General features: G+C 39.8%; 5 protein-coding genes across 5 annotated transcripts; 1 reads left to right on the top strand and 4 right to left on the bottom strand.

Annotated features, from left to right (window-relative positions):
- Positions 1–6,337: 6,337 nt before the first annotated feature.
- Positions 6,338–27,966, bottom strand: tagapb (T cell activation RhoGTPase activating protein b). Its single transcript, XM_019346275.2, has 14 exons — positions 27,837–27,966; positions 22,944–23,029; positions 16,439–16,609; positions 13,543–13,707; positions 11,422–11,463; positions 10,984–11,068; positions 10,831–10,884; positions 10,381–10,450; positions 9,978–10,117; positions 9,515–9,676; positions 9,059–9,168; positions 8,556–8,742; positions 8,234–8,315; positions 6,338–8,118 (listed from the first exon to the last, which is right to left on the bottom strand). Exons 1-14 carry the CDS (start codon positions 27,909–27,911, stop codon positions 6,989–6,991), a joined length of 2,559 nt encoding a protein of 852 aa, XP_019201820.2. The 5' UTR covers positions 27,912–27,966; the 3' UTR covers positions 6,338–6,988.
- A 5,886-nt stretch (positions 27,967–33,852) lies between these two features.
- Positions 33,853–41,821, bottom strand: opn8c (opsin 8, group member c). Its single transcript, XM_025898960.1, has 5 exons — positions 41,065–41,821; positions 39,815–39,961; positions 37,950–38,243; positions 37,488–37,819; positions 33,853–35,108 (listed from the first exon to the last, which is right to left on the bottom strand). Exons 2-5 carry the CDS (start codon positions 39,915–39,917, stop codon positions 34,605–34,607), a joined length of 1,233 nt encoding a protein of 410 aa, XP_025754745.1. The 5' UTR covers positions 39,918–39,961; positions 41,065–41,821; the 3' UTR covers positions 33,853–34,604.
- An 89-nt stretch (positions 41,822–41,910) lies between these two features.
- Positions 41,911–100,224, bottom strand: ppp2r5a (protein phosphatase 2, regulatory subunit B', alpha isoform). The gene is made up of 14 exons (XM_019346094.2): positions 100,109–100,224; positions 99,175–99,511; positions 74,959–75,155; positions 62,069–62,170; positions 61,860–61,952; positions 54,064–54,194; positions 49,212–49,271; positions 48,237–48,345; positions 47,872–47,925; positions 47,658–47,708; positions 47,449–47,568; positions 46,082–46,209; positions 45,134–45,235; positions 41,911–43,997 (listed from the first exon to the last, which is right to left on the bottom strand). The coding sequence occupies exons 2-14, from the start codon at positions 99,320–99,322 to the stop codon at positions 43,751–43,753; spliced, it is 1,542 nt and encodes a 513-aa protein (XP_019201639.1). The 5' UTR covers positions 99,323–99,511; positions 100,109–100,224; the 3' UTR covers positions 41,911–43,750.
- A 2,578-nt stretch (positions 100,225–102,802) lies between these two features.
- dtl (denticleless E3 ubiquitin protein ligase homolog (Drosophila)) lies at positions 102,803–110,845 on the bottom strand. Its single transcript, XM_005474980.4, has 15 exons — positions 110,577–110,845; positions 108,631–108,768; positions 108,446–108,538; positions 108,304–108,365; positions 107,991–108,111; positions 107,833–107,898; positions 106,895–107,010; positions 106,728–106,801; positions 106,522–106,628; positions 106,326–106,430; positions 105,742–105,854; positions 105,531–105,620; positions 105,242–105,365; positions 104,403–105,061; positions 102,803–103,570 (listed from the first exon to the last, which is right to left on the bottom strand). The coding sequence occupies exons 1-15, from the start codon at positions 110,626–110,628 to the stop codon at positions 103,505–103,507; spliced, it is 1,986 nt and encodes a 661-aa protein (XP_005475037.1). The 5' UTR covers positions 110,629–110,845; the 3' UTR covers positions 102,803–103,504.
- A 540-nt stretch (positions 110,846–111,385) lies between these two features.
- ints7 (integrator complex subunit 7) lies at positions 111,386–122,939 on the top strand. Its single transcript, XM_003446297.4, has 20 exons — positions 111,386–111,636; positions 111,774–111,903; positions 112,800–112,946; positions 113,438–113,575; positions 113,680–113,726; positions 113,988–114,187; positions 114,277–114,399; positions 114,487–114,604; positions 114,692–114,826; positions 114,922–115,019; positions 116,351–116,590; positions 116,691–116,828; positions 116,921–117,127; positions 117,366–117,560; positions 118,530–118,633; positions 118,743–118,811; positions 119,742–119,874; positions 120,728–120,826; positions 121,379–121,564; positions 122,559–122,939. The coding sequence occupies exons 1-20, from the start codon at positions 111,543–111,545 to the stop codon at positions 122,838–122,840; spliced, it is 2,883 nt and encodes a 960-aa protein (XP_003446345.1). The 5' UTR covers positions 111,386–111,542; the 3' UTR covers positions 122,841–122,939.
- The last annotated feature ends 1,394 nt before the right edge of the window (positions 122,940–124,333 follow it).

Genomic DNA, 124,333 nt, shown 5'->3' with positions numbered 1-124,333 from the left:
GATTCTGGAATAACTGCACCAGTGTAGGGTCTGATAATGGGTCAGTGGACTTCATCCTGATACCTAATGGGAGTCAGGGTGCCGTTGCCTGCTTGTAGACGTCTGTGCATCCCTCTATGGATGTGTCTCCCCAGACCTGCACTGACCCACCACCAAACCTGTCATGCTAAAAGATGTTTCTGGCAGCACAGCATTCTCCAGGGCGAGTCTGTTCTCATCCGTGAAAAGCACAGACCTGCCATTTCTAGTATTCTATAGCTACTCCCAGTCAGGCACCACGGTGCAGGGCAGTGAGCACAGGGGTCACTACATGACATCAGTCCCTCAAGTCACAATCGTGAAATCTGTTTCTGATTGTGTTATCAGAGACATTCAGGCCACCAGTTGCCTGCTAGAGGTCACTTTGTAGCTCTGGCAGTACTCATCCTGTTCCTCCATGCACAAAGGAGCAAATACCAGTCCTGATGGGTTAAGGACTTTCTACAGCCCTGTCCAGCTCTCCTAGAGTAGCTGCCTGTCTCCTGGAATCTCTTCCATGCTCTTGAGACTGTGCTGAGAGACACAACAAGCCTTCTGGCAATGGCACGTATTGATGAGTTGAACTACCTGTGCACTATCTGTAGGGTCCAGATATCGCCTGATGCCCTGATATGACATATCACTGACCCTGATATGTTGTGATTAAAAAGCGATTTATTATTTTTTTAACAGGATATTTAAGTAACTGTACATCTTCAGGTCTTTGTTCAACTGCTTTTATTCCTATGATGATTGTACTTTGTCCCAAACCTGAGCTAAATTAAATCATGACTGAACTAAGTGGATTCATCCCTTAACTTTCTGTCTGTGTATGTGCTTATCTTGAATGTTGCCTTGTTATCTTTTTGCCATTAAAAATGCTTCTATGGAGTTTTCTACTCTAACGACTTTTCTTTAAGCTTTCAATTCGTGCTGTGATCAAAACCACCATCTCAAAGTCAAGACTGAGCTGCCAGTTTCAGACAGACATGCAGAAAAAGCTTTTCAGCCCATAAACAGTCTATTAATGTCAAAAACAAACCCAGTATTGTAAGCACCTGCTAGACTCTTACAACACATCAGAAATTCTGAGAATAACCTTTTGATGCAAGAACGACTTCCTGCACAGAAAAAAAAGCCAAAAGGTGACGGTGTCATCCTGCATCTTTTTTTTATTTTTTTGCATATAGAGAAATCTCTTAGCACTATACGAGATAAGACTTTCTCTAAAAGCTAGTATTGACAGTAAACATACACAGAGTTTCAGTGTCTGACTTCAGATGTGAGCAGTGGTGCAAATGTGGTGCTTCTTCACACTGTTGCAGCCTAAAAAGAAACAAAACAAGCAAACAAAAAAAAAGCAGTACACTTGAAAACAGATTTGTTTTTACCCACAGCTAACACTTAACCTTGGCCCACATGAGTGTCTTAGTAAAAAGCAGAAACTCAGCTCAAGATGATGCTCAACCACAGAGAGTGCTTTGAGTTTTGAGAGCTTTACAAATAGAAAAAGTCTGAACGTGTCAGAGAAAAATAGGGCACAGGAACTGACACCAGAGTCTGTGTGGAGGGAGGACAAAGGTGAGAGTTCTGTGGTGAGAAGTGGCACTGTTCTTCGTTTCCGTATCGATGATTTAATTATGCCTTTGTTTGTCGATATCGTTACATAACAGGCAAAATGTTTAAATATCCAAACAAAGGTTCGTTGTCTAATTCGTCTAATTGCTGCAAGTGCAACCCCCCGCTGGAACTGCATCATGTGTTTTGGGTCTAAAAAAAAGGAATAATGAACCTTGATGTCTATTCAGGTGGGGAGTTGAGGGTGGGGGGGTCTGCGTTGTTAACATCTTCCTACCACAGTGTATTGTTTATGCCTCAGCTGCCACAAATCATTAAAATCATTACACATTATTAAAGGGCAAACTTTGCAGATTGCCACTCTGTTAGTTTCTTCTCATTAGTCTTGACTGACAGCCATGGTATTATGTAATCAGCAGGGCATGCTTCCACACATTCATTCTTTTTTTCAGTACAGTAATGGACTCACAACATAATCTTTTGTACTTTTGATTCAAGACTTCAACCCCACTGCGAGCCTGGATGTGGATGAGCAGAACAAAAGGACAAGCCTAAATGTGTTGTGCCGAACTTCGGTGACGACACACACAGAAAGCGGTTGTGGGTGAGGGTTGGGGGGAGGGCGTCTAGGTCTGTCAACATGCCCCCAAGCCTACACAGAAAGTGGTAAACCAGTGTCAAGGAAAGTAGTAAAACCTGCGGCAGGTAATTACTGTAAATGAAAAACAAATCTCCAGCATGCTTATTGATGAGTGCCGGATGGAAAACCATTACAAGTAAAATCAATCCAATGTAAGACTGGTTTGAGACTGTCTATTGAAACCTGCAGTCAAACAGTGTCAGAATAATAAAAAATAAAGTTTTATTTGTACAGAATTTTTCAAAACATGATTGTAAAGTGCTTTACAGACCACAAGCCATGTCAGTTTGTGTTGCTGATCCAAATCAGGGCTGCTAACCTATCCCTGCTATCACTGGGAGAGAGGCGGGGTATACTCTGGACAGGTCGCAGGGCTAAGACAGACAAGCATTCACACGCATACTTACACTTAAGTTAATCTGACATGCTTGTCTTTGCTCTGTGAGAAGAAGCTGGTGATTCCAGAGAGGACCCACACATACATGGGAAACAAAGAGTCTCCAGCAGGCCAATAATTTAAACCTTCTTGATAGATGCATATATGAAAGCTGTGGTCCATCATCCTGCCCAAGGATATTTTGAGATGCAGACTGGAGGAGCCAGCGACTGAAACACCAGCCGTGCAATAAGTAGATTACCTCTCGAGCCACAACCACCCCTTAGGTCACTTCTTCTTCTTTGGTGACTAGCAGATTGGCACAGTCACCTGTGCTTTGCATGGAAGGCATTTACTGGTCGTGAAGTGAAACCAGTAGTGAAAAAGTGATCATGTGCTTCCAGCTCATCCCTGATCCGATATCTCATTCTTGATAATCAGCATGTTTGATTTAGTGAAGATTTTAGCCTTGCTGACGCAGCCGGTGCCATATATCCAGGCTTGGGACCAGCAGTGAGAGTACACTGACTTGCTGAATAGAATAATAAATAAATAAATTAGAAATAAAATTAAATAAATAGGGCTATAAAGAGAAAGAGTGGGAATAAGAAATGTTTTTATAGAAAAGCTTTTTTGTAAAAATTGCCTTTAATGGCAAATTTTGGGGAAAAGATAACAAAAAGTCTTGTAACATGTAATGCTTCAGTTACTGGTGGGTACTCAAGTGAGGACCCTGTAAAGGGTTAAAAGTAGATACTGAGTTTGCTAACCTCAGTCTTCTTGTAAAGCGCGCTCCAGCTGCAAGGCTCTAACAGAAAACGTCTTTAAGGTGGCTTCTGTAAAGAGGTGGGCTGTGGGAACAGTTAGGGGGGCTCTGACGTTGGTTCATGAGGTCTGAGTACATCTATAGTGTAGGCTGGAGTGAGGCCATGTCATTTAGAGCCAGGTGAAGTAGGAGATTTACTTTTGGCAGAGACCAGAATATTGGGAATAGCCTAAATGTGATAAGATGAGGGCATTTACAATGTCTGCTTCAGATAGAAAATATTTCTTTGAACCTTTTTATGACAAGTGATCATTTGTGTGTCAAAAACAGAGCTGAGAGTCAAAGATTACAACCAAGATACAAGCAGAGGACAGATATAACCTGCTCATTAGTGTATAGTCTATTTTTCCAGAGTAAGAGTATCCCACATACAGAATAGATCAAGAACATATGCACTATTTTTTTTAACCTGTGGATAAGATATTCATGAAACTGTATTTTCAGTCACAGATATATCAGATTAGGTGTAGTAAGTCTAATCATGGTGGAGTGGGGCAGTGGTTAGCACTGTTGCCTCACACCAAGAAGGTCAACTGGCCAGGGGCTTTCTGTGTGGAGTTTGCATGTTCTCCCCATGTTTTCTTTTTACGTGGATTCTTGCTGTGTACTCCGGCTTCTGTCCACAGTCCAAAGACATGCACGTAGTGGGTGAGGTTAAATGGTGATTCTAAGTTGTCCATAGGTGTGAATATGAGGTGTGAAAATGTTTGTTTGTCTCTCTCTGTGTTAGCCCTGCGTTATATTGGTGACCCCTCCACAGTATACCCTGCCTCTCACCCTATGGCTCCAGCCCCCCCCCCCGCGACGCTGAACTGGATAAGAGAAAGATTATCCAATGTTAAATCAACCAGTTGAAGGATTATTTAAGAACAGGATGACAGGCTTTCATAAGACCAACGCTACTAACTGATTCAGATTTTTTCAGATTTTTCCCAAAACAAGACCAAAAGCCTGCAAAAACTACAAACACTCCCATGAGCCTCTGCTGTATTCATGTTAAGCGCTGACTAGAAACGCTTCTTGCAACACTGTAAACTGTGGCGATTGCATGCTGATGTTAGCATTTACCTCAAAGCGGTGCAGCCTCGCGTGCTATATTTTCTGACCTTTTAAAGACAAAAAAACCCCCAAGTGACCAACTGCTGAACAAATGTATCCAGAACGCCGTGCTAGTGACTGTCAGCTTCCTCCACAGTAGAGTTTAAAAACTGACTTTTAAAATGAAGATAAAATATTTCTTTCATTGCAACTCAAAAGATTTCTTTTGCATATTGTTTGTTATCAAACCTTTTGATGTTACTATCAGCATCTTAGTTTGGGGGTTTGGAAATAACCTGCAACAGAGCCACCTTGTTTTTATGTGGAGATCCTTCGACAGATACCCCAGTAAAGAAAAAACGAAAGCTATAAACTGAGGTCTACATTTTTGGAAGAATTTTGAAACATGCAAAGAATGTGCAGAGTTGGACTGTCAGAGAGGTACTAATAGAGCTCTGGTTGTTTTTGAGGCTTGTGGCTGTGTTGTATTACACAAGTTCTTCCTGTTTTTGTTCTCCATTTGCTAAAAGATTATAGATTAAACAATTCTCTCTTACATATGACACAGGAGTCAATGTGAATGCCTACAGCATATGTTTGCTGTTGATTTTTGTTTTTCTGTGCCTTTCCTATGGAAATGGGTATCAATAAGTACTTACAGGACACTAATCTCTCTGTCTTTGCTTTGCTACTTATCTTACCTTTCTTCCTCTATCACTGAGTTTGTCCTGGACATAGAACCCTGCCTACCCCGCTCTCGCCCCCACAAACCTGCAGATATCAGAGAGCACTTACCTGAGCTCAAACCTGTGAAGAAACTGAGAATCCTCACCTGGGTCAGTGCCAGTTAAAGTCACAAAGAGTTACCTGTATTAACATCGGCCTGAACTTTGTGGTACCTGGAATACCTGTGAAGAAAACAAGAGACTCGCAATCCTTTGCATGAATAATAATCTCCTGAACTGTGGCACATGCTTAGCTTTTGTTAACCTGAAAGCATTCATTACAATTATTAAATGTTTTCCATTGCAGTTGAGTCTGCAAAAACTCTAATGTTGGTGGGGAACGGTTGTAGCTGAACCCTCCAAAGTGAACATGCACTTTTTGAGTTCTTAACCTGTGGAAGGAGGCTTCTGTCCATCAGCTTCCTCCGATATCTGTGTCTTATTTTCTGGGCTGTTTTCTTCATGCATGCATATTTTTCATGCACAGTTTACATTTTGCACATCCTCACATTTTTACTGAACAGTTCTATGGTCACATATGTATTTTTAACTTTTTTATTTGCACAAGTTGCCTTTATCTGATTTCTATAGTTTGTATATTTGACACTGAATGTCAAAATACCGACACCACTTCTGTGCATGCATGCACTTCCTTGTCAGTAAAGCAGATTAGGATGTTTTTTGTGTTTTTGTGTGTCTGTCTTGGTGTTCAGTATACAGCTGAATAAATCAGGCTCACTTTCAGTTTAACTTGGCAAAATTACACAAAAAAAATCAGCTTGTCAAGGAAGGAAAGAGTGTGTTAACACCGCGTAGAAAGGAGGAAGGAGAGGTGGCATCAGCTCATCTGCTGTCACAGACAAGAGGAACAGCAATTCGCAGAAAAACCAAATCCGCCCATGTGACAGAATCTGGTTTCCTTCAGCTTTAGCATATGTGCCAGAACACGCCGTTCTCTCAATGAAGCCTGTTAGCACGTTACGCAACATGTCTAGAAAAGAGAACTCAGGCCAAAGTAGCCACTCTCCTCCTCTCGGTCATTAATTTAGACACTAATGATTGCACTGCAGGGTGATTTAGCAGCAAACGAATGTACAGGCATTTGTGAAGCTCACAGATACACAGACAAGAACTTCTTTAGTTTGGAATTGTTTTTATTGCATTCTTATATTCTTTTCACTTTGTTACTTAAAACTGTTTAACCACACGCTTTACGGCACCAAAACACTCATTGATAAAGATTACATACATTGCTAGCTTACTTTATGTACAATTCAGCATACAAATACAAAAAAAAATGATCAGAAAAGTGCTTTAATGTAGTGGAAGAATAAGAAATGAATTATACAATGAATTAGATTCACATAAAGCAAACAAACAAACACACAAAAACCATAGTGAACATATATTATACTATACTGTACATATCACCATAACAAACAACACTTGAGACGAAACATAGAAATTCGTAGCATATTTTCTCCACAGCAAACTGTGTTCATAGCTTCATTGTGATAGACTAAATATCTATCATCGTAACTACACAGAAGTTAATACTTGTACTCTTAACAGTACTACTGAGAATGTGCAGCCATAAAGGCGTCACATAGCTGACATTTATCCAAAGTGAAACAGTGAACGATAAAAACACTGGACTTTGTGCACCAAGCTTGGGTTGCTGCTGGCTTTCAGCTTTGCTCCCAGTAATTCATGCCTGTGAATTATTTCTGTCTACAATATTTGCAGATTGTGACAAAATCCAATCTGCAAGGCAGATATTAAGTCAATCAAACGTAAGACTCCTTTGCATAGGAAAGTTCCTCAAACACAGGCTGGCTGCATCTCCGTGACACGACATCGTGTTGACGCGTCGACACAGACTCAGACATGGCTCTCTGGCGGAAAGGCTGCCGTAGATTGACAATGTCTGATTCCTGGGGAATGCATTCCTGAATTTGGATGCACTGAGGCTTAGAGTCATAATTTACAGAGGATGGACGAGACCTGCTCCTCATCTCCTTTACAGTCAGTGAGCGATACTGTGGGGGGGGACCCACATTCTGCACCGCCTGTTCGTATGATGGAGGGCTGCAGGGCTGCCTGCTGTCCACATGCTTGAAAACTTCAATCGCAGACAGAGGGCGTGGTCTGTCCACAGGCTCGGCTGGTGGGTCAGCTTCACTCTGTAAGTCCTCCTGGAGGGTTTCACAGGGGAAGGCGTTTTCCTTCTGTGAGTCTCTTTTCTGGCTGCTTCTGCTAAAGGCTCCTAAGCTCCTGGTCCTCATTAGGACTTTAGTGGCAACTCTCATGGACTGAGAGCGCTTCCTTTCTTCTGGTTTGGAAATCTCCTGCTGTCCCTTAACAGCCACTGAAGGCTGGCTGCTGGCCTTTGCCTTCCTCGAGCATCCTGGTGACACCATTGGGGAACTAGTGAAAACAGAGCTCTCTGAATGGTTAGAGGTAGTGCTTTCGAGGGAAGAGCAAGAACAGTCTTTGCCCATGAAGGGCTGCAGATCTCCATTGGAGGTGTTCAATTTTAAGAAAGGCATAGTTGGCCTGGCAACGCTACGGCCTCTGAGCAAGAAGGAGTCATCGGAGATCTGCTTTTTCAGAGGCTGCTCGCCAAAATCTGCCTTTTCTGTGGAGCAGTCCTCGTGGCTCCTGGCGTGGCTGCACAGGCCCTTGAGATCGTCCGAGAGGAGGATGATGGGCTCGGAGCACCGGCGGTTGAATTCTGGCTTTGTGTTGAAGACAGCATCGGACCAAGAAGAGGTTGTCGTGCTGGGGCTCGGCGATGAGGATGAAGAAGTAGAGCCATATTCTGTAGACGTGGACATGATATTCTCTCCCACCTCTGCATCTCCATCTGGGTCGGTGCTATCATACGCAGAGTCCTGATGCTGGCAGGAGACGGAGTCTGTTGAGGAAAGGGCAGACATGATTAGAATCCATTTAATCTCATTTACCTCTGTAAAACAGGCCAATAAAGGTGTCTCAGCATTATTGGGGGCTTTATTTGCTAATTAATTTACCTTCATCGGTGTCCAGCAAGACTTTGGTATTCTCTCCAAGAATGTCACAGTTCTCAATCAGGAACTGAGTAAGATCTGTCACCTGCAGAGAATCACACAAAGACAAGCAAACATTAGTAAAATGAATAACAACAACAACGTCAAGGGATTCTGTAGACAGATTCAGTGCTTCACTTGGTCCAAATACTCGGTTTGTTATTAGCACCTAAGTATGTGCTAGTGCACGCCCACTTATGAAACCGCTTGAGGTTTTTTGCACTGTGAGCCGCGAGGCTTCAAAGCACTCAAAGCGAGAAAGTAAATTCATATCACATCTTTTCACCTTTTGCATCTTCTCCTTCTGCTCCTCCAGCGAGGTGTCATCCAGCTGCAGCAGCGTGGGGCCGATGCACACCGCCAGATTGTAGGCATCCATCTTGTTGATGTCTGCACTCTCCAGGATGTGATGGAAGACGCAGATCAGATGCTGCAGGAGGAGTCTGTTCAGCCCGGGGAGATCATCTACCACCCTAGTTTGCGGGTAGCAAAAAAAAGGGGAAGCAGGAAGGAAAAAAAACAAAACAAGAAGGTTAGCTTGCCGCTCTTTTTTTAAAAGTCTCTTCCTTTTTTAAAACAGCAGACAGACTTAAAAAAGAGAAGTGGGCTATGTTCGGGTCTGATTGTATAGCGAACGTATGGAATGATTAAAAACTTCCCTCAAAACCACAAAACCAGTCATGAAAAAAGAACGTAACTATTTTTTTAAAACATATAAATTATTTTTTTGTGTTTTTTGTTTTTTAAACGGGCAGTGCAGAGGCTCATTAGCAGACATCGACTGCTTACTTTGTGATTTCCAGAGTTCTCTGCTGGGTGTCTTCAATGTCCAGAGCCGCCATCCACTTGTCATAATACTCTGACCTCAGCAGGCTGCCAGGAAGCTCCTTCAGAAAACTCTATAAATAGGAGAAAGGCATTGATTAGACACATGTATATTAGAGGCTGTGCACTAGCATATTAAATATGATTAAGACCACCTATTTGACAGCTTCCTTGTCAAGCGCTCTAACATATTCAAGGAAGTACTGCTGCTTTCTTAGAAACTATAGCAGAAGGTAAAGCAGTAGTAGTGTGGCCGTTGTGGTAGCAGTGGTTAAAATAACCTACAGTCAAAATGCTTCTTTATCAGTGATGTAGAAAGTACTTTAGCGCTAATATTAATCGTGGATTTGCATATGTGGTCATGCTAATAGTATGCGAAGAACACGTGAAGTGTGAGCGCCTCTTAGTATGCAAACGTACTTTGAGCAGTCCGACGAGCAGAACGACGGGCAGATCGCCCATGTCCACGCTGCCGCCGCTGTTCAGCTGCTCTCTGATGTCTTTCATGCTCTTGCTGTTGCATGGCTTCCGAAACACTCCCTCTGTGGAGGGGCCTTTCTTCCTCAGCAGCACCAGCAGCTCCTGATGAAGCAGGACGGGAGAGAAGGAAGATGAGATTATCATATATGAAATTTTTTTTTTAAACACACAAACACAGCAGCTCTGTATGTGTGTGGGGGTGTGTGTTTTTGTCTTGACTTATTAATGTGCACCGTTTGTGCATGAATGCACGCTATCATATCATATTCAATCTTCAAAGCATTAAGAAATCATTTTAAAACACAGGTTGCTAATATCTTGAAACCAATGCACAGAAAGTTCTCAAAGTGAGCTAAGCTACTGATATGACATCAACTCTGACATTTATCAAAGGGCAACTTACTGTGACTGGTTTGGGAAGTGAGCAATCGTCTGGGCATATCTTGTGGAGGGGCTCTCCAAACAGCTGAATCTTGTTTTCTATTTCTGGTCGCTTTTTGCGGCCCTTTGACAGCCTCCTCCTCACCACGTTCCACTTGGTGTCTGTTAGGAGCAGAAATGTTTTATCCATTTAACATTTTATACTCATAAGACACGGCAACAAAGGCAGACGTGCAAAGAGTCAAAGCCCCGAGTGCCAAAAAAACAAGCTTTCTGTACTAGTTCTCTCTTATCAGCGGCTAGATTTCCTTTCGTCTGTGGTTGTTCTCTTTGGTCTCTTCTCTGCACATGGCACATTTAGTGAGGCCCTCCCTCCCACCAGAAAAAAAAAAAAAAAACCACCGTAAAGAGATTTTCAAACTCACCAGTGGGCTGTCTCTGCCTGTCCTCTTGATTATTCAACTGCTTCGACACAGCGCAGATCTTCGCGTTGCCCTGGTGACAAAATAAAGAAAAAGTGGCGTGGTGAGCAGCGTGGAAGAGGAACACGAGCATGCAACAGTAGCCCAGGGAGGGGTTGTGGCTTTTTTTGTGTCAAATTGCACGCCTTCTAACACGTGAATGAACAAATGTTAGATAAGTCTTTTAGATGTACAAAAGACAGATTTCTAATTATTTTCGGAATTCTAATATAATTATTGCTTTAATTTTGCAACTTATCAGTCTGTTTGCACTTTCTGCATTTAACATACTATGTTTATTATGTAATAACTGCCCAGTCAGCGTTAGCGCAGAGGCACAGCTGTTTTTTACCAGCAGGTGTCTATTTTGAACATTTTCTACCATAAGAAGCCAGAAAAACTGGGATTACTTACATCGAGTGGAAACTCAATCAATTCTTCCATGCCACCTCCTGTTAGAGTTTTGGTCTGTAGGAGACGGAAAAGAGTAGTTTTTCTTCAGTAACAGCTCTTAAAAATGTTTATGTTTTTAAAAAAAAATGTGGCGGCGCAGATAGCGAGACTTACTGTGATATTGCCACTCAACACCTTCATCAGGACGTCTGGCGGAAAAGAAGAAGAACCGGTCCTCGTTTTTGCTTCTTTAACTTTTCTGCAATGACGATAAAACACATTTACTTAGAGGAGTGGCACTCACTGACTGTTTATCAAGTCTGAATTTTGAGTTTATAAAGCAGCAAAACAAAAAATAAAATGATGAAGTTATTGGGAGTAAAGGGTGGTTCAATGGAGCCTCAAGAGATTATTAAAGAAATAAAGTTTTACATTGTTACAAATGCTGCCTTGATGTTTGCATAACTTAAGAAGCCGATATGAATATGTGCAGAACAATTACAATAAGTGGCAGAAGTGATCGAAAAACTTGCACAATGCTTTTTATGAATGGCAATAACTGGGAGAGCGCCTGCGAGAGTTTGCTGATATAAACAATGATCTTGTTCTTACCTGTGAAGAGTATCTAACCAGCGTTCTTTCACCTCAGGCGAGCTGTGGGCAAAATAACGGCATGGTATGAGTTACTAATCCACACAGAGCGATTGAAACAAGCCGGCTGATTACAGTGGGAGGAATGACACGAAGTGCGGCCCTCGCTCTCTTTTAACAGCTCTGTCGGAAAGTGTAACTCAGTCATGGGAACAGGAAGCAACGTCACGGCGGGCCCCAACCAGAGACATCTTCCACTTCCTCATATGCTTGCTGTGGCTTCGTGTCCATCAATGGAAACACGCCGACGAAACAGACGAGCCTACGTATATACACCTGTGCGCTTTCACCTTTAATGACCTGATTTGATGCCAGGCGCTTTAATTATAAACTGTCTGCGCACAGGCCACAGGAAAATGTCAACAAACGAGGCCGCGGCCTCTCACGGGATCCACGGTCGACTCGGTGTGAGTGAGCAGGAGTGAAAGTTTCACACACTGAATCATCACCAGAGTCCGAGCATCCGATCAGAGAACCAAATCGTCTCATTTTCAAACAAAACAACTCAAAACCCACTAGTGCATTCATCACTTTCTTGGAATACAGCACCAGCTGTGAAACGGCTCTTGGTTTGATTCTAATAAGTTTGCGAGAAACGTGGGAGTGACTGCCCCAAATGAAGCATTTCTAGACTTTAGTGCCGTTTGGTGCTCTTCATCATAAATTCACTGGAGAGAGAAAAATCTACTTTGACTCCTTTAACAATGGAAATGTCTAGACATACAGCATCTGATGTGTTTTATCTTTATTGTAAAGGCCAGCATTTCCAGATAAAGATCATCTGATGTTAATTCCCTCCCAGCTCCACACTTCCTATTTTACAACCTTTTTGTCTTGTGATGCTACTCTGCGGACTTTCTACTTGCCACTTCCCTATTTCATGAAGGCCACAGATCATCTGACCTTTTACTACATATGCACGAGTGTGCATATGTGGAAGATTTCATAAAATGAATGACCGGCAAAAAAAGCAGTCTGCCGAATAAGAAACAGAAAGCTTATAGTTGCAAGAGTGTTTTTATATTGCAAAATACTCGTATTCTCTCCTCCGTCAGTGCTTTAACAGATTGTTTGCCTTGACGTCTCTCTGTAATCTTTTCTTGAAGAGCTCATGTGGCCTTTTGGAAATTTTATTCTGGCCTATTTATTACTTTTGGTTTTCATCAAAATTCACTCCATCTACTCACAGCTGTGGTTTACGACATATGCAAATACTGAATTAAGCAAAAAACAGGATAAGCTCCACTGCGCCTGAAAGCTTGCACAGCATGGCAGCACAAAGGTTAAGCTCTGAGAGGTTTGTGTATCCGTTTGCCAAGAGGCAATTTATTTTCAAATGAACTTCCCACACTACCACTGAGCCCTGACTTTAGACCGTAAATGTTTTGTTTGATTAAATTCTCCATATTGCCGACAGCTGTCCTCTTTAGCTTGTGAAATAGGTTGTTGTGCGTTGGCTAATAGTAACCAGAAGCCTATACAGTCAATTAAATTAAGTCTGGTCTCTAATCTGATTCTCAGTTCCCACTGTGGCCGTTCGTCAACTCAACTTTGACGCCTCTTTATTGAGATTATCCATCTATTTACTTCTGCTTATCCAATTCAGGATCACAGGGCGCTGTAGCCTTCCCCAGCTGCCACATGACGAGAGCAGACAACAACACAGACAACAATTCACATTCACATTCACACCTCCAACTCATTAATCTAACCCCACTAACTGCATGTCTTTGGGCTGTAGGAAGATGTCAGAGTACCCAGAGACAGACACGGTGAAAACATGCAAAGCCCACACAAAAAGACCAGATGGAGGATTTGAACCCAGGACCTCCTTGTGGTGTGCCATTGTGCTGCCTTATTTAGATGACATGTTTCAATATTAAAGGTTTACCATAAAGAAGGAAGAGCAACAATCAAATCAAGATCCACATGTGAGCTGTGATGTTTAGACACGTGTATCCAGGTATTTAAGCGTACAGTGAATCAGTGACTCAACACTAAATATGCTTGGCCACTTCCATGTGAGTCATTCACTGTGTGTATGAGTTTGTGTGTGCGGGGAGGGGTAGGGGAGCTTCTCACCGAAAACACACCAGACAAAACGTGAGATCCCAGGCCAGGATGAGGGTCAGCCTGAGGTCAATGTCACCAATCAGTCCATCCTCTTCCTCCGGTTCATCCTCGAAACTGTAAAGCCAGACGTCCTCAAGACTGACTCTGTGCTTCAGTCGGTAGCTGGCAGGCGACCTGTTGAAACAGGAATGAAAATAAAACCAACACGCCTCTAAATAATTTTCATTAATTTGTTTCTAAACGTGTTGTTTTCTTAAGATTACAAAGCAGGTTTCAGTTCCATAATTTTTGGATGAGTGATTGATTTTCTTCCTTCCTGTGAAACCGTTGAAAAAATATCTTTTATATGAAATAGCGCATTTCCTCTCTGTGAAAACCTTGGCACTGAACACAGAAATAAAAACACGGAGAGAAAAAAAAGCCGTAATTTCTCCTGTGACAGCTTGTTTTGAAAGTTGGTCCTTCATGGGAATAATCGTTGGTTATTTCTGCGAAATAATCAATGATCTACTCTTGCACCTGAATTGTTGACTGATTGCTGCACTTGAAAATATGGCGAGCAACAATGGTCACATGCTAAGTGTCAAAAAAAGGGTCAAGATTTCGATCATCCCCCAGTTTATTAAAAAAGATACAAGTTTATGACAAATAAGAGTCTAAAAAAGAAAAGGTGACTCATAAGAGATTAGAAAGGAATTATTATTTGAAAAAATAAAAAAAAACACCACAAAAAAGCCACACAGAGGATTTCTATGTATGACCTCGCGGACCTCCATGTGCTTGCACAGGGGAGCTGACTGGATCCTGAAGCGCCGATAGATTGAAGGAGCTGGGAGGTGTTTTGGTACTAAAATAGAAGGAGAGAAGCGATGCGCTGATAGAAATAAACATGCTGTTTATGTGCACAGCTGTTGTTTTCAGGACAGATTATGAACAGCTTTGGCAGAATTTGGCAGATTTCAGCCAGTACTGTTTGCCCAAAGTCGGTTTCTTACTATAAATACACAAAGTGTTTGTCGTAATTTCATCACAATAACATATATTGAAAATAGCCAGCATGTATAGGCAAACTATAAGCATGTAAGGTTATGAAATCCTCTAGACTACAGACAGCTACTTAAATGAGAGATTCATGAAGTTAATAAGTTTTCTATGTGGGAGTGTGACGTGTTCTTAATTTGGAGTCTGGAGCTTGAGTTTACATTTCTGTTTAAACACAGGCGGCCCATCTGTGCACCCTCTGCATTAGATTGGTATAGATCTAACAAACAAAAACAACTTTAAAGGTGTTATTACATGAGTTGCTGTTCTGAGACAGTCCTCCCCATGAAAAGGTTGTTTTTGTGTAAGCTGTTACGATGACCTTTAATTTCCCTGATAGCAATGAACATTTGGCCCAAATGTGGTCTGCAGTTCTTTTGCGACCCATATGTGGCCTCCACTGATTCTGAGTGAATCTGGACTCTCTCAGCCACAGGCACACCTTATACAGGTCAGTTATCGGGCGGTTTTTCACATTAGGGCCACATCTGGGCCTCTAAAGTCTTAATCATGCTACAGCTGAATCAGAAGTTCCCCAAGCGTGCCTGGTATCTGGGTTCACATCTTAAAGATAAACAAAAGCTGTGTGAACTGGGTAGAGTTACCACCACTGGAATCTATCACAACATAGCTGTGTAGCGTGTGTTTAACGGTGTGAAAGGTTGCATTTGACATCAAAATACGATCTCCTCCTGACTCTTAAGTGAACAGGTTTTGTGCTGAACCTTAGCCAAAGTGGTTCTGAATATGAACCTAACAAGAGCACGAGTGAGAAAGTGAAAGTAAACAGCAAAGCGGAGCTAAACTTTAGCCCAAACTCGAAGCCCGGATCAAAAATCAGGTGTGCTCGTGACACCTCCACCTCACCATCCACCTACACGCTGCTAAAACGCTGAGATGGGCTATTTCACATCGTAGCAGAAATGAGAAAAAGTGCCCTCCGACACCTGCTGCGTGCCTGTTTCTTCACAGCAAACTTTAAAAAACACACACACGCAAACAGATAATGAATAATAGTAGCACACAATCATCTCTGGATGTAATGATCTCATAGATTTATAGGCTCAAACAGGCTGTTATGCTGTATGACAGTGGTGTGCCAGCTGTGTTGTCTACAGGAACAGTAGGCAGGTTGTGGTACAGAGATGAGTGTGATGTCCTCCCACTCATTAGGTATAAAACTTCCACCGTGTTTGACAAACAGATCTGATCTGACTAAGCTATGCAAACAGTGTTCACCTGAAGGTGTATTTAAATGCTGTTTACATTAAAAAAGAAAAGAAACAGAGGTTTACTTATACGTAAAAACAATAAATAGGATGTTTGATGGTGAAGAAAAGGCGTGGGCAAATGTTCAGAACATCTCAGGGTTTTCAAATTTGAAGAATTTTAAGAGTGATTTGAGCCACACAAGCACTTGTGAGAGTATTGAACCAGCAGCTCTGTTTTTTGCTTCAAAGCTGAAGCGAAGGTTAAAATAACTGTTGAGTTTCCCCTAATGTGACTCCACTCCAAGGGAACCACCCGACTATCTTCTTCTACTAATTTAAAATAAGAGAACCACTCATAAACAATGTCTGTTGCTGGGAGATTCCCCAACTCTCCGAGTAGAGTCCAAAAATACACATTTTGTTTTCACTTCCTCTTTCGCTCTCCCATTCCTACTGTACAAACACATGATTAATTTCAACAGAAAGTTGCTAAAACAACACAGTGGCAGTACGACTGAATTTCCTTAGTTGTGATTTACTTTAAAATCTTCAGTTTTACAAGCAGAAACTGTCTGGGTTTCATACACACACTCCTGAAAATATCTGATCATCACAAGCTAAAATGCTGGGGTTTTAGATTAATAATATCTTACTTGAGTTTGGCGAAGACAATCACGTCGCTGAAGAGGAACAGGTGTCTCTCCCTGGTTTTTGAGCCCTCGCTGACCTGAACGCACTCGTCCAGCAGCAGCTCTCCGTTCTCGCTGGTGAGGCCGAGGACAAATGGACTCTGCTCCACAGACACCCAGCAGGGACCCTCCTCCCTGAGCCAGAGGATACACAAAAAACAAAAAAAAAAGGAGTGGGTGACGGGGAGAACCCACAGCCAGACGAGTCTAAATTTGGTGATTTCCACATGGAAATGATACACAGCTGATTTTGCATCTGAGAGAGATCAGGTTCATGGCATAGTTTAACAGCTGGAGCCTGATGTATGAACAATAATATGACTTTTTCATAGAAGAATAGGCGTACACATGTAAGTCAATCCTGATAAGGTGAAGCACAGGTGAAAAATAAAGTTAGATGTAGGTCGGGATAAATATCAAAAACTCATATATACACTCACCGGCCACTTCATTAGGTACACCGTTCAACTTTCTAATCAGCCAATCACAGCATGGATGTAGACATGGTCAAGATGACCCTGCTGAAGTTGAAGCCAGGGATCAGAACGGGGAAGAAAGATGATTTAAGTGACTTTGAATGTGGCTCTTGTGGTTTTGGCGCCTGATGGGCTGGTCTGAGTATTTAAGAAACGGTTAATCTACTGGGATTTCCCCCCACACAACCATCTCATCAGTGTTTACAGAGAATGGCCCATCAAGTGAATGGCAGTTTTCTGGAAGAAAATCCCTTGTTAATGCCAGACAGAGGTCAGAGAAGAATAGCCAGAGTGCTTCGAGCTAATAGGAAGGCAACCGTAACCCAAATAAATACTCGGTGCAACCAATATATGCAGAAGAGCGCCTTGACGCAGAGGGGCTACAGCTGCATGAGACCACACTGGGTGCCACTCCAGTCAGCTAAGAACAGGAAACTGAGGCTAAATATAAGAAAAACTTTGTTTGATGACTCCCGATCTCTGTTGTGAGATTCAAATGGACGGATCAGAATTTGGCATAAACAACGTGAAATTATGTATTAACAGTTCAGGTTGCTGGTGGAAGTATAATGGTGCATTTAGCCACCACAGTGACCAGATCTTAAGGCAATAGAACATTTTTGGGATGTGGTTGAAAAGGAAATTCACATCTGGATGTGCAGCTGACAACTCTGCAGTAACTATGTGATGCTGTCATCACAGAGGAGTGTTTCCAGCACCTTGCTGAATCTGTGCTACGAAGGGTTAAAGCAGTTCTCGAGGCAAAATTAAGCCCAACTTGGTACTAGAAAGGTGTACATAATAAAGTGGCCACTGACTGTATATGTATATATTCTTTTTAACTCTTCCAGGCTTCTTGATGAATTTATTTTTTAAAAAAGGAACCATGCATATGCACAACATCGTAAATGTGGCTAAAAAAGATTCGCTTCTACTAAAACAGGATCAGCCTTAAATTTTATGCATCTGTCTCCGGGTGTTTCTGCTAAAAATGAATATTAATCACTTTAGGAGAACAAATTTCCGTAGAAATGTATAATTCATATGTAACACGCTCGTTAAGTTTTTCACCGGAAACGTATGAAAGCCGATGGTTAAGATGTGAATTGGTATGCATGAAACTGCCTTGTCATAAGAGGACATACCAGAAAATGAAGAATGAGTTAGTGAATCCATCACTACCGCTATTTATGTTTAAATTTACTCTTAAGCTACTTATGATAATAAGTAATTTGAATTCTAGGCAAATACAGCGTAAGTGCAGAAAAAATGGACGATTAGAGCCTGCTGAGCCACCCACCCCTCGTTTTTGAAATTTTTCTGTAGGCACACTGTCTTGTAAATAAAGGGCCACATTACTAATACTCAGTGGAATATGGCATGTTTTTCAAGTGGCATACTTAGAAGCTGATGCTTTAAGTGAACAAACACGTTACATAGTAATATCCTAACAACTCAAATTTGTCACTGCCATTGTGTTTTCTGGTTATTTTCCAATATGTGTAACACAATAAACCACTATTTGTCTGATCAATTTCCTCCAAAGCGCTGATCCTCCTCCAAATATCACAGAGAGCAGAAATGATGCTCTAATTCAAAGAATAAATGTCAGATGTGTGCATGACGCCATCGCCAATCCTGCTCAACTGATCTTGGATCAATAAGGTCATCTTATTCTTTACAGACAAGTGGTCTGATATCAACTTACTGACTAAAGTTTGCTTATTTGTTCAGAAATGACATTTACCAACATGTCTTAAAACCTGACTCACATATCTATGCGTAGATGCTTTTGTTTTCTTTTACTCTTCATAAATGCCACCAACCTGGATGGAGGAGTTTGTCACATTTACTTCACTGGACTGACTGCTGGTGTTAATTAATGTATAAATAACACAAATATTTGCTGTCAGATAACAAAAAATGAATGTAAAAAGCCAGCGTGCTCATGTTGTTGCCTCCCTGTTGTGTCTAGAGTGAGCCTGTGAAGATGACGAGAGAGTAAGAGCAAGTAAGAGTTGTTTGTTCTAAATGCATATGAAACCACATTTAGTGGTTGATCTTCCCACTTGGTCTGGGGGAAGAAATTCAAATTGTTATAGTAGAGGTACTTCCCCTGACTGCTGGAGATGACACATTAACTACGGGCATATAAACTGTGGGAGAAGCTTTGTGTTTGTACTTACTCACAACAGGATGAACCATAGAAGTTCAATAGTAAAAGTGTGTTAACACGAGCATGCCACTGCTTTGTTTGTTTTGTTTTTTTTAAATTTCAAAGATTAGTTTCACAGACTGGGACCACTTTTATTTTCTTAGTAAATATTGATGTAAAAACAGAAGATAAATGCACTTTACCTTCTCTTGCTTTGCTAATTAGCCAAGCTACACAGCCAAAAGATAGCTTTGCTTTGTAGCTAGCTGTGCTTGGTTAAAATGAATTTGTGTTTTGTGGACTAAAATTCAAGGCATAAGGCTAGATTAGATATTTGTCTACTTGGCACACAGTCTAAACATCAAAACTTTGAACAAGCTAAGCCAGCTGCTCCGCTAAAGCTAACACAAACCTGGCCTGCTAACCAAGCTAGGTGGGCAACACTGGTCTTTTACTGTTCTACTGCTTTTTTTTGTATTTTACATATTCTTTATGTACTAATATTTTAATTCATTACAAAGAAGTCCAAATTTAGCAGCATTGACGTAAACCACAGAGACCCTGTGAGGTAGATGGACTAAATCCATCCAGGTATAAGAGGTGTAATCACGCCTGTTCAACTGCGCCTTACCACAAATATCTAATCAAGCCAGTCACATGGTAGCAACTCTAGCTAGGCATGCAGTCATGGTCAAGACAACCTGCTGAAGTTCAAAACTGAGCATCAGAATGGGGAGAAAAGACCAAAATGTTTTGTTGATGTCACAGGTCACAGGGGCCAGACTGCTTCCACCTGATAAGAATGCAACAGTAACAACTCATAGGTTCTTGAAGAAGATGGGCTACAGCAGTAGAAGATCACACCCACACCAGGTGTTACTGATATTATCTAAGCTAGAAAACTGAGGCTAGAATTCACACAGGCTCACCAAAACAGGACAACAGAATAGAAAAACTCTGCCTAGTCTGATGAGTCTCGGTCTCTCCTGCAACATTCATATTGTAAGGTCAGAATTCGGCATGAACAACATTGAAGCATGGATCCACCTACCTACCTTGGATCAACAGGTCAGGCTTCTGCTGCTGGTGTAATGCTGTGGGGGATATTTTCTTGGCACATTTTGACAACTTAGAGCAACTGAGTGATGTTTAAGCACCACAACCTACCTGAGTATTGTTGCTGACTATGTCTGTACCTGTATGACCACAGTATACCCATATTCTGATAGCTGCTTCACTAGATTACACATTGTGTTACTGAGCATAAGAAGGGTGTCCAACCCACTACTAGCAAAGTGTACATAATAAAGTGGCCTATGAGTGTATATAGTGTCAGAAAGGCGTGAAAACTGGTCGAAAATGGGAAGCTGGTACAGTGAATTGAAGGTACTTTTTCTTAGTTAAGCAATAAACTAGAGTGTTATTTTGAAACAGTCACGTGGGGTTTTTTGTTTTGTTTTGTTTTTTTGCTTTCTTTGCACAGCATTTTTTATTAGCTAACTCAGGAGCCTAGTGTTTAAACATGTCCAGCTTTAACCATCTTTATATTTAATAAGTATAAAACTACTGATTCAGTGTCATTAGAACTATGATTCACAGCTTTATTTAACACTGTGTTTTCACCCCACTACATCATTAACACATATATATGTAGAATCCAATAATAACATAGTGCTTAGCTCTGTGAAATAATATAGCTATATATGTCTAATTCTGCCTCTTTATGCTGAGGTATACTCTACGTCAGTGGCAGTCCCACCAGAGTGAAACTGACACCCACGAAGTCCAGCCCCCTCATGGAAATGCCTGATGTGTGTGTGTTTGCGTTTGCGCGCTGATTAGCTGAATGTGTGAGAGTGGGATGTGTCTGACATTTCTCTTTTTGCTTTGAAGGGATCGCCCACTGCGTGCTTTGGTGGTCTTAACATGACAACGTCTGACGAGTGTGATCGTTATAAGGTTAAATTTTATAGCCAAATCAAAGCCCACGTGTGTGAAATGCCCAAAGACAAAACAAACTGTCAAACTGAGGGTTTGTTGAGAGGAGTAAAAAAAAAAAAAGCTTCAGCATTGACAACATATTTTAATTATTCAGTTTTCTATGTTTGAGTCTCATCTAAGGCCACGTTTCCATCTATTTAAAGACGTTTTCAGAAAACATTTCAGGTTATTTGTTGGCCTAAGCTTACAATTATAAGATAAGCTACGTTATTATTCCAAAGAAATGTCCGCAGGTTGCTAAAACCCTTCAGGATATGAGATCAACGTGTTTAAAATAGCAACTGAGGCCGTAAATTAATTTCTGTTTTAAAATACTGAGAAATTGTTTGGCTTCTTGTACACTCAGTGAGCAGTTATCGCACAGCTTCAAAAATCAGTCATTCAGTGTTATTACTGAAAGAACCTGCTTTACGGGAAACATAGAAAGGATCTTTTGTGGTTCATGAAATTAAACTCAGGGACAGGAGTTAAGATGTTGCTGTAGTAATATCTGGAAGCACGCTGTTTAGTTTCATATTGAACTGATTGCTTGTGCTGTCAAAACATGGAGGTGCTGGTAATGACCTCCTGTTGATTTATTCAAAAAGGTCAACTTCTCATGGGCGAGAATAACCGGTTAATTAGGTTTCCTTGACAGATCGATATCGTCCGCGCTGCTCGCCCCTCACAGCCCGGTCATGGCCGAGGTGAGGAGCCACAGTGCATGTGCACGTTGTTGTTTCAAAACCCTGCTGTGTAATTCCCCGTGGGGACATCTGTGTTTGTGGCCTGAACAGAGTAGGCAGCGTGGCCTGCAGGGTGACAAAGCGTGACACGTGGCGGGATGGAGGGGAAGTTAGGTTTTTGCTTGTCTATATAATGTGTGTGAGGCTATTCTCTAATGAAGAGTGTGCTGCCATCTATAGGGTGGAGGCGACACTGAGGCTACTTCTTCTTCCTGTGATTGCTGTTATGATTTTTGAATTCTGGACTTGACTAAACATCGGAGCCTGACTCTCTAATTAGATCAAACTCAATCAGACAGTTAAGTGAAAAAGAAAACTTCACGATGACTCTGTATGTTTCTGTGTGACTTTACCAGTCTCTTGTTGCTTCAGGTCATTGAGGTTTGCGGGGATTTGTTTTATCTTTTGTTATAGATTTGCTGCTGTGCTTGGGAACATTCTTCTGCTGAATGACCCAATCTCACCTAAGATTTAGCTTTCTGACACCTAAATCTCACATGTGACTCTAGAATACTTTGGTATACGGAAGAGTTAATGGCTGGCTCGATGATTCATAGCTACTCAGGTCCTGTGGCTGCAAGACAAGCCCAAATCCTCACACTTCCACCACCGTGCTTGACGGCTGGTATGAGGTGTTTGTGTTGATATGTACAATATAAGACAATACAATACATTTCTCCAAACATGGTGCTCTGCACTCCAGGTTGACTTCTGGGAAGGTTGTGGTGAATGCTCCAGCACACTTGCCATTAGTTAATCAGATAATCAGTTAATCACACGCATTTGATTGCACCTTTAATGCTACTTACCCTCTTAATCGCTATGGAAACAGTGCATTTTTTTCAATGTTTTGAAATTTTAAAGCTAATTGTTCCATTTCTATCATAAAAACAAATAACTGTACGTCAGATAATTACACAGCCTTACTTAGCGCACACTTCCTTCCCCACGAGTTATGCTGAGCTGTGCAGAGATTGTCGCAGCAGAAAACTGTAAGGCACTGTTGAGCGTGCAGCACTATGATCAGAGTGTGTTAAAATGACTCCAGGCCGTACAAGAAAATAACGGTTGCACATGTGTAAATGCATCTAATAAGAGAGTCTTTTGCACACCTGATAGGGGACCATGGCATCCCCAAAGCCTTCCCAAAGACCAGCGATGGAGCTGAGCGCCGTCTCTGAGCCAAGTGTCTGAGGTGCTGTAAGAAAGCAGAAGTGATAGATAAACAAAACTTTTTGTGTCTGCCAAGAAAATAAAAACCATTAATTCATATCTGTCAACATTTTGCTGACAAGACACAAGAGACACAGAAGCATTTCAGTCAGGGAAGAAAACCGCAACAGAAGGTTTGCTGATTTGCACAATTTAATAATGGATACACTTTATATTAGGCCGCAATCAGAGATGGCAGAGCTGTGACCGCAGTGAAGCTTATATTTAGACTGAGGAAATAACTTATTCTCTGGTGACCTTCCACCTGCAGACAAACGAGTGCAGGAACAGCTTCAAGAAAGGCAGCATAATCGCTTAAAATAGCTGTTCAGTCAGAGGTTCCATTAAAGTAAATACATTTACCAAGAAAAGAAACGAAAGCAAGCAACACAAAGTACTTTAATTTACCAATTTCCGCCCTTCAGAGGCCGAATTTTACATTTCACTGCTTAAAGTATTGAGTACTGAACTTAATAATGCTCTGGATTCCAATCAGAAGGTCGGGGACTGAAAGCCTCGTCCCTCTCTGCTCTAACAAGTGAATACATGTGGACGAATAAATGTTTGTAGGGGGACAGATAAAGGCTTCTTCTGAAGACTGAAGGATTCAATTGCCTTAGCACAGAATATACCATTTTCAAATATTAAGGAATTGTACGAGATAGCCAAAGGTAGGAATGAGTTCCTGTGTGATTCAGTGGTCCTCCATATTGAAGGCCAAACATCTGTGTGCAATAATAAGATTTTTTTTTTCTTGTGACAAAGGACAACCGAGAGAGGATTTGAAATTCAAGAGTACACTTCCATGAAATTAATCAGCACCGTGTGCACTGAATATCTCTCACGTGTTTGCATAAAGGAGGGGCCAATGAGAATCTGTGTGGAAAGCGAAGGTAAACTGAAGCCGTAACCACACATATGAGCTCTGAAATCTGGGTCAGACACTTCCTCCATCACATATCAGCTTCAATCTTGGTAGTTTAGGACGCTGATTGCCTGATTGTATTTTCTCACTGCAGTTAGTGTCGAGCTTTTTTGCATCGGGCCGTGTAACGATCTGCAAATAAAAACAAATCTCACGTGAACTTTGAAAGCGCTGAAAGAGTCGCTTCAGGTGATAAAGTCGTCGACACAAATCGTTGGACACAAATACGAAACACTGATTTGAGTATTAAAAAGGTAAAAAGGGTTATTTTATTGCTCTCAAGGCATCGGCGTAACTTTGTGCTGAACATTGGGGGGGGGGTCAAGATCTCTGTCTAAATAAATAAATAAATCTCGGTAAATTCCCAGATGATTAAACATGCAACTATTTTGCTGGTAATAACTGAAATGAGTAAAGAAAATCAACAGCCTATTTATGCAAGGTAATTCATCATTTCATTGAGGGGTTATATTGGTTGGGTCTGATTATTGAGGGGGGGGGGGGGTCATAACCCCCCTAACCCCCCTGGAAATTACGCCCCTGTCTCAAGGGTTGATTTTATTTTGTAGATTTAAGGCACATTTATTTTACAAAGTTCAGATACAAAAAAATATTTATTTTCCTGAGTTATCAAAAACACTTTTGATCATTTTAAATCTATTAATATGACTAGAAAAGTTTTTTGGTTCATATTGAGCTGAGTTTTATGACACGTGTGTAATGATGGTGGAAGCAGCCATCAGAAGGTGATTACACTGTAGTCATAAAAGGATGAACATAATCAGCGGCCACACTCAGACAGGCTGTATTGGTTAAATAATGCCCAGTTAGCATTAAGGAGTTTAAAGTTTCCCAAGAAACTGAAACGTTGACACAAGCCAGGAGGGATCCGTGCTTTCATGCTGTTCACAGCAAGTTACATTACAAAATACAAGAAATCAGGCCTCATCATACCAGATGGCATTTTTTCTAATCTTCCATTGTCCAGTTTAGTGAGCTCATGTGAACTGTAGGCTCAGTTTTTTCTTCTGCTGTTTTAGCGCATCTGCCTCACAATTTGATGTGCTGTGTGTTCGGAGATGCTCTTCTGCATACCTTGTGAGTTGGTTTGAGTCACTGTTGCCTTCCTATCAGCTCAAAGCACTCTGCCCATTCTTCTCTGACCTCTGACATCAACCAGAGATTTTCACCTAGTGAACTTTCACTCACCCGAGATTTTCTCTTTTTCAGATCATTCTCAGTAAACCCTAGAGATGGTTGTGTGGGAAAATCGAAGCTGATCAGCTGTTTCTGAAATATTCAGTGCAGCCCATCTGATTCTGTGTTTGAGGATTTCTCTTTTATTTGCTTGTTTCTTCATACATGTACAGTATATCTTCCTTAACCTCCTAGGACCTGGCGTCCACATATGTGGACATCACATTTTGGGTTATTTAGACCAAAATACTCAATTTTGCTCTACAAGGGTCTGATATCCACTTACGAGGACATTATACTGCTACTGTTCTATCGAAATTTTAAACAAATATCCTCATATGTGGCTCTCATTTTTCTTAGAAACAAAAATTAGGTAAAAAAAAAAAAAATCTGGTAATTCTTTGTATTTACATTCATCAGGTCCCAATATGCCCAAATATCAAAGAGAAATTAAAAATGCATGCCGTGGAAGAGTTCGGGTCTTAGGAGGTTAACTTACTTTTCTTTTACTCAGTTGCACTGATGGATGAATAGTCTATTTCTACTATTTCTACCTTTTTCTTGTAAATGGCTTTTCTTTGGGGAGTTTTGAATGCATTTGAAGAGTTTAGAGGAACTTCTGAAGTTGCCTAATAATTGTTGGGTAACACTCCGACGCACTTGGACATTTGTTCATTTGCGTGAAGGAAAACAAACAGTCTCTCTCCGTCCTTGTTATGGCTCCTGCTGCTGCTGATGTTGCGCTCTAATTGTCAGACAAACTGAGAAATTGGATGAAGCAGAGTTGGAGATGAAGGAGAACAACAAAACAAAACAAACAAGAGCTGGAACTCTTAACAAAGTGTCTCTCTCTGGCCTCTGTCCCAGCAGCTCGGAGCCAGGCTGGCGCACAAAGTCCGCCGACTGATGACGGACGCAATGGAGGACACAAAGGCTCATTGTTACCTGAATCCTGGAACCACAAATGCCACTAAGGGAGCGTGGCCAAAAGTGTCACCATTAACAAGCTGTAGGTCCCATCTGCTGGAGATTTGCTTTGTTTTTAGAGTCTCTGTACTAGTCTAATAAACACTTTTTTTTAATTCTTTTTGGAGAAAGCTGATAATATTTCTCTCTCACAGTCAACAAATAGACCAATAGCACCCATTCCTCTGAAGTATCTCACGCTCGGCTGTTTTCTTAAACAGACTTGTTGGGAAAATCTTCCGTTACCGAACGTTTGATATTTACAGATGGTCCATGTAGGGCTAATTTCTTTTGATTACGAGAACAAGAATAAGAATATTAATGCACTCAATATTCATTCAATGAAGAAATAATAAAGCACCTTGTTACCAGGGAAACTATAAATTAATGCTTTTTATTAATATGGCTGTAACTTGGCTAGGTTTAGGTGTAGAACCAAATAGTCTTGAGTGGCTAAGCCTATCCAGGAGAGATCATAGGTGTCGGTTCCGGAAATATTATTATCACAGTTCAAAGAAACAAGTGTGCATTGCTTAGTAGAGACAGGAAACAAAGCAGTTGCCACAAAAAATGCTATTTCCTCTGTTAACAGCATTTTGTGTGGTGATGCCTTGTGTATACTCTTGCCACGGCAAGAGTTGAAGTGTAGGTTGGGTTATGGTTAGCCATTTCACAGTAAAGTGGATTCATCTGCTTGAGTTCAGGATAAAGTGAGGGTAAAAATACTCATCAATGGGGGCTGCAGTGAGCAGACAGCCAGCCTGTTGTGATTTGGTGCTGTATAAACAAAACTGAATTCAGTTGAATTGTATAAATCAAAACCTCCAACTCCAATCATGTCCTCTATGTTATGGAATTGATTAAAAGGCACTTTTAAAGTGCTTCTGTGTGTTGCCCTGATCTACATAGCACACATGCTGATCTCATATAAGCCAGTTTGCAGGTTTAGACCCTGTGACTGGCTTTTTCAAGGTGAAGCCTTAAAAGGGAGTTAACATATTTCTGCTGTGAGGATCTCTCATCTTTGGAAAGACCTGCCTAAATTCATCTTTTGGCCAAATTAGAGACCTCACTGGAGCAAGTTTGCAGGTTTAGACGCTAAGATTGGCCCCTTCTGACTGCTCCAATTTTGAGATTGTTACCAAACTTTCTTTCATGAGGGTCCATCATCTTTTGACGGACCTGGTTAAGCTGAGCGAGCTGTTAATCCCTTTCTAAACCGAAGAGTTTGAAGTTTAAGGTTTTCATTAGAGATCAAATGTAACTGTTCCTGTATTTTAAGGTTATTTGGTTTATCTAATTTTGACTTAGATGAAGATCCGGCCAAATTAGTGAATAATCTGTTAACAAACCGTGGTAAACCTGAAGGGCTCATAGACGTTTTCTTGCAGCTTTTCCTGCTTCTGTTGCATCTGCACTCCGTGAAAGCTCCGAGAGCCTACATCTCTACACCTCTCACTTGCCACACGCCTTTGAACCTCACTGGAACGACCAATTTTATCTGAACCCTCCCACTCACCCATTTTCTGTCATGTAATCACATTTCGGCAGTCAGTCAGTGTTGTGATGTTGTATTTCCTCTCTGCGTCTTTGATCATAAACCCCTCACAGACGCATAGAAACTGATCAAAATAACTCTTCTTTTTGATATCACAAAACTGTCACTATTATGACCTTTGTGAGTAAATAATGGGCGCATACTTACGGGATGCAGTGAAGCTGCACCATCATCATAGCTTCCTCTCCTCATTGCTCCAATTCCATAATCTGAACCGTCCATCCTGGTGTCTCAGGTCCCAGAGGAAGCCCTCGACCCCTCTGCTGTCCTGTGCTGTAGTCTGTGTTGTCAGTTTACAGTTTCCACTTGGCAAAGCAGAGGAGAAGCAGTTTGCGTCCCAGATTGAGGGCTCTGCTGTGAATGTGGTGGGGGAAGCGCATCCACAACAGCTTCTTCTCTAACTGGTGCTAATGAGGGTTTGAACAATGGAAGCCAGGCTGGCACACAGAAGGGGGGGGCTGACCTGGGCCTGCAGTGCCACTCCAACCCCCCCCCCCCCTGCCCCCTGAAAAACTTTTTCCAAGCCACCACTTCCTCCATCTGATCTCATCCCAGCCTGTCCCGTTACGCTTCAGCGAGGCAGCTTCCTCCCATAATGAGATCGGCCTGCATCCTGTCATGGCCTGCTCGTCCTCATTTCCAGACTAACGAGGGTGAGATTCCGTGACAACAGGTTCCTCAGAAAAACAAGGTCTCACAGAACGGTCCCACGTCCCTGTTAAACATATAGAGATGTACTCCTGAATGTTTATAATGAAAATCAAACCAATTTTTAGCCAAGTATGTATTTAGGTTTAAAATAATTCCATTCCCAGAGTGAGTGGGCAAACCTAAAGGGCCACAGTTTCTCCAAAAAATCAGAGTGGTGCAATAAAAAGTAGCCAATCAGAGTCAAGCGGTAGACACACCTCCTGTTCTGCTTCTCACACAAACCACAAGTAAATGTTAAAAAATAGATAACTTATCATGTGATGATGTCATAGTGCAGTAGTAAAGGCTTTATTTGGGTTAAAGAACATTTGCCATTTGTGTGTGTGTGTGTGTGTGTGTGTGTGTGTGTGTCATTGCTTTGAAACAGGAAATAAACAGCAAGTTCCTGTGGAAAGAGCTATTGTTTTATAGCTTCACATATCCATCCTGACCTCCTCCATTACTCTGTATTATAAACTGTATGTGAAAGATGGAAGTAGCCATATTCCTGACTCTCACTTTTCAGGGGGTCTTATGCTTTATAGTATTGTGGCTGTCCCTATAATGATGTTTTTGAAACAGAACTGAATTTGGCTCCGTTTTGGAGCCAACCATGGAACGCATGCAGCAGGCAAAGCTTTCTATCCGGCATGGAGATATAGTTGGACACATCAGCGGTGAAGTGTATTACTTGGCTTAATCTCTGATGCATCCATTGGAGTATGACTGCCAGATAGAAAGCACGGGCGAATAAGGCATGTTGTATGAAATACTGAAGAGTGCTCCAGGGTAGAAAAGCTCTATATAAGAATCAGTCCATTTAAAATCTTTTATTTACACATGGGATCCTGGCTGCTGTCTGGAGGTGTCCCAGTGAAGCAGTTACCCATCTCCCACTAAAGACATTAGGGATTAAGCAGTGCTGATAACTCAAGAGGTTATACTATCAAATCCTATAAGCTCTAATGAGTCTGTATGTATACGTTTTACCCTGTGTGGATAAGAGGAAATCCAAAATAATTTCAAACTTGTGCATCATATTAAGCCCAAAATCGCCGCGACATTCATGCCCATGATAAGTGTATGTAAACCTCTGACCACAACTCTTTATTTCAACACAATAAATACTCACAAAGCTAATTACCATTTCTCACTATGCCCCTTTTCAAGATCATAATCAGACAAAGAAATTAGAACAGTTTTGTTCTCCTACAAATAAATAATTAAAGACTATATTCTTGCCTTTAATGGTTTCTATAGATGAACAATGAAAAAAACAACTTTTCCCAGAAAACTTTTTTTTTGCTAGACGAAGAACATGAAGGTTTTGTGAATCAGAAAAGTGTTTTTCTTGCTCTCCTTTCACAGCTTTGGCTGTTAACCTGTGGTTTTTGTGGTTGATTGCTGGGCCAATCCCTTTAACCTGAAATCATGCTTGCCAGTGTACTGTGGAGGAGAAACTGTTTTTCAGCGCATAATAAATGTCATTTCTCTGGCAGAGAGCCTAACTCACTGTAAAAAGTCCCCCAGCTCAGGTGCTATTTTGATAGAGCTGATGGTATTTCGCAGCAGACAGAATAAACATCAGGACATCACGAATGCCTGAAAGTGTCTCGAGATAATTTGAAGATATCGTTTCTAATCTGGTCACATAACCTTACACACTTACTTCCTTCTTTATTTTTGAAAAAAAACCCAACAACAAACCTTGCTCTTTTTTTGTTGATCGTTTAACACATTTTACCAAATGACCACAAGCTTCAATGTATTTTATTGGTATTTTACATGATAGACAAACACAAACTAGTCCATAATTTTGAAGTGGAAGAAAAACGATGCATGCTGTTCAAAATGTTTTATGAATAAAATCCCCCTAATTCCTGGGGATGTAACACTAACTGAATTCTGTTGGGCGGTCTCTACCACCTTCGCACATCTACAGACTGCAGACTTTTTTGCAAAATAGCTCCAGTGCAGTCAAATTGGATGGAGGGTGTCTGTGAACAGCAATTTTCAAGTCTTGCAACAGATGCTCAACAGGATTTAAGTCTGGCTGTATGTTTAAGGTCAAACCTCCGCCCCATTCTCAAGTCTTTTGCAGCCTTTAATAGGTTTTCTTCCAGGTTTGACCCGTGTTTACGTCAATCAATCTTCCCATCAGCTCTGAGCAGCTTCCCTTTCCCTGCAGGAGAAAAGTGTGCACACAGCATGATGCTGCCACCACCATGTTTCACAGCTTTGTTTTCAAATCGATGTACAATTTTGCATGTAGGCCCAAAGATTCAGTTTTGGTCTCATCTGACCAGGGCACCTTTGCTGTGTCCCCTTCATGGCTTGTAGCAGACTTCTTATGGCTTTCTTTCAACAACAGCCTCTGTCTTGACGCTCTTCCATAACAGCCAGGTTTGTGGAGTCGAGATTTTCCCACCTGTGGATCTCTGCAGCTCCTCTAGAGTTAACGTGGGTCTCTTGGTTGCTTCTCTGATTAGTGCTCTTTGATTGGCCTGCCAGTTTACTGTAGGTGGACGGCCATATCTTAGTGTTAGTGTTAAAAGCTTGAGATATGCGTTTGAACTTTTTGGACTTTTTTCCTACGTGCTGTGTGCCAACAGCCCCATTCACTTTAGTTTGCTTTCTTTTTCCATTTTGCCCTCACTCAGCACTGAAATCTCAAACCTCTCTACTGTGGGTCACAGATAGAAATCTCTTTATTACACCTGTCCTGCAAGAAAACACAGACTCCAGAAACTCCAGAATTAATTTATCAGCAGGGAAACGTTCACACAAACAAACAAACAGGACCTTTGGCTTTCTGTAAAAATTTTTGAGCTGGCTACGATCCTGGAGGACTCTGTTTAGTCTTGTTTGGAAAAGTTTCCATGCAGTTATCAAAAGCTCAGCATGAGGCCAATTCAGAGGAGGCCTCTGTTTTCATGACTGGTTTGATCTTTCCTGTCTGCTGGCAGTGATGGGCTTGTTCTAGGAATGTACTGCAATTTAGTCCATTTAAAAAGTTTTACAGTTTATTGTTATTTTTTTTAATGGTATAAATTTTGAATACATGTGTAAGAGTACAATCAAAGTAAAAGTAATGCATGATTGATGAGTGTTTAAATATAATAGTGTGCAAAAATGATAAAACACAGAAACAGATTGTACGAAAAAGAAACAAAAACAGTAGATTAGAGCAAAGATGGGGCTATATATGAGCACAGGTGGGCTGGATTCGTGCACCCTGGACAGGTCGTCAGTCGTCAGAGATGATAACATTCATACTTAAGGCCACTTTAGAATCACCAGTTAACCTAACAAGCCTGCATTTGGAGCACCTGGAGAGAACCGGGCAGTGGATTCGAACCCACGACCTTGTTGGTGTGAGTCAACAGTGCTAACCACTGCATCAAAGAGCAAATGATTAACACTGAGGCGTGACGACATTTAACCGAAGGCAGAGAGAGAAACACATGAAAGCCAACAAATATAAGCAAGTGCATTACACAAAGTTCTGACAGCTAAGCATTCAAAGCATTTTCTGGTGAGTGTTTAGCGTCGTTGTGATATTCCAGATGAAGACCAGCGAGATGCAATTAAGCTCTCCTGCTGATTTGGATGATGAGGGAAACACTGAGCTGCTTTGTGGCTCATCAGTGCGCCCTATTGTCAAGAGAGGTTACATCATCGCCAGCACATAAACAAAGACCGGCTACACATCTCACTGCTCATCTTCAAAGACCTTTGATAGAAACACAGAGTCCAGGATATTGGTGCTTTGCTACACTAAGACAGAAATGTCACCCTGTTGGTCACGTTCAGTCCGTTTGTTTTTCCTGTGCATGTGTGTTTGTGTGTGCATGTGACTTCACACACACACACACACACACACACACACACACACAATCTGTGGGAAACTGTTTGGCGGTCTGCACAAGCATAGAGCGTCGAAGCCCCTGCACAAAGCTTGATTAGCATACCTGCAAACTGATCGTGCATGACTTTGATAATTATAATTTTTTTTTATAGCAGCAGTAACTGTTTTTAGACCATTCTGTGAGACCGGAACAAACTGTAAACAGCAAACAGTTGCTCATTTACACTGGAAGGTCAATGTGTATCCTCTCATAGCTCAGCTTTTGGGCTACATCAACTCCTGAGAGGAAATACCTCTGCTGTGCTTCACTATGCTGTGAACTTTCAGTTGTTTAGAGACACATTTACACAAAAATCAAGGCACCACAAGTCATTTGAGGAAGTGCCACTATAAGGTTTCTAAACCCCAGGAGCTCTAGACAAATCATTTAGCCACTGATCACCATTTCAGAAGCTATTAAGTGATTAGACAAGCATTAAGACACGAGATGAAGCCTCGCATTTCTGCTCTGTGAGGCAACTTTATTGCTTTCAGTTCATGCAGCTGTTGAACCCTCAGACAGCTGCATGGTCTGAATAAAAATGCGAGAATCCTGAGAGATTTTGAAAATAATTACAATGAGAATAGACTGGTTTGGAGCCTTTTTCTCAGTTAAGATGGATCTGGTCTTGTATTAATGTTTCTCATTAATTTCAGACACTTCAGCCACACTTAAATGTGAATGAATAAGCATGATAATGAGATAATAAAATGTCAAGGAAGGGTGCGTTTTTTTAAAATATGCGACACGGATGGCGTCACTGAAGATCAGAGTTCCCATGTTTAGTATTTAGTTTGCGCTCTTTGGGCTTTAGGTACGGCTTCTGTGAGGATCAGACTCGGACTTTGAACCAGTAAATAATCATGTCTGGTTGGAGTTTTTCCATCTCATAACTTCCTAATATTTCTTTGTTGAACTGTTCCTTTGCTAAAGTCATCCCAGCAGTCTTATTCTTTGAGGTTATGGATTTTTCGCTCCTTCACACCAGTACTTTTTAAAATAGTTAAGGTCAAGGATTTTTGTTGTTCATCTTTAAAGTAACCTTCTCACATGTTCTATTCACAGTTTTGTGGTCCAGTCTGCTTTTCCAACCCCTGCTCTGTGTCAACCGATTTGAAGAGCAATTTTGATTTTTGTACTTCCGATCAATTATTCTGTTGTACTGCAGACACACAAAGTAAGTTCCTTTTAAATTACTGATGGCACCCAATGATAACTACTTTTTACAATCAAGGCTTTGTTGTTGTTGTCATTCAGATGTAATATTACATTTCCACACTGATGAAGTGATTTATTTATTTCAGAAGAAAATATTTAACTAAATAAAAAATAATTTAACTGGGTTTTCCCCAGTTGTGATGAAATTTGGTGGCACAGTCTGGGCTGACAAATCATCACCGCTTTCCCCAGAAGTTAGCCGTTAGGTGTGGCAACATAAGGGTTAAAACACTGATGATGAATCGTTTATATTAAGACGTGCCTAAAAACCCCCACAACAATGGTTACAATGCCGAGAAACAATATTTCATAATGAAAAAGGAAAAAAACAAAAAAGGTTTTGAGTTGTTTTATAAGTTTATTAAAAATGAAACACTGAAATGTCCAAATTACATAAATGTTCAAAGACTGCAAGTCTCGTTTTAAAAAATGTAATTCAAGCTGAACTCCAGTTCGTCTGACGCCTGTGAACAGTCCTCACATGCTTTCTCTCTGAGTCGAAGTATTTGGACACACACTGGTCGAAATACGTTCTCACAGTCTCACGCATAACTTACAAAATCAGCAAATGCAGTACGGAGCCCACAAACGCATCACATGCAGGCAAGTTATTGTTTGAAAAAGAGGACAGCGACAAAGATACATTCACTAATTGTGTGTGTGTGTTCAAAACGTAGTCGTGCAGAACGGGGAGACTGGTCACAGCTTTTCTCAACAGCTGCTCATCCAAATAACACGAATCAAGAAACGAGACAAAAGAGCAAAAAATATATATCTATACAGTTTTGATGTGGTTTTAACCTCTTCAGCTTTCTTTACAATAAGTTAAGACCACATAGATGATGACATCTGGTAAAAGTTTCTTACTGTAAAACTTCCCCAACACACACAGAGTGGTGCAGGCTGCGGCGACTGCAGGGGAAACACTGGCAACACAGAATTAGCCCAAATATGTGAACTGCTCGTCTCGGTGAACTCAAATGCAACACTACGCGCTACCCTGGCCCACGTGGGTTAGACTAATGGTTGTTGGGATGCATGATGAAGTCAGCAATTTCTCAAAGATTAGTGCAATGACCCCTAATTAATTTGTTAGAGTTTATATAGAGATAGGCATGGAGGCCCTGGCAGGTTTATTATTGGAGATGGTGGAGGCTTTCTTCGACGTGGAGCCCCAGCAGGTGTACACCAGCCTGTTGTGGTTGTTGCTGCTCTGCAGTACTTTGCGTTTATGTTTGCGTTTGCTTTGAGTTCCATCCTGAGTCGAGCCCAATTTATTCTTTTGGCAGGATCCTTGTTCCTGGAGCTGAATATGGATGGGGTTTGGGGCCTGATGGGCCATGGTAACGTGGACTCCGACTCTGTTTCCTCCCAGCTTGTGGTAGGTTGAAAGAAGCAGCCGGTGGAGCTCCCGCTGGAAAGTCTTGTTGAAGTAGAAGTAGATGAATGGGTTGTAGATGTGGGAGCTTTTGGCGAAGAGGGCGGGCAACACGAAACCCTCCGGAGCCATGTACCGGTGCTCCTTGTGGAAAATGAAAAGGAAGGACACGACAGCGTAGGGGGCCCAGGCAATTACAAAACCCAAACTGATGCAGAAAAACATCTGGAAGGGGAAGCAACAGAGTAGAGAGGGTAAGTTAGTACACTGGAAACTAATCAGAGACCTGATGAATCATCTCTGACACACAGATAACGTGTTTCCTATGAAACGATCCATTTTCAAACAAAGCAACGATCATGTGGTGCAGCAGACTGAATATTTCATGTCTACACTTTCCTAGTAACAGATCTCGTAAGGTCATGTGAATATTGACAAGCGTGTTCAGGAAAAAATGACGGCATTGATTCTATTTTTAAAGCCACACGAGTTTCTTTTAAATATAACGATATTTTTGTTATTTTTACCTTCACTTTATGTTTTCCGTCTCATGACACTGGAATGTTCCCTTAAATATTAATAGAAAAAACATAACAGAGGCAACCCCTCCCTACAACGTCTTGGTCATCTGCGGCCTTACACTGTGTTCTGGGCCTCGTGGGCTCTCTCCTGGTACTCTGGATTTCTTGAATTTTTTTTCAAGGTCAGCTTTGACCTCGGGTGCTGATAGTGAAGGTCAAGGTCAAATGCTTAACCAACCTAAGTACTCGTATCCCCCAAGGTCTAGATTGTTGTAAAATATGAAGACAATCGATAAAAAATTGTGAGTAATATAAAGTTGGTTTGTTGTGACCTCGAGGGGATTTTCACCAAATTTAAATCAGCTTGAGCTGTTATTGGTATCTACCATCACAAAGAAATGTGAAATCCTGTGGACAGTAGAGTGCTAACAAACAGACAAATAGACAAACGGAACTGATTACATCCTCGCTTCCATTCAGAGGAAGAATACATTGATTGATGTGGCTGAAATGTATCTGTGATAAACTGCAGGAGAGTCAAACATTTAAAATCAAAGGTTCTACAGACAAAAGACAAGTCAAGTATAAAGTGTGACTCAACTTGGAGAGACACGAGGCTCAATTGTTTAGTTCTGAGATAACACTGGAGGCTCTTCTTCCAGCTTCAAAGTCTCTAACAGATACATGTCATTATCAGCTTTGTTCAAAACCCTGTTGCATACCAAGATAGGCCATTGCCTTGAAAACTCCAAGAAGAACTTTGTTTAGATGCACAATAAAAATGCACAGGGGGGTAAATGAAAGCAATGAGTAAAAGATGTGAATCGCCTGTACGACCTTCACAATGGATTAGTACTGTAATACCTCTATAACTGATAAAGTCTGATCTAATGCCACAAGGTCAAAGTGAGAATTTTACAGAGAAAGGTTCGAAATTATAAAAGCTCCAAATCCTAAAGAAAGATGATTCAGTGCTTCAAGTCTTCAAGCAACTTAAAGAAGTCCAGACGCTTTTCTTTGCAAATTCCTTTGATTCAGTGCTTTCTTTTTTAGATACACTGGACCATCCCATATGAAAGGAAAGGAGATATAACTGGCAACTAGCATGTAAACTCTAATTATTAGCCTGTTTTTCATTTAATGCCACACCCTGCTGTTGTAATATTCATGGTTCACACTCAGCTTGGTTTTGCTGCAGGCCTCTTCCTGTCAGGAGGGACTTCTTCCTTCCCACTGTCACCAGCTGCTCTTATATTGCAGGGTTTTTACTTTGCAAGATAAAGGATCTTGAGATAACTCTATAAAGACAGTTTATTTAACTTGAATTGAATTCTTATAGAGTTTTTGTCTTGTGTGCAGAACATAGTTTTACATGTAAATGAAAAAAAATCTCTCTAATCTCTCTGGATCATCTGCCTCCATCCTGTCTCTAGCATCCTCCTCTGTTACACCTCTGCACGTCCTCCATCACTACATTCTTGAATCTTCTCTGTGGTGTTTCTCTTTTCCTCCTGCGTGCCACCTCCTTATTCAATATCCTTTGCTGCATGGTCACTTAATCATTTCCCCAGTGGGAACAGACAACATGAGCTGAACTCAATATGAAAAGCATCTGGTTTCACTTTATAGGCTAGTATATATAATTTTTTCTTTAAAATTACAGCTGTGGTATTTGAGTGATGTTTTTCACGGGATATTCGGGTTGTTCTCTTTTATATGACCTGACTAGTCTGGTGTAGTTACCTGATGATGAGGTCAAGGATCAGTTATCAGGAAGAGACACGGGTGGTCATTTTTGGGACTATTCGACCACTGATGGAGCATTTCCTGTTGGTGTGCACTGAGCAGCAAATTCAAGCGCTGCCTTCACTGGATTTTCTCAACATTCTCAGTTCATGTGTGTTTTTCTTAAGTTTACGGTTAAGTCAACTCTCAGCTTTGTCACGTTGGTGTGACTGAGGTCTCCAGCCTAAGCTCCTGTTGCTGGGGACCCTGTCAGCCTAAAGCACCTAGAGCAAGTGTGAAAAATTAAATTGTCATGCTAAATCAAGTCTGCAGAGATAATGTAAAGACTGAAGCTCACCATGGAGAGCCGCTTCTCAGCGTGGCGCAGGTTGTTGCGGATGCCTCTAGCAGACAGCGAGTAGGAGAAGCGGGACACCTTGTAGAGGATCCTGCACTGCGACACCACAATGAGGAGGACGGGAACCAGCGTGAAGCAGGCGAAGGAGCAGATGACATAGAAGGCATCCTTGGCGGAGGTGTGATAACCCCGCCAGGCGATTGTGCAGGACAGTCCGTAAGGCTCGGGGACGTACTCGCCCCAGCCGAACAGAGGGAAGCTGGACCACACTGTAGCAACCAGCCAGATAGCACAGCACAAGAGGCGGATGTTGGCTCCTTTCAGCCACACAGCTACAGCAAGAAGGCAAAAAAAAGGATAGAGACTGCAAGTGATTGGGGGCATTTGGGACATGACTTACATGAAACTACTACTACTACTCTTAGCATCAAATTCTTATTAATTAAAGACAACAGTCCTCACCGTAAGCCAAGCGGCAGCAGGTCTTTAGGTAGCGGATGACGCTGATGGCAGTGATGGTGAACATGCCGCACAAGCCGAAGATGTAGCAGCCGAAGCCGTAGTAAACGCAAGTGACGTTTTCTCCCAGCCAGGCGTGGTGGAAGGAGGACAGGATGGCGAGCGGGTAGAAGCAGATGCAGCAGAGGAAGTCGACAACAGCCAGGTTGACGCACAGCAGCTCCGAGCCCACCATCTTCTTCCTCCTGAGGTAACAGATCACCAGCACCAGCCCATTCCCCAGGACAGAGAGCAGAGCTGCACCGGGAAGAAGGTCAGAAGGAGACTGCTGCATTAGTTTAGTATTTGGCCTCTTTGGAAGCAACACTACTTTTATAATTGCTATGACCAAAATCTTAGCAAACATTTAGAAAGTTTTTGAGACAAAACAAAAACCGTTTACATATTTTATACCTTCAAAAGGGCATTATTATTACTTTAAAGTGAGTGTATCCCATGGAAAATGTTCCCATGAGATATGCCAATGTCAGTTTTACTTAAATAGCACATTTAATTATAGATAATGTCAATGTTGTTTAATATAAAGATAAAAACATAGGCTCACAATGATGCCTCAAGGCAATTTAAAAAAGCAATATAAAAGTATATATAAAAATAAAATACAACACACTTAAACCCTTAATGCCGAGGGTATCATATTTGATAACTGAGGTTTTCTGACTACATCAGTGTGATTTGCTTCCCCCTGAAAAAACTAAATAAATTCCACAAAACTCACATAAGCAAATACATTTAGATTTTTTTTATTCTTATTTTTATAATTTGTAAGAAGGTTCAATAGAAAATTAGCTATTATTTAATGGTTCAGGGTTTAAAGGTTTTAGTGTAAGCTTGTGAAAAAAGCACTCTCAGCACACTCAGATCTAATTCTGTTAAAAGATCTGCACCTGATGACCTGACAGGTCGAATACTGAGCATGTCAGAGATGTACTGCGGGGCCAAACCACTGAAGGCTTAATGAACTAATAGAAGTGGCTTTTATGTGTAAGGACTCTGGCTGCTGGATGAGCAGAAGTCCAGCTGTTGATTTGGATAATCCTGCATGAAGAGCGTTACGGTAGTCTAAGCTGCTCGATATGAATGCTCTGACTGAGTTAAGTTTGAAATAAAAATTGAAGTGATAGAAAGCAGTTCTGGATCAAAACCCTGAGATCACTGGCCAAAAACTCTGCCAAGATTCCTGTTTTGCTCCTGTGTTTCAAGGACACGGGTAATAAATAGGAACAATTTTTTTTGTTCTTCACTTTTGGACCAGCAACAAATATTTCCCTCTTTTTTTGACATATCAAGCTGTTAATATGAGTGTTGCTCATTAGTTTGAGAATCACCTGATGTCGATAGATGTGGTATACTTGTGTGGAAAATCTAAGAAAACCCTCTTTAGCAGAATAACCTTCTTATAGGCACTTTGCACTATTTGCCCAGCAGTCTGACATCCTAGGAGTTCATTTTTAGGTCGTACATATCAAAGTGAGCGCCACCATGCAGAATAACTGGATTATTGACGTCTTAGAGGCAAACTGAGCACACATTTATATGAGTGACAATACAGGTTAAATCCCTACTTGTAGTTACTACTATTGCAATGCACACCTTCAGCACTCCTAGTCAAGTGTAACTAGTTTAATGAGCGACTGAGCCCTGCAGACAACTAAAAGTCAAAGATCTGAGAAGTTCTCTGAAAATGAACCAAAAGAAAGTAAAAAAGGGAAATTAAACAATTGAAGTTTAAATAATTTATATTTAGTGGAAATTCCAGGTATTTTTTGGGTTTTCTAGGTAAAGCAGAAACAGATAAATGAGCATACCGATGGAGAAGATGGCCAGTCCCACGCATATGTCAGCAGCTGGGGTAAGTTTGGAGGTGAAGGCGGAGGTGGTCCGGTTTCCATCAGAGGAGTTCAGAGGCATCGGTCGCTGCTGCTGCTGCTGCTGCGGCTGAAATCCAGTCCTGTCTGTCAAAGGGAGATGAAGCTGACTTTCTTTTATGCATGGGATCCGGTCGCCATGGTAACTCTAGTGTGTGATGTCCGTTAAATACACGGAGGATGGGGATCCAGGAGGTCTGTAGACAAGGACGTTATAAGGACTTTGGCTTAACTTGCAAATGCCACCACAATATCTCCTACAGCCTGAGCTTTAACAGTCTAACCAGCTATGTTTACATTTATGCTAAGGTATTATAGTTTACTTTATTTTTAATCCTGCAATATTATGGTTCCTCTATATTTTGTTGACTTCAACTTCCAGGGGAAAACCACATCAGAGAGCCAGAAACTGCAGTTCCTCCAGCGGCCAGTTGAGGCTGGGTCCATAAGCGAGTCAGACTTCGACGTTAAAATCAAAAACTTGAGACATTAGATGAACTTTTCAAAGCGTGGTACAAAGATGGGTTTTCATTCTCTGTGGCCAATTTCTGCCCTCATAATAACCATAGAGGAGGTGGTGTTTTATAACTAAAAGGTGGCATGGCTGCTTTGATTTACAGGTGTGCTGGCACACACCTGTAGGTGGATCATCGCAAGCTGTGTTTATGCTGTGGTTCCTTTTGAAGCATTTTTAATGGGATTTTTTTTTAATAATATAGACCATCTGGGAGATTTATGATTCTTTTTTGGTGAGTGAATATCTAGTGTTTTAGTAGTCTGGTACATTAGTCACCCTCTCATCCAAATATGGCACTTCTGGCCTCAAAAGACCAACATCTCCCATGCAGAGGTCAGAAACTGATAGGTGACGTCTAGAGATGTCAAAAACCTACATGGCTCACAGTGTGAGACCAATGCACAAAATTTTATTTGCTAAACTTTTCGGAAGATTAAGTGGATTAAATGCAAGTGTACACTCCTCAAAGCTGTGTTGCAAAACCTGTTAAAACTACGACTGTTTCAGTGGCTAAACGGAGATTCACTTGTAGTTCATCTTTTTGAGCCACACATTTCTTGGAAGACGTGTCCGTCAACTCATTTTGCACATTTTGCTATGTGGACATGGTGAAGATGGCATGCTGAAGTTCAAACTGAACATCAGAACTGGGAACAAAAGAGATATAAGTGACCTGTATGGTTGTTGTCAAACAGCCTGCCTCAGACAACCATCTTTATGCGTCACAGAGGGTGGCCTAAAAAAATGAAAACATCCAGTGAGCAGCAGTTCTCTGGGTGAAGATACCTTGTTGACGTCAGAGGAAAATGGCCAGACTGCTTTGAAGTGAGGAAAACTGAGTAACCTAACCACTCACTACATCCAAGATGTGCAGAAGATGTGCAGAAGATGTGCAGAAGAGCATCTCTGAATGCACAATACGTCAAGTCTTGATGCAGATGGTGATAGCAGCAGGAGTGACACCCGGTGTGGGTTTCCTGTTTCAAGAAAAGGAAACTGAACTACAGTTCACATGGGCAACACATAATTGGATAAATGCAAGCATGGATCCATCAAGCCTTGTATCAACTGTTGATGGCGTAATAGTGGGGGGTTCATTTATATGTTGGAGGCTACCTGGTTATTGTTGTTGACCCCGTCCATCCCTTTATGACCTCGGTGCAATCATGTTCTGATGGCTGCTTCACAAAGGTTAGAACAAACTTCTGCTGAGCTGATTTCATGAGCCCTTGAAACCAAAAGCCAAGTATTTAAAACTTAATCATTCAGATAATTGATCTACATTGAAAATACTTAATTTTATGCTAAGTTCCCATGTATTTTCATTCCTGTGCAGCAATGCTGGTATAATAGCACCACATCAGGGCTGGTTCTGGTCCCCGAGCTGCACAATAGGAAGCATAATAATCATCACTGTAGCTTATGGCAGGTCGAGGCACCATCTGCTGACCTCTATGAAGAACTGCAAGAAAGCAAAAAAGTCAAAGGAGGAAAAAAAAAGACAGCTGGAGGCTTTGAGTAGAAAGATAAAGTAGACTTTATTTAATGGTGAAACCTAAATAAGATCTGTGATTACAAAACAGGCTCCCCATGTAGTTTCTTTCAATGTCACAGAGGCTGGAATGCTGTACTGACAGAAAAGGCATCAGAAAGACTTGACCTAAAATATAAAGCTTGAAAACTACGAGCTTCAAAGGGAAAACCATTCAGTCGAGAGAAAGAAACCCTCTCACCAGTCGTTCCTACAATCCAATGGCAGTTACACTAGTTTAATGAAGATGTTCATCAGTTGTCAACATCAGAAACTGGAGAATAAAAGCAATCGTGACTTCATGAAGTCTGTAGAAAAGAGACAGTGAAGAGGCATAGATGGTAAAAGACTGGGTTTCCTTTGTTGCACTACGTCATAAAGGGCCTCGTTTGGTTAGGACATAAAAATACATGGTAACACGAAAGCCTTCTGTGCATCAAATGTCTAAGACGTGTAGAAGTCTTTGCACTGACTGCACTTTTCTCAGACCACTGAAATGTTACGCTGTACATTAAATCAGAAACCGAGTGGCATTTTCCCTTTAAGTAGCCTCCAAGCTAACATATACACATATACACCCACGCGACAAATATACACTCAAGCGCATCCTGCATCCCACCATGAGCCAGCTGCAAAAAAAGGAAACATCCAAAAATATTCGGGTTATCAATACACTGGAAAAATATAGCACTGTAGGTCTCTCTCTTTTCATTTTTAAAGGAATAGTTTAGCAGCTTGGGAAATATCTGAGTAAGAGGTGAAGATTGGTTTGAATAAGCAGCCTGAAGCTAATAAAGTTCACCCACCAGCTTCTCCAACTCCTCTAACACTGCAGGCGTCTGCATGGATTAAACAAACCACATCTCTCTTTAATTTTTAAGCTTTGTAGGTGCTGTTTGGGTGGATTTTATTTCTCAGGATAGAGCCAGGCCAGCTGCTTCACATTCACCACATATACTCAACCTCTTCCCCTTGCCTTAAAAAAAAGAAACAATGCTGAACTCCTCCTTTAAAACTCCAGTTATTAAGAAATATATTTCCTTTGTTGAAAAGCTCTTTCTCAATACTTTAGTGTAAATAATTTTATAAACACAGCTCTGCGTTTTTCAAATCAGCATCACCCAGATGAATACATTTTTACCAACACCTGAAACACAAAAATAAGTGTTTACTCTTATTGTTAATTAAATTCATCGTCTCAGGTAGAATCATTTACAGAGCGCTCACTCTATATCTGGGATTAATATCTCTATCCATTTTGGCCATCTTTAAAAAAGGAAGTGGCTGTCTTCTTTAGCTTTCCTGTATCTTAATGCACACTAAATGTTTTCTTTTTGGGTCTGGTCCCAAACACCCCCCCACCCCCCAAAAAAACAATAGTTTTTTGCCGTTCTCTTAAGTGTTGGCAGCAATGAGGAAAAAAGCACATTAAAAATAGACATCTTTAAATAGCTGTTCAGCTCTTCTAAGTGCAGCACAAATCGGAAACATTGAATTCAAGTCATCGTTATCTCCTCCCCCGTCCCCGCGTATCATACAATGAATATAACGAAAAGAAACATTTTCAGTTAAGAAACTAAATGTGAAAGGATAAATCTTTGATCAGACAAATAAACAGTATACTGCAGCCACACTGTAACATCCAAAAATAGTCTTAAGTTGAAATATAGATTTTTTTTTTCTTGCCAAAGAAATGCTGGCGTTCACTCTAAGTAGATTTCATATACTGCTGAGGTGTGATTTGTGTTTTCACGTCTCTGTTAATCCTACCCCGGCAGTCCTGAACGCAGCATCAAACCGTTACAGAGTAAAACACTGACGTCCGGTGTCATTTGGCACATGGGGTGCTCTCGCTGACGGCTGCGGTGGCGTCGGGGTCTTTGTCGTCTGCGGTGACGGCAGCGGCGCTCCTTTCCTGGTCCTCGTGGTTACTGTTACTATTATTGTTGTTGTTGTTGTTGTTTTGGACACTCGGCAGCCCGTGGCTGTTGTTCTGGACCAGCGGCATGTCGCTGAGCTTCAGCTCCTCCAGCTTCTTCCACAGCTCTTCTCTCTCCTGCTCCTTCTTCTTTTCCCTGTGAAATCACAGTATTTAAAAACAAAAACAAAGCAAAACACCAGACACTAGTGTTGATATCGCCAAACCAATAAGTTTCATCACAGTTTTAATCAAAACAACCTATCTTTTCCTAACCAAAAGATAAAGATAACGAAATAAAAACTAATGCATGAGGACAAAAACTATGATGAAATTAATAAAAACAAGATGTTCTGGAGAGATGACATCCAATCTGAACTAATTAAGCTGTGTAGCAAGATCAGACGTGCACATTTGATCTGACCTCCTTGAATCAGGAGAGGGCTTTGGCTAACAACGTGACAAAACGTGAACACCTGGGAGGAAGTGAAGAGACATACAGACACATTTCGCCTCTGATGTCAAGGAAAAATAACTGACTAAACTGTGTGTAGCAATGTTCACTGGTAAAAACAAAGCTTTACATTTTATATTTTAGTCAGTTATTATATGTAGTTGACAAAAACTAAAAGATGTCCAAATTATGATTATGATTAAAACTAAATGACTTGATCGTCTAAATTGTGATCATACATTTTTTCATTCTCAGGCCATTATTACAAGCAGAAACATCGTCAGCCATGCTAGATATAATACTCGTTTTCTTCCTTTTCCTCCACTCTGCTTCTGGTTGCTAAACATTAAATGAATCTGCATGAGGAGGCGTGAAGTTTTACTTTGACCTGCTGACACTCGTCTTCTGCTCCCATTCATTAAAACACCTTCTGCTGTGTCGGCTGTGATTCTTAAAACCTCGAGCAGAGCGTCAGTGATTTGGAAACATCGTTGGTGCCATCAGTCGTGTCATTTCATTCTACATGAAGTGATCTGTTCACGCGTGAATGTTTGGCAGTGACTAAGCGACAGGTGAATGTTGTGCAATTAATGAATAATCCTGTGGTGGGAAGAACACAGAACCTGGCTTTAAATGTAATGATTAATGCATAAAACAAACCAAAATGACCAGTTCTTCACTATTAAACATCAAACAGAGAGATGAGATCAGCCAAAACATTGTAAATGATTTCTGAAGTTATGTGTCAGATGCTGCACTGCATTACATTAACACTTCAGAGACATTTTTCCTTTAGATAACAGAAACACGACAGGAAAACGAGTGTTCGAGTCACTCACCGTTGCCGGTCTGCTTTATAGGAGGACGTCAACTCATCGAACAGTGTGCAGTTCATCTCCATCAGCGTCTTCAGCACATTGTAGACTAGAGCTACGATTGTCCTGCAACACAACAGAGACGTGCTGACATCAGCAACACAGCTGTGAAATGTGCACGAGTGGCTTAATATCATACTTTGCTGTAGCTGTGCAGAAAATCTATTTGCTGGTGAATCATTCCCAAACCAGCCAACACTAGTTTTCACACACATTTCTCCATCTCCTGGTGCCTTTACATTTTTGTTAGAAACTTCTGTAGTTTTTGTGATGCTCAAACCTTGTTTTAATAAATAACTGGATTACACACATCCCAAAGTTTTGTGTGTGTGTGTGTCAACAAATCTCTAACTGCAAAATGGCAACTGACAACCTGAATTGAGAGGTTTGAGTGCAGCTAATCATAAAGAGGAAGGCAAATCAGCTGAATGAATTAGCCAGATTAGATTTAGCTTCACCGCTTTTACAGTGAAAACAGTACAAAGCGATGCAGAAAAACACGTGTGAGCTACATCCTACTCGTAAATGTGTGTGACAGGTGGCTGTTGGCTTCAGGAAAGCTGGAATAATATTCATTGTTTTAAGCTTTCCAAGTTAACCACTCATGATCAAAATCCCTGTAAGAGGGTTACAAGAGCATGCACTGTTCTCAAAAAGGTTTGTAATACTTTGACCTCCAAGATCTCTGCTAAATGATGTGTGAGATGTGTCAGACACGATGGCGTCTTTTTGTCTCGCCTGCCATGTGTACATGTCAACACATTCTTAAGAAAAGCTCACGAGAGCAGCCTTAACACAGACGCAGCAGCAGGTTTCAGTGCACATTTCTCATAGATGTGGTTGAAAGCGGTCCTTTGACTTTTATTCGTGGCATGACAATTTTCTCTAGCATGCGGCGGTCACGGTACATACGGATTCCAGTGTTCTTTGGAGATTCTGTACAGGCTGCCAAACATGATCGGAAGGATCTTGTCGATGTTCTCTTCGATGAGGCTGAGGATGTACTCGTTATTCCAGAAGTAGAGCGCCCGCTCTGCTACCTGCAAACACAGAGAAAGAAGAAAAACTCCAGTTTAAAAAAATAAAACAATGAAAGCTGACTGGAATTTGGAAGTGTCCTAGTTAATGATGCTCAGAAAGTAGGGGACCAAAGCCCTTTCAGACATGTGCCTCTTGCATAAATCCAGCTTTACATGGGTAATTTCTATGTAGCAGTCATGATAACACAAGAAAAGCTGTTGGTTTCTAAGACACTTCAGGCTAAACATAATTCAGTTTTCTTATTTCATTAAGGGTTTTACACCACTTTTACATGTGCACTGCAGCCTATAGGTTGAATCAAAGAACGCAAATGCAAATGTTCAACACAATTTTATCAGACATTCGATTCATTCATTCAGCAGCAAGGTCTATGCACGGTCTGGTGATTTTCGTAGCTTTCAAGTGGTCATCGAGTGTCCTGCTTCCTGCCCTGACTAAACTAAACAGAGCCACGGTTCTCAAAAGAAACAGTTTGTGTGGCTTGTGATAAGTAAAGCATTAACTACTGTACTAGCAGTTCATGTTATACTACAGAAACACAGAACAAGACCATCTGAGCATTTCTCTTCAATATTTAACTTCTGTTCTTGCCAATATAGTGATTTAAGCCTTCCATTACTGAACAACCACAGCAGGGGTCACAGAAGTAATCTGCAGAAATAAAATCACCCTGAAACATCCCTTAGTTACTAACTAGCCAGTTAAAAGATATTGCTGCCAATAACCCAGTCTGGTGATACAGGAAGTCTTTTCGTGTTGAAGGTTTTTTCTCCCCGGTCACCAAGTGCTGATCATAGGGGGCTACCTGATTGTTGGGGTTTTCCCTTAAATGTAGTGTCTGTAGCTTTCAATAAAAAGAGCTTTGAGACAATTGCTGTAGTAAACTGGTGCTACAGAAATAAAACGGAATTAACTGAAATATTAACAGCATCTAACTAATGATTAATAAACTATAAACCAGCAAAATACAAAATTACTAACACAAACCACCTCTACCATCAAAAAACATATTACAAATATTAAAAATGTTTGATGCACTTTTCTTAAATGTGCTGGCTCTCAACCCTGAAACAGTACTTCCTGTAGTAAGAACATGTTGGGCGCAGAGACCTTCTTCTGTACTTCATATGAGCAACACCACCTTTGGACCATAATCTGACCAGATTTTAACAACATTTCGCGTGTGAAAAACAGCTTTAAAGATAAACTTTTATACTGCAATATTTTTAAAAGCATACCTGAAAGTGTGGATTAGTCACACATTTGGAGATCTGCTTGAATAGTGGCTCCTGGATCTTCTTGAACTGCGTTGGTTCGATGACATCCAGAATCTCTTCAATTTCGCCCAGAAACATCACCTAATTGGACAGGAGGTGCAGAATATTGAAATGTGGCTGGCAGCATACAGATTTTAAATGTGTTGTCTATTTGTAGACATGCAGTCTACCTCTTTCTGGCTGCAGGTTTTAGGCCAAAATTTCAGCAGACCACGGATCACCTTTGAAAAAGAAACAGAATATTCCTTGAGTTTTTCTCTCTCGTGTCAATTTGAGTGGGCTGCTTTTAGCATCCACAACACATTTCTCTGCAGTGTAGACAAATATAGCGCCTAGTCTTTGTGCTTTCAGTGGGAGAAATGATTAAAGAAAAAAAAAAAGTACCGGCTCTGTAAGCGTAGGATCCTTCTCCAAGAACTGCACCACGCAGTAGGCAAGCTGAGGAGCACAGATAAAAATAAACACAAACAAACCCAAAAATTGCATCAGACAAAGTAGTCACACCATTTGAAAATAATATAATTATTTTAATTCATCCCCACTGTGTTGAACAAAGCAGTGAATTCTTAAATAAGTATTTTAATTTCCGAGCCACTAGAAGGTGCTGCAGTACAGAGATTACACCATCGCCTTGCTTAATCCTCCTGAGACAAGCAGCTTCATAATTCACACTCTAACAGTTTCTGTGCAATGACACAAATCAAAACCCCCAATAATGTTTCCAGGATACGGTGAAGAGTTTCCTCTACCTGGGCATGAAAAAGAGCCAATCCTTTAGCTGTGTGTAACGGGATGAGCACCTTCATCAGAAACTGCTTGTGCTCGGCTTTCAGAGGCAATGCAAACCCGTTGATGATACTGCAAACAGAGAAACAGCAGGACAACGTTAGATTACACACAAAACAGCAGCATGAACTGTGAGAAAAGAGCAGAGCATGGCTTTAAAAAGACCCGAAGAGCCGTTTAACTCAACATTAGCAAGTAAAACTAACTCGCAGGTTATTGTAACTACAGAAGATAGTGATGCGTTTTCTTGTCACTGGTTGGCTGTACTGCACAAACCAATGAGGATTAAAACCCACTGAGACGTCCAAGTGGGCTCAAAAGTTATGACCAGGTCAAATTAATCTACCAACTGAGGGTGTCTGAGTTCAGGAGTGCTATGACTGCATGGTCAGTATTAACCACGGCCATATTGAGCATGAAAATATGTGAGCACACCATCACATGATCGTTTTACTAATGCGAGGCCACAACATCACCACCTTCTATCAGGTAATATGCAACATACAATATTTCAAGATATAACATCATTTAGCATTTCATGACTATTTCTATGATTTTTCATGCACAATTTATCAACATGGAGAAAGTGATGTTAACGACTTTGCTAAAATTGTTGTTCAACACATCAGGATCAAGGATTTGGTGAAATTTTAAATGGTGTCCACGCAGGTTATGTTGTATGTGACCTTGAGCACAATTTTGATGAAAACCCATTAGCTGATCACTGTAAGTGTGACTAGAATTGACCAATACTATAGGAAGAGTAGTGGTTATTATGAATTGGGGAGAATTTTATGAGTTTAACATCTTATATAACAAAGAAATCCTTCTTAGAAGTTACAATTTCATTCAATTCATAGATCAATAAACGAGTCTGATGATCAGCTTTAGTGTACAGTACTGTGTAACTTTACATCACACAACATTTTGTCACTCACCTTCCCAGGATCTCTAACAGTTCAGCAACTCCATTGAAGTGTTCGGTTTCATATATGAACCTGGAACAGCAGCAAACACATTGACGATGGAAATTATCAAACACGTCACAACTGTGAAAGCAGAGCACCCTGATCAGAACAATTGATTAGCACCGCTCCCAACGCTGCGCTCCTTTCAAATGCTATCACTCTGATTTGGGATCCAAGTCGGGTAAGTACCATTACACTGAGATTTCATGATTCCTAATCAAGAATACTACAAAATTATACTATCATAGCCTTTATAATTAGCTAATTTATGATTGGAGCCTAAAACTAAACCCACAGAAAACAGGCATCTCCTGCATACTTGTGGCCAAAAAGAAAAAGCGAATTCTTTAAGTCTAATCTACGCAGGGAATTAATAATTATCTGGAAAAATCAAACATATTTGGCTTCACACTGGGAGGCTCTTATGTAAGTAAATGATCCATGCATCATTTAGCTCCTCTGTTTGGTAACACATTTCCATCTAGCTGTGCAGCCCTGGTATGTACAGACAGAGCCTGACAACTGTGGCACTATTTTTATCCTCTATGGCAGATGGTCAAAGTGGGTGCACCCGTTTTGCCACCTTGCCTGTTGGAAATGACATCAAGTGTCCCCTGTTTCAATCATCTGAAGCTCATTGTCACGCAGCAACAGGAGCAGTAAGGACATAACACACTGCTGCCGGGAGTAAGTGACACCTCCAACTCAACCGTTTTACTTCTCCTGGTGTTTAAAGCCTGGAGTGAATCTGAGTCAAGACTTTAGCTCACTTTGTGCAAGAGGTGGTCAACTGAACAGACCAGAAACACTAAAACTTAAAAGAACTGACTGAATATAGTGCTCATCAGTTTTTCAAAAATCTATATTAAAAAAAACAAAAAAAAAAACACTTGTTCAAAACTAACAATTGTATTTATTACACAAATGAAGTTACTTTTTTTAATATATCCAAATTTGAGCTGACACACTGGACTTCTCTGAGAAGTTAGTCAAACATAACATTCAGCCAATAAAAGTAATGTGCCTGCTCAGGAATGAATTGCTGCAATTTGGTATCTTAATAAAGAAAAAAAAAATTAACTTTACCATTTTTCTGCTTTTTTAAAAGAAATAAAACAGCTAATTTAAAAATTGATGGACAACAACAATAATTATATTTTACCATTAAAAATATAATTTTGATTAAAGAGCTTGTGCATATGGGTAAATTAACCATTACACAACATGATTTTGGCATTTAGAAAATTTTTAATTTAGGGTAGCTGTTGTTTGGTTCTAATAAATTTGTTGTATACTGCTTATTACTTTGTCAGAAGACTATTTATTGGATTTTATTGGGGACAGCTTATTCTGTGAGCTATAAACCTTAAACCTCTGGTGCAGACGTGGAGAGCTGGAGTAAAGATGGTCGAGAAGTCATTCCTGTTGCACTTCTTTGAAGTCTGCTCAAAGCCTCGGGTGTGCACTCAGTGAATTGTAATGTAAAGTCTCTGCTGACGAACCCAGGGGGTTGTCTGTATGGTTATCCGTATCCTCTCGTTAACAGTCAGATGATGAATTTGCATCACTGACAGAAGTGCAGTACCAAATAAACCAAGACTCTCACCTATTTAATAAACCCCTCAAAATATCATGGTGTTAGAGGGGAATACATCACCACATAACATAGCGCAGAAAATGTTCATAGTATGCAAGTACATTTTTTAATGGGTTCAATTTTCAACTCAATTCCATTTAATTTTATTTGTATAGTGCCAAATCACAACAACAGTTGCCTCAAGGTGCTTTATATTGTAAGGTTAAGACCCTACAATAACACAGAGAAACCCCAACAATGAGATGATCCCCTATGAGCAAGCGCTTTGGCGACAGTGGGAAGGAAAAACTCCCTTTTAATAGGAAGAAATTCCAGCAGAACCAGACTCAGGGAAGGGAGGCCATCTAGCGTCATTTGTTTGGGGATCAGTTGGGAACTTTTTTCATATTTGGTCGAACTTATATGGAAGAACCGTTAAAGAGAGGAGGCCGGAACCTCTGAATACAATATCTAATGAGGGAATAAAATACCTCCAAACAAGTTTGTATTGGTTTTGTGTCTCTTCTTGTTTTGTTTAGTCAAAAATAAATGTGCTTTAATAGAAGCAGTGGCTTAAAACATTCAGCCTACCAGAGGACCCAACTGAGCCCACTGACTGGCTCTGTGAAATTCATGATTTTGCGTTTTTCCCAATACTACACAAGAGAAAGTAAAGAATGATTCTTATTCTTGAAACTGTAGAGAAAAATATCAGATCTAAATACATTGTTTAAATCAGATATAAAATTGAAAATACTTGAATTTTATGTCTGTTTAAAACCAAAAAAAAAAACAAAAAACCCAAAACAAAATGAAAACAATCTTTAAAGGTTTTGTGTCTTTAAGATAACCTGCTAAATGTAAAAAACAAACAAACAAAAAAAAAAAAAAAAACCCCACAATAATCTTGACATTTACTCACTTAAAAAACAACAACAAAAAAAAAAAAACATTAAATGTGAAAGATTTTAGTCTGTTTTAGAGATGGACCGATCCGATATTACGTATCGGTCCGATACTGACCTAAATTACTGGATCGGATATCGGTGAGAAATTAAAAATATAATCCGATCCATTAAATATAAAAAAAAAAACCCCACCTCACAAAACTTGCCACACAGCTTAACTCGGCTCATAACCGTAGCATGTCGGAGCAGTGTGCTTCACGTGATAGAGCGGCTGTGTGTATTTGTAGCCTCTCTACCAAACCAGCATTTCATCTCCGAGGAAGTTATCCCAGAGAGAAGTAAAGCAAATGTGTAAGTTCATCTCTGAATGTTTGTAAAGCGTACCCATGTTAAGTTAAACAACCGATACATGGAGCGACTGCCTCTCTCTCTCCCTCACCTTCCTGCGACTACTTCAATCGTGAAACTGCTTAATGATCAGCTGATCGGCTTTTCTGTCGCGAGTCTGTCTCTCTTCTTTGTTTTTGGTCCACTTTGCACCAGAAAGAGGAAACCAGCGGCTGAACAACAGCAGCACCTTTAAGCTTGATAAGCTGTTGTTAGAATTTATTTAATATTACTTTCTACACCAGGATCCTTTTCTACGTAGCTGACGGCTGGTAACTGTGCAGGGGCGGATCTAGTAAAGTTTAGCCAGGGGGGCCGATAGGGCATGAACAGGGAAAAGGGGGCACAAAGACATACTTTTCTTTCTTATTCTCATTTAAAATGTCTAGCTTTTAATAAATAATTATCTGAATCTTACACCCAAAGTTTTAATCTGATGTAAAATGTATAGAAGTCCATTACTGTATATAGTAACTGTTAAGTCTAATATACCCTAGTAAGCTATAGTACTTTTTCCTTTGGGAAGGTACCATCTGTGAATTCTACAATTCTGCTGAAGAAAGATGTTGAATCTATTTAATTATTCTTGAAAAATAATTTAATTCTGTGCATTTTTTTTCACCCTGCATCAAATTAAAGTTGATTACATCGATTAAGCATCATGAGGTGGAGGGTGGGGGGTGGTTCCCTATTTTTTTTTGCTGGGAGTTTGCAACCCTATTAGTTAGGTTGCTTAATATTTCTGCTAAGTACTCTTTAAAATACCAGAATAGGGAGGATGGAGTAGGTTTAAGTTTATTAGATTGATCAGTGTTGCTGAACTATAAAATATTTTGGGTGCAGTGTATTTTTTACATACAGGTATAACAGAATAGCTTTAATGTTGTTGTTTATTTAAACTTGAGTATGAACTTATACAAAATGCAGCAAGATATGAAAAAAAAAAACAGTTTTATTGATTAAAAAACACACTATATCGGATTCATATCGGTATCGGCAGATATCCAAATTTATGATATCGGTATCGGTATCGGACGTAAAAAAGTGGTATCGTGCCATCTCTAGTCTGTTTAGTGACACCCAAAAAATGTAGGTGCTTTTTGGGGGGTTTCCATAGGGGTTTACAGTGCAGCTGCTTTCCTGGCCCAACTCACTAGAGATCAAATTGGGTTACATGTACCCAGTGAAGTGCTATAATACACCTGTTCAAAATTATCCATTAACAGTTCTTCTTTTTCTTCTCACTCTTTTTAAAAATGTAAGTATAACAAAAATTATCTTAAAAAGACAGTGCATAATAAGTTATAGATGTTCTTGGGTCTATTTTATATGCCCTTAATTTGCATTACATCCCAAAAGACTTTTTGATACCTTAACTAAATTTAGTGACTGGCTTATCGGGTTGAAACAAAAGCTTAGTCCCCCGAGAAAGTTCTTGTGTAAGACTACGTACTTCATGGTAAGCTACTGCCTGTTGGTTTCTGTCCCAGAAGGCCAAGTCTCTAGTCTAACTCAGAGCAACTGGCTAATGACAGGTAAAAACAAATACAGGGAACAGGTGTTTGGATCTAGAGACATTCTGATTACAGGGACTTTCCCAGCTCAAAATGGGCCTCTGGGAGGTGACTACACACATGAATGACCGATGTGCATATATTTAAGATAACTTATTTCTGATCATTAAAACCAACCTCTTGTATGCATGTGGTTACTGCTTAATAGAATAGAATAGAATAGAATAGAATAATCCATTAATTGTCCCACAAGGGGAAATTTGGTTGTAACAGCAGCCAGAAAGACACATATACAAACAAACAGTACACAGGACACAGAACAGAAATATACACAATTGGTGTGTTTTTTGGGTGATTTTCTGCCTCATGTTCTTTAAAACCACATGAAAGGAAAACAATATGAACTAAGACACGTTTTCTACCTGCTGTTAACTCACCGCAAGAAAATGTTGTTAATCTGCTTCCTGATGAAGGCCCGCAATCCCAGGAACTTTCCATAAATTCGATGCAGGATGGTCTTTAGGAAGTCCCGCTCCCTTGGGTCCTCACTGTCAAACAGCTCCAGCAACTTTAAAGACAAAGACAAACACTTGAACACTTAGCACAGTATTATTAGGCCTTCTGAAGGTCGGTTGGTGGTCGTCACTGGTTGGACACAAAAGCTTATATTTTTAAATGCTGTGACGTGATTAATAATAGTCACGGTAAGATATAATTAGTCATCTTTTGAGTTGAGTTCATGACGCATTTCATCACACTATGAATGCGACTACTATATGACTCATTCAATACACTGCCTCCGGTGTGCAGTGTGGCTCAATTTTGTATTTCATAAATATGTAATGCTTTCTTCTTAATACTAAAATATTGTGAAGATCACACACTGTGATAGTAGTTCTGTGTATTTATTACCCTTCCTTAAGGTTACAGCTTACAACCTTAAACAGGCAAAAGGGTTTTTTTCTGGTCACTTCAGGGCTGCAAAAACAAGCTGTAAAACCAAAAACACAAAACACTTCACACAATGTCTTACACAAATTACCAGGATCTCGTGTCTCTTAAAGCAAGTCAGCCCCATTAAACTCCACTGGTAATGCTAAAGGTAACTTCTATTATTTCTTAATAACTAATAGTTATAACTCGTCTGCTTAGACTACATTAAGACCTAAAATCATGCATTACTGGGCGTGGCTGCTTTTACTGACCCACTGAACTGAACCTCTTGGCTGTGTTACGGCTTATTTTTGAAGTTTTTTTTGGGGGGTTTGTTTGTTTGTTTTTTTAAAATGCAAAGCTTGTGTTTTGGATAGTTTCATAACAGCATTTTTTTCCCCCCCTGGAGAACCGAGTTAGGGGCATGGCCACACAGATTGAAAGCTGTCCTGATATAACTGGAGCCCGGTCATTAAACTGGACTTCTTTATTCTGTGTGCGCGCATTTTGTTGAGTGAAGTTCTAGTTCTAGTCTGTTACTTAGCATTAACTAGCAGAGCTATGTGTGTGCTTGTGCATTGCACCCATTCAGATTATTAGTGCTGGACAGTATTTTTAGATTCTAGGGAACTGTTTATTTCCGTGTATCATTTTTGCCCTACTGAGGAAAGTGAGCTGGGTAATTGTTTCGTTCTTGCTCATCTTAATTTTTGCATCATATTACTAGCTGGAAGTAAGAAAGGTGTTCAGTTAATAAAGGATCCTTCTGGATACACTCCACAGTACTCCTGATGGCCAAAAATAGTGCACCCTTAACTGCATTCAGCAGCACATCGCTACTCAAGGTAGCTAACTTAGAAGTCTACCCACTCATCTAAAGATGTTCACTTCTGGTGAAAGAAAACCAACGCCCTCATAGTCATAATTCTAAAAATCATATGATGTCGTAGTGGCTATCAACTGACATACTGCCTATGATTAGGTAATCAACTTGCTATTTCTGTATGTTGTCTGGTGCAGAGCAGGTACTCCTCACAAAAAAGGGTCAGTTTACAGTCAAACTGCTCACAGAGTAAAGCAGCAGACCCACTCTGTGTAAAGAAAGGGAGTGGTGTATATTCAGGTTATAATTCTTCATGGCTTTCATCACATCAAGTGACTGTTTCACACTGCCACATTGTCTCTTGACACATCTTATTATTAAAAACAGATTAAAGTGACTTACATCCACTGAGCCAGCTGTCACCTAAAATTATGCAAACATATATACATAAGAGATAACACAGGAGGTGCTTAACCAGCTACCAACATCTTATGAGTGAATTCTCTATCATTTAAACAGATTTGAGAGCCCTGGTGTAAAGCAGCCACTTGCAGTAACATGTGATGACTCATTATTACAATACTGTTGAAGGGAGCCAAGCCGATGCCACCGAGTTCAAATGGAGTGTTTTCAGGCTCCGATCAGCTTCGGGGTATGGCACTCATCTTCCACTAGCATGTCATCAGCACCTTGGTGACAGAGCTGAAAATCTATTTTTAACTATATCCAGAAAAAGGGTTTCACATGTTGTTCTTCTGCACGGTGCTGATTCACATTCATTCAGCTCTGAACCAAAAATCTGGCTGTTAAACGGCACAACCGCTTTCTCTATGCTGCAAATGAGCAGCTAGCTATTAGGCTTTCCTCTGGTTCATCAGAGCACATCCTGCTCATTCCCATATTTCCCAGTTTGTTTCAAACTTTTAGCTGTATATATTACAATTAAACATGTGATACAACAGACAAACTAGGGACCATGAAATGTTTGTTCGGTTTAATTTACTTTGACTTATTTTGAAAGGAAAGTAACTGGTCAGACCACTTTCAGCAGGATGCTGAGGTAACAGGAGGTCTAAAATTCTGACACTCACAAATCTACAATATAGTTTTACAGTGCCTTCACCAGCTGGTTAATGTACTTAATGCAAGATATTCAACTAATGGATACCTTTACATATTATATAGTTTAGATTTTGTGTAACGTTAAGAATAGTTAAAGTCAAAATTTTGAGAAAAAAGTCAAAAAGTGGAGATTAAATTTGTCATTTTTGAGACTAACTATTATTGATTGATTTTTGCTTTTGGGCCATGCATTGTGCTTTACGTGGGGTGGCTAGCACTGCTAAAGTGGGGTAACGTCCTCTGCAGTCACACCCCAGCAGTGTTTGGGGGACAATAGGACCAACAGCACATCTAGCGTTCCCCTAATATGTACAGACTCAGTTGTTTCTGAAGTCGTTTCTCTTTTCTGTTGTTCAGGATTTCGTCAGCCCGAGTCCAATTTTAACAGTTTCACATAACAAGGCAAAGCAATGCAGACACAGCACACATGCATAACTGCAAACATGACTCACTACGGTGAGGATTCAGTGGAGTACAAATTTATAAAATATACGTAAATCACAGAAAATCGACACACTAATTCCAACATAGCTATCCAAACTATCTGCAGGATGTTGTGCTGATTTCTTTAAAGCAGGACTGCTTCATATCAATTTGTCAGGAGTCATTTTCAAAGGTTATCCATCCACACTTTCTAATGTTTACTTTGTGATAAATGTATGTTATGAAAAATGTTAACTTATGTAACTGTAACTAAATATTTTATTTATAAGCCAAAGCCAAAACAGTGATTAGTCGTTTCCATGAAAACACCCCGAGGGGGTCGGTGCAGCAGCAGGGCTGAAACAATAACTTGATTGACAGAAAATTAATCGCTCGGATCTCTCAGCTGAACTTTATTACCACAGATCGACTATTGGTGACAAAATGTTATGTGGATGTGAACATTGGAGGGTTTTTTTTTTTTATGAAATGAAAGCATGCTATTCAGACATATTGTTTGTGCCTTAGGTAATATCAATATTTAACAATGACAGGGTGACACACTGGATAAAGTCATCAGGAGTATTTTTCCACAAAAAAGGGATGTCTACGTCAGATATGATTTCATTAACCACTGAATATGTAAAGAAATATATGACAATATTATGAGTCTGCACAGATGACAACCATGGAAACCAGTTATTACTGAATTTAGTGTACATGTTAAGAAACTTGGCCCCTCTGATAGACCTGTCCAGGTATACGGAGACAACATGAACAGAGACGTACTGTACATGCAAGATGAGTTAAAAACGGACTGCAATGACTTTCAAGTGAAACAACAGCTTTCTATTTGCGTATAAAACCTCAGGCACTCACTGACACTGACTGGACAATGTCACATTAACGGCTCAGCTGTAATGCATGAGAATGACATGGCACCCTGTGTTAGCAGATGTGACTTCAGTTTTTGGGCGTTTCGGAGGTCCTTATTGATTGTCAAATAAACAGCAACGTGTAGCTGCTAACAGGGATATTATATTATTGCACCATGCTCATACTTGAGGTTTCTCTCACTTCTTTAATTAGTGCCTCCTCCTCTCCTCTGGCCATCTGCCTCCTGCCTGTGACCCGTGGTGAGAGGACTCTTCAAACAATTAGTCCATCTGTATTCACAAGCTGTTTTGGTTATTTAAGATGACCACACTTTTGTGTGCGATTAAAAACATCAAGTCACACTGTCACATGTGATTTTAATCAAAGGTAGCGCTACATATAAATTAAAAACAATATTATCAACACTTTTAGATCTGAGATGATAAATGCAGCTGTAGTTGAGCCATAAGAAAATGATTTATGATGTAGCTGTGCCAAATGTCACAATGAACTGACACCACTGTAGCATGAAGCTCCAGATATTTTGTTAAAATATCTGTTGACATGACTCCTCCAGTCAGGATGCAGTTGCAAGCCCAATTCCCCCAAAAAACTTTGCACAAAAGCAGAACACAAAGATTTGTAAACATAACACATAACTCACTGCCCACATCCAGGCTTTTTTGAAATGTGTTGCTTGCCATCAATTTCATCAGTTCATATTTTTGCTAGAAATATTAAAATATCTCAGAAAAATTTTACATTTGCACTATGTTCTACTGTGAGTAACATACTGTGATATAAACTCATACTGTGAGTTTATTAGATTTTTTTCACAGTATTCTTACCTCTTTAAAATTGGGGTTCTAGAGAGGGGACACAGCTTGGTATCAAACTCACCCAGGCTCACTCGATCTTAGCAGGCTAACTGGTTGTTTAAGACTGTAAAAATACAAACCATTTCATGTACGTCACGTTTGCAAATCCTATTGTTTTTACTAACTACTGGTTATTGTTTGCTTTTACAGTTGGGACATTACATGAGATTGTTTTATTTTAGGGTTTTTTTCTTAGTATTGTTTACTCTTCTTCAGGATTTGGTGCTTTTGCAGAACTCTCACTTTCAGTTTTGGTACACTTGTACTATTTTGACATATAAGAGGGGGTTCTGCTTTCTATTTTTAGCAACCTCTAACTGGTTACATACCATGCCGTAGGTGTTGGTTGATTGCCACAAAGCACTTGTATTTAATTCTGACTGATTTTGTGTTTGCCAGACGACGATGAAAACTTTAAAAATTAGATGAAGATGATGACCCTGCGATGTTTGTGAAAAATCAGCACACTTTCTTCCAACATGTCTCAGTTTTTCCACCTTCAGTTTACTGCAGAAATGCTGTGGCATGGCTCCTTGGGTTAACCACCTTACTTTGCTCTGCTACACCAGGCTGAGAAAATTACTTTGTCAGTTAACTACTATAAATCTAACCATGTTAAATTAACAGTTCTTAAAATCTTATTACATATCGTTTCCAATATGCAAAATGCTGAGAATATTACAAAATTTACGCCTTCCTTCTTTCTAATTTCAACAATTTGCAAGCATTTAAACAGGGCCGAGTTGTACCCTTTTTTTGACCCGAGTGGTTTTTGTCATTCTGGTCAAAACACAAAAGCAATGAGGAAATACGACAGATACTATCAAACTCCTCATAAATAAGCTATGAATGTAACCATCTATCAAGTCACTGAACTGCGAGCCATCTCTATGCAATAGTCTGGTTACATTCTGGACATACTGCAAATTGATTACAGGAGTCACACAGAGAAACAGACAGCTATATAGTCTTACATCCATACATAAAACCAATTTACAATCACCAATTAACCTACACACCATGACTGAATTATGACAGAACGCTGTAAACCACGCAAGTACAGGGAAAACATGTAAACATGTAACAGAAAAGCCCAAACCAACATACTGAAACACCATACCACCGGGACAAGAAGATCGGCAGAATTCAGTCATAAGGAACTGCACTCCCCAAATTTTCCAACCACAAGCTAACAGTTAGCATTACACGCATTTCTTTTTATCAGTTTGTTTTCCCCCTCACTCTAAACTGCTGTGTTTTATTTTCTCTATAGTCCACACCCATTTTAACGAGTGAAAAGGGTGTGGACGTTCAGTGATGCAATAATAGAAACATGTGAAATATTAATAGAAAGCAAATTAACTGCAGGGTTTATTTTAGGTAGGTATAACAGCTAAGGTGTAACAGCTACTGGTTCAAAGTACAAAGGAAAAAAGTTTTATCAGTATAAGACACAATAACTAGAATTTTTCCTGGTGTGGTCTTGGAAGCTCATAATTTTGATCATGTGTTTCCTTCCAGAGAGAAAATATTCTTGACCAAAACTAGTGAACCTCCATCTCCTCCTCTAGCTCTCCAAGCCTCGTCTGTGTTTTATGAGCACCTTAGAAGTATCTTTGAATACCCAGTCTCATTCCGTGTGTGTATTATGCTAAGGGCTAACAAAGCCTTGCCTTTACTACCACCCATACATCCATCCCACACTCTTTGCTTCAACCACAGTACGCTTTCCTGAAGAGTAAACAACTGGCAGCTATTTAAAGCTCACAAACGACACACTCGCATCATGGAAAGTCAGAGCAGGCACCTCGGATGTGCCCCAGCCAGCATTCCAGACCTTGTGGTTCCTTTTAGTTGCTGCTTCGCAAGAAGTGAAACATTCCTGCAGTAGGTGGGTACAGATCCAGGACACATGGAGACGAGCTGCAACATATTAACAGTCTGATTCATCTACAGAGAGCACTGTAAGCCTGTGAACTCCCAAAACACATCACAATGGGCTTTAATGACTCTTGTTATGTTTAATCACGCACACAAACTCCAGTAAGATGAGACACCACCTGTAACAATTAGCAGAATCTGTAAATGGCTGCAAAAATTACCTGATCAATAGTTTTTGTCACATTCAAGCAAAAATCGCAAAAATTATAAGTGTCTGTTCTTTCTCCCTCTCCACCTCTTTTTGCAGTGAGGTGCTCTCAAACATTCCAAAAGAGAAATGCCATCCTGGAGTCTCCTACCTCTCAGCTGAGCAGAGATCAGGTACCCAACCTACCCTACCGCTAGACTGAGCGCATCAAAGGGAGTTCATTTCGAATTATGATGTGAATATGTTAAATAACAAAGCAAATAAATAATTATCATGGACCAAATTATTGCTACAAGACCTGAAACACAATGGCACTTTCATTTTTGTAACATGTACTGGTCAATAACATAGAAGTGGAGAGAATCAGTGAACTCTATATTAACGACATCAGAAAAATGTTCGTCAAGAAAGGTTACAACTGCTAAAGCTGCAACTGTTGTGTTGTAGCAATGCTGCACACATAATGTTCACAGGGTTAAAGGGTTCACACAAGGTTTATGTTATCTTGTCTGGTTCTAATTTATTGACCTAAACACACAATTTCTTGTTTTTGTTAAATCCCTATAACCTGGTTTTGGTAGGTTAATTTAGAAACTGCTTATTTACATCATCATCATTATGAAAGTTGTCTGAAGTGCTCTTTGGAGGGGGCCTTTAATATTACAACTACACTAATGAAAACAGTGGTTGGAGACTGCTCCTTTTCCTCTAGTGTTGCCAACTTTTGAACCACTTTAGACGTTGTTGCTTTGGAAATGATTTCTTTGAAGACGTCTCGTTTGAAAAAGGTCTGCAGGTCAGTTTCCATCTTTAAAGGGACTTTTTTGTGTCAAAATGGCAGTAACACAGAGTCAGTGTGCTATCAGTCTTCCACTGAATGAAGCCAAGTTAGCAACTGGATTCAACTGATGCCTGAAAGCATCTGCAGTCAGTCTAAGTTGGACAATGAAAGTTTGGAGACAGGTTACCTGATGGGAGGCAACCTATGAAATCACATCAAAGCAGCAGGTCTCCACAACTACTTGCAATCAGTAAAATAAATAAAAAGAATAATTCAATGCACTCTCTTTTCAACAAACAAAAACCCACCTGCAGAACAAACTTCTGATCAATATATCTCTTTGCAATGCTGGGTTGGAAGTCTGGATTCTCCAAGAAGCGCAGAAGAAACTCATAGACCAGCTGGAATATCAAGAAAAATTCCAATTTAAATAGGAATATGCATTTTGTAGAGGTTGTGACACAAAAGTATTAAATCAGAGAGGTTCGAAACAGAGAGTGAAACACAAGATCCTTACTTGTATGTGAGGCCATGCAGCTTCCAGAGTCGGCTCATCCTCTTCTGGGTCAAAATCCGGATTTTCACTTGGTGGGAGAATCCGGAAAATATTGGTGCAGATCTGCATGGGAAAGGTAGAGATTCATTAACTTAAAAACCAACCAAATGAAAGACGAGGGTTAAACATTTAAGGAGTACATGGAATACAATGCAGCAGAAGAACACAACATTATTCACACATATTCTTTACTTCTAAGCTTCTCACAGTGCGACCTGGATTTTCTGGCTTCTCTCAGCTTTTTATGTCTACAGGTTTTTTTCACGTCTCCATTTTCCCACAAAGTTTTGTTGTGTTGAACCAACGATGCATTTAGTTTCCTGATACTAGCTACCTGTAGCCTTATTCAAAATCTGTTACTATAACTGGCTTTCACTAATGCTAATCCCCACACCCCGCCTTGTTTTTTTTTATTAATTTGTTTTTTCAATCACACATTGTGAAGTAGTGTCAATGAACATCATGTAGTGTGACAAAGTTCTTATTGAGTTTAGGTACAGATAATTTGTCTAAATATCAAACAACTGATGCTACCTGGTGGACCAAAATAAATTATAGGCCACTGCTGTATGGCCTGATTGGAGAGATAAGATCTTAGAGATAAGATCAGGCCAGCTAAAAGAGCAGTAGAGAAAGGCATTCAGGTAGGTTTGTGTAGGTTGTTGGTTGTTTAAAATGATTATTTTTTAACTGAAATATCATGGAATTATTAAATGTAATCCTTAATCTTTAAATATAATTAAAAACCAAGTGAAGGTGCTGGCCAACACAGGGAGCGTCAATGTTTTTGACCACGAAGCCTGTCTCGCTGGTCTGTCCCCAATGCAAGAGATGAAATGAGGGCTCAGCCTCAGAATAACAGTAAAATATTCTTTCACAGGACCAGCGTTGGAAACCTTGTGAGTTTTATTTCCTCTAGATCAATGCTGTGTGTTAAATCTACACTGAAGGTATGTTGTAATTGAATCCCTAATTTTGCCTCTTTTGCAAACTTTGCCCCTTGAACAGACTACCTTGTGAGCTCTACACAGAATGATGCAGAAGTATAAATTAAGCTTTAGTCATCTTGTCTGAACAGTGACTGAATTGGAGCTTTTTTGGGGGGGGGCTTTGCTGTAAAGGAAAAGGTTATGCTTGGTTATAACACAAGAGCAAAAAAGGAAAAAAGAAAAAAGAGATTTGTAGTAAAAATGAAGAAAAAAAGCAACAATTTTATCCTAATTTTTTTTATTTTCATACTTGTACTTCTGCTGCCAATACAGGACAGCACCTGCAAAAAAACGCTGCCAATTCTGCATGAGTTGCAACCCCTTATTAAAATTCTGTAGCAGAGACAATCACCGGTAGACAGGTCACCGTCACCTTGTTATTTTTAGCAAGAGTAAATTTGAGAGTGACACACAGGGCAGCAGGGTGCTGGAAAAGCCAGCATTATGTGATTGGATGCACACTGTCACGCTGAAGTGATAAAGACAACATCAAATTAACTATTGGCAGCTGGAAAATCCAACTGACACTAATGGGAAAGGAAGGCAGGAAAGAAATTTGAAACCAGACAGTAGCCCAAATTCTGACAAGCTCAGTAATCCACTGAAAACTTTCCATCCAAATGCCGTTATTACATTTACACAGCAAGTTGGAACATTACTGATATCTTACTAGAACATATAATTAAGGTCTGTTACACAATGCTATCAACTAACCACATTCTACATGGATTTGATACTACAATCTATGAGCCTCGCTCGGTTTCTGGGACTCTGTTATAGTCCCAGAAGAATAGCATAGATATAGTAGAGTTACAGCACTTTGATTGGTTGTGATTCCCAAACACAAAACTGCAATTATGCTTACACAAGTTTTCCATTTTATACCTCAAGAGGAATGAAGAGTTGTAATTATATAGTAATTAATGATCTACAGATTGCCAAAATCTGGACTGATACTGACATTTAAAAAGAATTAAAATTCTAATGCTAATTTTTTACAGTGCACTTCTTCCTTATAACAACTATATCCGACCTTTTTTTAAGTCTTTTTGGCTTTTATAATTTTGCCACCACAAAATTAATGTGACCTTACACATAGGCATTGACTCCTGACCGATATCAGGTCCATCCAAAGCAGCAGTTCTGCACAAGTTTCTTAAACTAAGATGTGCAAGATGATCCCACCCTGCTTCAATAATGTTGAGGTCCGGGCTCTGGGGAGGCCAAACCATGACTCATAGGGCTCCACTGTGTTTTTCTATCCAGGTATGCTTTTACTGCATTGGCAGTGTGTTTGGGATCACTGTAATGCCGAGAAATGAAGCCACTGCCAACCAGATGCTTCCCAGATGGTACTGCATGTTGTATCACAGTGACCTCCTTAGTATATTATTGATTATGATTTATTTGGACTCAAGTTTCAACTAACCACTACATAAGACCAGTTTCTCCTGATTTTCAGGCCAGTTCTTGTGCAAATTGAGATACGTCAGCCTTTTGCTCTTCATCTGTGGTAGATAATTTTTGGGCCTGCCACTTCTTTTGTCCTGTACTTGTCCATTCCCCCAAAAAGATTTAAAAGGAAAACCTGCTCACCATGCCTCTATCTGTCAAGTTTTCTGCCTGATAAACTGCGTCATCTTTGCCATTTATCATTGATTCCACCAAATAAATGGCCTGTCATGAAAACAAAATTTGTTTTTGTGCTGGTAACAAAGTGCCTAAATATATCATTTAAATCTGGTTCTTTGCCAAATTGTCTGTTGTGTGCAGTTTTTCCTTGAGTTAAGTGCCCTTTTTATGCTTGAATGATTTATAGTTAAGTGCTTTAAAAAAAACAAAAAACATTCCTCTGAAAATGGTCAGGTACAAGGACTGAAAGTGAGTGAATGTCCAAAATAAAAAACTAAAAAGAAAGAAACCCTAGGGTCCTTGGAAGCAAAATACAAAGAAGAGAGGGTTTTTTAAAGCACATAGGAAAAAAGTGTTAAATATGTGTAGCAGAGATGTACATTTTCTGTGGTTATATGCTGTTGTGATTCTTGTGAATGCAGACTTTTCTTGTGATCCCCTGAGGAAAGTTATAAAGCAGGAATGCTGAGATGGACAAAATTAACAGTTCTCTCAGAGTGAAATGATTGCTGCCAAAATTTCCATCTCTGTCACTGTTAAAAATCTCACTGGATGTATGTTTTGTAGGTCAGCGTCTTTGTGGAAAAACGTTCACTTTTCATTTCGTGCGTGTGAAGCTCCCTTCCATGACTTGCTCAGCTGTCTCAGGGTTGCCTTTGGTTTTAAAGCCCCTTAAAACGTTTCTAAATAAAATCACAATGCACATGACTAGATTATAGTCTAAAGCTTCAAGCACATGCCCCAAGAACATGAACAAATGATGATTGCTCTTGCAACAGTACAATCTCTTTCACTTCGATTAATAGCCAAAATGTATACTTTGTATTCTCCATGGAGCAACAGCCTGAAAGCAATCTAAATTACTCAACTCGGACAAGCAAACAAAACTCTGGACAGCCAGCAAATTCTCCACCCCACTTCTAAGAGATGAAATATTGGTGTTTATTTGTCAGAAATTTTGTAGCCTAAGACAGTGGCTCCAATACCTATCAGATTACATGTGTCCTGTTTGGTGAAGGGGTATAGGAACAACACTTTTTAAAACAGATTTTACCGAACCTACTTTACGATAAAGAAAGGGCTTAAAAAATGCTGAACATCTTTTATATTGGATTAATGCCGATTTAATTTATGCAGGTTTTTACAGGATTTGTGTCGGCTGAAGCTCTGGCCAAGTCTCTCTGACCTTATACGGAGTTGGTGGGAGTGTCCACTGAGCATGGTAACCTTCAATAACAATGCTTAGGTTACTGTGACATCCAGATGATCCAGCTTTGATTTCATTACTATTTTAGTCTAATTTCACTATTAGCTGAAAGGAATGTATGACGTTCAATCCGGTGATGCCACAGCCCATCCCCTTCAAGGATGAATGAGCCCTTCAGCTCGCCACTGTTCCTGTACTGTGCTGGTATTTGCCTGTGTGTCCTTCCTGTTTCATTAAAAGAAGTCTGATAGTGTTGTGTAGCTGCTTCTGTGCAGATGAAAACACCACCTGGCAATTGAAACTCCTTTACATCAAGCATCTTGTGCATTCTTTAGCCAAATACTGACAAACGATAGGTAGCCTGAAAATGTTATACTTCCTCAGTTGGAGATTCAGGTTGATTGTTCTTAGGAACAGTACGAAACAAAAGCATTCAATATCTGCCAGACCCAAAGTATCCAGTGTATTTTGGTTTCTAAGCCAAACAGAAAAAAAAGATTATGTTTCCCTGTTCACTGACTCATAATATGGCCTCTAAAATATCAGAAAATAGGGAAAGATGTCCATCACTTGCTCCAAGAGGTAACATGGAAAACCACATTTGGGTTCATTTGCACAGGAACCAGAAATACTAAAATTTAATATACTGGACCTAGCAAGTTTAAGCAAACCCTAGAAAATCTAGGTAATCTGTTTTTAAACCATCTGGGTAAAGAATAACTTTCTGTTCAACAACTAGAAGTTAAAGAACGGATAGAATATCTACATTAAGTGATGACAGTTGAACTCTTCTTCCGGGTCCTAACTACTCTGGTTTATTAAGGCTATTGTGTTTTTAACATGTTTTAATGCTTTGTCTCTTGTTCTATTTAATCTGAACAAGCCCCTAAAAAAAGGGGAATGATCACCGTCGGCCTCTCTCGGTTTTTATTACCACTATTCATTTTAAAGCTCAGTTTTTAAAACCTTACGATGTAACTGCAGCCCATGCAGCAGTATGTTAATGGCAAACCTTATATTGTGGATGGATTTTCTCAGTTCTTTTCCTGATTGTTGTTTGGGCCGTTTACAGCATCCTGCACTGCAGTTATTTTTTTGTCTTCATTTATGTCGGAAGATAAAGCAGAGCAGTACATTTGAATTTTTTCAGAAATCTCTCAGTCAGAACATGGTATATTATGTTTGGGTGGAAACTAGTGAGACAACTTCCTGCTAACTTCTAACTCTGTTAAATTTCATAAATTCTGTTTTTGTGGATGCCTGGATGTTAAACTTAACCGTTACACCTGGTAGAGCAGCAATGCTGATCATTTTATTAAAGATGAAAGAATTTAGACAGTTTTTAACTCTCAGTGATGCTGCAGTGTTCGTTTGACTTTGGGACCCGAAGAGGAGTTTGGACCCGGAAACGGCCAAGGATGTCAGACTTAAAGACTAGATAAGGAAGAGACTCATTCAGATGGTGGCTTATTGTCACGTCTCCAACCACCTCCTTGCAACGAGCCAATTGGCTTCATTGTCTTTGCTGCTCCACTTCTGCACACATAAAGACCACTAAAACACTTCTCCAAATATAAATAAATAAATAAACATTCAAAGCTGAGCTGTTCACAGCCAATAGCAAAGACATAAAACTCAGTGATTCTATAGTGACTCCAAATTATTAAACATGGAGAGGTACCCACGGTTGATCCTCAGTGTAAATACAGCAGCATCCAAAAGTAGCTTTAAATACATACAGTACTACATGCATTTCCATCCATTAAAAGTCAACACTAAAACCCAATTTTAGCCCTCACTGTTTGAATCGAGCCAATACTACCGACTTGTTAGCAGAACTATGACGAACTGACAAAACGCGACGTTATCCTGAAAGACGCTGTGTTATTTAGTGAAATTCACAAAAGAACACAATAATGGTGGATTAATCTGTAAGAGGAAAACTACAACAACAACAACATATCGCCACCTACTCAGGTTTTTCCAGCAATGCTAGAACACAGTACAGGCACATCACATAACCTTATATTTATACCTTCTGCATGATAATTACATGCAACGCAACACATCCAGGTGAGCAATTAACTTTCCCAAGGGGGCACAATTAGGGCCTAACTGTAACAGCTACTCTTCTCAGTAGCAGTTTAATATTGACCAGAATTGAGTTCTGCTTATAGATGTGACCCTCCACAATAGTCCCTTTTTCTCATGTGGCCTCTTGGGAAAATTAATTTCCACTTATTAAGTACATAAAGATTTACAGCTTCAGGTCTGACCAGATCCGAGGATGCATCACTTGTTTTTAGGTAACTTTCAAGATGCCTGTAAAATATATTATCCTATAGTAGGGTTTCTGCCAGTGTAAATTATAAGGTCCCACTGGACTCTCAAACATGACTTTGATATATTTGCATAATTTAGAAAAAAAATGTTACAACCTTCAAGTCAGCAGATCTATCTTGTTGCTGTTCACATGTAATGTATGTTTGTTTTTTTTATTTAAACATTCAAAAAAGGTAGAAAAAAATAATAAAGTTAAAAAACATTTAAGGGACCCAGAAAATATGATATGGCTTAATACCATTGTGTCTACTCAGCTGAAATCTGTCCACTTATGTCTACTTTAATGAGATTAAATATGACTTAGTGCTCAGACATCTAAATTCATTTTACAATCTCTTCATTTTGAAGGATGAAACTTGTGCATCTGACTTCATCGGTCCTCAAGCAGAAACCCTGATCTGTAGACTATGCCAAAGTTGATAAGATAGATAAATGACCTCTATTAACTTTTATTTTTCTTGGTTGGAGACAGATCATTGACTGAGCTGAAATCAGATGACAGCCAAATGCCCACAACATTCAAGAGTAATGAACAAGAAATAATCTGAACCACTGGTAGTAAGGCATTTAACATCTCAGAAGAGCCGTAACTTCATTGGCTATTCTTTGTCCTACACTTACTGATTCACACCGTCTATGTAACATATTTCACCACGCAAGCAGCAGGCATGCTTATTTAATTCCCCAAGTCACCACACAATATTGAAAAATAACTACAGTTGGACAAAACAAGACAAAATACTGTAGGAGGATGGCAAATATGGGAGGCGAGTGAGAAATTTTCACGCAGGGGAAAATGAAGCGTGTGAAAGTGACGTAGGAGGATTCAAAAAGAGCTGTTCTTAAGTGACGGTGCGGCAGCTGAAACCAGCGTAGGCTCGCTGATGATGGGAAGCTGGGTCAGTCTTAGGGTGAGCGCAGTAGCAACCAACACCTAGCAACACACAGGATGAGAGAGGGGGAGGAAGATGTGGGAAAAGTGCAAGCACTGAATGCCGTGAATGAAAAATGTAGGAGTTAAAGGGAATAAAAGGGGAGTTATCTCATTTTCAGCTAAACCTGCAGTCTTTCCATACGACAAACTAATCAAAACTGTCTGACAGAGGTGAAGTAACACTAATTATAGAGCTGTCAGAAAAGGCTAAAACCACCTTTCACTCAGATGAGAAATCTTCCTGTTTGTACTCCTGTGATCAAAGCAGTCCTCTCTGCAGCAGAATCACTGCCATCACTTTACTCACCTCTTCATTATCATGTGATGCCAAGCATGGAGTATCCAGGAGAGCTATTATCAAACCAGCTTTCTGATAGTGCCGCTGCTATTTGTCTAACCTCTTTCAGAAGCCTGTCTGTACAGACAGCTCTGAACTAGGCTTACCCTTTAAGCTCAACCCATGTTTCTCTATTATAAGCAGCACTGACAAATGAGATTATAAAGAAATGACAATGCCAGGAGTGTTTAAAGTAACAAACCTGATAACCGGCTGGTGGGGAAACTACCATGGCAGAGATCCGACCTTGAAAGAAAGCATCCCCCTTTTGTAAGAATTTGTCCAATTCAAGGTTACAGTGTCATAGTCCTACACTGGCTTGTTTGCTTTTTTATTTATTTACGACATTTTCTGGCCCCTCAACTCTTCCCGAGTCCTAGAGGAGCTGAGCAGAGGTTTGTTCACCTTCTGGGTGGAGCCCGGACTTCCACACTGCAGCCTGACCACCTGTTACTTATCACCCTCATTAATAGCCTGCATTTATGGACCAGTTTGTGCACCCAGTCTCTGCCAGATTGTCTGTCTCCTTAGTCTGGTAATCACGCTCACCTATGTTACTCTTGCAAACTTGTCGATTCCCTGCGCTAACTCCTTTGTCTCCCTGCTTCCATAGGCGAAGTGTGGACTATTTACCAGAATCAGCTACCCATTTTGGTCGAGCTGGTCCACTTCTCACTTCTGCAAACCGCCTTTAGCAGGTTCACCTTCTCAACTCACCTGCCTGCTCACCCTCCGATGTTCTCTGCTCTTGCGGAAAAACAAACTAGTGGCCTCTCCCTCAGGATTTCTCCTTCAGCTTTTTAACGCTTCTTTTCCACTAGCACCTACTTGTCTCAAATTAACTCAACTCTACTTGTTTTTTTAGGGTTCTTCATTAGATGGTAGTACCTGGTACATTTTTGTTGCCTATTCGGCCAGGGTTCCAAGGAAGCTGAGTCAAGCTGAAAATGTTATGTCAACAGACTGCATACCACTGATTTGGCCAGCGAATGACCTCACTGGATGAGTCATGGGAGCAACTTCTCTACAAGAATCAAACCCGCCACATTTGAAACTCGGCATAAATGATTATCTAGTACTATAAATAAATAATTATCTATTCCTATTTTCACTTTCTACTATAGAAGTATCTACTGAACAATTGTCTAGGCCATGAGTTAACTACTTCTGTAATTTTCCACATTTGTCATGTGGGAAAAAATGGCATATTGCTGAAACTCAACTTCTTTTTCTCACAGTAAGACTTGTCAGGGATTAAATGCATATTTTAAATGTGTCATTACACTGATAAAAAGCAGAGTTAGACTGGTCTGGCCCAGTTAAAATCAAAGTGGGCTGTATGCCTCAATGTCCTACATTGTTTTGTTGTGTTGCATACAAATGAGGTCATGGGACTTTTGGACAGCCTTGCTATAACAACCCCACCGACAATGTAGTGGTACTCAACTGAAATGAAAAACGACGGAAGCTGAGTAGAGTTAAGTTGAGGTGAGTTCAGGTAACCTGAACCCTCCGGACTCGCACTGAATACACCTTGTGAAAAATCATGGGAAATAACTCCTCGAGTCTCCCAGAATACTGGCTCTCTCCTCCCTCATGGTCTGCCCCAATCACCCAGAGACATCTTAAAGTCATCTCTCATTTACTTTGTGCATTAAGGACTTTTAAACCTATTAATACGCTACATACAGCTGGGCGCAGCTGTCACTGATTGATTGGTGTCTTACTAACCATGTTTCTACAAACTAAAACGCTAAACAAATTGCATCAGCGTTGACATTTACTGCTATGAAACGGTCATCACTACATTTTGATTTGAGTTTTTTTTTTTTCTTTTAAATTGCTCCGCCCGCTTTTCATTCAAACACTATTCACACATCATGATTGAAAAAGTGCAAAAGCGTATTTCGCACACATCAGATAAAAGCATATTTTACTGAGCAGGAAAATAAATAATAACTTGTGCATAAATTTTAAATTAACCACAACAGCTATTGCTTTTTAATGGCTTAATATGATTTACTATGATGACTCTAGGAGTGAAATTATAACAGATTTTTTTGTTTTGTTTTTATTACTTTGAATTAATATGACGCAATCTCTCATGCCACGCTGAGGCAGACCGCAAAATAACCATCTAAAAAGCTTTTATTTACCACGAGAGTGTGAATATATGCCATGTGTGCATGCATATGCGTTTAGCTAGTCAACTCTGTGCCCTCCCTACAGGCATGGAGCAACACGGAGGCAAGACAGGTGGTGCAAAGATGGTGTTAAGCAAGTAGATCACAACTTGCCATTACTGTGAGAGCATTAAAAGCTTAACCACAAAAATCTGAAAGTCAGCGTAATATTTCACTTTTCATGGTGTGGATGCTTGAAGTTTGTGTGCTGGTGATGTAATTACAGCTAAAATTGACCAAAGCAATCAGTGTGTAAGGGAAAAGATCCTGAACCCTGAAGACATATTAGCATTGGCATATGCATTATTTAGTATTTGCAGATGTACAGTTGTAAACAAGTTTTGCTTTTTTGTTTCTTTTCCTGTTTTACTTTCAAAAATAGAACAGAACATAAACTCTATATGTTTAAAGACACATTGGGGTTTGGCAATGCATTTCATATTTCTATCAACTGAATTATGATGACAAGAAAGAAAGACACCAAAGGAAAAAGAAAATATGAAAAAGAAAAGAAATGGGTCACCCAGACAGAACCAGGTCACTACACCCCAGCCACCGGAAACCTATGTCTATATTATTGTTCAAGATCACTTCCCCCTCACTCAGGTTGTGTAAAACCCTTACCCTACAAATACATCTCATGGTGGTCTCCAGTGCACTGTCAGATGCTTTATGATTAATTTTTGCTATAACAGTCTTGTCTATTTGCAGAAGTATCTGCCCAAAACTTGGTCCTGTGCAGTACTCCAAAACAGCAACTGCAGCATCCTTGACGTGGAGGATGTTGTAAGTTGTCAAATGTCGGAACATAGGAAGGAGCAACAGTGGAGTTTACCAGGAATGAGAGACCCAAAAAAGCCAACCAAAAAAACAAAAAACAAAACAATACAGTATGAGTAGTACTGACAATGGCTGCAGTGGACATTTTTCAGTGTTTTTAATCACCATTTCACTTCAGTTCTTTGTAAGTAAAATTTTATTTATATAGCACATTTCTAGATAAAAGATCACAAAGTGCTTCAACAAGGTATAAAACAAAAACAGTCCAAAGTTAACAAAATGCAATTCTAAAAAGATGTGTTTTTAGCTGTTTTTTAAAAGTAATCAATGAGTCTGCTGATCTTAAGTTCTGAGGAAGAGAGTTCCACAGTCTGGCGGCCACAGTGGCAAAAGCTCTATCACCCTTGGTTTTCAGCCTAGTATGCTGAATAACAAGTATGTGTGTTATAATGCCACTCTACTCTGTGGCAAGATGACGGACCAACAACAGCACAAAGAGGAGTGGCCCACAGACCGGCTGTACTTCTGACACAACCTCCATCTGACAACAGACACTCTCTGCAGGTAGACAGGCAGTCCATAGCTGCCCATGGACTGCCAATGGACTTCCCACGTGCTACTACCGCTAAACCATAATCTCCCCATTAACTGGGTAATTGCACTGTTAAAAACACCTTAAGAGTTACAAATCTCACATAAATCAAACCCTAAATCAGTAGCTTAAAGCATGACATGAACTGCTGCCCACATTAGTAAGTAGACTCCTCGACTCAGCTGTGCCTGTGCTCGCTGGTATCCATCATGATGATCTGCAGTGTGGAGTGAATCACTGCAGCAGTGACTGTTGTGTTTCTAAATGCTGCACATGACTCATTACTGTACTGTGGGAGGAAATCGGGCTGCTCAGGCCACCGGCTGCAACCACAAGTCTATACCATGATAAAACATAGTATGCCCAGGTCACTATTCTGAAACCTACTTCTGCAACAGACAATATGTCAATTAATCACTAGACTCAGCTGTCTACCAAGTTGTGCTAAACTCTGACTTCTCATATCCATACGCCACTTATTGATGTAATTTTAAGGTAACATTATTATTTTTGAGTCATATGATATTTTAAGTATTACTCTCTTATCTTTGTATGCCCCCCCCACAACGCAAGTGATTTCTTTCCCACAATCCTTTAAGACATAACAGTTTTTCAAAGAACATCTGATAAACACTGTTGACAAGTGCTGGCTCACAGGGGGTCGTGTGATTGTTGAAGTTAATATAGTAAGGTCTTTACAATAAAATATTAAGCACCTTGAGCCGACTGTTTGTATGTTGTGGGGCAATAAATAAAACTGAATTAAACTGAATCTCTGAGAGCAATCACACCAGACAAGGAACAGAAGCACACATCTTATCTTATATCCAGAGTGAAAACTAGCACATTCCAAAGAAAGTTTTGATCTTCCATGACTGTCAAAAAAATACCTTTAGCAGGTTGGATTTAGTCTATTGAAACTGCACAAACTTTTGTTTTTAAAATCAACTGCTCCAAAATAACAGCAACATGCTGAGACTTATGTTCGGTAGGTTTATACAGGAGCTTTGCCTTATCTAGTATATGCACACCAATCGTGCCTATGTGCATAGTTTCCTCTCTGAGGACCATCTAGAGCCCGAGGGGGAACACAAAAAAAAGAAAGAAAAAAAGAAAAAAAGTATAATTGCACATTTAGCAGTTCATGCTGCAATTTAAATGATGCAACAAAGTTCGTGACTGCGGAAATGCCAATGTGCATGACACCGAAATTAAACCTTAAAATGAGAAACATTTCTACCTTTAAAGCAAATAAAATCTGAATTCTCAAAAAACAAAGAAATGTATGGGCTGCATTCAAACATTAAGTATTACACAGCTACCTTTTCTGTAGTTCATCACAGAAGAGGTTTGTTTTTACACAGTGAGAAGTGCCGGAAGGGTTGAATGTTTGCTTTAAGGAAATCAGGGGCTGGGCTGAGAAACCCACAGGCCAGTTCTAGTCCTCGAGCCGTATTTTTCCCCATATGTGTTCTACTTTAACAAACACTGCTTGTATTCAGAGGAAGGTGAAAGAGCCCGAGAGCGGGGGAGAGGAAAGGGCAGAGAGAAAGAAAACTTTAAATAAATCAAATAATATTGTGCTCTTTCTGTGTTTACAATATGGCCTTTGTGCTTAAAATGGAAAAGGGTTTTGCATGAGGACAGGAGCATGCACCTCGTGCATTGCTGGCACGTCTGTCTAGACACAAGATCAGCCTTCATTTTTTAATCCTGCTCAAGTGTACAGGATGTTACACCGGGACACAGAGATGAGCCATCTATTCTATTAAATAATTACCAGGTGGGGATTAATTGCGGCTGTTGTTTTGGGAATTGCAAGAGGTTGTTTGAAATGCATATGTGCAACCTCACCATGTTTGTGATCTCCGGGTATGCCGGCTCTACCAGAACGCCCCTGTTGGTCGAAACGTAGTCCACCAGCTCGTTAAGTGTGGCCCTCTTGATCTCCTTGCTTTTCAGGTCGGTGACCGAGTCCAGGAAGTCAAAGAGCATGCAGCACTGTTGGAGTTTCTGGGTGAACAGTTCTTGCTGCTCTGTGGACGGGGCATCTGAAATCATACAAAAGGAGGAAATACATTGATTCACTGCTGATATAGTCTACAAAGCTTTATTTTATTCCCCATTGAAACAAGTTATAGATAAGAGTCAAGTTGGTATGATGATGTAAATGTTTTATAAGATGGTGTGAGTTGTCTGTGTGACAGGACATCTGCTTAGGGTGATTTTTGTTCTCGGCATCCATAGGCAATTCAAAACAATACAGTATGAGTAGTACACAGCTTCTCTGCTGATCAGACAGACATTACAACAAATGTATTTGCTATACAGAGGCAACCTAGTCATCGTTATCAGATATCCCTAACTCAGCTCTGACTGTGTGAACAAAAGCTCCACCCACATGAGGCAGTGGATGAGCTGACAAAGGCCACGTATCAGATAAATAAAGATTATTTTGAAATTGAAGTCATGCAAAGCTTCTCTAGTAGAGTCCATGTGAGCAGAATAGGTCTCCTTTAAATATCCTTTCATTTCTACCAGAATAAGGCAGATCTACATCCTCCATGTGTATAAATATTCAATATATATGTTGCACTGATTTATTGATCACCAGAAAACTTTTGGCAATCGATTAATTTTAAGCCATACTTTTATGCAAATACTGCAACCTATTCTGACTCCAGTAATCCAGAAATGAAGACAGCTGATAGAAACTTGAGTTCTTATTATGTGATTCATACAATGGCCATGAGAAGTCAAATTGACTGCAATTTAATAAAATGCAGACAAATAGACAGAAAAAAAAAGAAAAATCCTCCCTCAATATCTCTAAGAAAGAAAATAATAATCATAAAACAAAACAAAAGTATTTATGGGGAGCTAATAATGTGACTGAACAGCTGCATGACAAGCTAATAATAAACAGCTAATAGGAAACATATCTACAGTATTATATGAATCATGTGATTAAAACACATATTGCCTGCATCTTTGTCTCCCTCAACACTGATGAACCCTCTGCTTCTTTTATGCACATCTCAGTGTAATCCTTCGCATGGTTTACTTTCTGTCACTTTGGCAGCTAATCAGTCACAGAAAGACTTTTTTGTTTTGTTTTGTGAGATTGTTTTGCTGCACTTCTAATGTGTTTCATTCAATTTCTACTGTGTTTTGTGTGCTCTTATAGCGCTTTTCCATTTGCTGGCATGTTCCTAAGCTGCTGTGCATTTGCCCTCAGGGTCACTGTCAGATCTTTCAGTATTTGATAGACAGAACTGTTGAAATAATAAATTACCAAATCATTAAAACGATAATATTGCAGCCTTAAACACGCAAACACATTTGTGCTCTCTCAGTCTGTTGCTACAGAATCTTTTAAACAGAATGAGCAGTCAGGGTGAGAGACTCTGTGTTATTGAGTGATATTACATAACTGAACAGGCAATACCCCCATGAAATGGTGAGACATGTGGAGATCTCACAGTGAGGCAGAGCCAAAAAATTCACAATGACTTTGACACGTAGTGAAAATTTTCCAGCAGTGTTGACGAGGAACTTATACAACTGAACTCTGCTGGCCAGACCACTGGCTGCTGTTCAGAGTGAATTCAATATGGAAGTGTAACTGTACCAATGCTTGCTTGTTAACAACTACTTTGCCCTAATGCCAATTTTCCAAAGTATCAGATCTCAAAGGATTCCATATAGAAAGGGCAGACGGAATACCAAACTGGAACAAGAAAGGTAAAAGGGCCATGATGCCCCCTGCAACCTAGATGTGCTGTGGTTAACATGACCCATGGATAGCTCACATTTCCTCTCAGTGATTGGTAGACATTTGTGAGCCATCACACTGGGCAGTCATGATAAATTTAAACACACAGTATTATCTAGGGAGTGAGGAGCACAGAGTTAAGCCTCCAAGAAAGAGCAATACAGCTTATGTACAAAATAAATAAAGTTTCTCAGTTTCCCCACTGCAAATATTTTATTTGTCAAGTAATGACACATGGGGCTATTCAACTAGACGTTTAAATGCTGCTGCCCTTTCTAGCTGGCACCTAGAATTATTGTACTGATATACAATAGCAGCTACCTGATGCTCCTAAGACTTAGGAAGTAAATGATACCCAGTCCAATCAGTGTGCTTCTGCAGTACTTTCAAGTACAAAATAAGAGTTTGCATGTCAGCGGAGTCAAAGTAATCTGGCCTGACTTAAATGACATATGCACTTTATACAGAGGTGTCTGGATGTTAACCTGGACGTAAAGACAGCTGATGACTAGAAGGGCTAGCAACTTACACAGATATGGTGTTCAGTAGTCACTAAGGCTCAAAGTACCAGACATTTTTGCTTTGTCCCTTTTTGTTTGTGTACATCCACCAACAGAAAAAGAAACACTCATGGGGAAGCAACAGGATGATATTGAGGACCACTGAATTCAAGGCCAGCCAGCAAGGCAACCTGTAGTGAAAACACGAGATTGGAATAATCACGGCTAACTGGTTCCCAGCAACTGTCATTTCAGCTTAAAAGGATAGTAAATCATTGTCTCGGAGGGATTAAAAGGAAAGAAAAGAAAGAAAGGAAGGAAGGAAGGAAGAACACTGGCCTCTGGACTGAAGTGCAGACCTTTAAAGCAACTTAAAAATTATATTCACCAGGGTTGAGGCAGTGGTTGTCAAACCGCAGGTGCATATTTTTCTTGGATAAACATGGGGGGGGGGTATCATTCAACTTGTTTCCATTGTTAATGATCACAGGGTTTGTGGGCTGTGAAGTTTTACTTCCCCCAACCAAACTGGAACATCCCAAAAAAAAGTTTAAGAACCAGTGGGTTGAGGTTAGGTGACCAACTTCATTGTTTTTTAAACTGCTTTTGGGGTCAGCACTTATTATTGTGAAGCAGCACGCAATCATTTTTAGAGCATTTCACTGAATCTGAGCAGAAAGTACAGCTCCAGACAATTCTGCCACTACAACCATCAATAAACACCAGTCACCAAGTTCCACTGGCAGCTATAATCCCTCCGGCATCACACTGCCTCCACCATGTTTCACAGATGATGGGATATGCATGGGATAATGAGCCCTTCCCTTCCTTCTCCATACGCTTCTCTTCTTCCCATCACTGCTGTAGCTTCAGTGTCACCCATACAAGTCTTCCCATTTATCTATCAATATGAAACAAAGGTATTTGCTAAATGCACCTCTGTTCCTTTGAGTCTAAAGTTAAACATCCTTCAGTTCAATAATAATATCTTTCTCTCTAAAGCACGATTCATTTATGATTTTTCATGGTCATGCAGAAAATGACAAACCTCTCTTCCACTGCTTGACGGAAAGAGAAATCATTCAAACTTTGTTTTTGCATACTCAGAATATGTTTTGTGTAAGAGTTTGCAAAACATTTTCATGTCTTTATAGGGAATTGTCTTTATTCTCCCGAGACCAAGGATGGCTGGGCCTATTAGATACAGTCTGACACTGTGGATGCTATCCCCAATGTGGAGCTATTTTTGCCTTTCGCATACAGATGCATTAGTGCACAAATTCCTCAGGGTGCTTACCAAGGAAGGAAATATTTCCATTAGAACCAAGGAGCCATGAACGAGAACAAAGAACATGAAAGCATCTGCGAGATCAGACAGAAATACCAAATTAATCAAGCCACCAAAGATGCAAATTTTAAAGCAGCAAACACTCCTTTTATTCTTAAAGATAAAACAGGACTCTTGTTGTATATTGAGTGACTGTAGTATAGCCAATAGTAGTCACATTTAAAAAAACAAAAAAAAACAAACAAAACTGCTGCTTTTAAGCAAGTCACTGCTGCAAATACTTCTGCAAATAATACTACTACTGCAAAAACTCATGTCATTGTAGGGTTTGCTAATAACAATGACATAGTCCTGACCAAACTTGCTTTGTTTCTCTAAGTCTGATGCTCAAAAATGCTTGAACAGTGACAAATCCTTCAGTTTTGTTTTCTTTTTTTTTTCTTCTTTTTTTGTGGTATTTGTCTGTCTACAGAAGCCTTAAGAAATTTGACCAATGTAAAATGGAGCCCAGAAAATACTGTTACTAACAGTTTGTGCAACATGTGGTTTCTTCATGACAGCGGTCGGCAACATTTAGTCTGGTGCTGCTAAATGTAGAGCATATGACATGCTGTCTTACTTCAGTATTAGAGTTTTCAGCAAACCAATCATCAGTAAATTGTTGGAATTAATCTCTGTTTTTTTTTTAAATTATTTTTATTTTAAACCTATTTTCTCAAAGAATGACGTCTATTCTTAACTGCTGTGTAGTGTTGAATAATCATGCTTCCTTTCTCTGTAATTTAAAGGCCCTCTGTCTTTTTGAAGATGTTCAAAAAGGTCAGTAATGAATAGTTAAACCTATAATTCAGGGCTCTTTTTGTTCAGCCATCAAAATTCACTCAGTAGAGGCATTCATAGTCAGAAGATTCTATAGTTCAGTGCCTGCAGAGATCAGCAGAGACGCAGTTAAAGCCATTTATGAATTTTTTACTGAGCTACCAAAATTGACTCTAAGGAATAATTATATATCCGTTTTTCTTTTCAACCCCAGATCCACTTTGTGAGTCATGTATGCCGTTTAAATTACATCAAGACAGTGTAAGTGATTTTCTAAAGTTGTGTAGGATTAGGGTTTTGGGTTGCGACCAGTGTAATGTATTTTCAGTATCATCTTAAAGACACTTAAATGTCTTGCATGAACAACTCGGGCTGTTTCACAGAAACACTGTGCACTGTGGAAGAAGAATAAAGACCAGATTTGATGACAAAACAGGAAATATGATCTCAGCTCCACAACCACAGAACTGCAGAGTCTAAACACGGCATGAATTATTCAATTACCCATGAACAGATGAGCCACAAATTAAAGAAAAAAAAAAACTTAATGGAGAAACACTAGAAATGAACATGCTACGATACAGAGTAGAGGTGTTCACTGAAAAGCTTGACAAGAATGAAAAGTCATAAAAATATTCCTAATAGTGTCTCCGTTTTACTTTTAATGTCAAAAACCTTCTCCACTATGTATTGTGTACATACACTAAGCATGTTTAGAGCTTTTGCATTCATAACATTAAACTTAACTGTCCTTTTACCAAAAAACAAAAAAAAGACACCATAAAATTTTAGGGTGTGCGTGCACAGTGAAAACAGAGTCACAGTTTTGCAGAAAGCTATGGTAAAAAGAGCTGAAGAGCTGAAGTGGAAGCATTGTACAATTAATTGCACAGATTGAACAAGTTCAATATTCAATGAGAGAAGCATCCGTTCCAGCAGAGTACATAATTACATGCACCCAGTGATTTATGAGCATGAGGGCTCTCATTAATATGCACACAGGGCAAATATCTTGTGTTCCCTCATATCCACAGAAACCAAACCAGCCCGCACTAATCAAAAGCACGCACGCATACACACACACTGAATGAACTAAGCCCCTGCATCCAGCAGGATATCTGGGTCCACATTAGTTTGCGATTTTTTTCCTGCTTCAATTTGTGTGGATATGTGTTAACTACATCTAAGGTACGCTACACCCCACCTCTGGTAATATGATCCAAATACATCTATAACTTCTGAGGGAACCTGCTAAACAATAAACAAACAATGTCAATAACATCACCTTCCCGGTGGGGAGCCAACCTGTTTATATTATGTTCAACTACCAAACCACTTTCATAATCCACGAAGACCTTGATGTACGCACTCGTAAGTCAGACGTTATGAGACTGAGGACTGTTATGGTAAAGTTAAAAAAATATAAATTAAAAATCCAATTAAGTACCATCACTGCTACTAGTTGCTATAGAGTGACCAATGACTCACGGTCAAGAAACCATTAAAAATGTATTAATTTCCAGCATTTCAGGCAAATGTTTGGGTTTTACAAGCATACCATCCATCTGTACAACAGTTAATGCTTCCACAGGTTTACCTACAGAAACCTTACTTTTACCTCCTCTATGCATGGTGTTGGCCAAACCTCCTCTCTCTATCATGTAGGTTAGAGCTGAATAGAACATGTCAGTCGGGTTTTCATTTTGAGTTTGGGTGAAAGAGAACAATAATTTAAACACAAGACAAAACATGTGAAAACCTAATCATTGGGATTGAATTAGTGTAATTGCCCCACCCTGCAGGAAGTTGTTAAGATGTTTACAGATAAGAAATGATGATGGGTATTGGTTTGTCCGAGGCCCTTAGTTGCACACAACAACTCTCCAGTGACCTTCTACTAAATATGAGAAGACCTGACTCGTCACAAAGGCAAATCCTGCTTAAATAAGGTCATGATATCCAAGGAACTCTGAGCAGAGCACTTAAAAGTAAAATTCTGCTGTCACTTCTTAGGATTAATCAATGCGAAAACATTTTGGAACCAAAGTTGGAAATCATCAGCCAAATTCAGTCCTACGTAGGTCAGCCTCTGATATTAGCCAGACACAAAAGACTGTGCACAAATCTTGATGCCAACTGCAACATGCAGGATGGCTGGTTTTATCACAGTGGGCAGTTTTCACAGCAGAATTTTAAAATATCATCTGAATATGATTGATGCTGGAACACAAAGAAACAATGTACTGAGATTACTGCAGTTACACAATCAGTTTCCATTTTAGCATCCCGTGTTTCATTGCCCCAATGAGTGTTTTGTTGTGCCCTTGATGAAGAGTGCTCTGCAGCAAAGGGCAACAGTCCAACGGGAAAGCACAAGAGCAGTATTCAGAAGGAACATACAGGGAGGATTTTGGCATTGGCTATAAAGTTAAAATAGAAATTCACACTATTGAAGGTGATTTTATTAACAACACGCTGCTGACATAGCTATAAAAAGCTGTAACAGTTTAATAATGCGCAGCTGAACTCAAGTGTTTAACCTCTATTTACATTTTGATGAATACCAGTGTGCAGCTACAGCACTTAGTGTCCTCTCTCAAATCCAAAAAGAAAGAACTTAGTGCCTCACAGTATTCTCATGCACACTATGAGGGAATGCATCGTCCCTGCTTTGATATTAAGGCTTGCATAGTGGTTTATTGTTTGGCTCTAAAACTTTAGAATTTTAGGCCACAGAATCTAAACAGCCAAACCATTAACTAATAACCTGTAAAATAAATAAAGGTTAGGTTTGCCTTTCTTTTGGGATAAAGAAGTTTAATTATGCTGTGGAAATGTTATGAAGCTGATGATGAACAGCCTGAGATGGGGAACTTCAACAATGTATTTTTTTTCCAGTAGCAAAGCCCAAGTGAGTTAGGAAGAAAGAAAGAAAGTGTCATCACTCCTGCAACACGTTGAAGAACAAGAAACACACATGGCAATGGCAGTGAGCGAAAAACAGTCTCAGCTGTGGTTACACTTGTCAAAATTTGATACAATATTTGTAGTGCAAAAATGCAAAACTGGCCAACACATCTAATCTGAGGAAACAAGGTCAAACACAAAACATATCTAAAAGCTGAAAAGTAGGAAAACATCTCTGTCGCTATAGTTTCTCCAAATCTTTGTACATTTTCTCAGATCCATTTAAACAGTTTCAGCCACTTCCCTTCAGGAATTTCCTGACATATGTGAGTCCTCATTAATGCTATGGTTTTGATTCCTTATATTGAGATGATGATTGTTATTCTGTCACTGATAGGTTCAAAAACTGGCAAAAGAGTAGCCTGAAAGGCACAGCAGGTATCCACGGTGCTAAACAGGCTGGTTCACTATAGTTGTAGGTTGTGTCGACGCGACATGTAGGTACATTTCTAGGTAGGGTTATACCATAGAGTTTAGAGGGGTTTGCGGTTACAATGCAGCAACGACAGATTTCTCACTGAAGCATAACACCCCAAAAGATGTTGAACCCATGCATGATGATGACGACTTTTAGTGAGACATCAAATAGATATCACACTTATTTCATGGTGCTGGTTAACATTTTAACTTTGCATTTTTACAAGCATTAGTAATTTATAGTTTCACCACCAACCCCTGATGGTGAAGGCCCACCCCTATTTTCACACCTTGGCTGTTAATGATGAAACATTAATAGTAGGTCAAGGGCTACCTCCACCTTTCGTTTTTAGAAAAAAAAAGAAGCCTCTTTGATGAGAAGTGAAATGTCTTTACAAACTTAAAGAAGCCAATTGCATTTCTTTTTCAACCACTTGAGATGAGCATTTTTTTTTACTATTATTTTTTTTACACCAACTGAAATGAAATTTCTTGCTAGCATGCCATTTATGTTAAACACACACATTACACAACATGCATGTCTGAAACCTTAGTATGTGATCATGCTGCTTAATATTATAGCATTCAAATACTTTAGCAGTGATGTCAACATTAGAGACATTGCAGAGAGCAACCAAAACAGCTGGTGCGGTTTGCAAGATGTAAATATGTAACAAAATATTTCAATTGAGACTTGTGGACTAATTTTTTTATCATAAAATTTATAGCTAATTACTTCAAAATTAGTAAAGTCCCAAAAGAAAGGTACTGTTGGGTACTTAAATCCATGTTTAGGTACCAGTTCAGAAATGAAAACTACCCAACACAAGTCAGCATGGCTCATTAGACGCAACTGTGACAAACACATGAGCAAAATTTAAAACAAAAACAAATAAAATTTAATGGACTTAAAAAAAACCATTTGATTATTAATCATTTATCTATTATTTGTGGTAGGCTGGGGGTACAGTATTTGTCAGTAAGACGATGTAATTCATTTTTAAGGCCAACATACAGGAAAAAGACCAAAATTTAAACCTTACTCTTGTCCAGTGGTCCAGACCGAACATATGAGCAGGGCAGTTCTGTGCCCCAGGCAGCATGTGTGACAGGCCCACTATAAGGACACATCGCCATTGTCAACATGGAACAATCATCATGATGGTAGAAACACTGGGAGTCCTGACCTTATTCATAGACACAACAAATATATTTACATCAACTCCTTAAGAACCCTTTACACCAGGGGTGTCAAACTCAATTGCACAGGGGGCCAAAACTCAAGGCACACTTTAGGTCGCGGGCCAAACAAGATAAACATTTTTTGAACACACTTAAACAATGTTTTATAAACATAAATCTGAATAAAAACAGACAGGAATATTATTCCAGAAAACAATAAACTTAATAAAATAAACTTTAACTTTAAATATTTTGCTCTACATAAAACTAAATCCTGTCAAAATTATGCAAGTTAGAAATATGAACATGCTGCCAAAAACCCCAGGAAAAATAAATGAAAGCATACACAAGGTTCGAGCCGCATGTAGACGGAGCTGGGGCATTGCTTCAGGCATGGAATTAATAAACTGTGGGCCATTCAGTGTCGTACTTTGCCTTGAGTGTCCCATTAGAATGCAGCTCCAATTAGTGATTTACCAGTTTACCAGCAATGTAACCTGCTGGTAAACTGTTTACCAGCAATGTCTGTAAACATATATTCAGTCTCTTGATTGACGCGGGAATGTTCCCAGGTAGCCTAGTGTTCGGCAAGGAGGCTGCAGCGCTGCATTATGGGATCTGTTGTTTGTGTGTTATTAGCACCTCATATCGCCGGACCATGCATAACCGTAATAAAAAAAAATCTATATAAAATGATCTTGCGGGCCGGATATAAATGTACGCCGGGCCGGATATGGCCCGCGGGTCTTGAGTTTGACACATGTGCTTTACACTAATACTTGGCCTTTTGATGCCCATCAACACTTCACAGAAATAAAGCTTAGCGGAAAGACACCAAAACAAACTGAGGCGAGGCATGCAGGTCAGGTGACCTCTGAAGTGACAGATTAGTCCTCACGTTCTATCCTGAGACCCTAGATGTGCAATTACCTTGGCAATGCTCCAGAAGCCCATTTGAACCTAGACAGGTTTTTTTGTTTGTTTTTTTTTTTTTAAACATACAAATTAATATTTTTCCCCAGCAGTCCATGTCTTACAGCTTAACATTTGATGATAAAGTTATCTTTTAGTTAAATAAAGAAGACAAAAAATCTTCTTAGGATTAAGACTTGTGTGGTAAAATTACCAATTGATAACACAAACCGAACTGATGTAACCTTTAGGCCCCTGAAGCTCTCTGCCAATCCAGCTAGAGAATGTTCTGTACTCCATGTAACCTGGGACGCTCCACCAAAAAGACATCTCCCTTATACGAGTAGTAATAATAATTTCTACTCATGCATATTTCATTTTACATGGGATGCTCTCTGTGGGTTGAGACTGCTTAAAAAAAAAAAAAAAAAAAAAAAAAAATCCTCCTTTCATGACAGGTTTTGAAAGAATTTCAGTCTAAGAATTGTTCAGAGAACCAGCTAATAATTCACAGTGGGAGGAGACAGTAAAAGCTTTCGAGTCTGCACATCTGCAGGTGCTCATTTATAATGAGCCCAGCATTAACTTTTACTGCTTAGGACTGCATTCCTGCCCATTATACAAGTACACAGTCTTTACAATGAAGATAAAAACAAAGGGAACGACATGAGAAGGCCTTCTTTTCAATACACTAAAATATATTACTTAGAGTTTCATTTGCTTGAACATGTGCAGAATGTGAAATATGTGGGGAGGGGAAAACAAAAAACAAAGACCAAAGAACAGAAGTGAGAGTTAACTAAAGTCTGTTTATGCATGGCAGGAGTGATGCCAGGTAGGTCACACTGCTGTTGCTGAACTGGTTGGATAGGATAGTACTGTGGTGAAAGTACAACGCGATTTAAAAACAAGCCACCACATTTGTTTAGACTGCACATTAACATAATGTGGGCATAAATATGACAGCCATAAGGCAGCTGAAGGAATCTCAGGAATAGTTTTAACTTAAACTACAAAACACAAACATGAGTAATGCAGAAAAATTTATCCTCACACTATTAATGTATTTTCTGCAAGTACATAAGGAGGGCTGAAATTTGGTGCATTTTTATTCAAAGCATTTTTGATTCCTCAGAACTTCATAAATCCAGCAGGTGAGGTTGAGGGTGAGGTAGGAAATTTTCACAGGACAGACATGTAAAAACAACTAAGTACAGCCTTACTATTTCCATAGGAATTGGGAGGGTAAGTCAGATGCTCCTTTACATTTGATCAATAGATCATTATTAAATGTGACCACCTTTATGAACACAGAAGTTTTGGCGGTTTGCTGGTCTGGAGCATTCAGATGTGTGCCTTAACACCCAAGAGCTACATCTCAAACTCTTACTTGCCCTTGTTAAAAGTTAATTTTCATGACAGGAAAATTTGGAAAAAAGACTGACAAAGTATGGCTTGTTCGGAAAGGTTGGCATGATTTGTTATCACATGTGTATGCATGCAGGTATGAGAGTGTTTATGTGTGCCCCTGCTGATAAACTTTATCTGCATCTCACTATTTGTGTGTGTGTGTGTGTGTGTGTGTGTGTGTGTGTGTGTGTGTGTGTGTGTGTGTGTGTTGGGGGGGGGGTTCTGCAGACGGATAGTAGCTACTTGTTAAATACATTTTACAGACCGTGCCTGAAAGAACTCAATAATAAACACAATAAACAAACCAAAAAGCCTCTTCTCTTAACAAACAAAAACAAAACACAAAACAAAACCCAGAACTACAGTTTAGGGTTTGCAGAATTGCATCTGAACAAACAACAAAACATCTGGAACGATGGCCTTCCCACAGATGAGATCAAAGTGGATATGTCACAGGACCACATTTGATGGAAACCAAGCACAGCATATCAGCACAAATACCTCATACCAACTGTCAGCATGGAGGTAGAAGGGTGATGATTTGGCCTGTTTTTCCAGCTACAGGACCTGATCACCTTGCAGTCACTGAGTTGACCATGAACTCCCCTGTGTACCAAACTATTCTACTATAAGGAGTAGGACATCTGTTGATCTGTTTGAGAACTAAAACTTGGCTGAAACTGGCTCAAGTAACAGAAGCCTGGTCCCAAGCCCAGCAGCAAATCTACAAAAGAATGGCCGAATCATTTTCCGTATATCTAAGTTATTGCTGCTAAAGGATGTTCCACAAGCAACTGAATCATGAGGTAATTGGTTTTTGACAGGACTGAATAGAGTACAGTGAGAACTTATTCACAACTGTATACATTTATTTAAACTGCAGTACAAGTCAGCATTCATCATTCTTCATTTAGAAGCAAAGTAGAACTGTGGTTTGTTAAAATATGAACCATTTTGTTCTTTTTCAAATAATAAGTACTTTGTTAGATTTCACTTTGCGGTTTGCTAGAAGGGTGGATTTGCGTGTACTGTGATCAAAGAGAAAGAGGGAAAAAGCAACATGCCTCAGAGTCAAAGGAATGGATAATAGTGCAAATGTAGCCACCAGGGTTAGCTTTATTCATTATATACTAATGATTTTCACTCAGTGTGCTGTATTAAGGAAAATGACCTTGGGAAAGTCACATGACAAGTTAGTTGATGTGAAGTTTGCCCTTTAAGTAATTAAGGTGCAAACAAAATCTCTAATAAACAAGTACATTATAGTGGCATAAGTGATCACACACTAAAGTGTAATCAAGTATTATATTAATAGGGCGAGCAATCAGAACAGCACAGGAAGCTGAATGCTCTGTCACCAGAAGAATGCTAGTAACAGCTGAGGCTGTTTACAAAATGTATGCAGGTAAATCAGCCATCATTCAGTTATTTGAGATCGTGCTGAGCTAGACTGAACATTGGCTGCTGAATTCTGTTTGTATTTGTATTTATGAATGCAACTTTTATTGGTCGTTGACATTAGGTCCAAACCAGTAAAATAAACTATCCATTTAACAAGTTCTGTTTATCAGTTTATTACAAGTACATTAAATACTAAAACCAGTGCCCAATGTTGATTTAAAATTGAGACAAGAACTAAAACTACTATGGCAGAAAGCCAGAACTCCTCTGTCCACAAATGAGAGGTTTGGTTCTATTTTAATCTTTACACTGCTGCACAGTTTCCAGCCTGTCACAGAGAAAGTGCAGTCTTGCTACCTCTTCACGACCTCTGGGTTATTCTGAAATTTGAGCATGTACTACAGCTGGTGAGAAAGCTGAATGTCAGATGATCTGGCCGAAAGACGTTAGGGCTGTGCAAAGAGAAAGGGTGAACAAAACAGGCAACGTATTCTCTTTTCTGCCTCAGCTACTAAATTACAACACATCTTGGTCTTCCTTCATGTCACTGTAAAGGGCCCCAGTTACAGTTGCTTTTAAGACAATGAGAAGCTAACACAATATGCTAGAGTGTGTGATGTTTTCAGGAGGGGAGGTGTGCACTACTGGTTCTGACTAGTGGAAATGTTCTGTGTGGTTTCGAGGGAGCTCCCTGGATAGAGTATGCAGGAGGAAGCACGTTCACAACCAGTGAATGCAGAATCTGCACAGTCTTTGCACATCAACTCAAACCACAATCATAGATTTTTCAGTGGGGAACTAGTAGGTTTAAACCTACCCAATGTCTGATAGGCCTGCATAAGACATCTGCATTCTCACGAATGCAGTGTATAACTTTTCACAAGCCTTTTAAGTACCTTTTTTAAAGAATAAAACTTGCCTTTGATTACTATACACAGTCATGTAAAAAGAACTAAGTACTGGAGAGTTCTGAGCTCTTGTTCGGACAGAAAAAAAGGTTTTCCTTGCACTAAACTATAAACAGTTTAGTAAAAGCGAAGAGAAAAAAAGCTTTTAATTTATTCTATTATGATATAAATCTAAACGGTGTGTCACGTGGTACAGTATCAACACAACTTGCTCCATTTTACTGAGTGAACTTTGAGTACAGTCTTGTGTTTCTTAGTGTAGTCCTTGCTGTTACCATCAGTAGCTCCTCTGAAGTCCAAGTGTCCTTGACACTTGACTACAAATTGAGTGTGATACAAAAGGAGCTATATGTACAGAGTATATAAAAGCTGGACGTATGTGCATCTGAATGGGTGAAAGTGGTTTGCACTGCAAAGCGCTATCAGTGGTTGATAAAACCAGTAAGGCGCTACATAAATGCATTTGTGTTCTATGATGAAAGATTGGTAAAGCGATTAGGCCGAGCGGACACAAAACATGAGGAAACAAACTGCATCTGCCAGAAGAATCAATGTGAGATAATGTGCCTCGCCTTTAAAACAAGTAGCTTTAACTACAGAGGGTAAACAATCTTCCCTGACTCACCAATTATTTTACACACACACACACACACACACACACACACACGCACGCACGCACGCACGCACGGTGTACCAGGATGAACTAGCATGATAAGTGAAATCCACAACTAGTAGCCAACGACTGAGCTTAAGCCAAGTTTACTGTTTGACCCAGGACATCTGTGAGGCATCTAAAACTAATCTTATACTTACAAGGATGAAAGCATACAAAGATGCATTTTTATAAATTCATTCATTTTCTACTTCATTTCCATTGAGTTTCTACAGTGGATTTTCTTATGTGCTCAGTTTAGTTTCTATTGGATGCTTGTTTTTATTTTAATAATACAGACTTGTTTGGGGGGGGGGTCTGATTGCAGATAACAAAACAAGCATAACACTTAAGACTCTCAGTCTCATTCACAGTAAATATAAGCACCAATACCTTTTTGTTTGATGCACTGATAAATATGTCAGAACATTTTTTTCCCCTTTTAGTTTCCGTACTGGGTCTGCAGCTTTCACTTTAGTTTTACTTCTCTTTTTTCCCCAAGATATACATTTCTTTTTCAATATATGGTTTCCATATATGGTTATAATATGGTTTCCAATATTTTATTTTTATTTTATTTATAATAGAGAAGGGTATTTGTCTGGGGGAAAATTCGGGAAGTTCAGATCAAATATTACAATAAAATACTTTTTTTTAACTTCGTCATATGTTGAAACCCACTTCTCGGAAAATAATTTAACCAAAGCCTTCTGATGCTGGTTGTGTTGACAAATTTGACCAACACTTACATTTCCTGTATCATTTTTAAGTTAGATTAACTAAAAACATACATAACTAACTTAACTCACTAAAGTAAGTTGAAATTCTATTTTTTTGTTGTTGTTGTGGTTAAGTTAATAGCTTTGATACAGACTCATAAATTACACGTTTAACACCCATTCCATGTTATCGATGCATGGTGTTTAGCACAATATTGCACATCACAAGTTGAAATAAAAAAAATAAAACAATGAAATCCTAACCAACCAGAGGCAACAATTATAGCAACAACTGACACCTCAGTCAAACACAAAGATTTGTCCTTTGTTTCCTAGGAAATTATTTATCGATTTGTTATCCGCTGGCAGACATGATGGAAACTGCCTGTGTGGGACAACTGTCAATCGATGGGGGTTAACAGAGTCCACTCCCCCCCTGTTTGATTTAACATTTACATGAACGTGCAATCCAACATCTTAATATTTGCTGATGTTTACAAAAAAAAGGTTTGGGAAAACGTCTGAGATTGTTGATGCTACAGGAGGTTCTACAAGATTTTATCCTACACATTTATTCACTGAACTGAATTGTGAGGTGGATGAAGATCAAACCACATTTTATCAATACTGAACAAAGAAATATCGGTCATTGCAAAGACCTCACCCATCCACTTCTACCAACTATTTGGGTCCAAGTTGTGGGTGCAGCAATCTAAGCACGGACACCCAGACCTCGCTCTCCCCAACCACCTCCACCAGGGACACGGAACTATTCCTAAGCCAGCTGAGAGATGTACTTAGGCGTATCCTGGGTCTGTCCCAAGATCTCCTCCCAGTGGGCCATGAACTAAACACCTCATCTATGATCCATCCTGGTCAGATGCCCGTACCATCTCAACAGACTCCTTTGACTGTGGAGGAGTAGCTGATCTCTACTATTACTCTGGCCCGCTAACAAATGACCAAGCTCCTCGCCTTATCTATAAGAGCCCAGACATCCTTCAGAGGAAGCTCATTTTCTGCGCTAGTATCCTAAGCAATCTAAAGAAAAGGAAAACATATGGACCCAACCTTATAATAAACTAAGGGTCAATTACAGCACAGAACATCTAATACTTAAAAGCTACTATAATTTAGTGCATGCTTTAAAAAAAAGAAAAAAAAAGTCTGGGTACAGCCCATTTGCCTCAATTACACACATTTTCCTCACTTAAACAAAGTTTAGCATCTTATGATGGGTTCGCCAAAGTGAAGTTTTCACACACTGTAATTACAAATTCAAAGCTTATGCAAAGATACAGCACTGTGTCACAAAAGTCTATCAGCTGAGATTCTTCCATAAAATGTTGATTTTCATGACAACAATGGCAATCAGACAAGGACAAGCTTACTGCTGCTGTTGTCTTCCATTTCTGAAATGTTTTTTTAAAGACATTTAAAAATAATAAAAATAAAACAGGAGGGCGCTGGGAAAATCTGAAAATATGTCACTGCAACTTGTTGCCAGCTATCAGCTGCACTCTTCCTCCTTCTGTTTGCTCTTCTGAACAAACAGTTCTCAGAGATCCTCCAAGCAACTGTACTCTCATAAATAAAGCTAGGCAAAACTTTGCTTCCCATTTGGTGTGAACACACCTTTAGTCACTTCCATTAAAGATACAAAACAAGACAAAAGGAAACAATTAGGCCTGTGCAATGTGAGGCAAATCTGCAATATGGGATAACAGTTGTTCAGTACTGCAATAATAAACCGATGAACTGATCAGCTATACAATTCCTATAACTTTTAGCTTTAAAAAGGTCTTTTGCAATTTGTTTATTGTGCAAAATACAATTTAGAGAAGATTAGACTAATGAATATTTTCACAGATAAAAAGTCTGTCTCCTTCTGCTGGTTTTTTGTGATGCCAGCACATATGGGTGAGCTGCAAATTTGATTTTAGAGCCATGTATGAGGATTTCTGGTTTTACATTTTAACCAAACATGCACTGTGGAAAAAGCTCATTTCCGGGGCTGATAAATGAAACAATAGAAAAACTATACATTCATCTTCTTTTAAAATAATACGTCAGATATAGACAGTGAGAAACAGATGCACAGCGCAAAAGATTTTTCCATGTAGGAACAAGCCATGGACCACTGTGACTGTGCCACATTTAGGTAAAGTCAGTCAGATCTAGTTAGGAACCAAGGCTCAGCTGAAAATTTCACTCCAAGGACAGAAATATCAACCTAAATGTAGCAGCATGTATTTGGAAAGTAAAACATTTCCCTGGCTTGCTCTCAAGGCTTCTGGCTGCCATGGCAACAATGTTGGTCTGTGAATGACTCATCTTTTCAGTGTCTATCACACAACAGGAGCTGTAAGCACTCCAGCCTCTCCACTGCAGGAGGGAAGAAGCATCTTTGCAGGCTACTATCTTTTAGCACCTGATAAAGCTGGCTGCAAAAATTTCCATTCTTAGAGTTACTCCAGAAACCAGAAATAGTGCAGATAAAACCATTGTGACTCATTAAAAGTAGGTGCAGTCTGTGCAAAATGATGTAGGGATTTCTAGTTTGTGCCAATTAAAAACATTTTTTTTCCTGCATGTTAACACTGTACTTGTGATTTTTGGCTTTCAGGCAACTGAATAAACCGACACTCTTATGTAATTAAAGCTAGTTCGAGGTTGACTTACAAAAATTATAATTTTATAAACACCTCAATGTACAGTATACTGACAGCTCTTCTAGTGTACTGAGCCTATATGTAACCACAACACAGACTCTGTTCTGTAAATGAATCATGACTCACACAACTGAGTGCTACCAGGCAACAGATGGCTAATCAATAAGTGTAAACATGCTAGAAAAATAGCGGTTACTCTTGCAAACTTCCCCAAGTTGTAAGTATGAGCAGAAATGGGAGTGTTTGGGTGATATGATGCCTTAATATGCACGAGGAGTACTTAAAGTGCTCAGAAGATTGGTGAAGAAAAATTACAGTTCAGTGCGGTTCCTCCCCCCATCTGTCTCATTTACTCATCACTGTTCTTATTTTTGAATATAGCTAACCAGGCACGCCTTCCTTTTCCCCATTTATCTATTGAGTGCTGGTCATCCTCAATGCTACAGTCTCTAATATTGTCTTCTTGGACTGCAGCTGGAGCTACTACTCCTTGATCTGAAATTGAAATTTGCTGTGAGTGATCCTTGTCCTTGCAAAGGATGTGGATGACTTTAAAATATATAAAAAGTATTAAAAAAAAAAAAAAAGTAAAAATTTATGCAAATATTTTGTCCTAAAAATATATTTTCCTGTTTTTCCTGGTTCTGACTGACAAACTGAAGGACAAGCATGCTCCGTGGCAAACTGGCAGTAAGCATACCCTGGATAATCTTCCTTTCTGACACTTAATGTTTTATTCAGTCTCACCCAAACAGAGTCCATGAACTCAGTGGAGAGTGGGCCATTTTCCTATAAACTTTGGAACTTAGGACCTAAAATCCTTTTTTAAGACCACAGGTTATTGCCCTGTCATGCTCATCAAAAAGAGGGGAGCTTTGAGGCACAGTGTTGGTTTCACATTTTTGATCTGGAGGCTATGCCCATCTTCTAGAATGTCTATGTGAGTTGTGTTTGTGCAGCTTGTTATAACACGATGTCACAAAAGTAGTCAAATATATTTCCTAGAAAAAAATCTAACTATACTCTTGTTTGAAGTGCTAGAACCTGCAGCCAGTAGAGAACTGATTCATGTGCTGACATGCCGAGCTCACAGAGGGCAGGACCACCACCTGAAATCAAAGTCTGTCTAAAAGCCCCTGGAGAGACAAGCAAATATAATGCTCCATAATACCTGTGACAACATACTTGGAAATTAAAATGTTTGCATGCATTATTTAGACTCCTTCTACCTACTTTCAACAACACATACACACACATGCAGAGATGCCCCAAAGAGAAATACTGTAATTGGTTAGTCGTAGAGTCAGATGGTGCTGCACTGACAGAGTATATACACAATATTAGCGAAACGGCTGATGGTTTTAAATACAATTATTGACAAGCTGTTAACATAAGCATTAAATATACTGGCATTGTATTTCACTAGTTCAATAATCCCTGATTTCTGTAGCAATATGATTTTATTAAGATCCTGCATCATTTGTGTATGAATGTAATTCCATCTAAATGTCTTTGCCTTGTTTCGCTTAGCTGTTACATTTATCAGCTTTTTTGTGTACTCTTTTATACTGACCCACTAACATAAAAAAGGTAACTTCATACTTTGAGTACATCGTGTTCTTAAGTCCTTCCCAATAAATAATTGAAACACTAACGCTCATTAGAAAGGAAAAGTGTGCTTGTAGAAACTGTTTCTACTCATTTTCCTACAAAATATGAATAGAAATAAGATTTTGGGGGAGGTAATGCAGGGCACAATCACCCAAATGAGCAGGTCAAACATCTGCAAATCCATTATGGAAAGGGAAAAAAGAAGAATAATTTTTAAAAAAAAAAAGATTTTCTCATCTATCTGCCAGCAGTTGCCACCAACATGAGGCACAAATCACCCTCCAGCTTTCAGTGGAAGAACGCTGGATAATTTGCCTGTCACTTCCACCCTTGTCAAACCAGCATCTGTCATGTTGTTTCAAGTCAGTTTGTGCACATTGTTGTGGTGCAGTGCTCAAATTTGGAGGAAAAAAAAATTCACACCAAATGTTTCAAATCCTTCCCAAAGTCCCCCATCTTTTTTCATCTGCTTTCCAGATGCACCATAACAATAAAATATTTTTTCAAAATCTACAAAGCCTTTTTTGCTGTTGTACAACTGTAGTAACCATTAATACCAACACATTGTATGGCCAGCATTTAAGAAGTTGCATCATGCAAAGTTTCAAGTACTTGATCAGGCAAGTCTGCTCCTTCCTGTAGTATCGACACAACTGATCATTTGCTATGACTTGCTGAAGTTATAAATGAAAGAAATTTAACAATAAAATCCTGGATTTATATAGGTCACAATTTCGTGCACAAAGTAAATGTACACATTGTTATGGATGAAACTTACTCTGCAACCAAGTGTGTGTATGTTAGTAGGATTTCTTTTACCTGCAGGTTAAAGGTAACCAACAAGTATCTTGTAAGGTCATTCTAAGGTTGAGCCATTATTGGACATAAAGCACTAAATCAGGAATAGACAGACATACACAGATGTGTGTGTACAAATCTTTTGCAGTATTCTACATTTGTACTGACTGTACCCAGATAGCAAAGTGACTCCGGATCAGATCTGCCCCAGAGTTCTTCTTTGCCATGTGTGGGCTGTGAGTCCACTGTTCACCTCAGCTGTCAATGCTAGGTGAGAAGTGTCCATGTTCATCTTGTTTACTTTGGAGGAGGCTGTAACATCAATAAGTCGCAACAAGTGTCTGCAACAATACTGGTAATAAATAAGCATGTTTATGTTTTGTGTTAGTTCAGAAATTCTTGAGGTGAAAAAGAAGAGGATCACATTATTCAGAGACGGTCGTGTTTCTATCATATATGCAAATTAGATGCACAGTGATTTTAATCACATATATGATTCCAATCTGTAAATCCGGTGAGTGCATCTTGACCAGCTAAAACTGTTTTAACTAGAAAACAACATGATACTATACAGGATAACTCGCCGGGTTGTTGATATATGGGTTTACCAAAAGCTTGTGACACAGAAGAAATCATGAATAAAAGCTCAGCTTACCAGGTTACCAGTGCTTGCTTCTGTTACCCTGTGTCACAGATATTACATCGGTGCATTGGCACTGATATATGTTGACTTCAGATTGTGAGAGTTGAAGTTGATATAAAATTGATTTGCTTGCAATTTGTAAATGTAAATGTATTTTTAGTTGCAAGAATTTCACGTCTACTCCTTGTATATAAAGTTATGAAGGCTAAAGGAGACTTTTTAATCAGACCTACGCATTTTGAGGGCCTGTAGCTTCCATATTATAAAAAGGTAAAACTTTGGTATATTTAATGAAGCCTTAAATTTACCATACAATATAAATAAACACCTAATTCTGAAGGGGTCAGGTGAGAACACTTGCTAAAAAAACAACATTGCAAAGTCTACACAAGTATAGTGATACAACTGGCAGGCATATAACATAACAAACACAACCAGGCCTCCACCCCACATGCCCGTCTCCACCTAAAACACGCAGACAACAGACTCGAGGAGGTTTTATACCAGCCTCCCGTGTTTCAACCAAGCAGTGTCACATTTCGCTTGATGATCACATTTTGCTGTCTTGCATTATCTCCTGCGCAGTCAGAGGCTGTGCTTACTGGCTGTCACTGACATGAGAATGAGACAAGTACAAAACAAACGTCATAGCATGTAACAGGTGGTTCTTGTTTTCTCTGGTCCTTTCAGCCTTGTGAAGCATCACAGGAGACAAACTGCAGCACTGAGCTTTAAATATCGAGATTGGTTCAGTAAAGTATGGGAGTGTGTATGGGACTCCCTGCCTCATCCTTATTTGTTAAGTATTGAAGCAATTCTGCCTCTAGCAAAAGAGTTTTATTACAGTATATTTGGACTAGAAATCCCTTTACAATAGCTCACTATGTAAACTTCTCAGTGTGAAAAGAAAAAAAAGATTACAGTGTCTTTCTTCAGCTTTCACAAAGTTGTCTTCTCTATTAACAGCCTGTGCCATTATCAACATACAGGAGTCAACAGAAGCAAACATTTTATGGCTTAGCGGTGTCAAAGCTGTCCAAAAACTATGCTCCAATATTAATTTTAAAACATGCATAATAAAACCACTCAAATATGCGTTTCCCCTCATCAGGTCTAATCACAGGGGAGCTTTTAGATACAAGCTGCAACCATTAAGCTCACATATACAGTATAATTAGTTTCTGTTAACTGTTATTTACACACAAAACAGCCTGGAAGAGTTGGTGCCATCAGACAACTGTTATGGCTCACTAACATTTACCTTTACTTGTTCAGCCAATATCCACCCACTTACGTCCACTCATTAAGCTACGCTAAATCATTCACTTGTCTCCTTGCACTGATAGCTGTGTGTGTCTGAAGCAGAGCTGCACCTAGCCCTATGCCACATAGCTGGTCTGACTTTGACAAACACAATATTGCTGACAGATAAGTTGGGTCTTACAACTTTTCAGGTGTTAATCCAGATTCCCTTTCTGTGTCCTTTGGGTGACAGAATCACTGGTTGTGGGGGGAGTTGATTCTTAATTTTCTAAAGTAAATTTCAACTTATTGATTTCATAATCAAAACTAAAATATTTACTAACAACCACACCGTCTGTAGTGCCAAACTGCTGTCACTTTTTTGTTGGGTTGCACAGATATATCAACTCATTATCCGTATGGGCCAGGAACATCCTTGCTTACCAATTGGTATATCAAATAAGATGGTATTTACCTTAAAAATCCTTGGGAAATATTCATGCTCTCTCTATAAATGGCACAGACACAATTCAAAACTTACCACAGACTACACTTCTCTCCAACCAGATTACATAAATTATTCAAAAGCACTTCACCGCTGTGTGTGAAATGTCCAATTGAGCAACGAAATCCATCTCATCAGTTTGTGCAGTCTAACAGATTACAGATTTTTTGGGGGTCACATATTTGAGTTACTTATCAAGGCTTTTAACAGAGTGCTTCCTTTTGCCCCTCTTACAGCATTGTTTGGGGTGGTTGACTCGAATAGTGTGAAGTGTCGTTATGAAGCTCAGGCTTTATAGACAATGTTAGCAAGAAAAATTGTGCTACAATCTTAAAAGTCTGAGATACATCCAACTTTCCAGTTTGGGTGGCTGAAGGAATTAGAAAATGTGCTACACCCATGTCAAACAAAGCAGGTCTCCTTTAGAAAGTCTGGCTACCGGTCATCAGCTTGATTGAAAAATTGAATCTTTATCGTTTTTATAAATTATCATACTGCACTATGAACCCCTGCAACACAAAGTAACAATGTTAATTTAGTCTGTTAGTAAGCTTCCGGTATTATTCTTTTTAATATTTTTAAGAATTTGAAAACTTATAAACAGATATTTTAAATAATTATATTTGTTTATTAAATGGGCAGAGATAACAGGGAAAAAACATAAAATTCTGTTAAGTCAGGCAAGACAAACGCTTACCCATCAAAGGCCCATTCTGAACCAGCTGCCTACAAGCTTGAAAATGCAATGCATGAAGGTAACTGGACTTCTTTAGGTTTGTGAGGACAAAAGGGTTATTGACCCACTATTGATCATGTGAGTCAACATGACGCTCAGAATCACCTCCAAAGGGGACAGTCCCCCACTAGGGGTTAATTACCCAGGACTCTCCACCAGTTGTTTTAGAACTGAAGAAGCTTCTTGGATGAAAGCCGAAACCTCTTCACAAACCTAAAGAAGTCCAGATGCCTTCTTTTTCAAACCCTCAAGACTATCATGGTCTGGTTGACTGAGGCCCTACACAGACAGTGCTTGCCAAAAAATAAAATAAAATGGTAGAGTGATGAAGAGCTGTACTGGCTGGACTTAAAAAAAAAAAAAGGCAGCTATTTGTGTGTGTGTACAAGACAAGGAATAAACACTAAAAACATGACAAATCAAAACTTATATCAAAGCCAAATTCAATTTTACAATCAGTGCATCAGGTGTGGAGACACTGATCCTTCAAAACACCTTGACGCAAATACATAAATCCTTCTTAGCCACTCGGACAACATGGCTCTGGAGATGTGCATTTGTCATTACACAACATCCAGCAAGCACAAAAACAAAACAAAACAAAACAATGGATCAAGAGATGTTAATACAACTATTGACAAAACTCTCCAAGAATACAAAACCAATTTAACACACTTTGGCACAGAGCCTTTTCAAACACCCTGTGGTCAACTCTTACAAGCTGCTTGCAAGTGTTAATAGATGTGCTTCATTTTTTTGGCAGGTTTCTGCATACAGACCAGCTTTAAAATGTGCAATGCATTTCTGGCTGCATGCACAGTGTACCTGCAGTGGATCCGACAGTGTACACACACACACACAGCGGTCATGACAGGCAGACTATTTTAAGCGGCGGACCCCTTCATCCTCTTACCTTTGAGCTGCGGCAGCGGGGAGAGCTCGACCGGAGCGGTGTGAGTGCGATACTGAGAGGAGCCCTGGGATTTTCTCTGCTTCTGTGCCTTCCTCATGGACTTCCTCGTAAACCCATCCACTTTCTCTGATGCGGAGATGGCCGACATTTTGATGCATAAAATTAAAAAAAAAAAAAAAAACTACCTTGACACTTTTTTGCACTGTATCTCCTAGGTCATACGAAAAGCTTCCTTCCCCTTTTCACATCAGAAGGCTTGTGTTATTTTTGTATGATCCAACATGGTCGGTCGGTACGGAGGTTAAGCTGTGCCCAAAGACTGCATCATTATCTTGCTCTATGAAATACAGAGGAGGGGGGACAGTCTTCAAAATACGAAAAAAGCCGAATTTAGTCACACGACACCGCCCGCACTACACAGCACGGAGCGACCAACACGACAAGAATAAGCTCCTAAATTTCTGACATTTTTTACTGCTGCATTGTGATCGAAAAACGTCTACCTGTTGCAAAACATAAGAGATGCATTGCCGGATTGAAGCTGTCTACAGTAGACCTAAGCTGACAGTTAGCTAGCCTGCTAAAAATTAGCTGACGGTTACAACAATTTGCACCGCTGCTGAGGGGGGAAAAAGTTACGAAAGAAAGTTGCCCCGTTAATTTTTTGCAGCTCTTCGTTAAAACACAAATTCCGCGTCTCCGAGCACTGGTTTAATCCTAGACAGAATTCTGCTGAGTGTGTTTTTGAGAGAAAAAAACTATCCGCGATCGATGAAGTTAAATTTCGCTCGTCGACTCATTTAGCGCTTGAAAGTTAGCCTCATCCACCTAAGAGAAATTTCACCCTTCGTCACACTTCCGAGTGAATCGCGTGAGACTGTTTCGCTAGCACGACCTCGATAAAGACCGAGTATTGTCAAAAACAGCAAATTACTGGATGTCGAGCTGAGGCAGGCAGCCGTAAACACTCCCAGTGCAGCCGCTCCGTCACTGTGTGTCTGTGAGCTTGACTGCGGAGCGCTGACAGGGGTACGTCACTGATTGACGCTGCTAACAGCCAATCAGAGGCGAAAATTTCAAAAAACTGGAACTTTTTAAACCAATCAAGCCGCGCAGAAAGCGGGACTTGAACATGTGACATGTGAAAACAAATAGGTGATGCTGTACAGGCAGTGGTGTTGAACAAAAACTGAGACACGTCTCGTAGCAATACATTGAAAATAATAATAAGATAATATAATAAGAGTTCAATTTGTCACCGCGTGTTTCTTTGCGCTTTTTAAAGAATTATCCCACTTATAGTTTCAGTTTTTAAGCCACAGATTGTTTTAGGATTAAAAAAAAGAGATCCTGAGATATTGCATTTGGAAAAACTCCGATAACAAATAACTGAAGAAGTCACTTGGATGAGTGACGAAACGTTTCTCCCACCGAAAACTTATTAAAAGATTTAAGTGTATATTTGAGCCTGTATGTACACTCATAACCCCAGAGAGAAAATCCAAAATAAATTCAAACTTGTGCACCCTGTTCTTGTTTTTTAAAGTCATTAAAGACGTATGCTGTCCAGTCATTCCACCCTGGAAAACTGTATTATTTAGGAATTCACACCACTCTTTGGCCCTGCCTGTATCACGCCCTAACCCGATGCATTCCTCATTACATGCTGTGTGTGTTTATAAAATACAGGTATAAACCCTAAAATAAGGGCCTTTCCACAGGAAATTAGGTTTCTATTTTAGTACATTTACTTTGTCTGTAATAGAGACAAGAAAGTTTTATTTTTATCACTACACTTACATCAAAAGTAACATAGAAGAAATCTAGAAGAATGTATTCTAAATATCCTAAATTATTAAAAAGAGTGCCATAGATCTAAGTCCTGAAACCTTTGGCCTAATTCTAAATATGGATTGTATAAAGATGTTAATAATTAACATCCTCAATGTTAATTATTGTCATTTATCTTTTTCTTTTTTTTTTTAAATCTATTTATATTAATCTTGTAGTAGATTTTACCATTTTCTTCCCCCCTATGGATACAACCTTATTCCTCTTCAAATTCCAAATTTACAAATGTAAATCTATTAACTTGAAAATGTATTTGCTATTATAATGGAAATGGAACAGTAAGTGTTAACAAGTTTTTCATTAGAAAAAAAAAGGATCCAAAACATTGTTTTAAAAAAATTTTTTAACAGGAGTCTAGGGAGTCCCTCACTGTTTCCACAGGAATTAAGAGGGTAAGTAGTGGTCAAGTGCTACCAATCAATTGCACTTCATAAACTAATAATCAGCAAGTGTGAGCATCTCAATAAAAGCAGAGGTTTGGGCAGTTTGCTGGTTTGAAACATTTAGAAATGCCAACATCTTCCCAGGAGTGGACGTTCCAGCAAAGTCACCCCAAGGTCAGACTCTGCAATGCTCAGCAAAACTACAAATCACCTATAGCTACATCTCAGGTCTCAGTAAGCATGCTAAATGTTAAAGTTCATATCAGTACAATTAGTGCTACCATACCAGGAGAAAACATAGTAGCAGAGCTTAGGGTTACAAAATTACATCTGAACAAACTTCAAGCCTTTTGGAAAATGTCTTCTGGATGGACAAGACCAAAGTGGAGAGGTTTGTCCATAATGCACAGCATCATGTTTTGAGAGAAGCAAACACACCATATCAGGACAAACATCTCCTACCAACTATCAGTGACGATTCTGGAATGGGGGGGTGATTTGGGCTTATTTTGCAACCACAGGACCTGGGCACCTTGAAGTCATCGGGTCAACCACAAACTCCTTTGTAAACCAAAGTATTATAGAGTCGAGTGTGAAGCCATCTGTCTGACAACTAAAGTTTTGCCAAAATTGTGATATGTAACAGGAGCACAGCACCATATCTACAGCAATGGCTGGAAAAAAAATGAATCAATGTGTTGCAATGGCCCAGTCAAAGTCTAGACCTCAATATGACTGAAATGCTGTGCATAAACTTTGCCCACAAACCTCGATGAACTGAAGTGACACAGTTAAGAAGAGCGTGCAAAAATTCCTCTAAAGTGATCTGAGAGACTGAAATTTATTTAACTACCATCAAATACCAGTATACCATCTTTTTAAAGTTTAATAACTTACCATCATTCTCTCACCTATTTTTTTTTATGTTGGGTTTTTGTACTCTTCAGTTCAACATGCTTATTGCTCACTGATGCATCGATATATAAAAATCATAAACTGTATACAGTTTGTTTAAAATCAACTTTGACAAGCAGCTGCATTTATAATCAGAGGAAGTCACTTCGCTGAAAGCCTTTAGCACAGCTGCTGTTTTACCACAGCTGCTATAATAAGTTACTATCACACATACATGTTAAAAAAAAACCTTCTGCCTCTCTGGGGCAGAAGAATGTCCAAATTAAACAAAATAGCTGTAAACCACTAATCTCACAAATCACTACTAATCACACGAATCTGCAGGGAACTAAAGAAAAGTGTGAGATGATAGAGATTTAATTTTTTAGGTTTGAATGTTTTTCGGTCTTTAGATTTTCTCTTTTAATTACCTCGACTAAAACTCTCACCACTCCCCCATCAGACCCTCTCTGTCCCTCACATACACACAAATACGCACACAGACAGAAAACTGTTTAATAACATTTGACTACAGCTAGATTTATCAATTAAATACAAATAAATCAAGCATCATTCATTGGTTCTTCTGTACATATAAACAAGTCAAAAAATTTGCTCAGTAAGGAAAAAATATATTGCAAACCACGTGTGCAACTCCGACATGAATGAGCAAACTCATACACGGAAAACACGTGACTTAGATGGCTGGCTTACAAATGTTATAGAGCTGATCTGTGAGCAGCTTACAGTGCGGTTCATAAAAAGGTTTAACAATATGAACCAAGTAACTTGATTATTTTTAAATGAGATTTTAAATTGTTCTGTGAACGAATGCTTTTCTCTGCACTTGAGGATCAACTTTTTAAAATCTAATCAGCCTTTTAAATGTGGACTCTCCAATTTAATGCTGAAGCATCTCTAGAAGTAGTCATATTTGTAACTTTAGTCGCCAGCCAGAAATTCTGCACAACACAAGAAAATTCTGTAGGAGGCAAAAAAAAAAAAAGACCCCCAAAAAAAGAACATATTTAAATAAAATGGAAAGCAGTCCCTGGATGTCAAATCCACACCATCAAATGTTCAGTGACTGATCTCTTCTGATCTCAGTAATCTTGACAGGCTTATAGTTTTTGGGTCCCACTAAAAAAACCACCTTGAATAAAACCCTCTTAAAGAAAAGCACCAAGTTTGGTACAACCAGGTCAATCCAGCGGCCTTTTTGTAAAATACATGGAGATTTTCTTCATGGCTGGAGGGGTGCACACATTCTGGAAAACATAAATGAAAAAAAACAAAGGATCATCTTAAAAGCTAAAACAACATGCATGGATACAACATGTAATAAAAATATAATCACCCAGACATATCAGTGCCAATGCCTACAGTATGTAAGGAATATCAAACTCATTTTACATCGTGTGCTACATACAGCCCACTTTGATGGGCTTGACCAGTGAAAGACATTTAACTAAATATTTAATCCCTGTCTTTAAGACTAAGAAAAATGACCATTGCGTTGCCGTTTTTCTATGGAATAAACATATTTTTAAAAAAAACAGGTGTTCAATTGTTTTTCTATTACTTAACTACTTTGATTTAGTACTAATTGCTACAGGGGAGCTCTTTATCAATAGGAAAAGCTTTAAAACCTATGAAAATACAGATAAGAGTTTAAAATCCATGCACTCATTCACTTTTTAAAGCCTTTCGGTGATGCCTGACAGGAGTCTTTGCTGGGCCGATTTTTGCCCCCGGACCTTATTTTTGACACCCCTGCTGTCTGTGCTGATATGAGTTCCTTTTCCTGAAAGAATATTTTACTGAAAAGCTCCTTGAATCATTTAAGAAATGGCATCATATCTGGCTTTGACTCCACCATCTACAGCAGCTGTAGCAGAAGGTGGAAACAAGCAGCGTCTGTAGGTGGCTGATGGGCAGCTGCAGTTTAAAATCTCCACCTCATCGGCTGCCAGTTGTGTTTCAGTATAACTGAACTACATATAACACCACCCTTGCATCACAGCACCAAACCTGAGGATAATTTCAGATGAGAAAAGATGAATGTTAATCCACTCCCAAACCTGTGAGTTTTATACTTACTGGTGATGCTGGTGTCTTGCTTTCTTGTTTCTTAGCAGCACTGGGACTTCTGGCACCTTTGGGACTTCTAGGGCTTCTTTGACCTTTCCTCAGCTTCTGGCTCATCACTGACAGCCAGTTCACTCCTCTGGGAGAGCAGTTCTCCTTGTCGGTCTGTCTGGATGAAGCCGCATTGTTGTCCTCTGTGTGGCAGTCTGTTTGTGCTGGGCTCTCCTGAGCTGGGCAGCAAACACCAGAGAGGGTCCGGCTCCTCTTGGCTGCAGGGGAGAGTTCAGTAACGCAGTCGCACTGTTCAGTGCCCTCACAGTTTGAAGACGAACCGTCACCGGTTTCCAGCCTGCGTTTGGCCCGTCGTTCTGTGGGGGGCGTGCTGCTTGCCGAGCTCTGGGGAGACTGGCTCAGCACCCGATGGGCTGGAGAGCCAACCTGTTCGGAAGATCTGCTGCTTGGGGACAACCACTGTTTGATAGTGGGTGGAGTTCTGTGGCGAACAGCTGCAGTTTTAGAGTCCTGTGAACAGTTGGGTGTAGTGGTGCTGGAAGAAAGGGGCAGGGCGGCTCCACTGGGAGCACAGGCTGCAGGCTGAGGTGAGGCTATGCCACCAAGGCTCACTCTCCTCTGGGGCTTGGCAGGGGTTGTCTCAGCTGGAATGGAAGGCCCTTAGTAGCAGAATAGAGTAGTTTGAGTCCAGATGTGATCATGTTTTGTATTTAATTGCAGGACAGCAGTGATTTATGATGATGCACAAATTCACATGCACATAATGTAAGTGAAACCTCTATGGTTTTATGACAGTATGGTAGTTATTCACAAGAATACATTGTAGGTGAAGCACTTACTTGGGAGAATCTTAGGACGTGCACGGCCTATTAGGTTAGCCTCTCCTAATGATGACTGTACTTCATCATTTTCTCGGTGAAGTCGCCAGATGCGCACAGTGTGGTCATCGGAACAGGAAGCAATCTGCCAACAGAGCAGAGGGCTTTATACAGAAGCTCATTAAATCGAATAAAGTCAGAGCGCCCCTCATCTTCCAGCAAAGTGCAGCTGGTTCAGGTGCTTCTCGGCTCATTAAAACTCCTCCAATTCACAGCAGTGTTCATACTTGTATAACCACTTATGTCTTACCTTGGTGAAATCTGTTGGACACCATGCAACAGACGTCACTTCCTCACTATGACCTTGAAGCGTCATGGGAGGAAGTTCAGGATTGGAGATCTGCATTGTAACAAAAAATGTTCAAAAACCTTAAATTCACAGTTCCTCAACAACAAAAAAAACCCAGAGTAAAAATAAAGCAATTTTTATTACGTCAGGTAAAATATAGCCAATAACGCACCTTCCAAATGTAAGTGTGGTTGTCACTTGAGCCGCTGGCCAAGAACTGGTCATCTGGGCTAACGCTGGACTTCACATAAAACGAGGAGTTCTGGTGACCGCTGAAAACTGCCACTGTGGATGAAACATAATTCTTTAAAATGGCAAAATATTCACGAAGATCAGAGAACAAACAAGCCTAAGGACAATCAAATAAAAGAATAGAATCTAAAGTACTGTGTATATAACAATAAAAAGACAAATGCTGAACTTTCCTCTAGTTTCTGTACATTTAGTGACACTTTCCTCTTTCGTTTCCATTAAAAAACTGTCATGATGCATCTTGAAATGGCTTCCTGTATTGCAAACTGTCAAACACCACCTAACCCACTGCTATTCAGAACTTCAGATCAGACTTGAACATGTAACACTAGAAAACAAAGCATCTACGGCTTTTATTTGCATCAAGAGGCTTCTGCTGCTGGATGCTTTGTTCCCTATAACAAAGTGCATTAGCGCCATCTAGTGATGAATGGGTGACCAGAAAAAATACCTATTCTAGTGCATATCCACACAGTGTTGAGCCAGAGTGAGGAGCTTCTTTACCTGGTGTCGTTTTTATTCCGCAGACATTGAACATATAGATGCTGTCGTCTGTGCAGTTACACATCACGTTGGCTCTCGAGGAGTCCAGAGCGAGTCCGGAATATCCTGCAGCACGTGCAAAAAGACAGCTGGGTTATTTGTGGGTTATTTGCACCATTTCAGGTAAAGGTGATGCTCGGCATGTTAGGGAACTAACCCAGTCGCGTCCGCGTGCAAGAACCTGGATACGGATATGTCTGCAGGGGTACAGGATCATGACGGTGTGCAGTGTAGTTCTTCCTCAAATCCCACATCTTGATTAATCTGATAAGGGGAATTGAAGGAGACAAAAAATGACTGGGAATGTCTGGTAAAGACTCTTACAGATGTGTAAAAGGTGACAAGAAGCCTTTCTTTTCTTACCCGTCAACAGCTCCTGAAGAGATGAGGGTGTGCTGATCCCTAAACAAAACCACTGTAACACTCTGCTGGGAGTCCTGCAAATAAGATGCAGTAGCTAAAGATTAGATTTCCATTTGCAGCATCGCTCTTTTCATTCCATTAAACAGCTGATTGTCGAGAAAACTCACCACGCTCGGAGCCATGCCGCGCATGCCGCCCCGTCTCTTCTTCGTTTTAGAGGGAGGGTTTGTCTCTGCTTTGTTGTGAGCTCCGCTGATCTGGTTCACCTGTCTGTAGAAACCATCTGAGGGAAAGACACAAGTTTGATTAAAGCATTCATATGAAAGTCACTATTTTGTATGACCACCTTTATTCTTCAACATAGTCTAACTCTATTCGGGAAGCTTTCTTGTCATTTCTTTAAGTAGTCTTCAGGAATAGTTCTCTAGACTTCTTGAAGGACATTAATCACAAGGTTGGGGGTTCGATCCCTGGCTGCTCCAGTCTGCATGCCAAATATCATCAGGCGAGATACTAATCCTGCATTGTTCTCCGATGCATCCATTGGAGTATAAATGTGTGTGAATATTAGATAGAAAGCACTTACATGGGAAAGGCATAGAAAAAAAGTGCTTGTATGAATAGGTGTAAATGAGTAAATGAGGCAAGTTGCACAAAAGTGCTTTGAGTGCTCAGAGTAGAAATGCGCTTTATAAGAACGAGTCCGTTTAACAGTTACTGATTTTCAGTCCAGTTTTTGTGTGAGTTAGCATACCCCAGACTTTTCTCCCTGCTCCCTTTCTTAAGAACAGCCTGAGACCGATGTTGATGAGGCTTCAGTTAACAGCAGACGGATCAACTAAAGGGCTTTCTTTGAAGGACACACTGCACACAATGCCAAAATACACCCAGGTTTTCAGGCTAATGGTTCTTTGGGAAACACCTTGGTGGTGCAAAAGTACTATTTTATGCCTTTCAAACTGAGTGGTCGTGGCATTTTTCATAAATTCAACTAAAGAAACAGGAAAAAATTAAGTGTTTTTGCTACAGGCTGCTAGTAACAAAGTGGCTAAAGATATGATTTAAAATTTATTGCTAAATTCACTATTATTGTTCTGATCAATACCTTTTTTGCTGCATCTCATGTCCCAGACCATAATATTTCCATCTCTGGCTCCAGTGGAAAACACAGCTGTGTGACAAAAGAAAATGTATTAATCACATGATACAACAATATATCATCAATGCACAACCAACACGGTGTTAGCTCAGTAAAAGGTATACCTTTCTCCTCTGGTGCAAATGCAACAGACTTAAGACTGCAGAGGTGGCCCTTGAAGCTGCCTAACAACTCTCCAGACTTCACATCCCAGAGCCTGGCCATCTGGTCACCCGCAGCAGTTACCTGAAGAGATCACAGATGACCAAAGCATAATAAGAAAAGGCTTCAGAGTTTTTAATGAGTTCCAACAAAATAAAGAACAAAAAGAAAAATTAGTAAGGTAGATGGAATTACATGAGTCATGCATTTGAGGGTGACGCATAAAGATCTGACTTTCTGCAATTCTCTGACTAAACAGAATAAATTTGCACTTACTAACTGAGCCTCCCCTGGCATCCAGGCGATATCAAAGACAGCATTCTCATGAGCCAGCCATGCTGCAAGGTTCACACACATTTAGCCACCGACATTTCAAAATACATGACATGACAATTATGAACACAAGTCAAAAGAATACCTTTAAGAAGTGGATATTTACGGCTCTCTGTGTTGTAGAACCTAACAATGCCTTCTTCATTAGCTACTGCGAGGATGTTCTGCTGGTCCCTGGCTGAAAACAAACAGCAGAAACGAGACACTGCAGTTAGACAGATTAATGATAACAGGTCCTTGCACTCACAATGATAAGCACAAATGAATTACCAGAGGAGAAAGCTAATCCAAACGGTGGCACAGAGTCGCCAAAGTTCCCATAGGAGATATGTTCATCATGTCGGACACATCGGTAGCCTTCAAGCAGGGAGCTCAGAGGGTACCTGGACCAGGGATCTGCAGGGAGAGCTGAAGAGAATGATGCATGGTCAGAGGAGGGAAATCAATGAGACACAGCAGTAAAACTAACGGAAAAATCATTGCAGATTTAAGTGGACAATCATCAAACTGCTTTGAGCTGATATTAAGGCAACTGTAACTCAAATAACCACTTGTTACAATTAAGATATGCAGAAGAGCATCTCTGAGCATGCAACACATTGAACCTTGGAGTCATTGCAGAAGAAGACTACACCAGCTGCCGCTCCTGTAGGCCAAGAACAGGATCCTGAGGCTGCTATTCACACTGGATCAACAAAATTGGACAACAGAACACTGGAAAAACATTGTCTAGTCTGAAAAGTCTCGATTTCTGCGGTGATGTTTGGATAATAAGTTCAGAATTTGATGTAAACAGCATGAAAGCATGGATCCATCCTGCCTTGTATCGACAGTTCAGGCTGCTGGTGGTGTAATGACGTGGGGGGTATTTTCTTGGCACACTGAGTATCATGTTGTTGTTGCTGACCATCTTTTATGAACACGGTGTACCGATCTTCTAATGCAGGGGTGTCAAACATACAGCCCAGGGGCCACAACCGGCCCGTGTAAAAATGTCAAAGAATGCCTAAATGTGGATTTTCGGTTTGTACTTGTGAACCGATCACGCCACGAGAGTCCAAACTGACGGTCCAGAGATTTGACTCATTGTCATTTTTACAGCCTTCTTAGTAACAAACAAATCACCCCTGACCTGCTATACTATACCAAAATAAGCACTAGACACCATTAAAAATAAAATAAATGAATAGAAAACAGAAAATTAGCTGGGTTTTCATTATAAACGAATCAATGGGCAAGTTCCTATTTTATTTAACAGGAAAAAATAGGATGTATTCTTTGAATTACCAGAAGATTTTGAGGTTTTTTTCTTTTGGGACCATTTACTATAATCACCTGTATGTGTAATGAATTTAGACTGGTAACAGTGAGGCTCATATTTTATATACATATCCTTAAAATTTTCATAATATACTCAAACATCTTCCCACTTTCCATTAGTCTGGTAGTCTGCAGCAGCTTGGCCTACTTCAATTTTATCTATACGTGACCTTTTACTACGTGACACCCTTGTCTAATGGCTGTAATGGCTGCTTTCAGCAGGATAACACCATGTCACGGAGCTCACTTCCTCTCAGACTGGTTTCTTGAACATGACGATGAGCACACTGTACTCAAATGGCCTCCACAGACGCCAGATCTCAAGCCATTGGGATGTGGTAAAACAGGACATTGCATCGTTGACGTACAGTCGACAAATATGCAGAAACCGTGTGATGCCATCACGTCAATATGGATCAAAATATCTGAGGGACGCTTCAACCAACTTGTTGAATCTACGCATGGAAGACAAAAGAGGGTCCAACCCAGTGCTAGCCAGGTGTACCTAATAAAGTGACCTACGATCATAGATCGGCACGCTCATCTTCTCACTTGCTCTTGAGTTGTATAAACCAAAGCCAATCAAAATGTGAGAAACTGTCCTGATATGTACTACAGGTATAAGGCAGGACATATTGTTGATCTACCACCCGTTGGAGTCTGAACAGCCCGACAAAGACATTCACGAAGAAAGTAGAGTTAAACGTTAAAGTCCACACTGAACGCAAAAGAAAAGCAAGTGCAAATGATACTCTAGGAGCCCTCCTGGCAGCATGACTCCTCCAAATATAAAGCAGAGATGTTAGACTGCATTATCTTCCATGGTAGACTAGCTAAAGCCCAGCCATGGCCGTGCAGATAACCCAGATCTCCCCAAAAACCCATCCCTGTCTCACCATTCTGCCTCCGTCTGCCCACTCCTCTGTCCACCACTGAGCGGAAAAGCATCCCTGCACTGCAGCACAACTCGATCCTAAGGCTTTTGTATAAAAACGTAACGTTTTCCTCGATGTTTAGCTACTGGTGGTCCGCTTTCCCTACCGATGCCGGGACACTGTTTCCCGCGAATAGATCGTCCGAGCAGAAGGACTGAATTCCCCGCTAAACTTGCGTTACGCGCAACCATTGGTGGAAACGGCGACTTCCTGGGCAGGAGCGCTTCTGCTTCCGCTTTCTTTGTAAAGTTTCCCACCATAACTGGAGAAGGAGACGCCCCTTCAGCATAAATAAATATTTTTTAAAACGATTAAACTAATAACTAGCCCCTCTTTGCATAGTATGTTTATCCTGTTAGACAGTTGTTAGTTTAGTAAATACACTTTGTTGTATACAACCACTGCCAAACAAATGCTGCATGTATATGGTGCATTTAGTGGTGCAAGTATGTGTGACAACACACAATTTCAGGTTGTGCGCAGTGTTGAACTAGAAAATGAATATCTGTGACTGCAACAAAAGTTATGAAAATCACAAGTAAAAATGTTCTTTTCAACAGAAGCACTAAAGTAACAAAGGTTTAAAAGTCACCATGACTATGATATCTCCAATGTAACTGTTGTTATTTAGAGTATTATGGTGTTACCGATTCATCCATAATCTATCATTTGATGCTAAGGTGATACTAGAATAATATACTAATACATATTTCACGTAGATATTTAACGTAAATCTATTTTATAAATAGTCCCTAAAACAGCTTGGTAGCTCGCGACCATGACAACTGGCGTTTTATTGTGAAAGTCAATCTCCAGACCGGATGTTCTGTCTCTGTATCCTCAGTGTTTTCCTGAATACCGCCTGAACAGTGAAATGCTAATATCTCATGAGTGTATCTTCTTTTAAGGGGTAAAAACTGCACAGTAATGTCGCTCTCCACCGCACGCTCATTCCTGTCAGAGGCTTGTTATGGCGAACAGGAGCTCGACGCTAACTCCGCTCTCATGGAGCTGGACAAAGGTGTGTTAGCTCGCTGGCTAAAGACTTAGCATATGGTTCATTGATTGTGTTCTGATCCGGTGTGTCGTTTCCTCGTAATGTGTTAAGTGGAAGCTTCCTGCTTTGTTGTGACTGGAGCATTTCCACTTTATTTTCAGGGTTGCGGTCGGGGAAGCTCGGTGAGCAGTGTGAGGCTGTGGTTTTGTTCCCCAAACTCTTCCAGAAGTACCCATTTCCCATCCTCATCAACTCTGCATTTTTAAAACTAGCAGACATCTTCAGGCTCGGGTATGATTGCTTTAGATGATCATTTATTTGTTAAAGGCTACTTTACTGACAGTTGTTTCACACTTTCTTTATAGCTGAATCTAATACAGGCATCCCAATGCATTTCAGAGTGTAGAGAAAATTTTAATAACATCTCTAAGTAATTGAGCGTACAGTTTAACCACAAGCCTAAGCCGTCAAAAGAAAATGTAAACACTATTCGCACACTCATGTAGTTCACATAATCACTCCCAAGCTAATGCAAAAATAAAATAAACAAACTCTGAAACACCAAAAAATAACAGATAATAGATTTTCTTCTTATATTTAATGAATAATTGCGTGTCTTTGATGTCTCTAATGAACTTGATGTTTATCAATCTTTAAAAGTACAAGATACTTTAAACTAAGCATACCCAGTAAACTGATCATTGAGGGCAGGCCTGTTAATGTGTTATTGTGTTGTGTTTGAACTGTAGTGAGATATTCAGGGAGTATCTGTGTATTTTATTTTACTTTAGAAAATAAAAAAAAAATTAAGAAAAGTATGAATAGATGTAAGTACAGAGGGAAAAATGTTGGTGTGAGAAAGGTTTTAAAAATAAAAAAACTATAATTATTCTTCATGAAAAAAAAGAAAGGGAAAAAGTTGACGGAAAAGAGAGAGAGAAGGTTCCAAATAAGAGGATTTGGGGAAAAAGTGAATTTATTTCACTTTAAGAAAGAATAAGAACTATTCTTACTTAAGTGGATTTTTCAAACTTTAATTTTATTCAAAAGTGCCTAAATAAATAAATGTGCGCATCTTATGCACTTTTTAATAGAATGTTTTTGAAGTTGGTAAGATGTATTTAGAAGGTGCGAGAAGTTAAAGATGAGCTTTACTGTGCCACAAACATCTTATTTCTCTTTTCCAGTAACAACTTTCTGCGTCTCTGTGTACTCAAAGTGACTCAACAGAGTGAGAAACATTTGGAGAAGATTCTCAATGTGGATGAGTTTGTGAAACGGGTGTTTTCAGTCATCCACAGTAATGACCCTGTGGCCAGAGCCATCACTCTGAGGTAACAATGTGAAATGATGATTAAAAACGCGAGTGGCGCATCTGACCCTATCCCTAGCACACTCTTCTGTCAACCCTCTGCATGTCCTCCTTCACTACATCTACAAACCTCCTTTGTGGCCTTCTTGCCTGGCTTTGGCATCTTTTGTGCAGTGTATCCAGTGTCATTCCTCTGCACATGTCCAAAACATCTCAGCCTTGCCTCTCTAACTTTTACTCCAATATGCCCAACCTGAGCTGTCCCTTCTTTCCTATCCTGTGCATTCTCTGTAAGAATCGTAACATCTTCATCATACATGTTAGCAGATCTCACTAACATCTTGCAAAACTTCTGCTTCACTCTTGCTGTTATCCTTCTGTCACAAATCACCCCAATACTAGTCTCCATCCACTCCACCCTGTCTGCACTATCTTCTTCAGTTTTGTTGTGCACCATCTTTTCAGTCATCTCAGATTTTTAAAAAGAAAATTCCTGCTGTCTTATGTGTTCAGGATGCTTGGTAGTTTGGCCTCCATCATCCCAGAGAGGAAGAATGCCCACCACACTATTCGCCAAAGCCTGGACTCTCATGACAATGTGGAAGTCGAGGCAGCCATCTTTGCTGCTGCAAGCTTCTCTGCACAGTCAAAGTAAGGAAACAATGACTAAAAGTGAGCTCTGATGTATGGGATGATGTTTTAGATGATTTTATTGTTGTGTGGCTTTTTAATTAATTTTTATTTTTTATTTTCAGAGACTTTGCAGCTGGAATTTGCAACAAAGTTAGTGAGATGATTCAAGGTAAGATCTTTATTCTTTACGTGAAGATAAACGAGAGCTGTCGTGGTTCAAAGCTTCATTGTCACTGATGTCTTTTATTTTTAATTGTCACACTAAACTGAGTACAGCCATTAAAATTATTCTTTTTTTCATTCTGAAATCACGGAGAAAAAGAAACACAAAACACTGCAAATACACATTTTGCTGAACCCAAAGAAAACATTTGTCACGTGCACTGCATCTTTTACATAATGTTTGTATTGGTCTTTTCTTCCACCTCAGGTTTAGACACTCCTGTGGAACTGAAGCTGAAGTTGATCCCCATGCTGCAGCACATGCATCATGACGCCAGCCTGGCGTCCAGCAGCAGAGAGCTTTTACAGCATCTGGTGAACTCTTATCCTTCCACCCCCATGGTCATTGTCTCCCTGCATACTTTCACCCAGCTGGCCGCCTCTTCCCTCATAGATATCCCCAAGCAGGTAGACCCAACTTGCTCGCACACAGCTATGTGTCATTTCTTTTAGTTTGTTGTGGTGCACCTCTGATTTGGTTCCTAATCTGTTTGCAGCTGCAGCTCCTCCTTCAGTACCTAAAAGATGATCCGAGAAAAGCTGTGAAGAGACTTGCAGTTAACGATTTAAAGCTCCTGGCTAAAAAGGCTCCTCACCTGTGGATAAGAGAAAACACTCAGGTAGAGCCCCAGATGGCAACAGTTGCACTGTAGGGTTGTTGTGATGTTTAAAATCGGTCTGCAATCTAACAGCTTTTATCTCTGCAGATGCTGTGCGAGTGTGCTTTGACTATCCCCTACAACAGTTTGAAGCTGGGGATGTTGGCCGTTCTCTCCACCCTCTCTGGAACTATTGCAATCAAACAGTATTTTAGTAATGTGGGAGGTAATGTTTATGCTTAAATCACTGCATTTAGGAAACAAAGAATGCCACTCTGAACTGATCTGCATTCTCTAAAACTTTTCTTCTCAGGTGGCTCTTTGGTTCCACCCCGGCTCACTGACCTGGTTAAATTGGCACAGGAATGCTGTTACCACAGCAACCTGGCAGTAGCAGCTCACGGGGTCATAGTGCTCACCAACATTGCCATTTCCTGTCCGGAGAAAGGTTAGTTAAACTGGGCAATAACCTATTTGGGGGATGCTTTTAATTCTTAATCAGTGTGGTAATATTTGTTGTTGTGTGCATTTCCCCCTCATCAGATATAGTACAGCTGGAGCAGGACACAGTTTTGGGAGTGGAGTCCCTTCTGATGCTGTGCAGTCAGGATAACAGCCCCAGTGCACAAGCCACACTGAAAGTAAGACATTAGACCCCCAAGGAGGCAGAGTTTACATTATAAAACATCTGAAAAAGTACCACAATGTATTTTAATTTAAATATGGAAAATTGACACATTACGAATTCGTTGCACTCTTAGCTTCTCAGTGACATTGTGTTCTCTAACCTAAAATTTACCTTTTAAGTTACACTACTGTTCAGCCATGTCAGTGTACTGGTTTGGCTGGACTTTTAAGAGTGAAGTGGAGTAAAAAAAATACAGTTACAGGTTCATTGTACTCCTGCCCTGCTCACTGGACCAATTGAAGTTTCTCATGCGTACATGGCTCAGGGATTTGTCTGACAGAAATGTGTAACGCCAGCTACTCGTTAACTCGTTAAATACTCGTTAACTATTAGCCAAATAGTACTAGAACTTTAAAAAGTGTGACACAAACTGGAAATGGAGAAGTTTCGCTTTAAAGAAAAAGTTGTGCCTCAGCACTGTAGCCAACATGTTGCAACAGATGCAGCTTTTACTTTGAAGACAAATGCTCCTTGTTTCCAATTTACATTATGCTTTTCACAGCTTCACTACAGCTCGGAAATCAGGTGGACGGTGGGTGTAGACAAGTCTGTCAAAGTACTTCTATAGCAGTACGCTAGCAACCAAAGCAATCACAAGGAGGTTTTTTTTTTTTTACAGTTGTTTGACAAATACACATTTTTTTCCCTAGCGACAGATGGTTGTCAGGAGGTCACTGGTGAACTGTAGGACTGTGTAGGCTTATGCAAATTAAAACAAAACAGTTGACTTGGTAGATGGGTCAGATTCAGAGGTCTGGTAATCAAATTTGTTTTGGGGTTTTCCAGCTATTTACGGTGAAGCAAAGCTTAAGTCTTTTATTGAAAATGTGAGGCTCTCAGTTTCTTCTGATTGGGCGCATATCAGAAGGTTTAAAAAGCAGGTGGGTGTGTCTGCTTTCCTTACAGCCATAGCAGTGTGAGATAACTTTTAAAGGATATTCATTTTCGGTTACATCATACAGAGCCAAGAGTAGAAAAACTGTCAGAAACTGAGCAATCTGAAGCCTGAGCTTTTGGCTCACAGGGATAACTTGTACGTACTTTGGCTTTATTATTTGAGGCTTTGGTCTTGTTTGATATGAGGATCCATCTTTGTATTAGTATATTTATAATAGAGAATAAAGAAATGTTTTAATACCAGCTGGACAAACTTTGCAAATGAGGTCAGAATTATTTTGGGAGTGTATCTCCATACCTCTCCTTACAATCAGCTCATCAGCCAACCCTTACCTAAATTTTGCTGTAGTAACACCCATCTCTGCATTTTCTTGTTTTCAACTTTAGACAGCTCTCACCTCATTGGTTAAGCTGCTGAAAAGTCGACCCCATCTCAGCCAGTCTGCAGTGGAGTTCCTGCTCGGCCAGCTCCACTTGTCCTGCGACTCCTCTCGTGTTCTCATGTGTCACGCCCTAGCGGCCATCGCCACCCACCTGCCTGTGCTGGGGGACGGTATGCTGGGGGATCTGGTTGATCTCTACCGGGTGGCCAGTCACTCGTCCACCGATAAGCAGCAGGAGCTTCTGGTGAGAGATGTGCAAGGGTTTACTTCCTTGTTTTACTGCCTTTACATATCACCGATTTCTAGAGTTTCACACTCATCCCCCCCTACTGTCACTGCTGCAGGTTTCCTTGGCAACAGTGATTTTTGTTGCAAGCCAGTCGTCTCTGTCAGCCGAAGTGAAGACTGTCATCAAACAGCAGCTGGAGAACGTTGCTAACGGCTGGACGGTGTATCGCATTGCACGGCAAGCCTCGCGCATGGTGAGATCTTTGAATCAAAATGGTGTTGCAAGCACCCACGAAGTGCCTCGGATCTCCGGCAAGATGATTATTTTCTTATCGTTCACCTGCAGGGATGCCACGAGTTCTCCAGCGAGCTGTACCAGTGTGTGCGGACTCGTGTGGCCTCAGAGCACTTCTACTTCTGGCTGAGCAGCCTGAAGGAGTTCTCCCAGGCTGAGCAGTGCCTGAGTCACGTGGTGGACGGGGACTACAGCGGAGCCATGAGCGCCATCGCAGAAGCCTTGCGCTCCTACCAAAAGGGCATCGCCTCCCTCACAGTCAGTTAACTGCCAGGCATCTGCTTGTCAAAAAGCATTAATACTGTTTATCTATCACCAGTGACAGGATGCTGAGAGCTGCTGATAGCCAGTGTGGAGAGGGGTGCCATTAGAGCTGATTTCAAAGCAACTCTAACTGCTAATGACGTGACTCACCTAGAATCTTGTTAGATCAACTCAACCCGTGCCACTATTTAACTGCTGTGTCCTTATTTATCTGATTAATCCCTCCCTGCAGGCTGCCAGCACTCCTCTGAGCCCGCTCACATTCCAGTGCGAGTTCATTAAGCTCCGGATCGACACCCTGCAAGCTTTGTCGCAGCTCATTTGTACCTGCAACAGTCTGAAAACCAGCCCTCCTCCCGCCATCGCAACCACCATCGCCCTCACTTCAGGCAATGACCTGCAACGCTGTGGCCGCATCTCGATGCAGGTGACATGCTGAACTTTGGCCTGAGAGGAGTGGACTCTTTTATTTATTTACTTATTTTGAATTTGTGGTTACAGCAGTCGAAGGTCACTATTTAGGCTTTCTGTTAATGCACCAGCAAACTGGAGCAGATTGTTCATCATGCTGAAGAGGTATTTGGTTTTAATTAGGAGGCAAATTTGATTTAAGGTCAGTGTTCAATATAGTTTTCCCTTTTGGGCCTCCGGGTCAGTAGCTCAGAGTTTTACTTGTATCTTTTCACTGGACGACAAAAAGCCAGTATAATTATTTTATTTACCTAGCTTTATCTAGAGGAATAAAGCAGAATTTATTAGTAGATATTAAACTATGAATTACAAATCTATATTAGGAAAAAAAATGAAAGTCCTGACTATAAATATAGTGGCGTAAAAGGCGTGCAAGCTGCCAGAAAGTAACCGAGTGGGTGCTGTTAGGTTACAGAAGTGTTTACAAGAAATTTGTTAAATTATTTGCTGTAATTTTAGCTGCTTCATAATTGATTTGTCCTGTCACTGTGTAAAATAAACCAGAGGTGGACAGTAACAACAATATACATCACTTTTCTTCTCATTTAAATCATCCAAATGGGCCTGATGATTATTATTATTATTATTGTTATTATTATTATTATCATTATTATTATTATTATTGTCGGTCTCAGCCATCAGGGCACTGCTTGTGTTGAATTCCAATAAGGAAATAAGATGGTAAATCAAACAAATCTCTTTATTTTATATTTGTGTATATATATTTGTATTTTTGTGTGTTTGCAATGACCAGCTTATTGACATTTTTTTAGCAAAAATTTGGACCTAAAAAAATTCAGGACCACATTCTTTTTATTAGGTCCCTGTCTGTCACAAAATAATACTCAATATGATGAGAGTCAGAAATGAGTCATTCATAGTCATTCATAGTTGTGAAGCTGTGATGTGTTTCTCTTCTCTCCAGATGAAGGTGTGCATGGATGAGTTCAGAAGTCTTGCTGCTCGCTATGCTGACTTACACCAGTCGTCGTTTGATGCAGATTATGCGACCCTTCGCAATGTGGAGTTGTATCCTTAAATGCACATCATGATACTTTTATACTTTCCTTCTTCTCTCTTTTTTTTAAATATCATCTCATTACTTATGTCTTTAAGTTTTCTTTAACCGTTTGCCCAGACAGCAACAGAGCTGCTTGCTCGTCTCCCATGTGATTGAAGCTTTGATACTGGACCCACAGGCTGCCAGGTGAGGTCTGCTCTGAGTGTCAACAAATAATTTGATTTGAATGGATCTAGTTTAGATTGTGTTGAGTTTTTCTGTACCGGAGTTACTATAGTTTTGTGTTTTCTAAATAGTTTTTACCTGTATTTCACTTTTAGTTTCCAGATTGGAGTTTCATGTTTCAGTTTAGTTTTGTTTCAGCCATAAAAGGCTGATGGGGCATTATTGTGCTGGCCAAGCTGGGCAACGTGGATACCCAAGTTTATGAGTGCGATAACTCGAGAATGAGGCAACGTGGGAGTTTCAAATTGATACCATAGGCATATCTAGAAAAATCTCGAACAAGTTCGAATCTCAGCGATCAGGTTTTCTGAAAATCTTGTGAATGCGGTCACTCGAGAAGGAAGTTGATTTTCAAAACGATACCACAGGTGTATCTTCTAGAATAGTCCAGATCTTCTGTTGTTTGAAAATGTTTAGTTTCAGTTCAGTTTTTGAGTTTCAGTGCTAGTTTTAGTCTTTTTAACTATTGTTGCATGTAAACATGTGTCAAAGACTAGGTTTATGAAAATCAGCACATATATTACAATAAAAACACCACCGCATTAAAGCAGCAGACTCACAGACTGAGTATCAGATAACATGTCCATCAATGCCTCATCGGGCAATTTGTAATAGAATTTTTTACCAAACTAACAAATATAATACTAAGGATTTTTCCTCTATAGTTTGGTTTTATTTTATTAGCTTTCAGCATCACACATGGAGGTAACTCTTTATAAGCTGCACACAGATGCATGACAGTGTAATAAAAGTAAATGCACCTTATTTTATTTGACAAAAGCTCCTCCACTGGACCGTGTACTCGAGTGATCTGTAGAGAAAGTGCTTTGCAGCAACAGATCCCTTCTGTGAATTCCCCCGACATGTCTGCCATCTGTTTCTGTAATGTAGTTTTCAGGAGTACGGCACTGTGGGGTCGGTCCAGACGGAGAGCGAATATGAGCGACGGATGATGTCAGTCTTCAACCACGTGCTGGAGGAAGTGGAGAGCCTCACCAAGAAACACCCTCCTGTCTCACATCTGGTAAGATTAACACTCAGTACTTCATCGTCGATGGTCTGGTACTAATGCCACAGACAAAGGAGTTAATTGTGTGGATGAAATTATGTTTCTTTAGTCAGTCCGTGACTGTTTTTTGTTTTGTTTTTTTTAACAAAATCTAAACAAACATCTTGTTTGCAGTTTTGTAATATTTCACACAGTTTGTGCAGAAACTCGTGTGTGGCTTCATTCCAGGTACTCCGGCTTCCTCCCACAGACAAACACATGCTTGTTAGGTTAACTGGTGATTCTAAATTAGCCGTAGGTGTGAATGGTTGTCCATCTCTGTGTTAGCCCTGTGAAAGACTGGAGAGTGTCATAGGGCGGTCTTCATAACTCTGAGTTGGATCAGTGGGAGGTGATGGATGGATGAATATGTAGAAAACACTGAAAACATTACAATAATTAGAAATATAACCCCAAAATATTAGAAGGGTTCTCAGGGGCTGACTACAAATGGTCTGCATATACTGTAGATCTGACAAAGAGTCTGTGTTACCTTATTTAACCCTAGGATATGCTTTTTACTGTTCTTTTTGAACATCTCATAAATAAACACAGAAAGACAAACAACCAAAATCTATAATGTTAAAAGCAAAGAAAGCAAATTTTGGGGGGTTGCAAACTACCTCACACAACTTTCCGTTAACCTGTCACACCGATGGATGAATCCGGTTTAAAAAAATAAAAAAATAAAAATTGGAGAACTTTCATATTACAGTAGAGCAAGGGTCATAAATGACCCCACTCAGTTGCTTTAAGGTTGGGGGAAAAAACGTAAATGACAAAAATGAAGTGGCAGCAAATGATGAAAATGTGTTGCTTGTTTTTTCAGCACACCAGCTGCCTCTGTGATGCTGTCATAGCTTTGCTGAAGGTGCCGCTGTCTTTCCAGAGATATTTCTTCCAAAAGCTGCAGTCCACCAGCATCAAGGTAACTGTTTTTAGTTGGTTTAAAGAGAAAAGCACAATAATGATATGCATATTCTAAGGCACAGTCACCACAGGCTGTCTTCCCCCCCAAGCTAGCTGTTTATTAAATGAATCACTTTCTTACCCACACTTGGATTATAAGATTGATATCACTTAGGAGTAGATATGTAGCTAATACAGGGAGACGGCAGGCTCAGCTCAGGACAAAGACTGGAAACGAGGTAAAATCTGCCTGCCAGCACTTCTAAAGCGCACTAATTCACATATTGTGTAAAATCACCTCTCTGTGTTTTTATGGGGATTATGTGCTGGACTGTTTCTTGGCTGTGCTTCTTGGAAAGCAGTGTGTCGAGCCAAGAAATAGTCCAGGAAATAGCCCGCTGTAAGAGAAACGCATGAGACATTTCCACAGTGTCACATTAGTATTTTAACGTGTACATCTCTCTTGGCTGTTTTGGTCGATAAGGGTGGGTGTTCATCAGAGGAAGGAAGACGTTCTTCCTCTGGTACTCTGAAGGTTTATATGTGTTTATATGTGTTGTGTTTTTTCCAGCTCGCCCTTTCACCATCCCCGCGAACACCGAGCGAGCCAATCCCAGTGCAGAACACTCAGCAGCTGACCTTGAAGGTGGAGGGTGTGGTGCAGCACGGTTCAACTCCGGGACTCTTCAGGAAGATCCAGTCAGTCTGTCTTAATGTTACCTCAGTTCTTCAGAGCAAGACGGGACCTGACTACAAGGTGTGTGGCCTCAGTCAAGTGTTTTTTTATGTACTTAGTTTGTATTGACACTTAAAGAACTTAGACATCACAAATCATATTTTCATTGTCACTTTTACAATTGTTATGACAGAGTACAATGCTAAACACAGATTTGTAAACTCTCTCTTTGTTGTTTAATTATCATAAAAATAGGTCTCCATGTCCTCATAAAGAGCATGTTATTGGTTCTAAAAGATGGATTTCCCAAACACTATCCAGCCACATATGATATGTTGCAGGATCAGGTTTCCACTATTGTCAATAGTAATAATAACAGATGATTGCAAATGAGTCCCAGTTTAACACAGTCAAGTGGTTTTTTGTTTTTGTTTTTTAAGTTACACCAGAAACTGAGATTCATCAGAGCAGGCAACTTTTTCCCAGGCTTCTAGAGATTGATTTTGATGAGCCCGTCTGAATTGTAGCCACAGCTTCCTGTTCCTGTCTTCTGCAGCTGCAGCCCATCTGCTTCACTGTGTTGTGCAGTCAGAGATACTCTTCTGCATGCGAGTCCCACCCCTGACACCTTGCTGCGTCTATCCCTGCTCTCTCCCCGCCTCTTTCCTGTCTACTCTACACTACCCAACTTTCAAATAAAGGCGAAAAGCGCAAAAATAAACCTTAACTTTTGATGCTCTGACGCTCAGTTCGAACTCAAAGAGGTTGTCTTGATGACGTCTGCATGCCTAAATGCATCGAGATGATGCTATCTGGTTGGCTGATTGGATGTTTTCAGCAGCAGAACGTGAATCTAACAAAGCGGCTTAATAGACGTTAGCGTTGCTGTGAATAATGAGCTTGTGATTTCTGAGGTGCTGTCTAGTTCACTATGTTTAAGAAGGGTCACAGATCTTCTCAGCTGATCTCCAAAGCTGGACAACTAACTACAACGTAGTTTAGATGGATTAAAATGGCACAGATTAGACCAGTTTGACCAGTATAAATGTTTTAAACAGTTTTTTCCCCCTTTCAGATTCCACTAGATACTAAAACAAATGAGATCAAGCAGCGCGTCGAGCCTCACAACGACTACTTCAGCACCCAGTTCCTGCTGAATTTCTCCATCCTGGGCACCCACACTGTCACCGTGGAGGCCTCGGTGGTGGATGAGAGCGGCATAGAGTGGAAGACAGGGCCCAAGACGACGGTGTCAGTAAAGTCTCTGGAGGACCCGTACTCCCAGCAGCTCCGTCACCAGCTGCAGCAGGGAGGAGCTCAGCCCGCGCCACAGAGGAGCACATACACTCGCTTCTAGTAGTGCTTGCAGTTTGACCTTCTGCACTTGACCTTGTAGAAATTAAATATGTACATATTTTTTTTAATGATTAAAATACCAAATTGATTTAAATAATAACTTAGTGTGGTATCTTTTGAACTTTTTTTTTCTTTTAACTCATCTATTTTAAGGCTGCTCATCTTTATATCTTTTGCTGTCTGGATAACATCAAAATGCCTAATTTAATACAGCTTTTTAATGTTTCCCATATTCTCAAATAGGATTTCATGCATGCAGTAGCCTCTCTGGGATAGTTTAATGCTAAATGTCCTTGGATTTAGCGTCCTACATACATGCAGTTGCACAGACAGCCAACAGGGGGCAGCCCATAGTAATTAACGGAGCATCTTCGTCTGACGACCATTACAATCTGTGTTGTCAGCCTCATATTTATCTAAATGACTGGTCTATAAGATCATATTTAACGCTTTCTCGATAGTTTAGCATTTTAAATTACTTTATACCCCTCAGTTGACTTTCCTGTTATGTTCATCAGCATTTAAGCACCTAAAAGTGAGCTATAATTATTTTAAACTTTTATAATGTTATTAATTTTGCGTTCACAGCCTTCCTAAAATACCATAACGCTGTTTCTATCCTACAGAATAAAAGGCAAAGACTGTTAATAATAATAATAATAATAATAATAATGATAATAATAACAAAAATATCCACACCCAAATGTGAGCATAAAAACTAACTGGAAATGAGCCTAGATGACTTCAGATGTAGTCATAAGATTTTTTATTTATTATTTATTTTTGTGGTCGTAGACTGAAGTGCTGATGCTTGGTTTCAGAGTCTGCGCACTCAGACTACTGGCAGGCGTCAGATGATCAAGTGAGAAGCGCTTAAAAAAACAACAACTTCCGCTTTTGGTTTTCAAAATCAAAGTGTCTCGATGACCTCATTGTGCAATAGAAATTCTAATTAGTTTCTAGTTCATATTGAACTAGTGTGGCAATGATTGCAATATTATTATCATTATTATTATAACTATCATTATTAGTAGTAGTGGTAGTATTGTAGTATAGATAACATTATTCCATAATATAGGTAATAATATTTTATTGAACTAATACAACTATTAAATAAAAAAACCAAAACACAAGAATAAGTGGAACATGATCAAAGTTCCAGAGCAATAAACATTTATGAATACAGTTCGTAATATGACTTCAAAATATTTAATTATGGAGAATTTAAAAAAAAAACAAACCAAAAAGTGTAAAAATAAAATAAATGTGAAAATATACAAAAACTAAACAATAAAAGAAAAAAAATACAAAACTTTATGTTGAACATCCTCAGAGGACAACACCATTAACATTAAAGCTTTTCATAACTTTACGAAAGGAATACATTTAAAAAAATGTAATATATTCAAGTATAAAAATTGCAAAAATAAATATGAAGAAAAAAAATCTCAAAGATTAAAAACATGATGATTATGTGACAATGATCTGTTTGTA

This window comes from Oreochromis niloticus, linkage group LG15 (assembly GCF_001858045.2).
Source record: "Oreochromis niloticus isolate F11D_XX linkage group LG15, O_niloticus_UMD_NMBU, whole genome shotgun sequence".
Classification (NCBI taxonomy): Eukaryota; Metazoa; Chordata; class Actinopteri; order Cichliformes; family Cichlidae; genus Oreochromis; species Oreochromis niloticus.
Note: the sequence above shows the minus strand (reverse complement) of the source record. Positions and strands in the feature narration are given on the sequence as shown.

Bases quoted from the DNA above. Each gene is read 5' to 3' on its own strand.
- tagapb (XM_019346275.2), bottom strand. From the start codon at position 27,911: ATGGACGGTTCAGATTATGGAATTGGAGCAATGAGGAGAGGAAGCTAT. The intron at 10,118-10,380 runs GTGAGTTTGAAA...TGCTCCTAACAG, and splicing joins CAGGCAGAGACAGCCCACTG to ACACCAAGTGGAACGTGGTG. The intron at 8,119-8,233 runs GTAAATTAATTA...TTTCCTCAACAG, and splicing joins CTTGCTGGACACCGATGAAG to ACTCCGTCTCCTGCCAGCAT.
- opn8c (XM_025898960.1), bottom strand. From the start codon at position 39,917: ATGCCTCTGAACTCCTCTGATGGAAACCGGACCACCTCCGCCTTCACC. The intron at 38,244-39,814 runs GTATGCTCATTT...TTCCCGGTGCAG, and splicing joins ACTGGCCATCTTCTCCATCG to CTCTGCTCTCTGTCCTGGGG. The intron at 37,820-37,949 runs GTGAGGACTGTT...TTCTTGCTGTAG, and splicing joins CTGCTGCCGCTTGGCTTACG to CTGTGTGGCTGAAAGGAGCC.
- ppp2r5a (XM_019346094.2), bottom strand. From the start codon at position 99,322: ATGTCGGCCATCTCCGCATCAGAGAAAGTGGATGGGTTTACGAGGAAG. The intron at 75,156-99,174 runs GTAAGAGGATGA...GTATGATTTCAG, and splicing joins CCCGCTGCCGCAGCTCAAAG to ATGCCCCGTCCACAGAGCAG. The intron at 48,346-49,211 runs GTGAGTGACAAA...CTCTGTTTGCAG, and splicing joins CTGTTAGAGATCCTGGGAAG to TATCATCAACGGGTTTGCAT.
- dtl (XM_005474980.4), bottom strand. From the start codon at position 110,628: ATGCTTTTCCGCTCAGTGGTGGACAGAGGAGTGGGCAGACGGAGGCAG. The intron at 108,769-110,576 runs GTGAGACAGGGA...CATTCTCTTCAG, and splicing joins GGGCAGACGGAGGCAGAATG to CTCTCCCTGCAGATCCCTGG. The intron at 107,011-107,832 runs GTATTGATCAGA...TCTTTCCCTCAG, and splicing joins CATGAGATGCAGCAAAAAAG to ATGGTTTCTACAGACAGGTG.
- ints7 (XM_003446297.4), top strand. From the start codon at position 111,543: ATGTCGCTCTCCACCGCACGCTCATTCCTGTCAGAGGCTTGTTATGGC. The intron at 114,605-114,691 runs GTAATGTTTATG...TTTTCTTCTCAG, and splicing joins GTATTTTAGTAATGTGGGAG to GTGGCTCTTTGGTTCCACCC. The intron at 117,561-118,529 runs GTGACATGCTGA...TCTTCTCTCCAG, and splicing joins GTGGCCGCATCTCGATGCAG to ATGAAGGTGTGCATGGATGA.